We start from the raw sequence: 102,432 nt of genomic DNA on the forward strand, positions 1-102,432 counted from the left end.
AAAACACAAAACAAAAAAATATTCCTAAAAATGAGTAGAATAAGCCTTATATGCTGATTGTTTCTGTTTTGTTTTGTTTTCTTAAGTTTCTTACACCTTCTGTGAAAGAAATAGTCAGATCTGAGCTAGTTTGAAATGATGCAGTGAGAAATGTGGACGGCCACGAGCCTCCAGCTGTGAGCTCCTTCAGGCTCAGCCTCACTGTTGGAGCCAAGGGCAACCCCATCCGTGACTGGGCGAGGTGGTGGGACAATTGCCTCAGCACTTTCCATCCAATGCAGGACTCCCCTAATGGGCAATTTTTGCTCTGGAGAACCTAGCTGAGGTGACAAAGGCTATATCAAGGGCTCAACTGAAGCAGCTCTACTATGCCCAAATCAGGGTCTAATTGGGAAAAGCTTGGACTTGTGTATATAATTTTATGCATTGGGATTTTATATATGTGTGTGTGTGTGTGTGTGTGTGTGTGTGTGTGTGTATAAATATATATAATGTATATACATTGGGGTTGAAATGTCCAAATTACTGTGGCAGATGGCAGAAGGAGGGATTAAAATTCTCAGAGACATGGACACGCATGTATATCATGTGACTCCAGAAGACCCAACAGATGATCACGTCCCACGGAAAGGCCCAGAGGACAGACACATCACCCACCAAAGGCAGCAGGAATATGCTGGTGAGAGACGCACAAGCGTCAGAAACAAGCTCGGGGGGGCTCCCCTCAGCAGGTCAGGGCTGACGGCAGGAGCGGTGGTCACAGAACTCGACTGTCCAGTCGCAGTGGGGATGATGGGCACCTGAAACAACAGAGACCAGGTCGCAGCACTCTACTGCCTGAAGCCAAGGGGGTCGAATCTTCATAATAACCAAGCAGGTCAGAGTTGTAGCCAAGGGGCCCTGATCCATAGAGAGTTATGGAGATGATTAATAGAGCATGGCATCCAAGGGGCAAAGTAGATGGGCAGCCAACAAGGGTATTGCTTACTATATAGAATAAAAAAGAGCAAGAATGGTTGAGCAAGAGGCCAAAGACAGTGGCCCCAATGAAAAGTCTTGATCCTTTGCTCAGTTTGTGGATCTGAGTCAGTTTTTCAAATCTGGAATCCATAGACTAAAAAGGTAACCAGGTCACCAAAGGGAAGAATCCTGCAACATCATGGCAAGTGTGTACAGTAGTGATTCTCTCAGTCCTTCCCCCAAAGGACCTACGGTCATTTACTTGATTGACTGTAGACTGGGGGAGGGGAATGCCTAGATATCTTGTGGACTGTTGAACAAGGGGTTTGAGTTAACATTGATACCCAAAGACCCTGTTAGAGTGAAAACAGAGAGGCCAAGGAAACAAAAGGAGACCTGGCCAAGTCCCAGCAGGCCCACAGGGGCTGCCGACCTACCTGGATGTCAGTCCCCAAGTCCCTACATATAATTGGGTTTAATATACTTGACACATTTGGTCCTTGGTCTGTGTGGTAGAAGCTATCATAGCAAGGAAGGAAATTGATCCTCCTACTCCAGCCAAGGTAGTAAATACAAAAGAGTCTTGCATCCTGGGGTTGGGGGAAGATGGTGAAGATTAGTGTCACTCTTAGGGAGCAGGGGTGGTGGGATCTATCATATCTCCATTTAATTGGGCAAGATGGATCCTGAAGAATAACTGTGAGCTACTGCAAGCTCAACCAAGTAGTAGCTCCAGTTTGCATCTGCTGTACTAACACATCTTTGCTGTAGATACTACGTTAGTACAGATGGCTTCAGATACATGGCTTCAGATACATGGCATGTGGCCGTTAATTGGGCAAATGCATTTTTTCCCCTGATTCAGGCGCGAGGATCAGAAAAATAGTTCATCTTCAAATGGAACAGACAGCAACATACATTTATAGTTTTGCTGAGATTGGATGGAATGTCTCCTATAGAACATCACCTTGATTCACAACGTTGACAACGTTGATTGGCACAATGAGGAAGAAGTGGCCGGAGGCCTGGGTAACACACATGTGCTCTGAAGGTGGGAGTTACATTCTTCAGAGATTCAAGGCTAGTACTTCAGTAACACTTTTAGGAATCCAGTGGTCAGAGACATGCTGGGATCTCCCCTCCAAAGCAAAAAGCAAATGGCTGTATCTTGCAACCTCTCTACAAAGAAATTCTCCCCTCTTCGTAGCTTTCTTTGGGTTCTAAAGGCCACATATTCCGTGCCTACAAAAACTGCTCCAGCCCACATACCAGGTGACATAGAATTCAGCCAGCTTTGACTTGGGTTGAGAGCATGAAAGAGCTTTGTAGCAGCTCCAGACTGTAATGCAAGCAACCCTGCCACTTCGGTCATATGTTCAGTAGGTGCTTTGTTGTCGGAGATGTTAGGGGCAGAAAAAGATGAAATGTGATGTTTATTGCAAACCCCAGTGGGAAAACCATAACTCAGGTCCCTGGAGTTCTGGACCAAAGTCGTGACATCCACAGCAAAAAATAACACACCTCCTGAAAATCAGCTCCTGGCATGAGAATGTACCCTATGATGGAACATTTGACCAAGATACACGTGACCACGTGCCAAGAAATTCCCCTCATGAGCTGGGCCCTGTTGGACCCCCCAAGACATAAAGTCAGGGGGTCCCAGCAGCAATCTACCCTAAGATGGAAATGGCATAGCTGCATATCTTGAACTGGCAATGAGCAAGCTGCTGAACTAGGTAGCCCAGAATCCATGTCACCTTTCAGAGTTACACTGGTTACCCCGCCCCGCAACCCAGATAACACATATGGCCCTATGTGAAGTGCGAGGTGGGCGGTGCATATGACAAGCTGAAGGAGGATGAAAAAGCCTAAGCTTGGAGTGTGGATGGATTGGCTTGGTGTGTGTCTGCAAGCCCAAAGCATATGGTGGCTACACTACAGCCTCACGCAAGGGTGGCCTTGAAAGACAATGATAGAGGAATATTTTCCCAGTGGGTGGACTTGGGGGCATTATATCTTGCCCCCAAATACTCTGTGTCAAAGTGGTCTGATGTTAGAACATGTACAAATTCATAGGCAATGGTGAATCACATATCTAGTTGGACAAGGGCCTGGAAATAAAAAAGTGGCAAGGAGGCCTGGAGTAGAGACATGTGGATAGACAGATGGGAATGGACATGAAGTGTGAAGATCTTTGTGTCCTATGTTAACACCCAAAAGAAAGCATCCACTACAGAAGAGGGACTAAACAACTAAGTAGACAAAATGACTTGGGCAGCTGACCTGAAGCAGCCTTTGTCAGTGTTGGTATGATGGGCACGTATATGAAGTGGCCATAGCAGCAAGGATGGAGGTTATGCAGGAGCCCAATGGCATGAACTCCTATTTAGCAAGGCTGAGTTAGCTATCCTGGCCTCTGAATGTTCACCCTGCCAATAACAGAGACAAAAGCTAAGCCCTCAGTCTGTCACTGTTCTCCGGGGAGACCAACTGGCCACTTGGTGGCAAAATGACTACACTGGACCACCTTCATCCTGGAAGGGCCAATGGTTCCTTTTCCCAGGAATAGACCTGGACTCTGGATATGTGTATGCTTTTCCTGCCCACAGGGCCTTAGTCAGCACCACTAGTGAGAGGCTTGCAGAATGCCTGATCCACAGGCATAGAATTCCATGCAAAATAGCATCCAACCAGGGAGGCCACTTTACAAAAAGGGATGTGAGCGTGGGCCCAAGATTACAGTAGGAGCCCCTGGTTGGAGCAGTGTCCCCAGTAGGAGGAATGCATGGGTCCAGGCACCAAAGTGTGGAAGCAGGAGTAGCCCCACCTGCAAGTACTCCCAATCATTATTGAGGGACTTTGGCTTCCCAACCCCTCATCTCTAGGTTGTGCAGAGTTTGACATCCTGGTTCCCAGGAAGGCGTGCTCTCACCAGGGGACACGGAAAGAGTCCCACGGACCTACAAGCTATGGCTGTGATGCCGCCTGGGTACTTTGGGTTCCTTGTTGCAGAGACTAGCAGGAAAGACGAGCCACCACCCTATTAGGAATCCCCGACCCTGAGAAGCGGGAGGAGGTGGAGCTGCTGTTGCGTGACAGGCTCAAGGGGTAAGACATGTGGAACTCAGGTGACCCATGATGGTGGCTCTTGCTACTCCCTGGCCCAGTTGCGACTGTGATGGACACGCATAGCAACCCAAGTCTGAGCAGCATATAGTTACCAGGGATTCAGATTCCGCAGGAATCAGGGTTTGGGGAAAACCACTAGGTAAACCACTGAGACCAGCAGAGGTGATAGAATGGATAATGGAAGAGGGAGATGGTGGGTACCAGTCGTGACTCTGAAACCATCTGCAGTGTCACGGGCTGTAGTCCGTTCCCCTAACCTCCCTTTTCTGAGGTTCCCCTCTGGAAGAGCCCTGGAGGAGCTGGTTCTGATCATGGATGGAGAATTGCATCTACACATGGCACAGGGTGGACTGTGTGGTACATACAGTCGTGCACCACTCAGATCCATCTTCAAGAAAAGAATGCTTTCCAGCCACAGGGAGTATGGTTAGCTGACAGCTCCCAACTGTTGGCTCCTTTGGCGTCTGCATCAGTGTTCAAGCTGAGGTCATGTTCCTGTGTTCCTCCATCAATGACTTGAGAAAAGCTTTGGTAAAAGGACCTAACTGGGATGCCCCTAATAGGAAATCTTTGCTCCAGAGCATCCTATTGGGCTTGCAGACTTTGTCAGGGCTGCTGCATGGTGCGATGCCCCCTCCTGCCCCATCTTTCTTCTTCCCCTTTTCTTTCACAGGTGTTATTACCCAATAAACCTTTTGCACTCCTAACTCCACCTTAGCATCTTCCTCCTAGCCATCTGAATCTGCCACATTGGTGTCTTGGATAAATGTACAAGCCCTCTACAATGGATCATTTTGCTTCATTGTATAATCTGCCATGGAGATTCCAGATATTTTTGTAGTGCAGTTGTTTCTACCACTTATCCACTGACTGAATGATGTTCAACCTCCTAGATCTAGCTGGATAAGGTGATTACATCGAAGGTTATGCTTACGTTCTCCCTGAAAATGGTAGTTAGCCACAGCAGAATCCTTGAAATGGATGAGGTGATATAGAAAATGCAATTATGTTCGTGAAGACTTCTCCTGAACAGTAAAGATGTTCATGATGAAAGGGTCTCAAGAGCACCACATCTGGAAGTTTGCTTCTCTTATTGCCTTGGAATCTTCATTCTTGGACACCTGGGTTAACTTTCATGGGTTCTCCTGAAGTCTGTTTTTCATTCTTAAGAGAAAAATGTTTAAAAATCTGATGTCATATTTCTAAAATTTTCATATTTACTAGTATCATGGTAATAATCGTTTAACGGCAAGCTGCAAGCATTAGGAGTTTAAATCGTAGCACAAATGCTCTAGAACATGTCTTTTTAAAGAATTAATATTATTTGCCTCTAAGTAATTTTCTTTTTGTGCTGATCTTACTCCGCCTAGACACTGGACTCTTAATTATGAGAAAAATGGCATTGGCTCTTTGAAAATCACATTGAGTAACATTAATGTTTATTAACTAGCAAGACTTTCTAGATCTAAGATCTCAATAATAAACGATGCTCAGCTCTGAAATGTAATCAAGGACTCACAGATATTTTCTGAAAGTAACTCTAGTATCTATCTCTAGGCAAGGAGTTTGTAATAGATAATTCTAAGTAGACCAACATAACCAAAAAAACCTCACAACTGGTCTTATTCTAACATCCTTGTTAGCACATTAGCAATAAGGTTGAAAAGGGGCAGGGCGAGTGGAGAGACACTCTATATTCCCTATTCACCAAGTAGCACGAAGTAGTTCTAGAAGAATTTCACTGGTCGGCAAGAAGCAGCTCTGATTAAAGCTTACTGCAGACAATAAACAGAGGGTTTTAGCACTATTTGTCTATCACTTTTCAAGGGCACTCAGCTGAAACAAATGCTCATACATTGTTCAGGATAAATAATACATATACCTTCTCCTGCAGAGGTGAAATCTCACTCACCGATGATTAAAAATTGCAGATTCCAAGGAAAGAGAGCTCATAAGACAGACGATATGCATGGCTCATGCAAATCTATTATGTGTTGAATTCAAGTGCCTAGATTTGCATGCCTAATTGGGAAGAACGCCATCTTGGTTGCACTAACATCTTGCAGGTATCAAGCCCAAGATCAGTAAAGTCTTTGACTTTGCAGGGATGTGACAAGTATTAAAATCAGAAAAAAAAAAAAGTTCTTTTATGTCATTCCAGTGGAGAACAATTTGGCAATATCTATCAAAATTACAAACACTCTGACCTTTTGATCTAGCAGTCCCACTTCTGGGAATGTATTCTACAGATTTATTTCAAACATGTAAAAGAACATCTGCTTTTTACTGCAGCAAATTGAAAAAAGTAAAAAAGAGAAAAAAAGAGGGAGGGAGATTGGGAGAGAGAACAACGAAAGACTCAAATGTCTATCAATGAGGTGTTGGTCAAATAAACTATATACCACATCTATTAATGGAATACTATATCTTATATTATAAACAAAGGGTAAGGTGATTTCGCATATGTTGCTATAGAGAGACTTCCAAGATACATTTTAAGCGAAAAGAAGCAAGGTGCATGATAGTATATAATATGCTAATTTTGCTGTATAAAAAGGTATCAATAAGTATATTCTCATTTGCTATTATTTGTGTTGACTCGGCAAAGACACACAAAAAGCTAATAAGATGGAGTACAGGGGTTAGAGTAGAATTTTCCAGTGTATACTTTGTTTATATTGTTTGATTTTTGAATCATGTGAATGTTTTGTATTTAAAATGAAATACAAATGGTTCTTAAAAGATGTCTTCTTGTAAACAAACTGAACTATAAACCAAACAAAATTTTAACACAACCAAAGCAATTCATAATGTCCTAGCTGTATTCTCTAATAGTGGAATAAGGCTTACATCTGCCCTCAAATGTATCAGGTAGTTCAGAAAACACTGTATTTTTTAATGTCTGCCTCCTCTTATTCCCATTCTTATTTATTTAACACCTTAATTGTATTACCTATAGTGACTAAGAAGCATCAAGGATGAAGAGTCTGTGAAAGACTCAGTAAACTGAAATTGCATTGTAACTTTTTGGCAGACCTAGATCTCACAGACCATAACAGATAAACTGCCTCCTCTATTTTGTAAGCAATATTTATATTCCTCACAAGGCTCTGTCTTGAATTTTAAAGAGGAACAATAACAGTGACAGCCTCAACCTTTCCCGTAACAAAACCTGTGATATGGGCTCCATTAGATTATCTACTTTTTCTTCTCCTATAAACACCAAGTTCACTTGAACACGGATGCCTCCTTAGTAAAAGTCTGAGTCAAAACTGAGTGACCTGTCTCACCTTTAGTTGTTCACGGAAAACAAAGCGTTAAGGCTCTAGAGTGTCGTCAGGTTGAAGGCCAAGTGACCGGTGTTCAGCATCGTATTGCAGGTTCACTTCTTCTTGTCAACAGCACCCATGACAAGTGTCCAGTCTGGCTCCTCCCAGGAGAGCAGGGAGGACAATGGATATACACCAATCACAGTGTTACAATTCTGAAAATGGCATGAGGACAAGTTTCAATTTGGATTTAGAGCTATCAGCCGCATCAGTGATTTCGTTATAGAGCAAATCAATTTAGTCACTGAATATGGAGGAACATCTCACTTTAGTGTTTTAGTGAAACATAAAGACTAACATTAACGGTGTGACTGTGGAGGGCTATGGGAGAACCTTAGCAGCAGGTAGTATAGTACGGCTCTCAACTGCAGCCAAACTGCTTGGGTTTGAATCCTAGCTCTGCTGTCTTTTATCAACGGTGTGACTTTTGGCAAGTTACTCAACCTATCTGTGCCCCACAAGTAAGAAGATGGGGATAATTAACAGTGCTGAATCATAGGGATGTCGTGAACATCAAAAGGGCTTAATATAGGTAGAGCATCTAGATTGGGCCCTGGCTGACAATAAACGCTCATTGTTAATGTTTAGAAGAAACACGAGCACGAAAATTATAAGCCTGGATCCCTGGCACTGATTCACACGACCAGCAACCCTATCTGCTTTTGTCTCACCTCCCTCTTGGATTATGGGTTTGTTACTCCCCTCTTGATATGTGTGCCTTAAAACAGAACGCAAGCAAATTGCTCAGGTGCCTAAACCACACTGAAGAAAGGCATAAGATGTTCACATGTTTTCTACTCATATGCCTAGGCGAGGATATATATCTGAACATCTTAATAGATCAGTTACAAAAAAACAAAAACTACCCATTTTTAGTGTTAGTCTCAAATTTTTGAAGGAAAAGGATTCAGAAATTCATTATATTTTAAGGAGATATAATATGGTATGCTATCCCTTTCATGTATTAACTCAATTCCTAAATTTTAGTTACGTTAAAAACTTAAAAGTAGATGAAATGACTCATGTTAACATCTATCATGACCTATGCGTTTTAAAAGTTATCTGGCTAAATTTGAATCCTGAAATCCTAAGTCCAAGTTGGAGAACACAGATAACTTCTTTTCCAGAGACGAACTGGAAAGACAAATGTGACTTCAAGGGTTAACCTCCTTGTTTTACATGCATTCTGGTGGAAGTTATAGCATTTTTCAGTCCAATGGGTATTGGGTGTCTTGACATATGTCTACCTTGCAAGAACTCAGAGACCCTCATAATAAATACTAAATAGAACTTAGCACAGAGGTTAAAACTATAATTTTTTGAAATTTGAATAAGAGGTAGAAATAATCTTACATTTAAACAGATCACGATACTTACACACTTCTGAAGCACTGAGAAAGAATTTAATAGATTCTGTCTTCTAAATACAGTAATAAAGTATATATAGTTCTTGGACCTTAGTTCTTGGTACAAGGTTAATTCATAACAGATTACCAAGAAATTACTGACAAGCAGATACGGTTCAAGTGCCCCAAACCCTAATTCTTAGAGAAAATTATTTTTCAAAGGAAAGAAACGTCACGTGAAAAAGTGTCGCAAATTTCTAATTCATCAAAATGAGATTCTTACTCAAAAACGGGGATGCCGAATAGCTCAAAGGTGGGTTTTCATCCTTAAAAGAGCATGTTAGAAGTATAAAACTTTGCTAACAAAAAGGCAATAACATATTTCCTATGAACCTTTGTTTTGCGGTTTTAATTTCTAACTTTGGCAAGATGCCAACTAAATTTGTTAAGCTGGTCAAACTCTTTTACCAGCTTAGGCCAGTTCCCCAGAGGACTCAACCACAGCACTGATGTTGACTTTCTGCTGTATAAAAATAAACATGCACCACGACTCCAGGAAAAAATCAGAACACAAAGAGAAAGTGGACTTTTAGATTTTTAATTTTTTTTAAAGATTATCTATATATCTATATATATATATATTAATAAAAGTGCAAAGAATAGACCTTCATGTTTAAATTATATTCTAAAATAAAATATATATTTCCATGAACTGCAGGAGACAACTGGCAAGTAAAGAGCCTGAGAGAGTCCAGTCCCTCTCCATCACTACAATGGACATATATTTGAAGGAAGCACCTATGAAAAATAGTGTTCACAACACACCTGGTAACACAGAGAGCTTCTGGGTGTTCTTGAAAGCAGTTTGCATGTCAATCTAACACGAAATGAGGGGAAAAATCAAATTCATAAACAGAAATGACATTGCTTAGAACAATCTATTATTCTGTACTCTTGTTTTATTTGCCCTGGAGCCTAGCACCTCCCACGGAGCAAGCCACCTTCACACACGCGCTCGTGAAACTATCGCCTGCGCGCCTCAAATGGTGATAGTTCCTTGTGCAACAAGCCTTCCCTGTTCATAACACTGCTGATTTAGCATCACAGCTGAAACTTCTGGTTAGAACTGAACTTTTTCTTTTTTTCAGTAAACAAACTTTTAAAACATAGCATCATAACATTCGGCTCTGTTACACATAGCTCATGTTTTGGGCTTGTTTTCACCAAAAGGTCTTAAAGGAACAAGAGTTATACAATATCTGCTGCTTTTTTATGTATTTATGGCCATGGTGGCGATAGGTTGCAGAAACAATAGAAACCTTCAATAATAAAAAAAGATATATGACTCTGAACTTTTTCTTTTCTTTAAAGCAATCTGGGATATTTCAAAAATTCAAATTCAAAGACTGATTTCCACTGTGGTGTCAGCAGCTACATGCCCACATGAAAATGATGCCTAAGTTTTTACCTGGCTTTCTTTTATTACTCCTTTCCTTTTTCAGAACTGACAAAAAATTTCTATTTTAGAAAAGATATGTTCTACACACTGTGCCTGTAGCAACATATCTGTAATACCGGCTATGACAGAATTTTGCCTCATGAATGTCAGTAATATGCTCTCACTGAATCTGGATGAAGTTAACATTAAAATACAGATAAGCTACAATCAATTATGCATAACTTGTAGACTCAAAAGTCCATGGTCTCTCCTCTCCTTCTTTTTGACCTGTTATAAAAATAATTTTGGTTACAAGTGTCTACACAGCACCAATTTTGTTTCAAAAGCAGCATCTTTACTCAGCCACTCAAATCAGTCTACATGTATACATGCTCAAATATCTTTTCTCATTTACTTCTGTTCTGTAACTCTAAAAGACCGGTAATTGCATTAGATCTTGTCTCAATCAAAAATCATTTAGCAATTATTAAAACAATCAATTACAATGCCCTAAAAATACCCACGGCCACTGAATTAAACGAGAAGTTCCCCTGACATGCAACTGTGTAATCGGAGAGTTATGCCTGCAGTTGAGCGCTGTGTTCTGTAATAGCAGAAGGAACAGGTCTCTAACAGTAAAAAAGCATTTCATAAAACTTTGTCATATATAAAATATCTTATTAATTGTCATCATTCCACTGATGATTAAAGCATAAGTGTTTGCTCTGCTTTCTGCTGTGGGACAGTCGGGGGTCATACAACCGCAAAAAATAAGGGGGCATCTGTTTCTCAGGCTGACAAAAGCTCAGTTACACTGTTTCTCTCTCAAACTCGTCTGCACTCACGCACACGTACACACAGCATCCACAGTTTTAATCCTCCTGACACTGTTGCCACACTTTTTTCCCACTTCCAAAAACCTGTCAGGAAAATGTGATTGCAAAACAATTATTCTTGTCTATACCCAGCCTGGATCTCCAGCGCTCATTTTTATGATTTTATGATTTTGAAAGATGAAGCAAAAGGAGAACAGGCATCATTCATCTTCCTCAAACCCTTTGGTTTCCACTTTCAATGTTACAGTGAATGTAGATTTGACTCAGCAGGCCTGGGTCAAAGGCTTTACACATACTGAACCTGAAGTGCATTAAGAGAATAAACATCTGCTATCACGGCGTAGGACAATTTAAAAAGTAGCATCCGTGAAGAGTTTACAAGAGTCACCTAAAAATTTCCTAAGAAATTAAAGAATTTTTAGGAGGGACGGAATCACGTAACAAAGGTCAAAAGGTCAAACGCAATCCGGTAACAATTACATTCTCTGAAAAATACTTCACGTGCACATTTTCTGCCCCAGGTGCACTAAGTCCTTCTCAAGTCTCCTGTCTGTAAACATGGTGGATCCAGAAAGACATATATCAAAGAAAGACATTACACCGATTAACAAAGGAATAGAAGAACAAACAAAAAGATTTCAGAGCAGGTAAGGACTACCTTTTAAAGGAAAGTGCTTTAAACATGCTTCTGCAAAAAATATGACTTGGAGGCAAATCTGAAGTTTTGACACTTATACTTTACTCAGAGATTAGTCAGAGTTGTTCTTCTGTAGGGGCAACTAAACTGAAATGTAAAACAAAAAGAATTGTTCAATTATGACATCACAAAATCCCAGGGAAAAACTAGGAATCAAAGCTCCCTTTGATTAAAATTTCCCACTTCGAATGCAAAGTGCAAGAGCAAAAGCTTCAAATGATGACAGGCAGGAAAGTCACAGTACTTGTTCTCCCATACTCCCCCCCACTTGACTCCCTCACACACACTACAGAGAGTTTACTAGCTAATTCTCAGCTCTCCTGGCACGTATATCCATTGCTCTGTTGGATTCTTCGTAAAGTCAGGCCTCCATTCCCAGTAGTTTAAAGTAATGAAAAAGACAGATACGAAGAAATACATTCAAAAAGCAAAAAGCAAAGAACTCTGGAATGTGACGTAGCTCACGTCAGTAATGGTTGATATAACTGTGGGAGGGACATTAAAGTTGAGATAGTTACACACAGAGTGATCAGGCTGCTGTGTCTGTGCTTCCTGGAATTCTAGCACTCCATCTACTCTTCTTCCAGACCCTAACAGAGCTACAGGTTCCAACTGTACCTGAGATCAGAATCAGGCTGACAGATGCGTGACACACTTGAAATTATTTAAAAAGGGAGAAATGAAGAAAAACGTTACCCGAGTTGAAAAATAAGAAGTTCATTACGGACAGAATAAAACTAAGGTAAACATGTATGGACACGAGTCAAAATGAAAAACTGAACCCAAGAAGGAAAGGGGAGAGAGGGAGGGGAAAAAGGAGGAATTGGGAGAGGGATGTGCTGCCCCTTCCTGGAAGGATTCCTTGTTTCCTGATTTAAGTGCAAGATGCTCTCCTGAGGGGACAGTGCTGTTCACGCCATCATCACAAGTACACCTAAGTGGTCGTGAGGACCAAGCAGTAGACAGATCCCAGTGAACACAGTAAGAAGTCGGTGGCTGCCTAGTCCCCTCTCACGAGGGAGGGCACAGAAACTGGAGATGTGGCCAATTCTGGTGGCAGAGTAGAAGGAATCTGTGGTAGAAAATACCCAAAACAGCCCCCTACCCATTCTGGGGGGAAATATACAAAACCCCCCTGAAACCTAAACAAAACAAAACAAAACAAAACGAAATAAAACAAAACAGAGCAAACTTCTCCCTCCTGAAGGAAACCTCATGGGAACAAACGCCCTGCGAGTCCCAATGCGTGTGTTCTCACAAGGCTGGCGGAGGCTATTTTGTTTTGGATTCCACAAAAATTTTGTCTCCATCCCTAATGCCAAAAGAATGCAAGGCTCGAGAGCTGTACTTCATTTCCTCTGGGCCAAAGGGCGCTTCATGGTCAAAATAGTAGAGAAGCATGTTGCTAGTGGGTAATTGAACTAGAGTTTTTAATTGTTTCTTTAGTTCTGCAACTGTTTGGTCCAGACGAATGGTCATTTCTTCCACCTGGTCGTTAAAGTGGACTTCTACTTTCGCACTGCTCTGGGGTCTCAGGTCCACTTCTGCCAAAGGCTCCAACTTCCCATATTTTGTGACTAGTTCATGATACCTAGGAGGATAAAAAAACAAAACAAAACAAAACAGTGACAACTTAAGCCACTAGCGCATGAACTACTGACTTCTTCAGAACTATAGGTAAACTACACCGTTATTCTCAACATCTTTCTAATATCCTAGTCTAATATTATATCTACTTACCTGCCTACCTACCTATCGGGTGACTATTGTGGAATCTGTGATCTCAAATCGTTGCCCTTTTTTTTTTCTAATTAATTAATTAATTAATTTTAGTTTTGGCTGTGTTGGGTCTTTGTTTAGGGCTTTCTCTAGTTGCGGCGTGCGGGGGCCACTCTTCATCGCGGTGCACAGGCCTCTCACTGTCGCGGCCTCTCTTGTTGTGGAGCACAGGCTCCAGATGCGCAGGCTCAGTAGTTGTGGCTCACAGGCCCAGTTGCTCCACGGCATGTGGGATCCTCCCAGACCAAGGCTCGAACCCGTGTCCCCTGCATTGGCAGGCGGATTCTCATCCATTGCGCCACTCGGGAAGCCCTGAAATCGTTGCCCTTTTGAGGCCACAGTAAAACTCCATTCTTGTGTATCTGGGAAGAGTCTCTCCTAAAGATGGCCAACATGCCTGCTGCTAATCTTTATATAAGAATCAGCTTAGAAAGGAGAGGAGAACCTAGAAAAAAAGTAGACACTACAAAGATTATAGAGAGAAGTCTAATCACTCTGTAGAGCCTGCTTGCTTGGGCACCATCATCAAGGCAGGCAGATATCTAAGCACGTGTTCCTTGGTAACAGATGGGAAGATGGACGTAGACCAGCAGTTTCCGACCCCTGGGGGAGGCATAAGTTACAAACAAAAACATCTAGTTGTATGTTAGCTGTTAACTCAGCTTTTTCAGTGATGCTTTGTTGAATGTTCCAGCCTAGCCTAGTCGACTGTAACATAAGGAGTTTGTGGAAGAGTCAAGAATACGCTCTTGTAAAGAAGTGGTAAATGAGGGACACAAGTTCCTTGATCAAGGCAGGAATAAACAGCCAAAGACAGCAAGAGGGAAGTGAATTATAGAGGTGAGACTAGTTTCCCATGTGGAAAACCGTGTCTCCGCTGGCAGCCTTGGAGGATCTAGGTTTGATTTCATTGAGAAAGCTAAGCAGTTTCCTACAATCCGGAGGGGGGGATGCTGAAAAGATCTAATATTAGCTTCATTATAACCAAGATATACTGAGGCTAATTCGGGACCAGAATACAATGGTCATAAAATCACCCCCGCCACGTTCCCCACCCTACTGGCTTTGATTCAGTTAAATCAGTGTTATAATAAGGTTGGCAGGAGCACGGAAGCTGTAGTAAGACATCTGTGGTCAGGGATGGAAGTAATCATGTCCATGAAAGGGAGTAGCAGGTATGGTAAAGTAGCACTGGCCTTGGAGTCAGAAGACCTGACTTCAGAGTCTTGACTCCATCTTATAATTAGCTGGGTGACTTACCAACTCACTCAATCCTTTTGGAGCTCAGATTTCTCACTAGTAAAACTGGGATAATAAGTCTGCCCTTCCTACCTTGTAAGACAGTCATAAGAGTCATATAAAATAACAGATGAGTAAGCACTTTGTAAGTTCTAAGTTCATATGCAAATAAAAAGGATTAACATTACATTCCTGCTGTCTGGGACTTACATTATTAAAACGCACACACCACTAAGAAAATATATGATTGAAATCTTCTTAGGTAGGACTTCTTGGAAAAGGTGATGGTACGATGAAACAGATTGTAGAATCGTCTTCTCCCAGGACTTGAGCCCCAAATGGTATTCTTTTCAAAGGGTAAAATATTACTGGAAGCAAGTAATACAGGAAAAGAGGCAACTGCCTTATTGCCATAACCTTTTAAAAGGAACCAAAAGCTCTGTACCATGTGGTTCTGTTAAGCAAGGGTCCTAACTCAACCCCCAGAAGCCATTATGGAGAAAGAAGGTAAGGAAACAAAATCCTGAGCGTAGTGACCAATACTTCCTAATTTAGAGCAAACTGGGCTGGGGGGGTAAGGAGTCAGCTGGGAGGAAGACTGAGGAAACACCTTAGGGATCAGAAGTCTCTACATCCCACTGCCAGGATGTCAGGATCTTAGCAATGGCAAACGAAACAAAACAGTCCACACAAACAAAAAACAAAACTACCAGGCCTTGAGATTTTCCAAGGCTCCAAACTGAAAAAGTGAAATGATTCAAAGTCCAAAGGTATCTTTCCTTCACCCAATCTCCTAGCATATGCCTTTAAGTCAGTGAAAGTAGGTTATGATAATTTAATAAAATCTTGGAAAAGACAGCAGAACCTACGGGTCAAATAAGCTGAACCCAGTTCTACGGATATTTTCCCTTCAGACTACAGAAAAGTAGACAGAATTGTAATACCCCAGGCTCTCAAGCTCTGCCCAGGAGGGACAAAAGGAACAATGGCAAAGGGGTCGAGGATGTTACTTATACTATGTTTCAGTAAAGAGATGGTGTAGATAGAGGTATCCACTTTTATACACAAGCAAGAATATAAGACACAAAATGGCAACTAAGCACATACCACTGCAAAAGGAATAAAAGAGAGAAACACATTAAGTAAAAGGCAGAGGCAGAACTCAATCTGAAAGAAAACATACTTGAATGAAAAGAAAATGCCCCACAAATACTCTAAGGTCTAGAAATTAATAAGTGCATAAATAATAAAACAGGAGCTCAAAGATAAATGATAAACAGCAGAATGAGATGAAAAGGGAGATTTCAGCACCGGTGAAAGAAACAGGAGCAAAATAACACATTACCTACCAAATAAGTAAATTAGGAAGTATGACCCAGGAATATTATACCTCACCAAGTTTTTTTCAGAAATAAATTTAACAAGCAAATATTCTGAAACAAGAACTTAGGGAACAGGGCACCCATGAGTCCTTCTGAAAAAGAAAAACACTACTCAACAATGAGATTAAAGAACTAGTGTTAAGTCCTGAATCTAGTTAAATATAAAACTAAAACTTAAAACAATAACTGTACGATCCTAGACTTATTTATACTTGACACTATAGTCAACTGAATTTATCTCAAGCACAAACATATTTTTACACAAAATTATGGTCCCTGTGCAGAAACTAGTCTGCAATTGGTCAAGTCTATCTACAAATTAAATGACCTATAAATTAGGACACTCTAAAAGATCTTATAGCTTTCTCAAAATCAACATGTCCAGAAATAATTCATTGCTACTCCCCAACCATCTTCTCTTCTAGTCTTCCTTATCTCAGTAAATGGCACCAGGAACTGAATAGTCATCCTGATTCCTTCCTACCTCTCCTCTCCACTTCTCCCACTCAATCACTTGCTGTGTCATACTAATTCTATTCCTAAATATTTCATGAATCTACCTTCATCTCTCTTGCCCACCTGTCTTGTAAATTCAAGCCACTATCATTAATAACCTGGATTGCTACAGCTTTCTTTGGATGCATAAGCTGGGTAATTTTCCTCAATATTTGTTTCAGCCTCCTCCTAGAATGCCTTTCTGTGCTACAAAGCTGAAAACTACAATTACCACACTCCTTTGCAGGTAAGATTTAACTTCCATCAATCTCATTCAACAGCCCTGGGGAGAGACATAGTGGATTTAGCAGACATGGAGTGGCAACAGCTTGGGTAGAGGCTTCCTAATTACCAGATTGTGGTTCAAGTAGTGTGTTCCTGGAGTCAACACCCTTGGCAGCAGCTTGCTGATCTCCAGATCACAGCTAAGGTGGTGTGATCCAGCACCAGGGACAGCAGCTTCCTGAGTTTCCCCTTATCTGATGCTAGCAGAGGTAGCAGTGCCCTTGGTGGGCTAGTTCTGCGGTACAGCTCTAGGGATAATCCTAGGGAGGCAGCCCTTCCAAAGATTTTGTAAGCACCTTATTCCCTGTATGAAATCCCTTTCTTCTTAAAATAGCTAGTTTGTGGCTTCTGTTATCTATAACTGAATTTCAAATGATACTCTTTCAAATGGTTTCCCAAGACTTCAGGGTGGTCCCCAATTGACCTTTGTCTATATCACAGCCAAAGACATTGTCATAAAACACAAAATTGACTACAACACTCCTCTACTTAAAATCACACAAGACCCATCAGAATAAAGCCCTAACTCTTTAACATAATTTTGGTAGGCAAAATTTTGGCTCCCCTCAACAGAGAACCCAGTTAAGCCATCCTGTGCCCACACTTTTGACACATACAAACTATAACATGATAAGTATATATTGTTTTAAGCCACTAAAGCCATTATGGCAATTAGTTACAGCAGCAATAGAAAACGAATACAATTGATTATAAAAGGCCCTTCATGATTTTGTTCCTACGTAACTTTCCAAATTTATTTTGGGCCATTGACATTACCACTCCCTGTACCTGCTTTCCACTTATTTAATCTTAAAAGCAATGTTTACTTATTAATTTTCAGGTAAATCCAGCAGGGTTTTATATATGGATAAAAGTTTGGATACGGACTAGGATAACAAATATTCACTCTTTATGCTGTAAAAATGAAGAAAAAGCATTAGAGTTGTGACTCACTATAACTCACTATATACACTGAATATGTCCCCCTAAAAGTTACATAAGTAAAGATCATGATTTTAAGATAATATGTTTACTCCTAAGTATCTTACTTTGGATTATCTTTAAGCAGGGCAAATCAGTAGATAAAAGAAATCATGATTTTACAAAACACCCAGTAAATTTTAGAAACCAGTTTCCACCTTAGATATTTTATTTATTATTCAAAAGTTCATCTAAACTATGTCTGAACTATATCTGTATATTCTGTATTATCTGAGCTTTTCTTAGCATCAGCCCCAAAGCTATAGTCTTAAGAGGTAAAGGGCTTTTTTCTTCCCAAAGCTATAGTCTTAAGTGGTAAATGATTTCTGATGACTAAGCAGTCTTCAAAATTAATGATCTCAGTTTATATTCTACCAGTCAGTACTTCTATCTGATTATTAAAAAATATTTAATATTTATAAGTCTCACTTCTGAAGTGGGCAAAATGCTATAAGTCTACGTTGGATGATATTATTGACAAGGATGTACTGCAATAAGCAAATGTTAAACTGTAATACATATTTGCCTGTGTTTGTGTTCAGAGCTTCTGAATAGCATTCCCCCACGATCTCCTAACAGAAAATGATCAATCATAACAAGAGCAAAATTTACTACACACAGCATAAAGGCCAGCATGACCACATGGGCAACTGAGAATGATAAATGGGAACCAAATGCTAGCTGAAACCTTGTGAAGAACACTACCCACAGGCAAACTGGCATTGTGCTTTTTTTTTTTTCTTCCTATTAAATAAAAACACCCATGAGGAGAAAAGCTTCTTTCAACTTTAAGGGTTTTTTAATCGTGAGCAGTTAAAAATCAGGCTATTGGTTGGGTGGGGCTGAAGGTGGCACTAACAAAGGGGGGACCGGGGAATGAACCCATGCTTAGTGGAGCTAGGGTAGGGCAGCTCTACTCCCAGTGCACATAAGTAAGCCTTCACACACTAGCCATTTCTTGTCCATGGCACACCTGCCTGATGTGACAGACACACGAGCAGATTTTAGTAGCGTGATGGTCAGGTTGGGAGAGGTATGCCCCTTTCTCTTATTGCCCATTTTCACTCTTGATTCCTAAGATAGCTCGGAGCATTTCATCAATCACAGTCAATCACAGGTCTATGAAGCTAGAATAAAGACTTGGCACACCACCTGAAAAAGACTGAACGTTCCTACTGTAAATCTTAGCCTGAGGGTGGACTTATGACAAAACCTAAAACCCAAAGATGGATAGAGACTAAAGGTTAACTCATTTTCAGCTCTAACTAGTTTAAAAACTATTCTAACTAAATAATATGAACATTAAATATTTTACATAATTTTTAGGAACCTGGAAGACTAAAGGAGGCCTAGAACCAAAGGCTTTGAGCTGGCAGAAAGCTCACACATTTGGACCTCATGGCTCCAAATCCATAAAAGAAGCAGCTCACAATCTCAAGGAGCATCCTAGAGAAAAATGATGGGATTTACATTTTATGCAGGTACATACGCCACAATGGGATTAGGGTATCCCAGTAGTGTGCTCACAGGTGGCCTATAGTAGTCTCATGCTAACAATTCTATTACTCTATTGATTCTCCAATGCAGACCCATAAGGAATCAACTGGAGTCTTTATTCTAAATAAAGCTATTTTACTCCAAAATAAATCTCTAATACATACATCTCTCTCTTTAAGGAAGGCAACAAATAAAACATGAAAAATCTCTTATGGTTCCCTTGGTTGAAACAAATCATTAAGTATAACTAGACGAAAAACATTCACGAAATTTACTTTGTTTCCCAAGGCATTATGAAGGATTCAAAATACATTTCAAATATCTGATTGCTGTTATTTAATCCCTCCTGTATGGTATGCTTTCTCTCTTTGGTATGGTATCATATCATGGCATATCAAAGAAATCTCCCTAGCATTCTACAGCTGGGATTTTATACTCTTACTGAAACAGTTTCCTCAAGGTCACCAATATCTTATTAGAACACATAAACATCACATTTCAGAGGCAGAAAGGATCGTAGAGATCATCTACTACATATTTTACAGATATAGTAATAGAGGGCCAGTATGTTAGCTAGTGAATGCAAGGGTGGAAATTAGAACTGAGGTCTTGTTCTCAGATCATCATTCTTTCTCAGGTCTCATCATCTTAATGGTTTGCTGCAATAATGAATACCGTTCTAGAAATCCTCTTCTCCTTTCTACATTTCAAATGTCCCCTTTCAATCTCTCTTTACAGGTTCTCTTCCTACCATCTACACTTGGGTAGCACTCAAAACTCACTCCCAGATTCTCTTCCCTTTTCTCTTTGTGATCTTCCATCACGGCGCTCATTCTCTTATTTAGCTGAAGCCATAGATGTTTCCCACTTGTCTTCCTCAAGCTTCTGTATTTCACCTACCTCCAGAATGAGTTATTCTCATCTTTCATGCATAGCAAAGAATCTGAAACTGAACTTAGTATTTTCCATATAGTTTTTCATCAAGGCTTGAGTCATAGAATTTTGTTTCAATTCACTATTTCTTAAATTCAAGTGCTGTCAAAATTGCCTAGTAAATGGATGAAGATACCTAGTCATATAATGGAATACCACACAGCAGTTGAAGTAATTATTTTAATCTACATTTATCAATATGGTTAAAACCTTGATCAAAATGGCTCCATAAATTCACATCTTAATGCACTTCTGCTCCAAATACAGAGTAAAATGGATAAAATATGAAAGGGCTGAATTGCAAGAAGACATACCCAGGCTCAAAAATAACAGACATCTCCATGGACCAGAAACTGAACAGAAATACAAAGCATACAACTGAAACCACAGGACCACTGGACCCCAGGTCCAAATCAGGCAGTAGCAGTCAGGAGTTAAGTTTGTGTTAGGCAAAGGAAATTAAAAGTACTCCATGGGAGAGAGAGGAACTCAAGACAGGTTCACTGCCTGAAGGAGGGGTAGGGTTAGGGTGATGTGAGGCTGGGCATGAAATAAGGAGGCAAAAAACTGCTGCAGATCCACTGCCTTGGGCTACCTCTTTTGGGCAATGGGTCTAGGTAAAAGAAGTAATAAGGTAGCTCTACCAATAGGAATTGAATCAAATCACCTGCTGCTTAGGTGACTAGACTTACCCTAACTCTACAATCAGTGGGATAGGGTCTCCAAAATCCATTACAAGAGCTGGTTCTAGACCAGGGGTCTGGGGAGCTGGTTAGAGATAACTGCAAAAACCATTAGACAGGGAGAGGTAAGCTCAAACAGGAAGACATAACAATCCTCAATGTGTATGTGTCTAACAACAGAGCTTCAAGATAAAGAAGCAAAAACTGATAGAACTGGAAGTAGAAATAGACAAATCCACAATTACAGTTGGAGACTTCAGTACCCCTTTCTCAGTAATTGATAGAACAAGTAGACAGAAAATTGTTAACAATGTAAAGACTTGACCAACACTAAAAACTTGACCTAACTGACATTTTTAATACACATTTCCAAGCAACATCAGAACACACTTTTTTTTCTAGTGCATATGGAAGTCTAACCAAGACAGACCATGTTCTAGGCCCAAAACATACTTAATAGGTTTAAAATAACTGAAATAATACAAAGTATGTTATCTGATTATAATGATATTAAACTGGAAATCATTAACAGAACAACAACAATCCCCAAGAATTTGGAAAATACACAACACACCTATAAATAACCCAAGGGTCAAAGAGGAAGTCACAAGAAAAATTAGCAAATATTCTAAATTCAATGAAAATAAAAATACAATATATCAAAAATTATAGAATGTAGCTAAAGCAGTGTTTAAAGGAAAATGTATAGAATTAAATGCCTGTAAAAGAAAAGAAGAAAGGTCTCAAATCAATGATCTAAACTTCCATCTTAAGAAACTAGAAAAAGATGAGCAAACTAAACTCAAAGCAAGAAGAAGGGAGGAACTAATAAAGATACGAGCAGAAATCAGTGAAATAGAATGCATATAAACAACAGACAAACCATGAAACCCAAAGCTGGTCCATAAGGTTAGTGAATCTGGTAAACCTCTAGCCAGACTGATCAAGAAAAGAAGACACCAATATCAGGACTAAAAGAGGAGACATCACTACAGACTCTACAGACACTAAAGGTTTGTAATAAATGAATATTATGAACAACCTTATGCCCATAAATTCAATAACTAAGATGAAGTGGATGAATTCCTTCAAAGACACAAATCACCAAAGCTCATTCAAGAAGGAACAAATAACTTGAATCAGGCTATATCTATTAAATAAATTTAATCATAGTTAAAGCCACCAGTAAAGAAAACACCAGACACAGACGGCCTCATTGATAAATTCTACAAAATACTTAAGAAAAAGATAATATTAATTCTACACAAAATCTTTTAGAAAAAAGAGGAAAGAACACTCAAAAACTCATTTTATGAGGCTAGCACTATCCTAGTACCAAAACAAGACAGCCAGAAACTATCAAACTCTTAGAGGAAAACATAGGCAGAACATTCTATGACATAAATCACAGCGAGATCTTTTTTGATCCACCTCCTAGAGAAATGGAAATAAAAACAAAAATAAACAAATGGGAACTAATGAAACTTCAAAGCTTTTGCACAGCAAAGGAAACCATAAAAAAGACCAAAAGACAACCCTCGGAATGGGAGAAAATATTTGCAAACGAAGCAACTGACAAACGATTAATCTCCAAAATTTATATGCAGCTCATGCAGCTCAATAACAAAAAAGTAAACAACCCAATCCAAAAATGGGCAGAAGACCTAAATAGACATTTCTCCAAAGAAGATATACAGACTGCCAACCAACACATAAAAGAATGTTCAATATCATTAATCATTAGAGAAATGCAAATCAAAACTACAATGAGATATCATCTCACACCAGTCAGAATGGCCATCATCAAAAAATCTAGAAACAATAAATGCTGGAGAGGGTGCGGAGAAAAAGGAACACTCTTGCGCTGCTGGTGGGAATGTGAATTGGTACAGCCACTATGGAGAACAGTATGGAGGTTCCTTAAGAAACTACAAATAGAACTACCATATGATCTAGCAATCCCACTACTGGGCATATACCCTGAGAAAAACATAATTCAAAAAGAGTCATATACCAAAATGTTCACTGCAGCTCTATTTACAATAGCCTGGAGATGGAAACAACCTAAGTGTCCACCATCAGATGAATGGATAAAGAAGATGTGGCACATATATACAATGCAATATTACTCAGCCATAAAAAGAAACGAAATTGAGTTATTTGTAATGAGGTGGTTGGACCTAGAGTCTGTCATACAGAGTGAAGTAAGTCAGAAAGAGAAAGACAAATACAGTACGCTAACACATATATATGGAATATAAGAAAAAAAAATGTCATGAAGAACCTAGGGGTAAGATGGGAATAAAGACACAGACCTACTAGAGAATGGACTTGAGGATATGGGGAGGGGGAAGGGTAAACTGGGACAAAGTGAGAGAGTGGCATGGACATATATACACTACCAAACGTAAAACAGATAGCTAGTGGGAAGCAGCCGCATAGCATAGGGAGATCAGCTCGGTGCTTTGTGACTACCTGGATGGGTGGGATAGGGAGGGTGGGAGGGAGGGAGACACAAGAGGGAGGAGATATGGGAACATATGTATATGTATAACTGATTCACTTTGTTATAGAGCGGAAACTAACACACCATTGTAGAGCAATTATACTCCAATAAAGATGTGAAAAAAAACCCAACAAGGCAAAGACATTAAAAGAAAATTACAGATCAATATCCCTCATGAAAACAGACACAAAAATCCTCAACAAAATATTAGCAAGTTTAACCCACCAACATATAAGAAGGTAATACATAATAAGCAAATGAGATTTATCCTGGGAATTTAAGGCTGGTTAAACATTTTAAGAAATCAGTTAATATAATTCACTGTAATGGACACTAAATAAGAAAAACTACATGAATTTCTCAAGATATGCAGAAAAAGAAAAGGAAAGAGAAAAAAAGAAAATAAAAAAAAGAAGTATAAGTCATATAGATTGGAAAAGAAGACATACACTGTGCCTCATCATACACAACATGATTGCCGACAATGAATTCACAAAAGAACTACTAGAGCTAATAAGTCCAGCAAGGTTGCAGGATACAAGGTCAATATACAAAAAACAATTGTATTTCTATACCTAGCAATGAACAATTGAAAAGTGAAATTAAAAAATAGTACTATTTATAATAGGACTTAGATACATGAAATCCTTAAGTAAAAATGTAATAAAATATGTGCAGAATTTTTGTGAAAAAATACAAGACACCAATTACTTAAAGAAATCAAAGAAAACTTAAATAAGTGGAGAGATACACTGATTCATGGACAAATAAATGGAGAGATATACTGGTTCATGGACAGGAAGACTCAATATTATTAAGATATCAATTCTACCCAAATTGTTCTACAGATTCAACACAATCTCAATCAAAATGCCAGCAGAGGGCTTCCCTGGTGGCGCAGTGGTTGGGGGTCCGCCTGCCGATGCGGGGGACGCGGGTTCGTGCCCCGGTCCGGGAGGGTCCCGCGTGCCGCGGAGCGGCTGGGCCCGTGAGCCATGGCCGCTGGGCCTGTGCGTCCGGAGACTGTGCTCCGCGGTGGAAGAGGCCACAACAGTGAGAGGCCCATGTACCACAAACAAAACAAAACAAACAAACAAAAAAAAAAAAAAAAAAAAAAAATGCCAGCAGAATTTTTTTTCTAGAATTCAACAAGCTTACCCTAATGTTGATATGTAAAGGCAAAGGAACTAAAATAGCCAAAATAACTTTGAAAAGAAAATCAAAGTTGGAGGACCCACATTACCTGGATCCCAAGACTTATTCTAAAGCTACAGTAATCAAGACAGCATAATACTGGCAAAAGGATAGACACATAGATCATGGAAAAGAACAGAGAATCCAGAAATAGAGAGTCTACCTATTTGGTTAATTGATTTTCAACAAAGGTATAAACTCAATTAAATAGAAAAAAGATAGTCTTATCAATGAATACCACTATAACAATGACACTCATATACCCAAATTAAAACAAAACAAAAAGTTAATCCATATCCTAAACCATATACAAAAATTAACTCGAAAAAATGTGCTTAAACTATAAAATGTCTAGAAAACTAAGAAATCCCTGTGATCTTAAGTTGGTCAAAGATTTCTTTGATATGACACCAAAAGCACAATCCATAAAAGAAAAAAATCAGTTAAGTTGAATGTCATCAAAATTTAAAACATTTACTATTTGAAAGAAACTGATAAAAAATAAAGTAACAAGCCAGACTGAGAGAAAATATTTACAAAACACATGTCTGGTAAGGGACATGTATCTGGAATATACAAAGAACCCTCAAAATTCAATAATAAGAAAATAACCCAGTACAAAAGTGGGCAAAAGATTTTAACAGATACTTCATCAAAGAAGGTATTTGGATAGCAAATAAGCTCATGAGAAGATGCTCTACACCATTAGTCACTAGGGAAATACAAATTAAAACCACAGTGAGATACCATGATGTATCTATTAGAATGGCTAAAATTAAAGACAGAAACAAGAAAACTGAAAATACCAAGTGGTGGTGAGGATGTGGAGCAAAGGAAGTCTCATATGTTGCTGATGGGAAAGCAAAATGTCACTCTGGAAAGTCACTCTGGAAAACAGCTTGACAAGTTAAACACACACTTCCCAAATGACTCAGCAGTTCCACCTCTAGGTATTTACCCAACAGAAATAAGAACTTATGTTCACACACAAACTCATAGGTGAGTGTTTATAATAGCTTTCTTAATAAGTTGCCAAAAAAGGGTAAACAACCAGAATGTACTTCAGCTGATAAGTGTCTAAATAAACTGTGTACTACTGAGCAGTAAAAAGGATATCACTAGTGATACACACAAGATAGATAAATCTCAAATGCATTATGCTAAGTAAAAGAAACCAGACTCAAATGGCTACCTACGCCTCCTTTCAGAAAAGGATAGACTTACTAGACAGAAAACCAGCAAGAATAAGATCTGAATAAAACAATCAATCAACAGTATCCAATTGAAATATATAGAACACTCTCCATCCAACAACAGCAGAATACATGATTTTTAAGCACCCATGGAACAATCACCAAGGTGGGTATAAAATACACGTGAACAAATTTAGAAGAATTGGTATTATGCAAAGTTTTTTTCTGACCATAATGGAACCAAAGTAGAAATCAGCATCAGAAAGATAAGAAGAAAATTCCTAACACTTGGAAATTAAACTTCTAAATAATCCATGGGTCAAACAGGAAGACTCAAATAAAATAATTTAAAAAAACATAGAACTGAATGGAAATTAAAATGTAACACATCAAAACATGTGGGATGCCAGCAGTCCTGAGAGTGAAATTTATAGCACTTACGTGTTTATTAGGAAAGCCCTCAAATTAAGGATCTACATTCCTACCTCAAAAACTAGAAAAAGAAGGGCAAATCAAGTAAAAGGAAGGAAATAAGCAGAAATCAATGGCTTTTTTAAAAAAAGGAAGACAACACTGAAAACTACAAAACATTGTTGAAAGAAATTAATGAAGACATAAATAAATGGAAAGACATTCCATGTTCCTGGATTGGAATACTTCATATTATTAAAATGTCTATACTACTCAAAGCAATCTACAGATTCAATGAAATCCCTATCAAAATCCCAATAGCACTTTTTTTTGCAGAAATAGGAAAAATTATCCTCAAATTCATATGGAATCTCAAAGGATCCTGATTAGCCAAAACAATTTTGAAAAGGAAGAATAAAATTGAAGGACTCACATTTCCTTACTTCAAAACATATTACAAAGCCACAGTAATCAAAATAGTGTGGTACTGGCATAAAGACAGACATATAGCCAATGGAACTGAATAGAGAAAGCAGCAATAAAACCTCTCATACATGGTCAAATGACCTTTAATAAAGGTGCTAAGACCACTCAATAGTGAAAAGACAGTTTCCTCAACAAATGGTGCTGGGAAAACTGGATACCTACATGCAAAAAAGAAAAGAAAGTGGACCCTTTTCTTATATCATATACAAAAATTAACTCAAAATGCATTAAAGACCTACATGTAAGATCCAAAACTATAAAACTCCTAGAAGAAAACAGAGGAAAATCTTCATGACAATGGATTTGGCAATGATTTCTTAGATACTACACCAAAAACACAGACAACAAAAGCAAAAATAGACATATGGGATTACATCAAACCTAAAAAACATCTGTACATCAAAGGATACAATGAACAGAGCTAAAAGGCAACTTATAGAATGGGAGAAAATATTTGCAAATCATATATATGATAAGGGGTTAATATCCACAATACATAAAGAAACCTAAAACTCAACGTCAAGAAAAATTAAAAAAAAAAAAAACAGATTTCAAAATGGGCAAAGCACTCACACAGACATTTCTCCAAAGATGACATACAAATGACCAAAAAGCATATGAAAAGACATTCAACATCACTAATCATCAAACAAATACAAATCAAAACCACGGTGAGGTAACACCTTACACCCATTAGGATGGATACTATTTAAAAAACACAAAATAACAAGTGTTGCTTGGTGGAGAAACTGGAACGCTTGTGCACTGTTGTTGTAACTGTAAAATCATACAACCACCAAGGAAAACAGTATGGTGGTTCTTCAATACTTAAAAAGAGGATTACCATATGATTCAACAATTCCACCTCTGGGATTCAAAAGAACTGAAAGCTGGGTCTTGAAGAGATATCTGCACACCCATGTTCACAGCAGCACTATTCAAAATAGCCAAGAAGTGGAAGCGAACCAAATGTCTACTGATGGATGAATGGATAAACAAAATGTGGTATATACATACAATGGAATATTTTTCAGCCTTAAAAAGGAAGGAAATCCTGTCACATGCTACAACATTGATGAACTTTGAAGATGTTATACTAAGTGACATAAGTCAGTCACAAAAAGACTATATGATTCTTTTTATATAAGATATCGAGAGTAGTCAAATTCATAGAGACAGAAAGTAGAATGATGGTTGTCAGGTGGTTGTAAGGAGCTGCAGGGAGAGGGTGATGGAGAGTTGACATTTTATAAATATAGAGTTTCAATTCTGCAAGAGGAAAAACCTTTCTGGAGATTCATTGCACAACAGTATAAATATACTTAACACTACTGAAATGTACAGTTAAAAATGGCTAAGATGGTAAATTTTATCTTATGCATATTTTACCACAATTTTTAAAAATAATTAAGGTGGTAAATTTTGTTATGTGTATTTTAGTAGAAATAAAAAGGTTTTATTTTTATTTTTTTTTTGTTGTTGATATGTCTTTTTTTTTTACATCTTTATTGAAGTATAATTGCTTTACAATGGTGTGTTAGTTTCTGCTTTATAAAAAAGTCAATCAGTTATACATATACATATGTTCCAATATCTCTTCCCTCTTGCATCTCCCTCCCTCCCTCCCTCCCACCCTCCCTATCCCACCCATCCAGGTAGTCACAAAGCACCGAGCTGATCTCCCTATGCTATGCGGCTGCTTCCCAATAGCTATCTATTTTACACTTGGTAGTGTATATATGTCCATGCCACTCTCTCACTTTGTCACAGCTTACCCTTCCCCCTCCCCATATCCTCAAGTCCATTCTCTAGTAGGTCTGTGTCTTTATTCCCGTCTTACCCCTAGGTTCTTCATGACATTTTTTTTTCTTATATTCCATATATATGTGTTAGCATACGGTATTTGTCTTTCTCTTTCTGACTTACTTCACTCTGTATGACAGACGCTAGGTCCAACCACCTCACTACAAATAACTCAATTTCATTTCCTTTTATGGCTGAGTAATATTGCATTGTATATATGTGCCACATCTTCTTTATCCATTCATCCGATGGTGGACACTTAGGTTGCTTCCATGTCCTGGCTATCGTAAATAGAGCTGCAATGAACATTTTGGTACATGACTCTTTTTGAATTATGGTTTTCTCAGGGTATATGCCCCATAGTAGGATTGCTGGGTCATATGGTAGTTCTATTTGTAGTTTTTTAAGGAACCTCCATACTGTTCTCCATAGTGGCTGTACCAATTCACATTCCCACCAGCAGTACAAGAGTGTTCCCTTTTCTCCGCACCCTCTCCAGCATTTATTGTTTCTAGATTTTTTGATGATGGCCACTCTGACTGGTGTGAGATGATATCTCATTGTAGTTTTGATTTGCATTTCTCTAATGATTAATGATGTTCAGCATTCTTTTATGTGTTTGTTGGCAGTCTGTATATCTTCTTTGAAGAAATGTCTATTTAGGTCTTCTGCCCATTTTTGGATTGGGTTGTTACTGAGCTGCATGAGCTGCTTGCAAATTTTGGAGATTAATCCTTCGTCAGTTGTTTCATTGGGAAATATTTTCTCCCATTCTAAGAGTTGTCTTTTGGTCTTATTTATGGTTTCCTTTGCTGTGCAAAAGCTTTGAAGTTTCTTTAGTTCCCATTTGTTTATTTTTGTTTTTATTTCCATTTCTCTAGGAGGTGGGTCAAAAAGGATCTTGCTGTGATTTATGTTATAGAGTGTTCTGCCTATGTTTTCCTCTAAGAGTTTGATAGTTTCTGGCCTTACATTAAGGTTTTTAATCCATTTTGAGCTTATTTTTGTGTATGGTGTTAGGGAGTGATCTAATCTCATACTTTTACATGTACCTGTCCAGTTTTCCCAGCACCACTTATTGAAGAGGCTGTCCTTTCTCCACTGTACATTCCTGCCTCCTTTATCAAAGATAAGGTGACCATATGTGTGTGGGTTTATCTCTGGGCTTTCCATCCTGTTCCATTGATGTTTATCTTTCTGTTTTTGTGCCAGTACCATACTGTCTTGATTACTGTAGCTTTGTCTGAAGTCAGGGAGCCTGATTCCTCCAGCTCTGTTTTTCTTTCTCAAGATTGCTTTGGCTATTCGGGGTCTTTTGTGTTTCCATACAAATTGTGAAATTTTTTTGTTCTAGTTCTGAGAAAAATGCCAGTGGTAGTTTGATAGGGATTGCATTGAATCTGTAGATTGCTTTGGGTAGTAGAGTCATTTTCACAATGTTGATTCTTCCAATCCAAGAACATGGTATATCTCTCCATCTATCTGTATCATCTTTAATTTCTTTCATCAGTGTCTTATAATTTTCTGCATACAGGTCTTTTGTCTCCTTAGGTAGGTTTATTCCTAGATATTTTATTCTTTTTGTTGCAGTGGTAAATGGGAGTGTTTTCTTGATTTCACTTTCAGATTTTTCATCATTATTGTATAGGAATGCCAGAGATTTCTGTGCATTAATTTTGTATCCTGCTATTTTACCAAATGCATTGATTAGCTCTAGTAGTTTTCTGGGAGCATCTTTAGGATTCTCTATGTATAGTATCATGTCATCTGCAAACAGTGACAGCTTTACTTCTTCTTTTCCGATTTGGATTCCTTTTATTTCCTTTTCTTCTCTGATTGCTGGGGCTAAAACTTCCAAAACTATGTTGAATAAGAGTGCTGAGAGTGGGCAACCTTGTCTTGTTCCTGATCTTAGCGGAAATGCTTTCAGTTTTTCACCATTGAGGATGATGTTGGCTGTGGGTTTGTCATATATGGCCTTTATTATGTTGAGGAAAGTTCCCTCTATGCCTACTTTCTGCAAGGTTTTTATCATAAATCGGTGTTGAATTTTGTCGAAAGCTTTGTCTGCATCTATTGAGATGACCATATGGTTTTTCTCCTTCAATTTGTTAATATGGTGTATCACATTGATTGATTTGTGTATATTTAAGAATCCTTGCATTCCTGGAATAAACCCCACTTGATCATAGTGTATGATCCTTTTAATGTGCTGTTGGATTCTGTTTGCTAGTATTTTGTTCAGGATTTTTGCATCTGTGTTCATCAGTGATATTGGCCTGTAGTTTTCTTTCTTTGTGACATCCTTGTCTGGTTTTGGTATCAGGGTGATGGTGGCCTTGTAGAATAAGTTTGGGAGTGTTCCTCCCTCTGCTATATTTTGGAAGAGTTTGAGAAGGATAGGTGTTAGCTCTTCTCTAAATGTTTGATAGAATTCGCCTGTGAATCCATCTGGTCCTGGGCTTTTGTTTGTTGGAAGATTTTTAATCACAGTTTCCATTTCAGTGCTTGTGATTGGTCTGTTCATATTTTCTATTTCTTCCTGATTCAGTCTTGGCAGGTTGTGCATTTCTAAGAATTTGTCCATTTCTTCCAGGTTGTCCACTTTATTGGCATAGATTTACTTGTAGTAATCTCTCATGATCTTTTGTATTTCTGCAGTGTCAATTGTTACTTCTCCTTTTTCATTTCTAATTCTATTGATTTGAGTCTTCTCCCTTTTTTTACTTGATGAGTCTGGCTAATGGTTTATCAATTTTGTTTATCTTCTCAAAGAACCAGCTTTTAGTTTTATTGATCTTTGCTATCATTTCCTTCATTTCTTTTTCATTTATTTCTGATCTGATCTTTATGATTTCTTTCCTTCTGTGAACTTTGGGGTTTTTTTGTTCTTCTTTCTCTAATTGCTTTAGGTGCAAGGTTGGGTTGTTTATTCGAGATGTTTTCTGTTTCTTAAGGTAGGATTGTATTGCTACAAACTTCCCTCTTAGAACTGCTTTTGCTGCATCCCATAGGTTTTGGGTCGTCGTGTCTCCATTGTCATTTGTTTCTAGGTATTTTTTGATTTCCTCTTTGATTTCTTCAGTGATCACTTTGTTATTAAGTAGTGTATTGTTTAGCCTCCATGTGTTTGTATTTTTTACAGATCTTTTCCTGTAACTGATATCTAGTCTCATAGCATTGTGGTCGGGAAAGATACTTGATACAATTTCAATTTTCTTAAATTTACCAAGGCTTGATTTGTGACCCAAGATATGATCTATCCTGGAGAATGTTCCATGAGCACTTGCGAAAAATGTGTATTCTGTTGTTTTTGATTGGATTGTTTTTGATGGAATAATTGTTTTAAATGATAAAAAAAAGGGTAATTAACACCAATTTTACACAATCTTGTCCAGAAAATAGAAGAGAAGAAAAAACTTCCCAACTCATTTTATGAAGCCAGTGCTACTGATACCAAAAGCACGTAAACAGTTTCAAAAAAAGAATATGACATACTAATATCTCTCATGATGTTAGACACAAAAATCCTCAACAAAATATTTGCAAACTAAATCCAACAATGTATAGAAAGAAATACACACTATAACAAAGTAGAATTTATTATAGGTATGCAAAGCTGCTTCAACACTTGAAAATCAATCAATATAACTCCCATATCAAGCAGCTAAGGAAGAAAAATCATATAATATTTATTGACGCAGAAAAAGCATTTGAAAAAATTCTATTTTTGATAAAAACTCTCAGCATGTTAGAAATAGAGGGGAACTACTTGATACAGAACATCTCCAAAAAACCTATAGTTAACATTATACTTAGTGCTGAAACATTATACTTAGTGGTAAAACACTGAATATTTTCCCCTAAGATTGGAAGCAAAACACTCTCATGCAACACAGGTACTGGGAGTTACAGCCATTGTAATAAGGCAAGAAAAAGAAACAGTCATATAAACTGGAAAGAAATACAATTTTTTATATTTGCAAATGACCTGAAATACTTAGGTGTAAATCTAACAAAAGACTTACAAGACTTGTATGTCAAAAATTATAAAATGCTTATGGAAGAAATCAAAGAATGCCTAAATAAATGTATAGACATACTGTGTGCATGCATTGGAAGATCTAATATAGTAAATACATTAATATTCCTCAAACTCATCTGTAAGTTTAATAAAATTCCTTTCAAAATCCCAGAAAGATTATTTGTAAACAAAGACAAGTTTAGTCTAAAATTTATATAGATAGGCAAAGGCCCTAGAATAGCTAAAACAATCTTGAAGAACAAAGTGAGAAGAATCATTCCACATGATATTACAACTTATTATTACAGCTACAGTACTTGGTGTTGGTGGGACAACAGACATAGATCAGTGGAACCGAATAGAAAACCCTGAAATATACCCACACAAATAGACTATTTCAATTTTTTTTAAAGTTGCAAAAGCAATGAAATGAGGGAAAACCGTCTTTTCAACAAATGGTGCTGGAGCAATTGGACAACCATAGGCCAAAAAAATGAACCTCAACCCAAACGTCTCACTTTGCACAAAAATTAACTCAAAAAGGATTATGGATTTAAATGTCCAATGTAAAACTATAAAACTATGGAGGAAAAAAAAAAGAAAATCTTCAATATCTATGGCTAGGCCAAGGGTTCTTGACACTAAAAGCTCAGTACATAAAAGGAAAAATTGATCAACTGAACCTCATCAAAATTAAAAATTTTTGAGCTATAAAAGATCATGTAAAAACAATGAAAAGACAAGCTACATGCTAACAGAAAATATTTACAAACCACATATGTAACAAAGGACTAGTATCTAGAATTTATAAAGAGCTCTCAAACTCAACAGTAAAGGAACAAGCCAATCAAAAACTGGACAAAAACCATGAATAGATATCCTACTGAGGAGGCTTTACAGACGTCCAGGAAGCACATGAAAAGATATTCAACAACTTTAGCCATCAGGGAAATGAAAATTAAAATCATGAGATATTACACACCTATCAGAATGGCTAACACGTAAAAATAGTGAAAACACCAAGTGCCGGCAAGAATGCAGAGAAATTTTATCACCCATTGATTGCTGGTGGGAATGTAAAACGGTGCAGCCATTCTAAAAAACAGTATAGTAGTTTCTTATAAAACTAAACATGCAATTACCATAGTACTCAGCAAGTGTAGTTTATTTATCCCAGGGGAATGAAAACTGGTATAAAAATATTCATAGATTATCTTATTTGAATAACCCCAAACTGGAATCAATCCAGATGTTCCTCAACAGGTGAATGTTTAAACAAACTGTGGTACATACATACCACAGAATTTTTTAGTATTTGCTTTATTGTTTCATCACTATTCAGCAATAAAAGGCACAAACTGACATACGCAACAATTTGGATGAATCTACAGGGAATTAAGCTAAGTGGAAAAAAAAATCCCAAAAGATTAAATACCATATGATTCCATTTATGTAAAATGTTTGAGATGGTAAAATTTTGGAAAAAAAGATAAGATTAGTAGTTGCTAGGGCACAGGGATGGGAGTTGAGGAGTGAGCAGGGAGTTGAGTGTGGTTTTAAAAGGGCAACCTGAGAGGTCCTTCTGGTAATGGAACTGTTCAGTATCTTGACAATAAACTTACAATGAGATGTACAGAGCTAAACAAACACACACACAAACAAATGTATACAAGTAAAACTGGAGAAATCTGAATAAGATCAGTGGAGTCTTATCAATGTTAAGATCCTGATTGTGATACTATACTACAGTTCTGCAAAATTTTACTATTGGGGGAAACTAGTTAAATGGTACATGGGATCTGGCTGTATTATTTATTACAACTGCATGTGAATCTACAACTATCTCAATAAAAACTTCAGCTGAAAAAAAGGCTATGTATTATATGATTCCATTTATATGACATTCCAGAAAAGTAAAAAAAACTACAGGGACAGAAAACAGATCAGTGGTTGCCAAAAGGTGAGAGTCAGGGGAAGGTTTGAGGGATTCAAAAATTTTTGGGGGGGGGGGCGGTTATGGAACTGTTGTATATTCTGATTGTGTTGACAGTTATGTAACCGTAGTGTTTGTCAAACACAGAAATGTATACTAAAAGGGTAGAACTATATGTCAATTATATCTCAGTAAACCTGATTTTAAACAAAGGACACTACTAAAAAATAATCATTTAGCAGGACCAATCAAGAAAAAAGAGAAAAGCAGAAATAAACATAACAGGAAAGAAAAAGGAGATAAATACTGATATAGTACATTTTTTAATCACAAATATCCCTCATGTAATGATATTGAAGATCTACTGATAAATGAAAAAGGCAAGATGTGTATTTCTTTGTACCACTTATGTATAAAAAAATATGCACTGAATAGCAATGAGAACTATAATAAGAAGCTAGTGTCAGTAGTTGCCTAGGGACCAAACACTTGAGTGGCTGTTAAGGATAAAAGTGGGAAAACTTGGGTTTTGGTCTATACATTTAAAAAAATTTTCAAACGGGTATTATGTGGAAATATTACTTAGTCCAAATGAGAACTAAATAGAAGAAAATAATTTAAAAACTTAAACACCTACCCTCAAATAATAATATTATGAATGACTATAAAATTTTTTTAAGCTTTTCTTTTTTTAGTTTTTTTTTGATGTGGACCATTTTTAAAGTCTTTATTGAATTTGGTACAATATTGCTTTTGTTTTATGTTTTGGTTTTTTTGGCCACGAGGCATGTGGGATCTTAGCTTCCCGACCAGGGATCGAACCCATACCTCACTGCATTGGAAGGTGAAGTCTTAACCACTGGACTGCCAGGGAAGTCCCTGACTATAGAATTTTAAACTTAAAATAATTTCATAGAAAAATATAAAATTACCAACCCAAAACCAGAAAAGAACAGTAGAAAAGAATATTATAGTATAATTTTAAATATGAAAATATAGGGAAACATTCCCAAATAACATTATAAAATTAAATTCTGCAGTCTTGAAAAAGAACACTTAATATTTTACAAACAAGTTCAACTTGGGAATTCAGACTTAACTATAATTTAGCAATATAACTGAGCAAGTCTGTAATGGTACAGGAATGGACAAAAGATAGGGTGTGGGAAAAAAGGGAACCCTCTTGCACTGTTGATGGCAATGTAAACTGATACTGCCACTGTGGAGAACAGTACGGAGGTTCCTTAAAAAACTAAAAATAGAACTACCATATGACCCAGCAATCCCACTAATGTACATATACCCTGAGAAAAACATAATTCAAAAGGACACATGTACCCTTAATGTTCATTGCAGCACTATTTACAATAGCCAGGACATGGAAACAACCTATACGTCCAACGACAGAGGAATGGATAAAGAAGATGTGGTACATATATACAATGGAATATTACTCAGCCATAAAAAGGAACGAAATTGGGTCATTTGTAGAGATGAAGATGGACCTAGAGTCTGTCATACAGAGTGAAGTAAGCCAGAAAGAGAAAAACAAATATCGTACATTAACACATATATATGGAATCTAGAAGAATGGTACAGATGAACCTATCTGCAGGGCAGGAATAGAGACACAGACGTAGAGAACAGACATGTGGACACAAAGGGAGAAAGGGAAGGTGGGACGAATTGGGAGATTAGGATTGACATATATACACTACCATGCATGAAATAGACAGCTAGTGGGAACATGCTATAAAGCACAAGGAGCTCAGCTTGGTGCTCTGTGACGACCTAGATGGGTGGGATGGGGGTGGGGGTAGGAGGGAGGTCCAAGAGGGAGTGGACATATGTGGGGGAGGGGATATACACATAGCTGACTCACTTCATTGTACAGCAGAAACTAACACAACATTGCAAAGCAATTATACTCCAGTAAAAAAAAAATACATCAATGGAATAGAACAGGACCCTGACAAAGAACCATGAATGCACATAAAATAACTAGATCTATAACAGAGCTGGCATTACAGGTCAATGGTGAATACCAATTATCAATATGGAAGAAAAAAAACAAAGACTTCGATCTCTATTTGAGACTAAACACAAAAATAGATTCCAGATAGATCAAAGACATAAATGTGAAATCACTTTTAGAAAAAAGCCCAGAAGATTACCTTCAGTGATCTTCACAAAGGAAATGATTTCTTAAATAAGATGGAATAAGAATAAACTGTAGAGCAAAGCATTGATACACGTCATATTAAGTTTTTAAAACTTCTTTTCAACAAAATACAAAGTGAAAAGATCAGATTGAAAAGCTACATAAGAAGAATTTAAAATGTATAATGACAAAGAATTATAAGATCCTACTTTATATTTTAACGGATATATAAAGTATAATAAGTAGACATCAAGGATATACATCAAATTCCTGCCAGTGGTTGGTTACTTCTTGGAGTAACGAATAGGACTAAGAATAGAGGCAAAAACGTACTCCAATTTTATCTGTAATATTATTTATTTCAATGAAAAAATAAACTTGAAGGGTAAAATATTAAAAATCATCAGTTCTGAACAATGTGAACATGAGTGTTTGTTTTATTATTCTCAGTATTTTCTTTTTTAATCTAAAAAGCAAGCAAAAACAAAAAAGATAAAATTGGCTCCCTGCCCTGGCCAAAACAAAAGTTCAGACACCAAAGATAATTTCCCCCAAGACCATGATTTGGGAAGGCTGGCTCTTATTCTTTCTTTCCTTTGCAGCTATATTCAAATTCTCATGTATAACTCTAATCAAGATGAGGAAGGTAGCCTATCTTCTGCTGGGCTGGGAAAGTGGAAAGAAGTCACAATCAAATCCAAGGTAATTGGAATGACAAAAGCTGTAAGCAACAGGGAGAGCTAACATTTCAGAGGCTGTCCATGGTGTGCCAAGGAGAAAGCCCCTTTTGTTTCTCATCAGACTCGCAGCTGAATGTGAGGAGTGCTGTGTCACGGCCCTTGTCAGAGGATGATGGAGCCTGGCAGTATGGAGAACCCCAGGAGATTCATGTCCAATGTAGGAATGTTCCTTCACAACAGCAGGTCCTCTGTCTGGAAGGAATATGAGGTAACGGACACAGCACACTAGGATTTCTCCAGCATCCAAGACAAAATAAGCCTTCATTGAGGTGGTGTCCAAATACAGGCTGCTGCCCTGCTCTCACAATAACATGAAGATACAATCAGCTCTATTTAGAAAAGCCATTAGTCTTAATCAGGAAAAAACATACTCTCCATATTTTAAAAAGCTGGTTACCACTAATGACAATCCAATAAGCATTTGAGAAATGCCTACTATAATCCTTGACATAATAAATAAGGATTTCCCAGGGCACAGTTTAGGGACTCCTTGGGACAAACACAAAGTGAGGTACTGAAGTAGAATAAAAGCAAAGAAATGCCTGTAAGAAAACCTATTTCTGGCTTTGCCACTCTGTCTCTGACAACAGCATTTCCTCCTGTCAAATAATTGTTCACTGTAGCTATGCCTCTAACTCCTCTTCATGTAAACCAAAATTCTAAAGTCTGGAAAAAGACACCCCAAATCAATGAATTTACTTTCCCTGACCGTGCTCAAAAACAAAAAGAAACCACTGGACCCCCAAAAGATACATGATATGTTGATTTCTAAAAGAAAAGTTACATGGTTTTTCTTTTTTGTTTCTCTTTTAAAATAAACAGAGGGGGACTGTATTAGTTAAGTGCTAAATAAGTAATTTAAATTCAGTCTCTCAGGATATTCAGAGATAAAGCAAATACAAAATAAAAGAAGAGCTGATAAATATAGGCAATGTGGACAGACATCTGATAAATGGCGAGGCAGAAATAATAAACAGGTACACTTTAAAATGTACCAGATTCATAAACGTAGAGGTTTCTTTCTCTCTAAATGGTACTTTTATACCCCTAGAGAAATCAGGGCTATAAATACCAGAAAACACGTGTTTTCTAAGGACTACTTCAAATTCTGCAGTGAAATTTAGTCTTATGTAAAGAGACATAAAGGACCTCCGATACACATATCCTCCTTTACTCAAGTCTCAGTTATTAACTAGGTCCCTGGGTCTCTCTCAGCTTCTCCTTCTAGATACAAACCAAAATCTGCCCACATAACTTTCCCATTGAAGCCTTTCAATGATTTCCCACGGCCCGCAAGAAAAAGTCCTAGTCTGGCATGGCATACCAAGGTCTCGAATGACCTGCCCTGTTTTCTACCTTCTTCCTCAGTGTTATCTGCCACTACTTCCCACTTAATTGCTTTTCACCAAGTCATACTGAAACTGCTGTAGTTCACTACATATAAAGAGTTATTCCATACCTCTGTGCCTTGACTTCCCACATACTCCCTTCTGTCTGGAATATTCTCCCTTCACCTTCACCAGATTAACTCAGTCATTTTCTAGAAAGTCCCACTTCTTCCAGCAGAGCAAAGTACTCCTTTGTGCTCCCAGAGCTTAATTTGAAGATTTAATCACCTTACTGAACAGCTGCTATATTGTCAGGTACTGCTGTAGGCATTGAGGATAGGGCAAAGTACAAAAGAGAAGTCCCTGCCTTTACAGAGCTTACAGTACAGCGCAAGGGAGACCGATAATATATAAGAAATGTAAGTTAGGTGCTGATAAATAAGAAAAATAATGGTAGGTTAAGAGAATGATAGGAGACAGAGGTGTGCTAGTTTAGCTAGGTTGGTCAGGGAGGGAGTCTCTGATGAGGTGTCAGAGAGGGAGAGAGCCAAGCAGTTAACTTGGGGCATTCTGGACAGGGGAAAAAATGCAGAGGCCTGAGGTGGAAGTGTGCTTGGTGTGTTGAGGAACAGCAAGGCTTTTTTTTCTTATACTTGAATTCTTATAAACTGGCTGCCATGTGGAGAAGAAGCTATAGGCGGCGAGGGTGGATATAGGCAGGCCAATTGCAATAACGAAGAACAAATCTGACTCCATGTTAGATCTGTTACTTTGACTTAAAGTATTGTATTCTATTGCTTTTGCTACAAGTTAAGAATGTTGCCTACAGCCTGAAATATACAGGAGAGCCCATTCTCACGGGCTCTGACCATTAAAAGTACAACACTTTTCATTCATATAGAGATTAAAAAGTTGCAGAACAGAGAATAACATTTGTCTTGTTGGAGGTTTACAGGAACATCATGACCTGACCTGACCTGACCTACTTGGACAGCTGCGAGAATAAATGACTCCCACACCAAGAAGTTTGCAACAAGCAGCCGCACCCCTCCCCTTTTAATATAAAAGAAGTTTGAATTCTAACTCAAGTAAGATGGTGCTTTGGGACTCCAGTCCATCATCTTCTCAGTCTGCTGGCCTTCCAAATAAAGCTGTTGTCCCTACAACTTTTCTCTCGATTTACTGACCTGTTGTACAGTGAGCGGTACGAGCTTGGTCTCAGTAACACAATTGGAAGGCTACTATAATAACACAGGTAAGAGATTAGGAAGGCCTGAACTAAAATGATGCTAAGAAGTAGTAAGATTCTATATGTTTTTGAAAGCAGAATTGAAAACAAGAACAAATGGACTAGACGTGGGGTGTGGGAGAAAGAAATCAGGGATGATGCCCAACTCTTAATCCTGAGCAACTGGAAAAATGGAGAGATTGAGAAAAATGTGCAGAGCAGGAGATCAGGTGGGGAGGGGAAGGGGCCAGGGAAAGGTAAAGGAGGGACCAAAAGTTCAGTTTTGGACACATTAGGTTTAAACATCCAGGTGGAGATGTCAAGTAGGTATCTGGAAATACTAGTCTGGAATTTAGGGGCAGATCAGAGCTGAAGGTATAAATTTGGCAATCATTTGAAATCAAAAGGCATGGGAAGCCACAGGACTGGATGAAAGTACCTAGGGGATGAGTATAGAAGAGAAGAGGTGTAAGTACCAAATCCTGGGATAACTGAATTGTTAGAGGTTAGGAACGTGAGGAGGCTCCAGCAGAGGAAATATATCTCTAGCTTAGTCCAGACGGCAAGCTTCTTGAGAGCAGACACTACTTTTTTTGTCTTACCTTCAGCTTCTGGCTCTAAGCCTCTTAGTCCATAGTAGGTATTCAGTAAATAAACTGTCCTTTGAAACCCAGCTATTAGAATCTAGAGTTATTTCCTAGAAGGTCTCCTGGTAAAATATGAGAATTCAATGACTGAAATATGACCAACCCAGTGAGGACATCTTTTCAACCACCTGCAGCACAAACTGAACTGATTTTGAAATAGCACACCACTGCTACACAAGCCATGAAGAGAAAAGGCACAGATGAAGGCTCTAAAAGAAAGAGTCTATTGATTGGAAAAGCAAACACTATGATGCTTAAAGGCCAAGAATCATGAAACAGAGATTTTTCGTCTCCTATTGTTTCACAAAGTAAATAAACATGAAACATATGGGCGATTCCTCACTTTGTGTGTGTGTGTTAGTCCATTATCACCATAAACAGCTACAGTAGAGAAGCTAAACTTCCAGCTCCACCTGACAGCAGAAGGCAATAAGATGATAACTGAGTGCCTGTAAGGAATGATAACACTCTTAATAAGTATGTCTCCTGTCAGTCCTCTAAACATTTTATTCCGTTCATCAAAAAAAGTTGAAGTCATACAGGTAACTGGAGCTTGTATTTTATTCTGAGATAGAAAAACAGAACATGTAAATTTCTGGATCATCTTTAAAGTCTTCTGTTGCCAAAATGACTAATCACATGGAAACAGACGTGTCTGAATAATTCAACTGACTCACCAATAACTTTGCTGCCATAAAGGACACCAAACTGATTATAAAGGCTTTTTATTCATGCCCTCAAAAGACATTTTGGCTGATTTTTCTTACTTAAGTCTAAGTTGAGCAGAGGTATTTGGTGTTTAATGACACAAGACAGGAAAATGAGAGGAGAAGGAGAAGCTCAGGGAACCTAACAACTAGGGAAGGATGCTGCAGAAGTTAGAATTTATAGGAAAATCAAGTTAAACACTGACTTTAAAAACCCATGGTCAAATGAAAGGAAATTTTTTTCCTCAAAATGAATGGATACCTCAATCCCTCCAAGGACACTAAAGCTCAAATGTGATTCTGTATGAAACACTGAATTATCCAGGCAGTCAAGTCTTCACCTTTTACTAACTATGCACTGTGCTATTCACTATTCAATGGCATTTTGGAGAGAAATTATGCATAAAACTTGGAAGACAATTTAAAGGTATGGTAAGTATGGTACTAATACCCTGTTTATATGTCACTCTCAATTCATAATGAATGTATTTTAGTATAAATTCCTTTGTGCTTATTTACCATTTCATCTCACATCAGCATGAATGCTATTATAGTTCTTTTTTTTTTTTTTTTTTTTTTTTGCGGTACGCGGGCCTCTCACTGTTGTGGCCTCTCCCGTTGCGGAGCACAGGCTCCGGACGTGCAGGCTCAGTGGCCATGGCTCACGGGCCCAGCCGCTCCGCGGCACGTGGGATCTTCCTGGACCGGGGCACGAACCCGTGTCCCCTGCATCGGCAGGCGGACCCTCAACCACTGCGCCACCAGGGAAGCCCTATAGTTCTTTTTAACGTGCCTAACACAGTCCCTGGCACATCACAATGGCTCAAAAAACATTCCACCAGGAGACTTACAAGAAAACTACTAGGGAACATGTACTATAGTGGGTATATGTCAGCTGCGGCTGTCCAGCATCTGAATGCCCTTCTGATTTGAGGGAAACCCAAGACAGATGAGAGGCAGAAACCACTTCCCACTACAGAAACTAAAGAGGAGTAGATATTCTCTTTCTCCATTCCCTGGAAGTTAGAACATGGGAAGGTGACATAAACCTAACTATAGCTGGAATTTTAGATATTAAGATGTAATGCAAGGACATAAGGTCTGACAGAGATTATTCACGGAAGATAGAGAAGAGTCAAGCATCCAGACACACGGCTGCAGATGTCTGAGGGCAATGAAGTTGAGCAGCCTGCTGATGACTGTGTAGTAACCAGTGTAAGAAGCATACAGTTTACATAGTGAGGTCTACAGAAATCTTGGCTGTGCCTTGCTTCCCCTCAATCCTGCCCAAGCCTAATTCTCTGATCTTGTCAATCCTGTGCGCTACATAGTATTCATTATTCTTTTACTAAATTCCTATCCTACTTAAATTGGCCAGAGTTGATTTCTGTTGTGTGCACTGGTACTAGGGAGTAGATTACTGGCAATAGTACCTCAGGTAATTAAGGGCAATTTGGAATTGGTTTCTGGCCTAGTAGAGGCCAGTGAATATCATATTAGTTTTCATAGAAGGGATTCTGCAAATCCTTGACATGGAGTGGTGAAATAAGTAATTATCACTTGAGTTCACACGAAATGCTCTAGGAGACTGAGAGAGTGCTGTCAAGAATAAAACAACATGAAGGGAATGAAAAATTCAAGACTATGGGCATCTGCTATTCTAAGCGCACAAGGCAGCTTACATAAAGGGAATATTAAGGTCGAGTTCCTATAAACTAGGCTTCAGGCACAGACTGAAACCGAGGTACTTTTAAGAAAAGGATCTTTTCTCTCTTACAACAACAGAGCTGAGGTAGCTATGAAAACAAATACACAAGGTTTGATGCTCTAGGTTGCTGAATTAGAGGTCAGTTAAACTTGCATCTATATTGGGACTATTCCATGAAAGCTGGAGCACTGACTGGAGAGAGAGAGACAGAGAGAACAAATTGGAATGGCAGTGTAAGGGAGGATTCTGAGGACTTGGGAATATCCTGAATCCCTAAACCTCACCGAGGCCCCCCTTGCTAGCTGGGTCCAGTGTGACTGTTCCTCTTCTGCTTGAAAAGGCAGTAAAATCCCTCTGCTTGAAGGAATTACCTTGCGAGTGTAAACTAATTCCCCATTTGCCTCATCCTTCCACATACATACTCTACTGCACTACCATCAGATCAGAGCATGGTCTGTGGGGTGAATTACAAAAATATCAAAACATTTACAAGACTCTGGTCACTTATATGGACAAGCATATAGGAAATAAATACAGGGAATATAGGAAATGAGTGTGTTAACCAAGGAAAGAAAAGCAATTCTAGATCCAGCTGATTTTGCGTAGGTATATTACCAATGGTTCTGAATTCAAAAATCTAGCCTCAGTGGCTAGCTTCAGTGGTTTAGAATCATTTAGAGTGGTTCTAAATATTTGTCTAGTTGACTGATTGGAAATTGGACTCAGTGGTGGTCTATGCTAAAGGAAGTTGAGATGTCACAAATTATTTGAGATAATGTGGAAGGAGGAATTCAAAAACTTCAGGACAGGGGCTTCCCTGGTAGTGCAGTGGTTGAGAGTCCGCCTGCTGACGCAGGGGACACGGGTTCGTGCCCCGGTCCGGGAGGATCCCACATGCCGCGGAGCGGCTGGGCCCGTGAGCCGTGGCCTCTGAGCCTGTGCTCCACAAAGGGAGAGGCCACAACAGTGAGAGGCCCACGTACCGCAAAAACCAAACAAACAAACAAAAACTTCAGGACACAGGAATGATGGAAATTATTGTCACCCATGTTACCCCTTTACCCATTTCCATCTATGGACCCTACAAGGACTCAGAGACATTTCCTTCTCTAAGGCCTTGAAAAATACATTAGGGCTTCCCTGGTGGCTCAGTGGTTAAGAATCCGCCTGCCAGTGCAGGGGACACAGGTTCAAGCCCTGGTCTGGGAAGATCCCACATGTCACAGAGCAACTAAGTCTGTGGGTCATAACTACTGAGCCTGTGAGCCACAACTACTCAGCCCGCATGCCACAATTACTGACGCCCATGCACCTAGAGCCCATGCTCTGCTACAAAAGAAGTCACCGCAATGAGAAGCCCACGCAGTGCAACTAAGAGTAGCCCCCGCTTGCCACAACTAGAGAAAGCCCGCACACAGCAACGAAGACCCAACGCAGCCAAACATAAAATAAATTAAAAAACAATAATAATAAATAAATTTATTTTAAAAAAAGAAAAATACATTAGTGAGTAGAACACTCACATCTTTGGAAAACATTCTACAGGCCAGGGATGCTGGTAGGAGACACTAAAATCTGGTTGCCCATTTCAATTTCAAGAAGGAAGGAAGAGAAGACTGGTTCAAGATGGCGGAGTAGAAGGATGTGCTCTCACCCCCTCTTGCAAGAACACCAGAATCACAACTAACTGCTGAACAGTCATCGACAGGAAGACACTGGAACTCACCAAAAAAGATACCCCACATCCAAACACAATGGAGAAGCCACAGTGAGACGGCAGGAGGGGTGCAATCACAATAAAATCAAATCCCATAACTGCTCGGTGGGTGACTCACAAACTGGAGAACACTTACACCACAGAAGTCCCCCCACTGGAGTGAAGGTTCTGAGCCTCACGTCAGGCTTCCAAACCTGGGGGTCCGGCAACGGGAGGAGGAATTCCTAGAGAATCAGACTTTGAAGGCTAGCGGGATTTGATTGCAGGACTTTGACAGGACTGGGGGAAACAGAGAGTCCACTCTTGGAGGGCACACAGAAAGTAGTGTGTGCACTGGGACCCAGGGGAAGGAGCAGTGACCCCAGGGGAGACTCAACAAGACCTAACTGCTAGTGTTAGAGGGTCTCTGGCAGAGGTGGGGGGCAGCTCTGTCTTACCGTGAGGACAAGGACACTGGCAGCAGAAGTTCTGGGAAGTACTCCTTGGCGTGAGCCCTCCCAGAGTCCGCCATTAGCCTCACCAAACAGCCCCGGTAGGCACCAGTGTTGGGTCGCCTCAGGCCAAACAACCAGCAGGGAGGGAACCCAGCCCCGCCCATCAGAAGTCAAGCGGATTAAAGTTTTACTGAGCTCTGCCCACCACCAGTCCCTCCCATCAGGAAACTTGCACAAGCCTCTTAGATAGCTTCACCCACCAGAGGGCAGAGCAGAAGCAAGAAGAACTACAATCCTGCAGCCTGTGGAACAAAAACCACATTCACAGAAAGACAGACAAGATGAAAAGGCAGAGGGCTATGTACCAGATGAAGGAACAAGATAAAACCCCAGAGAAACAACTAAATGAAGTGGAGACAGGCAACCTTCCAGAAAAAGAATTCAGAATACTGATAGTGAAGATCATCCAGGACCTTGAAAAAAGATTGGAAGCAAAGATCGAGAAGATGCAAGAAATGTTTAACAAAGACCTAGAAGAATTAAAGAACAAACAAACAGAGATGAACAACACAAGAACCTACAACCAAGATTACTCTACCAGGCAAGGATCTCATTCAGATTCGATGGAGAAATCAAAAGCTTTACAGATAAGCAAAAGCTAAGAGAATTCAGCACCACCAAACCAGCTCTACAACAAATGCTAAAGGAACTTCTCTAAGTGGGGAACACAAGAGAAGAAAAGGACCTACAAAAACAAACCCAAAACAATTAAGAAAATGGTCATAGGAACATACATATCGATAATTACCTTAAATGTGAATGGATTAAATGCTCCGACCAAAAGACACAGGCTTCAGGCTTCCCTGGTGGCGCAGTGTTTGAGAGTCTGCCTGCCGATGCAGGGGACACCGGTTCGTGCCCCGGTCCGGGAAGATCCCACACGCCACAGAGCGGCTGGGCCCATGAGCCATGGCCGCTGAGCCTGCGCATCCACAGCCTGTGCTCCGCAATGGGAGAGACCACAACAGTGAGAGGACCGCGTACCAAAAAAAAAAAAAAAAAAAAAAAAAGACACAGGCTTGCTGAATGGATACAAAAACAAGACCCATATATATGCTGTCTACAAGAGATCCACTTCAGACCTAGGGACACATACAGACTGAAAGTGAGGGGATGGAAAAAGATATTCCATGCAAATGGAAATCAAAAGAAAGCTGGAGTAGCAATACTCATATCAGATAAAATAGACTTCAAAATAAAGAATGTTACAAGAGGGCTTCCCTGGTGGCACAGTGGTTGAGAGTCCGCCTGCCGATGCAGGGGACACAGGTTCGTGCCCCGGTCCGGGAGGATCCCACATGCCTCGGAGCGGCTGGGCCCATGAGCCATGGCTGCTGAGCCTGCACGTCTGGAGCCTGTGCTCCGCAAGAGGAGAGGCCACAGCAGTGAGGGGCCTGCATACCGCGAAAAAAAGAAAAAAGAATGTTACAAGAGACAAGGAAGGACACTACATAATGATCAAGGGATCAATCCAAGAAGAAGATATAACAATTAAAAATATATATGCACCCAACATAGGAGCACCTCAATACATAAGGCAAATGCTAACAGCTATAAAAGAGGAAATAGACAGTAACACAATAATAGTGAGGGACTTTAACACCTCACTTACACCAATGGACAGATCATCCAAACAGAAAATTAATAAGGAAACACAAGCTTTAAATGACACAACAGACCAGATAGACTTAATTGATATTTATAGGACATTCCATCTAAAAATAGCAGATTACACTTTCTTCTCAAGTGTGCACGGAACATTCTCCAGTATAGATCACATCCTGGGTCACAAATCAAGCACAGTAAATTTAAGAAAACTGAAATCATATCAAGCATCTTTTCTGACCACAATGCTATGAGATTAGAAATCAATTACTGGGAAAAAAACGTAAAAACCCAAACTCATGGAGGCTAAACAATACGTTACTAAATAACCAAGAGATCACTGAAGAAATCAAAGAGGAAATCAAAAAATACCTAGAGACAAATGACAATGAAAACACAACAATCCAAAACCTATGGGATGCAGCAAAAGCAGTTCTAAGAGGGAAGTTTATAGCTATACAAGCCTACCTCAAGAAACAAGAAAAATCTCAAATAAACAATCTAACCTTACACCTAAAGGAACTAGAGAAAGAAGAACAAACAAAACCCAAAGTTAGCAGAAGGAAGGAAATCATCAAGATCAGAGCAAAAATAAATGAAATACAAACAAAGAAAACATTAGCAAAGATCAATAAAATTAAAAGCTGTCTCTGAGGGCTTCCCTGGTGGCGCAGTGGTTGGGAGTCCACCTGCCGGTGCAGGGGACACGGGTTCGTGCCCCAGTCCGGGAGGATCCCACATGCTGTGGAGCGGCTGGGCCCGTGCATCCGGAGCCTGTGCTCCACAACGGGAGAGGCCACGACAGTGAGAGGCCCACGTAACGCAAAAAAAAAAAAAAAAAAAAAAAAAAAGCTGTCTCTGAGAAGATAAACAAAATTGATAAACCATTAGCCAGACTCATCAAGAAAAAGAGGGAGAGGACTCAAATCAATAAAATTAGAAATGAAAAAGGAGAAGTTACAAGAGACATCGCAGAAATACAAAGCATCCTAAGTGACTACTACAAGCAGCTCTATGCCAATAAAATGGACAACCTGGAAGAAATGGACAAATTCTTAGAAAGGTAGAAACAGAACCAGGAAGAAACAGAAAACATGAACAGACCAATCACAAGTAATGAAATTGAAACGGTGATTAAAAATCTTCCAACAAACGAAAGTCCAGGGCCAGATGGCTTCACAGGTGAATTCTATCAAACATTTAGAGAAGAGTTAACCACCCATTCTTCTCAAACTCTTCCAAAAAATTTCAGAGGAAGGAACACTCCCAAACTCATTCTACGGGGCCACCAGCACCCTGACACCAAAACCAAACAAAGATACTACAAAAAAAGAAAATTACAGACCAATATCACTGATGAATATACATGCAAAAATCCTCAACAAAATACTAGCAAATAGAATCCAACAACACATTAAAAGGATCATACACCACGAGCAAGTGGGATTTATCCCAGGGATGCAAGGATTCTTCAACATACGCAAATCAATCAATGTGATACACCATATTAACAAACTGAAGAAGAAAAACCATATGATCATCTCAATAGATGCAGAAGAAGCTTCTCACAAAATTCAACACCCATTTATGAAAAAAACTCTCCAGAAAGTGGGCATAGAGGGAAACTACCTCAACATAATAAAGGCCATATATGACAAACCCACAGCAAACATCATTCTCAATGGTGAAAAACTGAAAGCATTTCCTCTAAGATCAGGTACAAGACAAGGATGTCCACTCTCACCACTATTATTCAACATAGTTTTGGATGTCCTAGCCATGGCAATAACAGAAGGAAAAAAAAATAAAAGGAATACAAATTGGAAAAGAAGAAGTAAAACGGTCACTGTTTGCAGATGACATGATCCTATACATAGAGCATCCTAAAGATGCCACCAGAAAACTACTAGAGCTAATCAATGAATTTAGTAAAGTTGCAGGGTACAAAATGAATGCACAGAAATCTCTTGCATTCCTATATACTAATGATGAAAAATCTGAAAGAGAAATTAAGGAAACACTCCCATTTACCACTGCAACAAAAAGAATAAAATACCTAGGAGTAAACCTACCTAGGGAGACAGAAAACCTGTGTGCAGAAAACTATAAGACACTGATGAAAGAAATCAAAGATGATACCAACAGATGGAGAGACATACCATGTTCTTGGATTGGAAGAATCAACATTGTGAAAAGGACTCTACTACCCAAAGCAATCTACAGATTCAATGCAATCCCTATGAAGTTACCAATGGCATTTTTTACAGAACTAGAACAAAAAAATCTTAAAATTTGTATGGAGACACAAAAGACCCCAAATAGGCAAAGCAGTCTTGAGGGAAAAAAGCAGAGCTGGAGGAATCAGACTCCCTGACTTCAGACTATACCACAAAGCTACAGTAAACAAGACAATATGGCACTGGCACAAAAACAGAACTATAGATCAATGGAACAAGATAGAAAGCCCAGAGATAAACCCACGCACCTATGTTCAACTAATCTATGACAAAGGAGGCAAGGATATACAATGGAGAAAGGAGAGTCTCTTCAATAAGCGGTTCTGGGAAAACTGGACAGCTACATGTAAAAGAATGAAATTAGAACACTCCCTAACACCATACAGAAAAATAAACTCAAAATGGATTAGAGACCTAAATGTAAGATGGGACACTATAAAACTCTTATAGGAAAACATAGGAAGAACACTCTCTGACATAAATCACAGCAAGATCTTTTTTGATCCACCTCTTAGAGTAATAGAAATAAAAACAAAAATAAACAAATGGGACCTAATGAAACTTAAAAGCTTTTGCACAGCAAAGGAAACCATAAACAAGACGAAAAGAAACCCCTCAGAATGGGAGAAAATATTTGCAAATGAATCAATGGACAAAGGATTAATCTCCAAAATATATAAGCAGCTCGTGTAGCTCAATATTAAAAAAACAAACAACCCAATCCAAAAATGGGGAGAAGACCTAAATAGACATTTCTCTAAAGAAGACATACAGATGGCCAAGAAGCACGTGAAAAGCTGCTCAACATCACTAATTATTAGAGATGCAAATCAAAACTCACACCAGTTAGAATGGGCATCATCAGAAAAGCTACAAACAACAAATGCTGGAGAGGGTGTGGAGAAAAGGGAACCCTCTTGCACTGTTGGTGGGAATGTAAATTGATACAGCCACTATGGAGAACAGTATGGAGGTTCCTTAAAAAACTAAAAATGGAGGTACCATATGACCTAGCAATCCCACTACTGGGCATATACCCAGAGAAAACCATAATTCAAAAAGACACATGCAGCCCAATGTTCACTGCAGCACTATTTACAATAGCCAGGTCATGGAAGCAACCTAACTGCCCATTGACAGACGAATGGACAAAGAAGATGTGGTACATATATACAATGGAATATTACTCAGGCATAAAAAGGAACGAAATTGGGTCATTTGTAGAGATGTGGATGGATCTAGAGACTGTCATACAGAGTGAAGCAAGTCAGAAAGAGAAAAACAAATACCGTATATTAACACATATATGTGGAACATAGAAAAATGGTACAGATGAACTGGTTTGCAGGGCGAAATTGAGACACAGATGTAGAGAACAAACGTATGGACACCAAGGGGGGAAAGTGGCAGGGGGTGTGGGTGACGGTGGGATGAATTGGGAGATTGGGATTGACATGTATACACTGATGTGTATAAAATGGATAACGAATAAGAATAAAAAAAAATTTTTTTTTTAAAGAAGGAAGGAAGAGACCAAGCAGTGGCTTCTAACTAGTAGTGAGTGAGAAAGGAGGCATAATTACATAAATAGGCAGCGAGGCCAGAGTGGTAAGTAAAATACCTTGACTGTATAAATCTTTGGCGGTAGCTAATTGCCCACAGTCTATGTAGGATTAGAACAGGTTATCTCATTTCAGGGAGAGAGAAATGTGTTTTCATTTATACAAGGAATTTATTAGGATAGGTAAGAACAATTTTTAATATATAACTATGGGGAAAGTCAAAAGTGTCAGACTATAGTAGACATTCTTTTTGCTGAGTTGTTCCTATTTGAGGGGAAGTCCCAAGATCAGGGGAAGCAAGATTCTACCTCTCATTGCAGAAGCCAAAGTGGAGAAGATAATCTGTCTTCCCTATCTCTTGGGAGACAGAGTGTGGGCAAATGCCTTAAACATACCCAATCAATTGGTCAGATGCATAGTTTTGACACTTAGGGAATGAAGCAAACGTCAGCGAAAGATTATATTCAGCACTTATGGGAAAATCAAAAATCCATGACACGGCGGCAAGTGTTCAGTGGTTAAGTCCAGCATTGCAGTACCAACAGAAATATATAAAGAAGACTGTAAGTTGAAACCTTGGCTATCCTTGCCTCCCTTGGTTCCTGTCTAAACCAGGTTCTCTAGCCCACCTAGCAATTCTTTTAGTTTCTCAATATCTCTCCAGTAAAGTCCTCCCCTGATTAAAGATGATTTCTATAACATGCATTCAAGCACACTGACTACTACAGAGGCATAAATGCGCTTTAGGATAATTATGCCATCAGGGACAGAAACAATTTACTGCCTATGTATATACTACTTCCTGTAGCAGACTGGAAGATAAATAAACTATAATGACAGACATATGCTCAAAGCCAGAATATTTACTTCTTCTATTAATATGTTAGATTGAATTAAATGAAAAATATAGTTATCAGACCATTTTTTTTTAACCCCAAAAAATTTTCATGTGGTTTAACCTAACATTTCTGGGTTGTGTTAAAAAGGCAGTCATATCTCTCCCTACCCAGATGTTCTTAGCTAATTTTAAAAGGTTAGCTTCAAAATCCTTACTTAATTTGTCTAATATTTTTTAAATGCTTAAGCTTTAAAATTCAACTGATAATAGCACAGATAGTTTTACACAGCACTGGTTGAGCCTTATAGAATGGTGACCCCCTTAAAGTCTGTAAATAATAGAGAACTTTGGGAAAAAATAATGTTCAGTAAGAATGAATTAGAGTCACAGAAATCTGTAACCAGAAGGACAAAATAAATTTATAACCAGAGTGTGATTTGACTCACATTTAGTCCTAACTTGCATCTTGTTGGTTTGAAATTCCTCCTGCCGAATGGGATTTCGTATTATTCTTAAAGTCATTAAGAAAAGAATATAAATTTGGGGGTAACTGATTCTAGTTTCCAACACCCAGAAACCTGTTTGGGGTTTTTTTTTCCCTTATGTTTACGTATATCGTACCTGCTACATTTCCTTTTACATTTACAGAATATAAAAGGTAGTTTCTCACCAAACAATACATATTTACTTTTCATATACTTAAAGGTACTAATTTAGGCCTCAGCATTTCGCTTCCTACTCAACCATCCTAATTCCTTTAATATTTCCTCAGGAGTCTATTTTCTAGTCCCTTTCTCATATTCTCTAAACCTCAGGCACATTTGTCAAATCTTCCAAACTGCAGAACATAGTATATCTTAAAAGCGGATGCAATGTGAAAGAAGAAACCAGTTTTGGGGATGGGTGAAAATGTGCTCCTGGAGAAGAGGATCAAAAAGGAATTGATGATAAGGAACATGGAGTGGGAACTACTAGAAGTAGTCAAATAGTACTTACCCAACCATTCTTAATACAAGTGCAAGGCTAGAAGAAATACACTGTGGAAAATGAGATAAAGCAGGTTTGCTTTTTGCGTTTCTTCCTTTATTTTTTAACCTATCACCAAAGTTCTCTAAGAGAGTCCAACAACAAATTATTAGATTTTGCTCTAAATCAATAGTTCTTAGGTTGCCTCAATACTTGCTCACGTGTTGCTAAGCTGATAGGGGATTTTTACCTGAATGGCACTTCTTCCTGTGGAACATCCACAAAGTAACGAATAAAAAATCTCTCAGAATCTTCTCGCTCACCATCAGTGACAACACTGCCATTAAGTTTGGAAACCGATGGCAATCTATAAATAAAAAGCAAAAGAGACATAATAAAAATATTGAGACTTAGAAATAAAATTATTGGTTTGAGGCCCAGTCTTATTATCTTGAAAGGACTCATTTGATGTAGCTCTGCTTGTGTACAACTACCAGCATGAACTAATGTGGTATAAAATAAAAGGACCAAAAATATCTAAAGTTTCATTTTTGATGTGACACCTGACCTTTTATAACCATACCTCACCTTTCAAAATAAGATCCTAGGCAGCACGGCCCAACTTAAGTATCGTGCAAGCCACACACGTAATTTTAAATTCTCTAGTAGCCATATTTTCAAAAGTAAAAATAAAACAGATAAGATTAATTTTAATAGTATATTATATTTAACCCAATATATCCAGGATACAATCATTTCAATCTATAATCAATACTAAAAAAATAACTAAGATACTTAAATGTTCTTAATACTTAAATGTTGTTTTTTTTATATAAAGTGTTTGAAATCCAGTGTGTCTTTTTCACTTATGGCACATTTCAATTCAGACTAGCCATGATTTCCAGTGCTCAAAAGTCCCCCATGGCTGATGGTACCATACTGGACAGCACAGGTCTACAAAGCAGTCAGTACAGGTTGGTCATATAGTTCAGGAATTCATTTATTATATTTACAAAAGAACTGTGTAAAGAAAATAAACTACAAGGCCTGCAAGACTTACTCTTCGTAGAAGAAAAGTATGCTGAAATTTATTTCTTCAGTGGGATATTACTGTGTATGTCAACAACTGGAACGCAGTAAAGATCTGGTAGGTATTAGTTGGTCAGAAAGATCAAAGTGGTTTATAGAACCACTCTTCTTTAGGGAACCTTAAAGCCTACTGTTCCCCTGTCAAAACTACTATGTGTAGTACACAAGAGAACAAATCAAAACTCCGTGGCCCTTTAATCTTAGTCAAGCCTTACTGCTGCTAAAGGCACATACAAAAATAAACCCTCATGGGACATTTCAGTAGTCTGGGGGAGGCAGAGGCTGAGACACGAAAGGCAGAGGAGTCAGAGGAAGAAGGTAACAGCATGGTGGTCACATTTAAGTCAATCTACATGAAGAAGAAAACACAGATGCTACTCTCGGTTTTACACTAATGAAACAGCCCAATTTTCAGGTATTTACACTTTAAATGACTTCTATGTTAACACAGAAAATAAGGGTAACTAAAATAGAGTTGATTCCCTATTATACCTACTTTTTCTTCATGACCCAAAACAGGATTTCAAATAAAGTATAAAAATAGAATAGATTTGTGAGGGAATTTTTCAGTGGTCTTGGCAGATCAATTATATTTCATTTTTCTCATCATATTGTCTTCCTTTTCCTCTAGGACGTGGAGCTACAGAAGCAGCTTCTTTAAGCAGCCTGTTCTAGAGATGGATAAACACACAGTGCACTCCCCTCACCCCCAAACAGTGCATTATCCCTTTAATGAAACAACAAAGCCCCGAGAAAAGAAAGCAGAAGAATCAGTACAACAGACCTGGCTATTACCAATTTCCTTCGCTCCTCGGTGGTATATGGCTGAAGAAGAGGAATTCCTAACAACCTCACTTCTTCAAGTTTAGGGAATGAGTTTAGTTTGTCAATGTCTTCCCAGGACCGCAAACCTAATTTGAGAAATATATTGTTTAAGTAAATCCAGAAAAGCACACAAATGAGAAGATAAACATAGCAAAAAAATTTATTTCCATTAATAGGTTCTGAAATGTTATAATGATCATAAACTAGTTAGAGATCCTGAAATTTTTCTTTATCCAAGGAAAGAATGGAATAAAACACCATAAAAACTTCCCTGCAACCTCTCTTAACCCTGTGATCCCAGTGCTCAAAGGACGCCCTTTATTCTCCAACATCCACTCATCTACTGATTCTCCACCCAAATGGCTGGTAAAGGGGGTCACTGGTGGTTTAATAAGCAGGATGGATGCCATGATTACATAATTGAAAAAGTGATGTGATCAACTCTTTCATCAGACAGAGACTCAGAGAACATAACTGTTGATCAGAGTGGACACTGCCAGCGTAAATTGCTACCTAACAAACACTAAAATGGGCAAGGTCAATAGAACCCGAAACTAAATATCATCTTTCAACTGTCCTCATTGTGGGGACAGGGAAAACAGGTTCAAAATTTAGAACAAACAAACAAAATCAAAAACAAAAAAACTGAACCCTTGGGTAGGAAAACATGAAACAAATTAAGATTGTTCAGACCTAAAAGGAAACTCTTCCTAGAGCTGTGAACAAATGTATCATCCTTGGCACTGGTAGGAAAAGTATCCCTGTAATGAGGAGGCTGGTCAGTTGTACAACACATTAAATCCATTGCAGAAAACAACGCAGTCCCTTCCTATTTCTATCAACCTTCAGCAAGGGTAAAGGCAGTGGAGCAGTTTGTGAGGACCCTGGTGCAAAAATTATCCCAGGTCACTGTCCTCTTCCCTTCAGAATGGCATTGCCATCTAGGAGGAAGAATAGAGTTAGCTCAAGGGATGTCAAGTTGTGAAATAAACAGCTTCCTTATGCAAATCACTTGTTTTTAAGACTTAATTCCCGCCCTTGTAATCTCCGTGGTGGAATAAACCGTTTATGTTTTTTCAGTTATAGGTCAGAATTATTTTTACTTATGTAGTTGTTTTAAAAATAGGCTGAAAGACAATACCAAGAGAATGAGAGGAAAATCCATACACTGGGAGAATGCATTTGCTAAAGGCATACTGATAAAATATACAAAGAACCCTTAAAACTCAACAACAAGAAAATGAACAATCCGATTAAAAAATGGGTGGAAAACCTGAACAGACACCTTGCCAAAGAAGATATACAGATGGCAAGTAAAGCATATGAGAAGATGTTCCACATCATATGCCATCAGGAAAATGCAAATTAAAACAACAATGAAATACCACTATACACATATTGGAATGGCCAAAGGCCAAAACACTCACAGCACCAAATGCTGTCAAGGATATGGGGCAACATAAATGTAGAAAGGAACAATAGAAAAAAATCAGGTGCAGGTAAGAGGGTTGCTGTAGATTAAGAGAGTATGTTTTATCTGTTAAAGATACATACTGAAGATTTTAAGGCTGAAATTACATGATTGCTGAAATTTGCTTTTAAAATATTCCCTCCAAAGGCAAAACAGTATGGGGGATAAATACAGGAAGCAAGATGCTAATAAATGTTGAAACTGAAAAAAAAAAAAAAAAAAAGGATGTGGAGCAACAGGAAGTCTCATCCATTGCTGGTGCAATGCAAAATGACACAGCCACTTTGGAAAAGAGTTCGGTGGCTTATTTCAAAACTACACGTACTCTTATCATATGATCTAGCAACTGCACTCTTTGTTATTCACCCAGATGAACTGAAAACTTACGTCCACACAAAAACCTGCACATGGAGGTTTACAGCAGCTTTATTAATTAAACCAAAACTTGGAAGCAATCGTGATGCCCTTCAGTTTGTGAGTGGATAAATAAACTGTGGTACATCCAGACAATGGAATATTATTTAGTGCTAAAAACAGGAGCATTCTATTAAGCCATGAAAAGGCATGGAGGAAATTTAAATATGTAATAGTAAGTGAAAGAAACCAGTATGATTCCAACTATATGACATTCTGGAAGAGGCAAAACTATGGAGACAGCAGAAAGATAAGCGGTCGCCAGGGATTAGGGGGAAGGGAGGGATGAATAGGCACAGAAGATGGTTTGGGCAGTAAGCTATGTATTATGTACAATACTACAATGTGTGTCATTACAGATTTGTCCAAACCCACAGAATGTACAACACCAAGAGTGAGCCCTGATGTAAACGATGGCCTTTGGATGATGACGTGTTAATGCAGGTAAACTGAAAAGTGTCACTTAGGTGCTGGGATGTTGATAGCGGGGGAGGCTGTTCCCATGTATGGCAGGGAGTATACGGGAGCTCTGTGTACTCTCTGCTCAGTTTTGCTGTGAATATAAAGACTCTAAAAAATAAGGCTTATTGGGGCTTCCCTGGTGGCGCAGTGGTTGAGAGCCCGCCTGCCGATGCAGGGGACATGGGTTCGTGCCCCGGTCCGGGAAGATCCCACATGCCGCGGAGCGGCTAGGCCCACGAGCTATGGCCGCTGAGCCTGCGCATCCGGAGCCTGTGCTCTGCAACGGGAGAGGCCCCAACAGTGAGAGGCCCGCATACCGCAAAAAAAAAAATAAATAAATAAGGCTTATTAATTTTTAAAAATAGGCTAAAATATTCATTCCTGTGATATACAGAATCAGATGGCAACAAACTGGTAATCAATTATATGTAAACACTAGAAAAGGAATGTGAGAATTTGAAAGCCATAGCAGGTTGGGATTCCTCAACCTAAATCAAGACAAAAGTTTAGTTTGTAATTCTCTGTACTCTTTTTACCCTGCCTTTTACTATCCAATTCATCAATTTCATTTCACTCCTTTCATAGCATGACCCCTTTAATATACAAAATAATAGCTAATATAATGCTATGCCAAACAAATATTTGATAAATACTGATATTTATCAGAGCATTTATGGAAATGAATGCCTTAAATTTAGCTAATCATTAGGCATCTGCAGGCTTCCCTGGTGGCACAGTGGTCAAGAATCCGCCTGCCAGTGCAGGGGACACGGGTTCGAGCCCTGGTCCGGGAAGATCCCACATGCCGCGGAGCAACTAAGCCCGTGCGCCACAACTACTGAGCCTGTGCTCTAGAGCCCGCAAGCCACAACTACTGAGCCTGCGAGCCACAGCTACGGAAGCCCATACGCCTAGAGCTTGAGCTCCGCAACAAGAGAAGCCACCACAATGAGAAGAGCCAGCGCACCGCAGTGAAGAGTAGCCCCCGCTCGCCGCAACCAGAGAAAGCCCGTGCGCAGCAACGAAGACCCAACACAGCCAAAAATAAATAAATTAGATAAATTAATTAATTAAAAAAATATAGGCATCTGCATGTCACTCTTGAAATTCATCCTGTAAGAAGGCAGAGCTGTGACTGACAGAAATACACTTCCACTGTATTTCATGCGTAAGTTCAGATCAATCTGCATGTAGAATGAGAACAAGCCTGTTCCTCACCTGCCTTGTGGAGGCTGATGGATCGCAGATTAGGAAACAACCTAGCCAATGAATCATCAGGCTCCTCAATAGCATTCACATGGTTGTTGGCCAGGACGAGGGTATCCAGTGAAGGAAACATAACTCCTAACTTGCGTATTTCAGTCCAGTCTTGGAGGTTATTGTCTGTTATATGTAGTAGCTTAAGAGAAGGACAGCAAATAGAAGGACAAGACACTGTTTCATAGTCATTAAGGCACAGGAAGAGCTCTTCCAAACTGCAGAGAAAAAAGGAAATATTTCATTGTTTAAAGCAGTTAAGTTTCTACTCTGCAGCTATTTTCAGTCATTCAATAAATAAGCGCCTACTATGTATGAGACTCTGCTAGGTGTTGTAGAGAAAATTATAAAGATGTCTTTCTGAAGGTTAAAATACAGCTGGGAAGACAAAACCTAAAATACATAAAACAGCAGAGAATGATATAACCCAGTACTAAATTAATTTTGTGCTTAAGTAAATAAGTGCTAAATGAAGCAGCACTAACCGTGAGTACAACAGTACTTTATATAGGAATAGGATTGAAGTTGTGGTTGGAATAGTCAGGAAAGGATGCATGGCCTTGAAGGAGGGGTAGACTTGGGTAAATTGAGAGGACACAGAAGGAAATTCTAGAAACAACATGAACAAGTATTTAGAAAAAGAAATAATAACTATCATTTATTGAATTCCTACCCTGTGTCAGGTCCTGTGCAGGTGCTTTATAGACTATACTTCTACTTCTGCAATTTTATAGACAATTATGTTCATTTTATAGACAAAAGTTTATCAAAGGTCATAAGGATAGTAAGTGGAAATGGGATTTAAAAGCTCATTCCATGCCATGCTAGATGTTGCATGCAGTGAGAAAACCAATCTCATTAGAGGGAGAGTGAGAAACTAAGATGGAATGAGTAAGTTGAGACCAGATTCTGAAAGGCTTTCATAGTTTCCATATTTAGACAGTCAAGGAGACTACAGCTTCATATATTTCTTTAAACTACTTCCTTTTAATATTTATGTGCATATGCAAAGAGAGATACAAACAAAACAGAACAGAGCATTTCTAAGCTGACAAAAGTATAATTTCCTGCTTGAATTATTGAAAGGAATACTAGGTCCATTTTCCCATCATGCAAGCTAGGCACTTAATCATCTGAGTGTTAATATATTTTAGAGACACTATGATTTTTTTTCCCTCCCAAAGAAAAGTGCTAAGGCAAAATTCTGGAATCAGGTAATCAGAAGATTAAAATGGAAAAAGGCTGGGTTGATCTCGAAACGATAAGTGCTTCTCAGGGATATCTTCTCGCCAAAGGATGACATATCCCATGTCTTGGTGCTACCCAACACTGAACAAGTATTCCAATGAAAATGTTACTAGATTACCCTCACAGCCTCATTTAATTACTTCATTTTTCTAACCTCATTCTCCATTCAATCTGCAGTTCTAGTATTTCTGAGATGGGAGACCAGCAGTAACTCTATGTACTAACACAGACGGCAACATGGCTCCCTCTCCATCATGCTCTCTGGGCTTACTCTGGTAACTCCTGCAGTATCGTGTGGACTGTCTCCCAAGAAGCTTTGCTGTTGTTGAGAACAAGTTTTCGAACCCCGGAGAAGGACCCGGCACACGTTCTTTCTAAAACCGATAAATTCAGAGGGTTGGAACTCAGGTTTAGAAACTCCAACTGGGGAACATTTGACACAATTTTACTGACCTGTGGAGAAAAAAAGGAAAAGCATATCAGGCAGTAATCAGAGCTTTTAAACAACAATCATACTCAAGAAAACCTAAGTGAGTGGGTCTCCAGGCAAAGGGCCATTTGCATTATGGAGTCCTATTTAGTGATAGTACCCGCAGAGAGGCATAAATAATTGTGACAAATCATGGTAAATAATTTAATCTCCTTCTATGAAATAGTAGCATAACTGAAAATTAATGGTAGAAAAGAAAAATTTTCCATGTTACCTTTGGCAAAGTTTTTGATTCTACTCTGTATAATATTCTCTTCGATATCACTACATGATATTTTGGAGAAAAGATCATTCAGATGACATTTTAGGCTACAAGTTTTAAAGAGCTGGGATTGGGTCATGTACAGTAATTCTCTTTGAATATCTCCTTCCTTCCATCCTCAGTAGAATACTAAGGCTAATTAAAGGTTTATTAAAGACTACATGGTAACAATTCAGGTATTCAAAATTGATCACATAGTCACAATCACTTAGAAAACAGTTTTGGCTTGGTTCAAAGATGCACCAAACTTTAAAATATATTTACTCAGAAGTAAAAAGCATCCATAACTATATTACAAAAGAGAAAACATGATCATCAATTTAATGATTTAGCTAGCAACTTGGTAGACAGAAAAAAAGAAAAGGAAATGAGCTTTACTGATTACTGACCTTAACTATTTGCTCTGCATTGTACTAGGTTTTTAAAATATAACTTATTTCACTAAATTCTCAAAACAACTTGCAAGATAACTAATATTCTTTTATTTTAATAAATGAGGAAACTGAGGCTCGGAGACGTTAAATAATTTGAGTAAGATTTCAGAGTCACAAAAGCCAAACCTAGGATTTAAAAATCAGAGCCATTGTTCTTTCCAATAAACCACAACAAGTAAATCATAAATATAACCAGAAAAAATGAAGAACTAGCTTAAACAAGTATGATATAAACACTAGAAGCCCAGTAAATGTATTAAGCATCAATCAGCCAGGCAACATGGTAACTGAAAGTTATGAGAAAAGGAGTAGAACAGAATAGTTAGGATTGGTTTTAGAATCAGAAAACCTGGACTCAAACCAGGTTCTAACACTTCCTAGCTGTGTGGTTTGACTAGTTACTTAGCCTTTCCAAATCTCAGTTTCCTTATTTGTAAACTAGAGAAAACAGTTCCCATCTATTTTACAGTATTGTTGGTAGGATTAGATGAGATACATGTGTAAAGCACTTAACAGTGATTGGTACATATTTTAGAAACTTGTTTCCATACCTACTGCCCAAGAGAATGTAAAAGCAGGGATAGTACTTACCTGGTTCACTACTGCAAAGTGGGCACTTAATGTTTGTTGATTAAATTAATGGCACAAAACCATTTAATAAATGTAACTATGACTAATAGGATATGTACAGTATGAACCAGTATCTCAACCCTGATTATATGTCATATCACATTTATTTAAATATGTCATATTTAAAATAATTATGAGAATTTTAAAAATATACTGATTCCCAGGAGCCACCATAAACTACTGAATCAGAAGCTTCACAGGTGGGACGAGCTTCATGGCTGGGACCTGGATACCTGTTTGTTTTCAGAGCCCCATAGGTAATGACAAAAATGTATCCAGTGTCGAGGACTATGGGGAGAAAGAAAAGGCAGTCTGCACTTTACATTAGGTCTGTGTACTATGTACTGTACAGTTTAGGAGCTCTAAAATCAGTGGGAAGTAAATTAATTCCAAGAAGGTTCGGAGAAGTATGTAAGAGGGAATGGTCTTCACACACACCAGTTCATCTATTCTAACACAGCGTCTGAAGTAGTACCGTATTTATTTTCATCTTATAAATGAATAACTAAACTATCTTTCAGAGGAAAATATACTAGGCTTCAGTTTAAAATGTAAAAGATTCATACCAGTCAGCATATATTTTCCTGTTTGGTCTCTTCTGTGACCAAATGGTAACAAGCATTTGTGTGATATATGGCTAGGATTTGGAGTTTAGTGTGTGGCCACGACACAGCTAAACAGTCCACACAAGGACCAATCCTTCACCGCAGTCTACCACCTGGATACCAATATATGAAGGCCTTTCATACATAAGATGATGACTAGCTATGCTTCACCTCTTTTAAGGGCAAAAAAAAAGATGAAAAGGAACTGTGCTCCAACTACAGCATGGAGAATAACTGCTAATTATAGGTACAACCCTAGTTAAGTAAATAACACATAAACCTTTGCTAACCACAACCCTTCATATTTTATTTTTGTAATAAAGAAGAAAACACCCCCCAAAGTGGAGACTATCAGAGTCTTTGAAGCAATTTCTGAAAGAATTCCCAAAGCTGGCAGATACATGATGTGATCTTCTTCATAGTCTGCATCTGCGCTACTGTCCAATGAGAATAAAGATTTAAAACAATGACTCAGCAGCCCTAGAATATCCTAAACAAGATAAAATTGGACTATAGTTTAATAATCCAAGCAGGAAAAATAATATATGTTAGAAGTAAATATTTTCTTTAAAAGGTTAAAATTAGGGCTTCCCTGGTGGCGCTGTGGCTGACAGTCTGCCTGCCGATGCAGGGGACGCAGGTTCGTACCCCGGTCCGGGAGGATCCCACATGCCGCGGAGCGGCTGGGCCCGTGAGCCATGGCCGCTGAGCCTGTAGGTCCGGAGCCTGTGCTCCGCAACGGGGGAGGCCGCGGCAGTGAGAGGCCCGCGTACCGGAAAAAAAAAAAAAAAAAAACACGTTAAAATTAAAAAGGATTTTGTGTAACCTTAAATTAATGATAATATTCTGGAAAATATTGTATTCATTACACAGGTAAATTTATTCATGGTAGAAAATATCTTAATAGTAAAGGCTATTATTATTCAGTGAGTGTCTAGGGCAGTATATTGACTTCTCTTTTTTAAATTCTAAAAATAAAGACGCTTCTAGCTGGAGTGAGTTCAGGACACTCACGTGCAGAAACATGGAGATGAACTTAGATCACCTTTTAGATCTCCAAAACTCTATGATTTAATAGAGGACCCTCTACTCTCAGTTTTGAAATGGAAGAAACTAAAGTTTTAAGAAAAATGGGGAAAGGGTAGTAAGATAACAATCTGTAATTTATACCCAAGCTATTCTCTATCTCACCCATGGTGAATTCCTCCCTCCTCTCAACTGCTTAGTGTAATGTCTTTTATAAAATGGTTTTGATAAGGAAAGGAGGAAAAAAGAGGTACCTTGGGAAAAGTCAGACAAAAATCTACTCAGCCAAAAAATTCAAATCAAAAGCTAAAAAATGCATCATTTTTTTATACATAGATGCCCAGTTTTAGATGGACAGAGACAAATCTTTGCCTCTCCCCAAAGCATTACACTTCTCGCTCATATTTATATTAGTCTCTGAATATAAAGCAGCCAGTAGTTTAAACTATCAAAGAAGATACTCATAACATTAGTGATCATTCAAAAACACTAAAAGAACCAACTAGATTATTCTGTTCCATGTTGGTATATCAAATACTGGCTGAAATAAACTTAGTTAATGGCCAGGGACAAATGATCTTCTGGGTAATCAAATACATGGGTTGCAATGGGTTGCAATGTAATGTCTCAAAACTGTGACCTATGAGGCATTTTGCAGCTTGGCAAAGAGTTTAATCAATCCTAAAAATCAATATTCTTTCGTTGTCGGTACTTCTCCCATCTCTCTGTGTTCTGATATATATTCTAGAAGATTGGGACGAACTACAGTTAAGGCTAAGGACAAAACATAAAGGAATGATGAAAACAAAAATAAATGGAAACCTGAAAGGCAGCAGCAACAAACATTCATTTGAAAACTGCCTGAAATCAGACTATAGGGCACTTACAGGAATATACAAACCGAGCACCAACAGAATACAAATAAACATGTGACCCTCTGGCTGTATCTGTCAATGTGAGCTGGAAAATATTCAGTGGAGACCTTTGTCTAAGCAGAGAAAAGGCTGAATCACCTAGTGTAAACTCTTGTGTTCTGATCCATGTTGACATTGTTCTTCTGAGGTAGCAACTATATCACTATTAAACTGTTTCTACCAGTTAGCAAAAGCTTATGTATGTGGTCAAAGTATAGGTCAAAGCACAAAGCACAACACCTTTATGAAATTTTTACTCCCAAAGAAATAAATTTAGGGGAATCAGCCTGTGAACATAGGAGCTGAAATGACTCAGGGTAAGAGCTGGTCTGAATTGTCACCCATGCAGGTCAGAAATCTCACCAGAGGCTCAGCAGGACTCCTGAGGGAACTGTAGAGAAGGAGGATGAACAAGGTCGCTCTCTTTGCATCCGTGCATGTGGACAGAGCATGCATGTCAATTCAGCATCTCAAAGGACCCAGAAGGCACAGATTGTAATTTGTTGAACAGTGAACTATAACAGTTGTTTGGATAAGTAACTCAATCAATAATTACATGGACAAATAGAGATTGCTCCTTGGAACAGCCAAGTAAATCTGTATATATTAACACATGACTTAGAAATCAAGTGACATGCATCTCAAAGAATTTTGGTAAACATCTCAATAAAAATAGGAAATATAACTGGTAGCACAGATACCAGATTAAACAAGACTATGAAATAGACGAATATAAGAAAAGCTAAAGAAAAATGGGTTATAGATAGATTTTTCTTAAACAAGAAAGCTGTCTTAGAATCTGTATCATATTTAATATCTACCAAGTGTCTCGATGATTAATTTTATCAACAGTCCTGTCTTATGGATGATAAAGGATTAAGTGAATGTCTTAAGATCACAGGAAAAGTTAGAACAAGTGGGCCTGATCAAACCTTAAGATACAATCATTTATTCATTAAGGCATTCAGCAAACATTTGAACGCCTAGAATGCCAGGGCTGATGATAAAAAACAAAACCCTGGATAAGATCATGGTCTAGTAGAAAAACTGTCAAGTAAGCAAATGATTGTGCTACATTGTAATGAATCCCTTTATAGCAACATGATACAGGTGTTAGGATAATCTAATTCTGCCTGAGAGTCAGGGAAAGTTTGAGAGGAACAGCAACTTGGGCCAAGTCTTGAAAGATACATAGGAAGCAACTTGGTAGACAGAGGAGAAAGAGAACAGTAGATTTAGAATGAATAAAAGCAAGGAAGCTTTTCATGTCCACATTTATCATGAGCTGCAAGAAAAGCACATGGCTAAAGATGGAGATAAAACTCTAGAAATAGCAAAGGGCCGTATGATAGAGGGTCACACTTAGAGAGTTCAGACCATAGTTTGTAGGTGGTGAAGAGCAGCGAAGGGACTTGAAGCAGGAGTTTCATAATCACACTTCATTTATTAAAAGCAGTCTGGTAGCACTGTAGAAGGTTAGCTTAGAGGAGGCAGAGTAAAACCAGAGTCAGGAAAACCCATTAGGACACTTTTCCAATACTCCAAACAGGAAATAAGAACCTAAATTAAGTAGGAAGAACTATTTTTCTCTTATTCTTAAGGGTAGCTTCTATCAGGTCACGCTATAATCAGGTAGGTAATGTTATATATAATAATAAGAGAGAATGTCATAATACTTTTATTTGTGCAACTTGGCTTAGAGTTACTCTGAGGTCAAAGGCATCAGTTGTATCAAATTACCAGTGCGACTTAAAATAAGGAAAAGTTCTAAAAGATTTGGAATAAATTTCAGGAACAAGAATAAATATTTTTATAGCCTTAGGTTCGAGCTCCAGTAATTTTTATGTCAATTTATAGTAATAAATATAGAAGTAGTAGCAGAGAATGGGCACAGGATGTGTAAACTAGTGAAACGGTAGAGGATTTAATGCACTGTTAGCAATCTAAACCTCTGCGGCCTCATTAACCTCTTGATGCCTGGAATAAAGTTCCTCAGTGCTTTTCACATTAATGAAAAACAAATCAGCAATAACAAGGTGCATCGAAAAATCACCATAGAGACAGTTGGAGCAGTCAGTTATTTCTCTTGAGACATACAGAGGAGAATCTCGAGCGAGAACCAGGATTCCGCAGCATACGTATCAACGTAAACAATGATACAGTGAGTTGTTCACCGAAATGCAGCAGTATAAAAACTTTACCTCGTGCCAGTCTTCGAGTCTGTTGTCAGAAAGATCGAGTTCTGACACGTGAGCACAGAAGGCAGCGATTTCTTTTTCATCCCCTGCACAGGTTATTCCACAGCTGTTCAACACCAGCACACTTGGGAGGTTGAGGCGATCTGAATCATGGGAGAAACAAAATACTTTCTCCGTCAGCCTAATTCTTGTCTACATACATTCAGCCACCAGGAATCAAGATCAAATTGTGTGAAATTACACAAGGACCTTGAAAATATAAGATATGCTGGGATCCAAGGGTACTGAATTCTAAGGGGAGACAGCCAAATATGGCCCAGGAGATCAGAAGAACTAGACCAGTACCCCCAAAAAGCCCTGTAGGTTTCACCTCCTGGCAGCATTGTTTATCTCAACTGCCAACAACAGAACCATCATCCATGCTGTCACCTTATCATGTGACACTAGATCCATGTGATTCATGTCAGGGCCACCACTGTGTTCTTATTGGCCTCAATTCTTTCTTTTTTTAATTTAGTTCAAAAGTATCATTCTGGATAGCTCTTTTCTCTCTGTCTGATTTGTATTTTCACTTTCTGTTGCCTCTGGAAATTATCTCAAACCATTAATAGTCTATCTGCTAAACCACTTCTGTTCTTCAAGTTCATATCACTCAAGGAATCTTCCTCGCTTACGTGGATCCATTTAAAAAGCTGTATCTTTCTCCCATACTTGTCCATCAATCATTCCCCTTTCATATCCATGTAGAATTTGTCCCTTATGAAAATCAGACTTTTAAAAATATATAATTATAATGAGAGAAAATGTTTTAAAGTCTTAAACCATTCAATGAATTCAGTCAAACTATTGCTTGTTCAAAAGTATGTCAATAAAATCACTCTTCCTATCTCTAATAAAAAGGATAAATATGAGAATTCAACCACTCTTTTCCCATTTGGTACAAAGCCAAGGCTCACAAAAGTATATTTCATTAATGGAAGCCTCGAATAATACGAACTTTCAACTTAGTACTTTCCACAGAATCAATTTTCTCAGAATGGGAGTGGACCCTGAAAAAATGAGCAAGTAAGAAGTCCACTTCTTTCTGCTGCTTCAGTTTATACGGATTGATAAGATAGTTGCATTGAGAAATAATAAACATTCAGTAACCTTTGGACACAGGAACTAAAACACTGTTCAATATTCATCTCCCATCACTACAAAGAACTACTTCCAATAACAATTAATTACAACATCAAGCTAAAATGCAAACCAAAAACACACCTTGCACGTTTCTAGTTGTAGATCTTTGCTCACATAATAATCCCCCTCCTAGAATGTCTTTATCTCCTCTCTAACCAAATTCTACATTCTTGAAGGGTTAGTTCAAATCTCGCAGCTCTGAACCCTTTCTTGATCCTATAAATTAACTCTCTAAATGTCTTTCCCAATCACTGTGCCGTTCATTTGACTCAACATAAACTACCTTGTGTTATTATATATTTTTGTAAATGTGAATACATTGTAATCCAATAAGCTGTAAGGTCACTGAGGGCACAGGCCAGGCTTGTACTATCTGCACCCTCCGAGTTCCTTGAAATATTATCACTCAAATATTGCTCTCACCCTATGAGTGCAACTAGAATGCCTTTTGGCCAACCTGCAGGAAAATAAATCCTTTCAGGTTTTCAAAAACACTGAAATCATAGCAAGGGAGAAAGACTATTCAACTCATAATTCAAAATAAAGGGAATCATTTGCAAATAAGGCAATATTCTGGTTTAACGTCCTAAGTAAGCTCCAGTAAAAAAATGTTTTAGGCCCCATCTTTCTTACCTTTCATAGGAGAGCCCTGAGGTGTGGCTGGGACATGGACTCCCATCCCAGGACCACGGCGGTAAGGAAAGTTTTCAGGACTATATTTTTCACATAATACTTGCATAAAACTCCTCCCACTAGGTTGATCCATCTTCCTTTCCTAAAATTCTACAAGAAACCAAGAAATCATCAAAATTTATTTATTTACTCATACAAGAAATATTTATTGAGAATCAATTATTTGTAAGGTACTAAGCTAGGCACTGCATACACATAAGACAGGCAGGGAGAAGAGTTAGATGCTGCAAAAATACAGGGGAAAGATGATGAGGGCCCAAAGTGGTACAGTGGTAGTACAAATAGATTTAAGATGAACTTAGAAAGCAAGCTTTTCAGGAGTTATAGGGGCTGAGGGGAAGGTGGAGTCAAGGCTGACCCCCAGGTTTCTAGTACAGGAGACTAGGTGACTAGTGACACAACTAAGAAAAAAGAAACTATGGAGAGATCTAGGTTTAAGGAGGAAATTGATGAATTCTATTTTATACATGTTCAATCTGAGGCATCTGTTTCAGGGGAACAGTCTGAAATTGGGTGAGAAATGTGAGCTAGCGGCAAAGATTTGGACCTCATCAGGAAATATCATGAATGAGAATAATAGGGCACTAGAACTCTCTGGGACACTGATATTTAAGATACAGGCAGAGGAAGCAAAGCCATGACGGCAAAGTAAAAGGGATGATCAGAGAGCGAAGTGTACAGCCAACACTTTGAGAAGTTTTGGTGAGAAGGGGAGGAAGAAGATGGGCTGATAAGGTAGGCAGGAACAGGAGAGAGTACAGGATTGGGGGCAATTGCCAAGATCTTTCCTCTTAAAATAGGAGAGAACTGAATACGGTTATAGATTATAGAGAAGCAGCAAGTACAGCTGGAGAGTCTGAGAATGACTGCTGGTACCTGGTCCTAGGAAAAACCAGCAGGAATGGGCATTAAAAAACTTCTAAAAGGCTGTTTGGTACTACCCATCTAGTACTCCGAACTGTTCACCATTGGTGGTGATATATTTACTTCACCATGCTGCACTGGTTTGCTTTTGCTTATACAGTTTAATTATACTGAATGTTAGGCATCTTTCTCGTGCGACTGTCCTAACTCCACCATTACATTATGAAGGGGAGCAGTGCCATGCGATTCTACTTTTTCAGTATTGGTTCATAGCATCTGGCAGAGTATACTACACACGGTAAGGGCTCAATAAATGTTGCTGAGAACTAAAATCACGAGCCTCCAGTATGCTGAGCGGAAAGAGAAGATGCAGGATCAGGAGTGGGTTTAAGTCCCACCCGGTTCTACCACTTAATAGTTTTGTGCCATCAGGCAAGACAGCGTATTTCTCTGGGACTCAAACGTCTTATTCTGTAAAATAAGATATTAATATCTATACTGCTTGGAGTTCAGCATTACTGTAGAGCTCTAAAATGTACAAGTGCACTATTGAGATTATAGAGCTCTTGTAAAGCTCTAAAACACACAACTGTTATTACCTGTAACAGGAATTTGTAGTATGGTAGAAAAAGCACATAAACAGAAAACTTAGGCTCTGTCATTTACTAGCTGGGTGAAACATAAGCTAGTTAGCTAGCCTCTCTCTACTTCAATTTTCCCACTGTGGATGAGCTAAAATTTTCCTCTTGGGTTTGTAACAAGAATTTGAAAAGGGCATAAATATAAAAGTGGTCTTTAAACTTGGCCCATTTTCTAGATTACTACCAGGACCACGAGTATTGTACTTTGTGAAATCAATTCACAAATGCCTAGAACACAGAGTAGACACTCATTGAGCACTTGTCCAAAAGTTTTACCCATACTTAATTTATCAAAGTTTAGACTACGTAATACATTTCATAACAAGTATATCACAAGTCACCTTGAAAATACAGGGCTGCCCTCGGTCAGGGTCATCATTTGGGAGCTTAAGAACAGAGCCTGTTTTAGGACAAGAGAGTTTGTTCTTTCTACCCAGAGTGGTAAGTATATGCTGCTGCCCTCTATCCCAGCACTGTGTCAAAAGTGAACTGTGTGGGTTCATCTAGGACTCCAGGAACTTTCAGGTGGAAAGGTTCTTTTTCAATGTAAACTCATCACCAACAGCATACAACACAGAGCAGGTGCTATGCCACTAGTGACAGGCATCATAGTTCTTATCAAAGACCTGTCTCAAGCAGAATGCCAACAGAATTTTCAGAAATGTTTAACAAAAAGTCAAAGAAGTTACACTGCTATCTTCCATGCAACTGGCAGTTCAAAAGAATAAAAAGTGTGTGGGAGGGTGCTGAACTGTCAGTGTCAAAATAATAGTCACCGAGTTTAAATAGCATCTTTTAACTGAGCTTCAGAATCACTTAAACTCCAACCTCTTCGATCCAAGGGCAATAATCCTATACACAATTTATTTATTTATTTATTTTGCGGTACGTGGGCCTCTCACTGTTGTGGCCTCTCCCGTTGCGGAGCACAGGCTCCGCGGCATGTGGGATCTTCCCAGACCAGGGCACGAACCCGTGTCCCCTGCAACGGCAGGCAGACTCTCAACCACTGCGCCACCAGGGAAGCCCTACACAATTTAAATATAGACAAGCTGAGTGTGGAATTAAAGAAACCTCAGCTAAAATTGGAGTCTGGACAGACCTATAGGCAGAGCCCTCACCCTTGCCACGCAACATTAATTACTCCAAATGGGAAGAGATGGAGGCCTACATCTCTGACAGGAAAGTGTTGCCTACTTTACTATCCAGCGGGAAGAAGAAAACTCTTTGCTCAGTGACAGCCCAGCCAATCAGAGACCACAACAGCCCAGCCAACCTCCATACTTTGGACTCCCAGCTGCCTCCAATGGACTGTTTGGTTTTAACACACTCCCCCTCCCCTCATTTCCCCTATAAAAGCAAGTTCCCCTTCCTTGTTCTCTGGATTTGCCTGTGGTCTGCCACAGTTTGCACATCTCAAATTGCAAATCCTCTGGCCATTCCCAAATAAACTGGCTTTCGCTGGTTAAATAACTGGCTATTATATTATTAAAATTGATATGAGGGATGGTGAGGTTAGAAACATATGCAAGTCAAAATAAGTGTTAGTAAGCAAGCAATCATGGGAACTGAAAAGTTACTCCTTATGGCCCCGTGCTTTCACAATGCTTCCAAATAGTCTGCTTTTTTTTTTTTCCTAAAGACTTAAAAGCAATGCCAGTCACCTTCACTGGTCATTTTCCAGGATACTCTATTGGAACAGCATTCCAGGCATGCAGATAGTGTACACAATAATACATGGGTTTTGAATTAGAACATTAAGACTGCAAAATGGATCAGTGACATAAATCTACTCAAAATCTGTTGGGGCAGTTGGAGGAGGAACAGTAAGTGGGAAAGGAAAACTGAAAACCAAATAGATTGAAAAACGAGGACATACAGGATGGAAGAAGATCTTTAACTGGAGACTTTTAAACGGGTTTTTTGGAGGTGGAGGGGTAATCTGTGACTTTCTGGCAAGAACCAGTGTCAAATAACATCTGACTACCTTCTACAGTTGGCAGAGGTCTAATACATTTGTAAAAGTGTGCTGAGTTGGTGCTTAAAGCCAGGGAGCCAGGAATCTAGGGTGATGTTGCTTGGTTCCATTTCCCAAGTCATGGAGTGTGCCTGTGAAAAACTCAACTCCTTTGTGCCTCAAATCCTGACTATAATATGCTTTCATAAAACACTTGGTAAAAGTGCAAGCTGGAGGATAAGGTGCTCAGCCCAGTCACCTAAGTAACCTCAATAGCTATCAATTTGTACTTTCTGTTCCCAAGGTCAGGTCAAAATTAGTATGAAACTCAACACAATTGGAAACAGAAAATAGGCCATGTCTGACCACGAAGAGTGGAAGAGATGCAAGATATAGCCTTATGCTAGTATGCAAGATCAATATTTACTTCACCAAAAAATTTTATGGTAAATTACCACACTTCATAAAGTGTAAATACTACCAGCCTCACTCACAACTTCCAAAAAATATAAATACTACCCCAGAGTCCCAAAACATGCATTTTAAATCTTATAAAAAATAGGTTTATCTGCCTATATATGCACAGACTACCTCCAGAAGGATAAAATAGAAATCAGTAAAATTAATACCTGTGGTTGACTCCAAAGAGAGGAAATGAGGAATAAGGTGAAAAGGAGATTTCCTTCTCACTGTTCAACCATTTGAACAGCCTGAACTCACCAGGTGCATACATCACCCTTTTTTTCCATATATTATCTTTTCAAAATACAAAACATTTTTAAGTGATTTATCTGGGAATGACCTAATAATTTGTCAAAGTATTTTTTAAGTCCTCATTATTATCAACTGTCTGTGAAAAAAATGCCAAACCCGACCATGTGAAATATATAATATTAACTTTTAAAGGAATTGGGAATTGAGGAAGAAAAGAAATAAAATGGATGGCCAAACGGAAATACTTTTGTAAAAGAGCATTGGTAAAGAAAAAGAAAGCAGAACAAAACACGTCTGAGCCTCAGAACTAAACTACAATCAGAATGAGAGGTAGGGTTGAGAAGAAGGGGGGAAAATGATTCGTGGTACTCTCAAAGTCATTACCATGGCTTTAACAAGGGCAAAGCAAAAGCTCCACTATGAAGTGTACAGAGGGGTGGGAAGAACACCCTCAGATCTGCCATGTTGCTTCCTTTGCTAGCCAAGTTAAATGTGTTAATAAAAGTTACCCAAATAGTTCATCCAAATTACTCAAATGGTATCCAAACTATTGTGACTCTGGAACCACAAGGGCCCCAGCAGGCAGAGGTTACAAAGCCATAGCCTGAAGATGCTGGGGAGCTTCAGGCCTCCCAGTTGCCTTCTGCTGTGGAGACTAACAAAAGAATGGGGCTTCCTACAGCAAGATGCAAGTTACTGGAATAATAAACAGTTGGGAACTGATTTAGAGTTCTAAAAAATAAATTGCAAGAATTCAAAATATGCATTAATGTAGGATGAGGTTAAACACCCAGGAAGAGTTTTCATAGCATAAAAATAATAGAGAGGAGGGAAACACTCCCAAGTAGCTTAAAATTATTTTCAGTCATTTGACATGGACCCATTTATATACAACTAACCAATCTCATCTATTCATCAGAGAGGGCAGAGAAAACCACATTCTCAAAGCTACCTGCCAATATTTTGCTACCAAATATGTGAAAATCAAACTTAGGTTAAACATTTTGGCCAAAGGCTCCACAATTTCACCTTAGGGTTCCTTTGGTCAGATGACATTTCATTCCAGGCATTTTTCTCTTCTCAGGTGCCTATCTCCTTTACAAGACAATCTGAGAATAAGAATTTCTTTACCACTTGTTTAATAAAAATGGAGACAACAAATATGTCTAGTTTTCTCTCCTTTTTGCACCTTATCAAGTGGTTCCAATTAGGCTTATTTGCCCATTTATTCGTAAAATGTGTGCCCTCACAAAGCTTACAGTCTCGTGTGATTCCATTCAACAAACATGAACCAGACACCAAATCTGTGCCAAGCTAAATACTAAAGAAAGTGAGAATGAATAAAATCCAAATGCTGCCCTCGGGGCATCCAAAACCTAGAGGGAAACACAGGGAGATAATGCGTACCTGAAATAAGCCACCCAGAAAATAGTGAATTCAAACACGAGAAGCAATTAACTTTTTAGAAGTATGATCAAGGAAGTAGGAGGTGAATCCTGAGCCATTTTGAAAGATAACAAAGATTAGGTTAACAGGTTGGAGAAGAGCATTCCAGGCACAGGAAACAACGGAAGATAAACCAGCACAAGAGACATTAAGCAGTATTGCTACAACATAAAATATTTGTGGGGAGCAGGGGAGACAGGAGATTCGACTGAAAGGTGGACAGTGGTCAGCTCATGTCTGACCTTGCTCAGGTTTGACTTTATCCCATAGAGATAAAAGTAAGAAAAGTTTTGATAGACTGCTGTGAATATTGTGCAAGGATGTGGGTGACCGATCTTTATGTAGAATATCAAGGGGTCAAAAATGATGAGAATTTAAAAATCCCTAAAGGACTGGGCAAGTAGGAGTTTGTTTACCTTAGTGGAAGCACTTTCAGTACAGACAAGGGAGTAGAAACCATAGTTTAGGGGGTTAAGGAAGTAAATAAATGAAGACAGTAAGTATAGACCATGCCTTTGAGCAGCTTAGATGGAAACAGAAGAGATGGGACAGATGATGAAGAAAAACCAAGCGTTCAGAGAGAGAGACAGAGCTGTTATATCTTGTTCCTTTTTTAAAAGAACAAAAGAGGAATTTATAGGCTGAGTTTGGTGGGTAGGGGCATGGAGCAGGTCAAAAAACTAACAAAACAAAGCTAAGAAAAACAAATATCATATATTAATGCATATATGTGGAATCTAGAAAAATGGCACAGATGAACCGGTTTGCAAGGCAGAAACTGGAGACACAGATGTAGAGAACAAATGTTTGGATACCAGGGCAGGGAAAGTGGGGGGAGTGGGGGTGGGGTGGGATGAATTGGGAGATTGGGATTGACATATATACACTAAATGTATAAAATAGATAACTAATAAGAACCTGCTGTATAAAAAAATAAAATGAAATAAAATCCAAAAATAAATAAATAAATTTTAAAAGAACAAAAAAAACAAAGCTAAGGAGGAAAATCTGGATAGTGTCAAAGAATCTCTTAGTATTACTAGCTTTCTCAATTTTGGGAAGTTTTTTTTTTTTTTAAGCCCATTTAACTTTTACTTTATGGACTCCTAACCTTATCCCTGCAAAACTTCCTTTTGTGAAAGACCTCCACTATATCTAAACCCTGCCAGATTCTTGGACATTTTAGGTAGCTGGGACTTTAGTTTGTTTCCTAAATCTTTCTGATCCTCAGCAAAAGTGTACCCAATAAAACATAATTACTCTGGGAAAGTATATGTGTATTTTACATATTTTTACCTCCAGGAAAGATAAAAATGAATAAACAAATAAAGGAATGGATAAAGAAGATGTGGTGCGTACAGACAATGGAATACTACTCAGCCATAAAAAAGAACAAAATAATGCCATCTGCAGTGACATGGATGCAGCTAGAGATTATCATACTAAGCAAAGTCAGAAAGAGAAAGACAAATACCATATGATATCACTTATATGTGGAATCTAAAATATGGCACAAATGAACTTATCTGCAATACAGAAACAGACTTACGGACATAGAGAACTGACTTGTGGTTGCCAACGGGGGTGTGACTGACCGGGAGTTTGGGGTTAGTAGATGCAAACTATTAAATTTAGGATGGATAAACAACAAGGTCCTACTGTATAGCACAGGGAACTATATCCAATCTCCTGAGATAAACTGTAATGGTAAAGAATATTAAAAAAGAATATATTTATGTGTATAACTGAGTCACTTTGCTGTACAGCAAAAATTAGCACAACACTGTAAATCAACTATACTTCAATTAAAAATTAAATTAAAAAATAAAGAAAAAAAGGGTCTATTGATCAGCTTTTTTCTAAATAACTGCTTTAAAAATACTAGCGACATACATTCTGAATTTTTAAAACTTACCAACTGAAAATAAGCAAAAAACCTATAACCCCATGTAGATGCAGTTTCACTTTTCATTAGCTAAGCTAAGCATGTAAATAAGTGTCACCAAAAAGCTTTTCTTATCTGAAGCGTATTTAGAGCCACAGCCATACCAGGAAGCTCTGGTTGACCGATTTAGAGAGTAGATTAAAAGCCTGAGGATGCACTTTATGGTGTATATTTTTTCAGACCATTTTTTCCATACTATATAGATACATGATTTTTACACAAAGATTAAATTACTTTTAGATACAGAGCTCTGTAACCTGCCTTTTCACTAAACAGCTCATGAAAAACTTTCTATATCCATAAATATATACATATACAATCTTTTTTTTTTTTTTTTTTTTTTTTTTTTTTTTGTGGTACGCGGGCCTCTCACTGTTGTGGCCTCTCCCATTGCAGAGCACAGGCTCCAGACGCGCAGGCTCAGCGGCCATGGCTCACGGGCCCAGCCGCTTTGCGGCATGTGCGATCTTCCCGGACTGGGGCACGAACCCACGTCCCCTGCATCGGCAGGCGGACTCTCAACCACTGCGCCACCAGGGAAGCCCTACAATCATTTTTATGGTCTGTAGAGTATTCCATTAACAAGCTTTTGCACCTGAACTCATGAATGACAGCAATCTCTCCCATAAAAACACATTAAAGACATTGTCCAAGTCAACATACTTAGGCTAGACAGTCTCATTCTGTATGGCACTTCTACCTTCACTTATCATAAAGTACATATACCTGCAATTCTATCTCAGTTACCTCCTTGAGCATTATGTAATATACCTAAGTGGATGCCTTCTTGGGATGAAAAGTAAGGAAAATAAATTAGTTCTAATAACCTTTCAGAACTCTTCTGTAGAATTATAGTTTACTAATTCACAAATTGACTCTGAGTATGCCAAGTGCAAAACTTGAGCGTAGCTGATAAGTCCATTATCATAACATACCACACCACCATGATTTCACACCCTACTATGAACCACCCTATTTCTCAGTTTCCTTCTCAACTGTATACTAAACTATATCCAAGTGAAATAATGTAGCACATCAACTTTTTTTGGTAGATTATTTTTTTTAATTAAAAAAAAAATTATTTTTTAAAATCCAACATTGCCAAATGAAATGTGAATTCAGACTCCTGGTCAGTCCTTGAATTGGGCTATTAGTAGGGCACTGTTACCCTCTTCACTTATCACAGCACTATGCTTCTCCTTAAAAGTACCACAGGTATTAAAATATCTAATCCAAATTCTTTATTTCATTATATTAGTGGCACCAAAATATCTAAAACTGTGACTCTACGTTATCAGTGAGTACAGCCCCAGAGCTGTCTGTATTTTCTACTAAAGAACTATACTGCATACAAGGCACATTTGATGTTGGACAAAAGACAAAGTTTTCTCATCCACAACTGCAAATTAGCAAACAGGACTGATTCTCACGCTAGTAGTCTATTCTATGTAGCACTCAAAATTTCTGATCCAAATGCACTAGCCCAAGAATTTTATTATTTTGATGAGAAAGTATTTGAGAGGAAAAAAATTTAAGAAAATACTGCTATTTAGATGTAAGTACCTCTTTGTGTGAAAATATTTCTAAGAACTTCTTTCTTAATTCCTGTAGCTTCTAACTGTCCAGAAATGTTGGCTTACACCAATTGTCTATATCCCTATGAAATTAGGCATTTTAGAATGCAGAAAAGCACTTTCCACCAACTTTCAGCAATCACAACATAAAATCTTTAATATTCACCACACCCCTTACTTCAATAAATTCCAAGGAGAGTCTGCCCTTATCCCCCTTCCCAACCCCTTCCCAAACAAGTCTGCATCCATCCCTACCTTTCTATGTGGCCCAGATTCAATCTGGGAAAATCTCAAGGCTTTTATGTTGCACTTACTCAAAATTCAGGAGTAGAAACATTTACTCTTGAATCGATGCTCCCCAAAAGCCAAGTGTCCCCAAACTGAGATTAACAATCATTTGAAAGACTAGTAATTTTCCACAACCATCTTCTGAAACAGCCAAACTGACACTTATCTCTATTTACAGGACATGAAACTGAGGTGACTTGCTCGGGTTTCCGAGGCCCAACCAGCATGCTAAGTCATACTTTCTGTATCCCTAATCTGTTGAGCCATGCTGTCTTCATTGAAGAAAAAAAAAAAAATTCATGTCAACAGTATGTAGCATCATGCACAAATCACAGAAATACAACTTAGTAAAATTTATGAAAATCATTACAGCCAAAATACCTCTTGTAACCATGTCAAAGTAACTGAACCACAAAGCCAAGCAGCAGTACTGATTGGTCTAGTCACCAAAGGGGGAAAAAATATTCTCAACTTCCCTTTCCTGCCAAAAAGCAATAAATATTAGTTTCTTGAATGGATTTGTTTTCATCAGGAGAAAATTGTATACACATGCTATCTTTCAGCTGTGAACACACAAGTTCAAGGTCAATCTGTTCTATAAACTCAGCTGTTTACAGAACAGATTACCCCATCATCTCTACTTGTGAGTAACTACAGAGGCTATCAAGTTAAAGCAAGGCCTCATTAGGAACGGCCTACTAGTTCATCACCCTGCAGCCTTCTAGAGTTTACAGACCATTCTGGCTCACAGCGAAGAAGTGCCAGAATGTAAACGTCAGCCACACAGAGAGGTTGCCAGAGTTTACAGGTTATTAAAAAAATTCACTAGCCCTTTCCATATTTAGTGCTATAGTAGTATTACTGCCCTATGGTGATATTGCCTAGTGGTAATAAGTGCTGGTTCTAGAACCAAACTGCCGGGATGTAAATCATGACTGACTCCACCACTCCATTTGACTACAAGGAGGTTACTTTGGTTTCTAAGTCTCCACTGCCTCACTTATAAAAGGGGTAACGGATAGCCCCTAACCCCTAGCTCATAGGGCTGCTGAATGAATAGAGATAACATGGGTAAAACAGGTCTCATTCCGTGCTTGGCACATGGAGAGCACTCACTAAATACTGGCTTACTATTACTCCTACTGCTACTGCTACCACTGTTACTACTCCCATCACAACCCAGTGAGCGTGGCAGCATTAATGTAGGGCTGGGGACTTATTTACAAACTTTGCTAAATAGATTTGATCTAATATTTTTTGGTCCTGGGCCTATGCTAATTAATGCCAATTAATGATTCAGGCAGTAAAATGTCTGACATTTATAATGTCACTCCTCCTTAACTAGAAGATCTTCCCTTCTCCACCTGTCTAAATTTTATGCATCCTTCAAGGCCCTACTCAGAATATACTTCGGAGATGAAGCCTTTTCAGATACCTCCTGCCATAATGATCTGTTTCCTTTGAGCTGAGCTCATGGTAAATATTTATTGCCTAAAATATTCAGTGGGCAATTAATCAATCACATATTGGCACAGACTCTTTTCATTTTTGTCCCATTATTAACTCATGCATAGTGTTGTGATCTTCTTTTGTTTGTTTAATATCTTTAGACTGTATAGCTCTTGAGGGTAAGAACCATATCACAATGCTCCTTTCTATCTATCATGGACTGGAACTTTGCACATAATTGGCACTCAATGAATATGCTAATCAGTCAGTTTTCTAATCACTTCTGATTGTGCGTATCAAATGTATTTTATAAAGTATGAAAAGCAAGTGTATTAATAAACTCAGCTCAGAGTAGTTACAAACAAAAATGCATCATAGCCACCACTGAATTACTAATTATGTCTACCTCTCCATGGGGATTCCAAAAGTTAAAAGAGATCACATGACAGGGCAATGAATCAGTAACAGAGCCAGAAATGCTTGCTTCTGAGCACAAGCTAAATTCTTCTGCAAAAACTACAGCCACAGTAGATTTAATACTGAATATATAACTTTGGTATCTATACTATATGTCTTATATGCAAGAGTTAATAATTTCTGCCATACTTCAGACCAATAGGCACAATGTAGTAACTAAAGAGGAATATATGCGCATTGCTGGTGAGACTGTAAAATGGAGCAGCTGCTGTAGGAAACAGTGTGACAGTGCCTCAAAAGATTAAACATGGATTTACCATATGATCCAGAAATCCCACTTCTAGGTATATACCAAAAGAACTGAAAGCAGGGACTTGAATAGCTATTTGTACGCCAATATTCATAGCAGCATTATTCACAATAGCCAAAGGATGGAAACAATCCAAATATCCATAGGCAGATGAATGCATAAGCAAAACGTAGTATGTACATACAATGGAATATTACTCAGCTTTGAAAAGGCAATTCTGACACATGCTACAACATGGATGAACCTTGAAGACATAACACTAAGTGAAGCATGCCAAACACAAAAGGACAAATCCTATGCGATTCCACTTATATGCGGCATCCAGAGTAGTCACATTCACAGAGACAGAAAGTAGAATGATAGTTGCCAGGGGCTGGGGAGAGTGGGGAACAGGGAGTTATTGATTAATGGGTACAGAGTTTCAGTTTGGGGACAAAAAAGTTCTAGAGATGGACAGTGGTGATGGTGGTACAGCAATGTGACTGTACTTAATGCCACTGATCTGTACATTTAAAATTGGTTAAAATGGTACATGTTATATATTTTTTACCACAATAAAAGTACTTCAAAAGATAGGGAATAAATAAAATATGTTACACTAAAAAAAAAAAAAAAAGATAAATACAGGTCAAGTCCAAAATGTCTGATTCTTACTCCCCCAGCACAGTTATCAAATTAATGCCAACAATTCACTTAAGGATCTTACACAGTAAATGAGGGATAAATTAGCCAAGTCTCAATAAATGCATTTTGTACGAGATATGGTTTATAATGTATACAATCTTACATTTTTCTTGGATTCCTTTACTGGTGTTCACATGGAAAAATATCACTAATGGATGAGGGAGTAATAGAGTTAACATTTAAACTACAATCTCCAAAGGGACTTGCCTTTATAAAATGTATGCCTTAAGTTACTAATAGTACCGATGAGAAAATATGATCCTCATATAAGTCACAATAATAAGGGTTTAATAATCTAGACCTGTTTCCAACATTTTAAGAATCATGATTCTTTCCTAAAATACTTTTTTTTCCATTTACCTATAACTAAATAATAATACCATGTTATAAATATAATAAAAATATTCTCAAAAATGAACTATCTTCATTGAGATAATGGCACCCGTCAACCAGAACTTAGTATTTGAGAGGTTCATTGAATTAAATCACTATTTTAAAATAAAATGTTATAAATATATGTCTGAGCATAGAGGGAAGGGAGAGTGCTAAAGTTCCTGAAAAACCGCCTCCCCAGACTTCATAATACAGTTGAGCCTCATTATTAGCAAATTCATTGTTTGCAAATTCACCTACTCGAATTAATTTGTAACCCCAAAATCAATACCTGCAACATTTTCACAGTCATTTGCAGATACTTGCAGAGTAAGAAAAAATTTGAGTCCCCTGACAGACGTGTACATTTCCAGCTGAGACAGAACAAGGCGTTGCTCTGCCTTCTTGTTTCAGCTCTCATACTGTAAACAAGTGTCCTTTTCACGGTCTATTCAGTGCCAGGTTTTTCATATTTTTGTGCTTTTTTGTTGATTTTACGATTGAAAAAGGCCCCTCAGTGCGAGGCTGTGTCCCTAAGCACAGGAAGGTTGTGATGTGTCTTATGGAGAAAATAAGTGTTAGATGAGATTTATTCTATCTAACTATAGTGCTGTTCACTATGAATCCGAAGTTAATGAATCAACAGTATATTGAATAAGGTGTCTTTAAACAGAAACACATATAAAACAAAGTCAGTGTATATATGTCCATGCCACTCTCTCACTTCGTCCCAGCTTACCCTTCCCCCTCCCCATGTCCTCAAGTCCATTCTCCACGTCTGTGCCTTTATTCTTGTCCTGCCCCTAGGTTCTTCAGAATCATTTGACATATATATACTACCAAATGTAAAATAGCTAGCTAGTGGGAAGCAGCCGCATAGCACAGGGAGGAGATCAGCTCAGTGCTTTGTGTCCACCTAGAGGGGTGGGACAGGGAGGGAGGGAGGGAGGGAGACGCAAGAGGGAGGAGATATGGGGATATATGTATACATATAGCTGATTCACTTTGTTATACAGCAGAAACTAACACCCCATTGTAAAGCAATTATACTCCAATAAAGATGTTTTAAAAAAACAAAACAAAAAACAAAGTCAGGTATTGATCACTTGACGAAAATGTTGTGTGCAATGACTGGCAGGACCCTAACCCTACATTTCCCCTGGGACCAATGGTTCCGTATTCACTAATTTGGTGTTCACGGCAACTTTACGTAAGTACCATGAATAACAAGAATCAACTGTACTTTGTAAAGAAAACTCTGGAGGAAAAAAAATAGATCAGTGGAATTGAAAAGAGAGCCCAGAAACAGGTCTATGTAAATGTACCTGCAAGCATCATAGACATCAGTAAGAAAAGGTTAAACTACACAAGAACTGTCCCAGGACAAGTGAACATAAATCTGGGAAAAATGAAAGGGAATCCTCATCTCACAACACAGAAAAATTCAATCCAGCTAAAATGTGGAAAGCAAACTTTATTCCTATGAGAAGAAAACAGTTATTTTTTTTTAAATAGGAAAAGAGCTCTAAGATCTTGATTTAGGGAAATATTTCATAAGCAAAATGCAAAAAGGAACCATAAAGGAGAAGTCAAATGAAAACCTTTTGATCATCAAAAGACTTTAAACACAGAAAAAGACAAGCCAAAAACTGGATGATAATTGCAACACATGTAACTAACATGGGGGAACTCCTAAAACCAATAAGAAAAAGGCAAACAACTCAATAGAAAAATGGAAAAGACATGAACAAGTATTTAACAGAAGATAAAATTCAAAAGACCGATAAATATATGTAAAAGATGTTCAAGTTCAATAATTCAGAAACAGAAATTAAAATCTCAACAAACTATCATTTTATATAAATTAGCAAAACTTAAAAATTCTGACAATACCAAGTGCTAGAGAAAATGTGGAAGAATAGGAACCCTTCTATTGCTAGTGAGAGTACAAATACCTTGGAAAACCATTCATCATTGTCTAGTGAAGCTGAAGATGTACATTCCCTGTGACCCAGAAATCCTCCTTCTCAGTGTAAACTCTACGGGAACTTGTAATGTGCACCAGGAGAAAAGTACAAGAATGTCCACAACAACGGTATTGTTTGAAATTACAAAAATCCTGACCAAAAAAAATGCCCTTACGTGCAAGAACAGGCAATTGGATACATTGCATTATATTCATAAAATGAAATGTTTCCACAGCAACAACACATAATACTTGATCATTTGCTATGACTGCTTCCTTATCAACGTGAATGACTTTTAAAAACACGGCTAAATGGATAAAATAATCACAAGAATATATACAGCACAATCCCACTTAAAGAAAATCAAAAAAATAGAAGATTAATCATCGTACTATTTAGCATTACATACATAGGTGATAACTGTAAAGAAAAGTCAGAGAATAAACACGAAATTCAGAACTGTGGTACCCTTGGAGGGTGGGGGGTGTATCATCGGAGAGGGGCACATGGGAGGCAAAAGCAGAATTCTTAATTCCCTCCTCAAACCTGCTTCCTCCTCCGCCAAGTCCCCACCTCCAGAGTTACATTTTTCTCTTCCTCTCACATCCCCGTAATGAACCAACCTCTAGAACACCCTAATTCTGCCCAATTCTTGCCATTTCCTCTACTTTACTCTGGGTTAAGCCTCCATCAACCTCTCACTAGGACTGTTGCAATAGCTTCCTCCCAGGTCACTCATGACCATATAATTCATTCTCCAAGATCATCCAAGTGATCTTTTCAAAATCTAAGTCAAATCATGTCCTTTAAACTGTCCAAAAGCTTCCCTTCACACTCAGAATAAAATCCAAATCTTTATCATAGCCTTCAGGGCTTCATTTTATTTGTTCTGTGCTTACTTCTCTAAACTTACCTCCTCCCACCCTTTTCTTAGCCCACTAGGTTTCGGCCAGCATGGCTTTCTACTTCTCAAACCTGCCAAGCTGATTCCCCCTCTTAAAGCTTTTACAGGAATGCCCTTTTCCTGGCTCTTGGCTTAGCTGGCTTCATCTCATAATTTGAGCCTCAAATAAATGTAAGCACAAATGTTACCTTCTCAGTGAAGCCGCCTCTAACCAGCCCATTAAAAGTGGCACCACATGGGCTTCCATGGTGGCGCAGTGGTTGAGGGTCCGCCTGCCGATGCAGATGCAGGGGACACGGGTTCGTGCCCTGGTCCGGGAGGATCCTGCATGCCGCGGAGCGGCTGGGCCCATGGGCCCGCTGAGCCTGCGCGTCCGGAGCCTGTGCTCCGCAACGGGAGAGGCCACAGCAGTGAGAGGCCCGCGTACCGCAAAAAAAAAAAAAAAAAAAAAAAAAAAAAAAAAAAAAAATGGCACCACTGCCACCAGCAATCACTTATCACCTCACCCTCTTTCATTCTTGACAGCACTTATCCCGATCTATTAATTTAGTGATAAACTCCACCCAGAACCAAAGTCCCACAAAAGCAGGGATCTGTCAGTCCAGTTCAGTGTGGTACAAAGCAGTGTCAGGCGCATGGCAACGAATATCTGTTGGCTGAACAAAAAAGGGAATTTTTACTTTGAATAAATATGAAGTAGTATTTTCTGACAGTGACATGAAAATCACGAAAACCAGTGAGAGGTATTACAGATGGAAAGAAACTTTGAAAATCACTGGAAAAGCATTAATCTAAGAGGAATTATAGTTGAAGCCTTTTCTCAACATTACTAGTACTAGATCACATTCCTAAGGACCATTAACGAATGATTAGTGAAAGTTTCATATAGCCAGAGTCCTGAGTTATGGAGGTGTGGCATCTGTTTAACTCTCCTAATTCAACCTGAGTTCAGTTATGAATCTGCGCTGAAATTTGAGCAAGTTATTTGCCTCGCTACGCCTGCTCTCTCATTTGTAAAATGAAACCATTAATAGCTATTTCATAGAGTCATTGTGAAGTTTAAATGAAAAAAAAAAAAGTGTTTAAAGCATCTAGCTGCACCTGGCCTAGCAAGTGGTCAATAAATCGTAGTTATTATTATGAAAACTGAGTAGGAAAGTCCAGAAAAGTGGGAGAGCTTATGAGTCAAATAACCCCCAGGCACCTTCTGCTTCTAGCGGAGGTAGACTATATCCAATGTACTGGGACCATAGGCCAGGACTAAATCCTTTTCCCTCCAAAAAGAAGACCAATGTACACAAGGGTAATACATAAGTATGGACAAAGCACTTTGAAAACACCAAGGGAGTGACTCTCTTCAAGAAGGTCAGCCACACATAAACCTGAGTCTTAAAAGAGGTCACAGGAATTCCTAGATGAAAAATAAGGGGGAAAGGCACAAATAAGTGCAAGTGAGAAATGCAGTGTGGCTGGTGTGGAGTGTGAGGGAGAAGGGCTGGGAAATGAAGATGGGCCTGCAGGACCAGATGGCAAGAGGCTAAGGTCCTCTGTTTCCAAGTCTGTACTTTATCCTTCAGGGAGATGAAGGGTGTGTGTGGGGGGGAATCTAACATGGTAATTTGGTACCAATCCTTCTAAAGAAGGCAAAACACATCTTTATGAATTTAAACCTAAACACCATATAGGTCCACCAACTGTTATGTCTAAAATGGAAAGTAAATGTTAAGCCTAAGTTCTTGAAAACACGAGCGATTTGCTTACCAATGACCGACACAATCTGTTCTCAAGTTTCATACTTTGATGAGCCTTGTTACCATGATCATCGTGACAAAAGCGGAAAATATCTATGAAGTTCACTATTTACCTTGGAGTATGCTGTTTTTTATGTGACATCATTCAATTCTCACAACACCTTTATAAAAGGTACTATTATTAACCCCATTTTACACATCGGAAAACTAAAGCAAAGAGAGGCTAGTCAGATGGCTAGTGAGTGAAAGAAGATTCAAATCTAGGCTGCCCGACTCCAAAGCCCTCAAATTAAACCAACATGCTGAACTGAAACTGCCGAGTTCATTTACATCATTTGCTAAAAAACTGTATGTGTACCTACTGTATTTTAAAGCATCCCGGCTAGGTCAGCAATTCTCAAGGTTTACTGTATATTAGAATCACCTGGGCAGATTCCTAGATTCTGATTCAGTAAGTCTAGGGCAGAACTTCCAGAGATCTGCAATTTTAACCAGTAGTTCAATCAATTCTGATTCACTTGATCATAGTTCATTCTGATCACCATGAACTATCCTGTGATAAAACGTGTGCTAGATGTCCTAGAGATCTGAGTATATTTGAGCTTCTGTCTCCATGAGTTTACAATCTAAAAGAGACAGGAACAAGATACACAAACAGTAAATACAAAGCAATACAGGAAAAGCAATATAAACAAAACGGCAAGAGAGACTTCAAGGAAGAAGGATCATCTGTAATGAAATGAAGATGAGTAGGATTTCATGAAGAAAGGGAACATGCTTCCCACAGACTCTCAGGAATAATGTTACATACAAAGGAAGGTACGACGAGTAGACAGCTTGGCAGGAACAGAGGATCTGCATTTAGGAATGCAAAAATAATGTCAGTAAAAAGTAGAGGCTGTAGAATGCCCTCAACGTCAAACTAAACACTATGGGCTTTATTCAGTGCTGGCACTGGGAAACCGCTAATGGTTTCTGAGGAGGGAAATTATAAATTACAGCAATACTCTTTGGCAGAGTACTCTGATGAAGCTATGCAAGGTCAAGCAGATGGAGAACGGGAACAGTTAGGCTGTTAGCATTCCAATCCCAAAGAGGTAAAAGCTAGAACACAGCAGTGGCAAAGAAAAAGGGGAGAACGGTACCTCATCAATGAATTGCATGCAGGGCAAAGGCAACAACCACAGCTAAATGATTTCTTCACCCCTTAAGTCCAAACTGTATTACTATCAGTTTCGTATGACTCTTCACAACTTTTTCTGTACAGCCAACTAGGCCCAAAATATACAGAGTTCACTTATTTAAAACACAGCCCACGACTAAGATGTCAGCTAACAGGTCTCTGAGCAGCCAAAATACATGTCACATAGTTGACACACTAAAAAAAAAAGTATTTATATATATTTTGTATTTAACATATATATAAATGAAACAACATTATTCAGAGCTATATAATCTCATTCTACGCAAAGTTCTAACAAAGGTAAGCATCTAATTTCCAAACCCACAGCAGTTTGGAAGCAAATATTAGAAAGGGAAAAGAGCCTGCTATAAGTGGAAATACTTAAAGAGTCTGAGGTTCAAGAGAAGAAATGAAAACTATAAAAAAGCACACACAATCACTCAGGGTAAATTCTCCACAACTGTTTATTGACAGGTACACGTGATTCCCAGAAAAATGAAATGAATGAGAATCTTCCTTAATGTCCCAAACACCTACCACAAAAAGAAAACTTTTAAACATTCTTTAAAGAGAAATATTTAAAAACAAATATTTACCTGATTAGAAGGTAATTTTTAAAGGACGGCCTATACATGCCAGCACAGCCCCTCTCATCAGTGACCAAGACATAGTCAATAGTTAAAGGTAAGAAAGATATATTTTATAACACACAAAGTTTGAAGATAATAAGAGTGCTTTCATAAGGCATCTAATCAAGAATGTGGCCCCACTGGTAAACTTTAATTTGGGCAAGACTTTCCTAATGGCTGCGCCTTTGAATTCCATGTTCCAAATAATACAAAGACATCCTCAACAAAAACTAAAACTATTAAACTGGTCTTAAATATACCCTATAAATGTACCTACTGAAATCAGGCAACATCATTTGACACTCAACGCCCTGTAACAATAGGCTGTGTGACAACTTTTAAAAGGACTTTAAACGTGGCAACACATGAAGGCCTCTCACTTGGTTTACCAACACTCATTAACATTTATTATAATACTACTCATACAAGGACCTCACCTATCTTATAAACAGATGAAAACGCCATTTTATGGGGGGAATTAAGATGTTAACTGAATCAAAGTTATACTTAAGTTTATGATTAAGTTACTAAAGCCATGAACCTGCACCTTTAATCATGTAGAAAAAGTATACCATACATTAATTATTGGAGTAAGGAAGTATGGGTTTCAGCTTGAGATTTTTTAAACAGCAGAAAAGCAAAATTAGTGTATTAACACTGTAAGATTAAAATAAAATTACCTTAAAGATGCTGTAGGGATGAATCAACTATATGGAACTAGGCCTCTCATATTTCTCAGACCCAGCAAAGGACAGAGAAAATTAAAGCACACACTTATTTCAAAAATTTCACAAATGATCAGGCAACATTAAGCTATCAAAGGTTAAGATTATGGTACAATTTGCTACCCCTTATAAATATGTAAACAAATGAAGCAGTCCGTCGCACCAAGTGGGCTCCACTCTACCTCCCCATCCATCTCCTTGTAATCATCCTTGCTCTCTACAAACATACACGAAGACACTAATTGAAGCCAAAGAAATGTGCCTTGGCGAGAGTGTCTGTCAAACTGCAACTTGTGACCCACATAACAATTTAGTGGATTTAGTCAGCATTTTTTAATGGAAAAGAATGAAATATAGTAGAAATGATCAGTATGCATCATAAGTAACAAGGGTAAATACTGCTTTGTGAAACTTTTGTCGGTATGTACTAGATCATGATGTAAAATGTGCTTCTAACTATGGAGCAAAAAGTTTGAAAGCTCCTACCCTAGAGATTTAGGTCAAATGCCTCAGGACTCAAAGGCTGAATGTCTTCATTAGTCCTCCGAACCCACACATAATCTCTTAGCTCAAGATGGACTCGTGGAAACCAATTTAAGAGCTCCAGGGCAGCATAAAAAGAACGGGGACATGCCTCAACTAAACCTGTATCTGGACCTGAAAGAACTGCTAACTTCCCCAAACAACAGACCTAGGCGGTGCCTACAAGCTTCTGGTAGCTTAGCAACCTTCAGAGTAGAGCTCCTCCTTCCTCCACTGACTATAAACAGTTCTAGTCTTCCAACCAACTTTCCTGAACTACAACTTCTAGAACACTGTGCCCCAAGAGAAGACAGTATTAAATCTCCTTCTCGCTTCACCAATTCCCAGTATGTCTCCCTAGAAGAGGACCTTGAACTCTGTACTCCCCATTCTCAGCGGAGAATGAAGCTCCTCACAGATTCTTACCCTCCCCCTTTCCCAGATCCCAGGACGGGGTACCCTCCTCCCAGGCCCCATCCTACTCCAATCGCCTCACTGTCAGTTAATTGTCTTGGGGTCAAAATGATTCTCCCCAAAGTCCTTATTAAACTACCGCATCCTTCTACCAGCCCCCGGAAGGGGCAGGCCTAGAGTCCCAAGAGCCTGGGAATGCCAGTCCGCTCCTTGCCCCACCAAACCTCCCTCGGGAAACGTCCTTTATTTTATTTTTTATTTTTTGATATTTTTTTTGCTTCAGTGGTTCTGAGGCAAGTTTCCTATTTCCCCAGCAGCCCCCGAGTCGTCTCCATCTCCTACCAGTCAGGGGGCATCTCCTCATCCCCCACTACCCCGGGGCACAGTGATTAGTCCGGATTCTCAGGAATTCGGACAGGCTCCCCCAAGACGCCAACCCGGGCCCCGACTCCCTCTCCCAGCCCAGGCCCTCCCCGCGCCGCCTCAGCCCAGGCCCGGCCCCATCTTCCCTCCGACCGGGCAGATGTCCCATCCTCCCCTTCGCCCACGCAGGCCTCGTCCCGCTCCGACTTCTTCCCGCTGTTTCCTCGTACGGCACCCCGGCTCCGGAGGGGAGCCCCTCGGGCCTCGAGAACCCGGAGGAGCCGGCAGGCCCGGGCTCCACTCACCCCTCAGCCCGGGAGGCGGGGGAGCTGCTGCGGCGGCTCCTCGGGCTGCGCCTCTCCTCCCCCCTCCCGGCCGCAGCCGTGGCCGCCGCTCAGCCTCCGGCCTGCTCCCGGCCGGCTGCAGACCGGATCCGCTTCACCTCGTCCCCCACTCCGGCCGCCGGAGCCCAGTGTCCTGCATTGACCCGGAAGCAGCTTTCCCGGCCCAACAACAACACGTGACCCCGTCGCACGTGTCACGTCCGCTGCGTGAATGGGAGGGGGCGCCGGAGGAGCGGGTCCTCCCCGACCGAGCTGGGGTTGCCATGGCGACGGGGATGTCTGTGCCGGCCTGGTCGACCGTAGAAACACACCTCATCTGCTCTTTCTCTTGCCCGTCATGAGGGGACACCCTGGGTGCAAAGGATGAGTACAAATTGTCAAATCAGAGTGGAATAGGGGCAGGTCAGAGCAGAGCCCGGGCCTCTGCGAGGGTGCTGTCTTACAGAAAAGGAGCATTAAGTTGAACCTTCCAGACTTACTTAGGATTTTGTCCTGATTCTGTCACTAGTTTGCCGTGTGACCCTGATCAATTCACTTACTGTCTCTGTCTTCAGTGTCCTCAATAGCGAGCTCTAGGCTGTAATCTAATACAGTCCCAAGATGCTTTTGTGTGAGGATGCGGTAGTGCTCTGGCCTTTATTCTGTGTCCTCTTCACAGGGCCTGTGGCATCCTGAGCTTTCGGTGCTCCAACACCTTCGTAGTAATAGCATCTTCGCCTTATTGAGCCCCTTCCAGATAACAGGCACTGTACATATGCCACTTCTAATTTTTACCACCTTCCCAAAGTAGGTATTTTATAGAATTCAAAACTGAACTTCATAGAGGTTAAGTGATCTGCCCAAGACCATTAGTAAAAATGACCAGGCTGAGATTGGAATTCAGGTCAATCTGGCACGAAAGTCAAATCCATGCATTTCACATTATGCCATACTATTGCTCCAGCTCCATACATGCTATGTCTTACTGTTTAGCTGTGATTGCTTAGTACTTCTCTGACCATTTCTTTTGCAGGAATGTACATGAAATAGGGATGGTGCTGGCTGATCCTGAAGAGAATTCAGCCTTATAAGGATATTTTAGCTGAAGCACTAGGAGTTGACAAGGTCTACGTGCATAAGTTGTGTGTGCTTTCGTGTAGTGTGTGTCAGGGAGAGGTGAGGGGTTGTGATGTGCATGCACGTGTATTTATTGGCTCATAGAGTGGGGAAGACAAAATTCTTTACAAGGGACTCCGTGGCAGTTCCTGGGGACTTACTTTTCTTATTGTATTTTGTCTTGATTTGTCCCATTGGTAGGGCTTAGGGAAATTTGAAAAAAAAAAAAAAAGCCTGAAAGAGATAATTAAAGAAACTGTCCTGGGGCTTCCCTAGTGGCGCAGTGGTTGAGAGTCCGCCTGCCGATGCAGGGGACACGGGTTCGTGCCCCGGTCCGGGAGGATCCCACATGCTGCGGAGTGGCTGGGCCCGTGGGCCATGGCCGCTGAGCCTGCGCATGCGGAGCCTGTGCTCCGCAACAGGAGGGGCCACAACGGTGACAAGCCCGCGTACCACAAAAAAAAAGAAACTGCTCTGAGGATCATGGGGAGGGTGAGCCAAGCAGTGGGGCTTAGGTTGCTGAGGTGGGGGCCTCCCTCCTCCTTCTTCAGAGAACAGAGCATCTTTCTGGCACCTTAGGATGGATGGCTTTGGAAGCACCAGGATTGTTGGCATAACCAACATCTAAAGTCGCCTCAGTGGCAAGGATCATGAGAAGAGCTGAGTAGACTATGCACAGAGGAAGAAGAGTGAGGCGGATGCTGCGTGGATACTTCACTGATAGACTTACTTGTGAGCTCAGGTACCCTTGGGGACACCCAGAAATACGCAGGAAGTTAGATGTCCTGTGAGCAACTAGGAAGAAAGGCAAGAACCGTGGGTCATTACTGTTAACAAATTCTGTGTACAATGTATATAACTACATATATGAGTAATGTATATGATTGGGTGTGATTAGTTACAGTCAGCCCTCCGTACCCCTGGGGTTCCACATCCACGGGTTCAACCAATCGCAGGTAGAGAATATTCAGAAAAAAGAAAATTCCAGAAAGTTCCAAAAAGCAAAACTTGCATTTGTTGTGCACAGGCAACTATTTACATAGCGCTTATACTATATTAGGTAATATAAGTAATCTAGAGATGATTTAAAGTATACTGGAGGATGTGTGTGGGTTATTTGCAAATACTACACCATTTTATATAAGGGACTCCAGCATCTGCGGAGTTTAGTGTCTGCAAAGGTCCTGGAACAATCCCCCACAGATATCGAGAGATGACTGTGTATGCTTCCATGTTTCTTTGAGATATCCTTGACTTAATTTTCTTTCATTCCCTTCTCTCCCCTTATAGTGAAAACTCCTAAAGACAAGATCAATGTCTCTACCTATCCCTGGTCTATCTCCACAAGATAGGCAGAATTATCTTTCTAAAACTCATGTGTGATCGTGTTCTTCCCTGTCTGCTCTTATTCTATACCGCCCTGTTCAATCTGGTAGGCACTAGCCGTATGTGGTTATTTAAATTTAAATGAATTAAAATTGCATTTCCTGAGTCACATAACACTAGCCACATTTCAGGTGCTCAGTAGCTATATGTGACTAGGACTATCATATTGGACACTGACAATATAGACTATTTTCATCATCACAGAAAGTTCTCTTGGGCAGTGCTGCTCTAGACTCTCAAGCCCTCATGTGTAAGTTCTTTGGGAATTTGCTTCGCTGAACCCTTTGCTTGAAACATTATTTTTCCACCTCCTTGAGACGGAAAATTATATATAATTGCTTATTTTCTTGTCTCCTTGACTAGCACATAAGCCTTAATGAAGGCAGGAGCTAGATCCATCTTGTTCACAGTTGATTCCCTATTATCCCTAAAGGACCGTTATAGACAAGGAGACAGTTGATAGGGAAGTAAAATGAGAGAAAGTAACAGAAAGGCAAATTTCTGGTCATTTTAATAGAAATTGTTGGTAATTTAATTGTTTTGACCTACAAACAGCAATTTCATATAGTTCAAGCTAATAATAAGGAAGGACTTCTGAAGAATTGGAGTGCTTTAGTCGGTTCTAATGAGTTCACCGTTACTGGGATAGGCTAAGCAAAGACTGGGATAGGTTAAGCAAAGGGGAAATCTGTTAGAATGTTGTATAAATAATTCCTGGATCAGTTGGACTAGTTAACTAGTCAACTAGTCCAATTCTAAGATTCTAAGTCTATGGTCCTCCATCCAGCTCTTTAATTCAGGGCTGAGTATGCTATAACAATAATCATAGCTACTTTCTGAGTTTTTATTATGTGCCAAACATGCCCCAGATATTTCACATAGATTATTTCCTTTAATCCTCACAAAGATTTTTTTTAATTAATTAATTTATTTTTGGCTGCATTGGGTCTTCGTTGCTGCGCATGGGCTTTCTCTCTAGTTGTGGCGAGCGGGGGCTACTCTTCGTTGCAGTGCACAGGCTTCTCATTGCGTTGGCTTCTCTTGTTGTGGAGCATGAGCTCTAAGCGCGCGGGCTTCAGCAGTTGTGGCACACAGGCTCAGTAGTTGTGGCTCACGGGCTCTAGAGCTCAAGCTCAGTAGTTGTGGCGCACGGGCTTAGTTGCTCCGTGGCATGTGGGATCTTCCCGGACCAGGGCTTGAACCTGTGTCCCCTGCGTTGGCAGGCAGATTCATAACCAGTGCGCCACCCGGGAAGTCCCTTACAATGATTTTTGTGAAGTACATTTGGTGCCATCAGATTTGCCAGGTAAGACTCAGGTTAAGTGATATACCCAGCAACATACAGTTAGTAAATGGCAGAGGCTGAATTCATATTTAGGTAGTCTGACACCAGAATCTGAGTTCATAATAATGGGATATAGTAATGATGGGCTATAGTTCAACAGGAAGTTTCAGTCAGATTTTTGCATGTTCTTCTAATTCAACAAATGGTTATTTTATAATGGATGTATGTCTTTCACCTAGCTAGGTGGTTTGGGGAAAACAAAGACCGATAAGGCATCGTCCCTAAAATGTAGTTGGAAAGATAATGCATATGCCCAAATAGCAGTGATACAGGACAGTTAAATGTCTATTATTTTAAAAGGGGATTTAGGGAGTCATCTTCTTAGCTGAAGACCTCTCCCAAGTAGGCAAAAGGATAAGGACAGAATTATATGAGAATTCAGTATGAACAGTATCAGTACACAAATGGGAACACAGGGGAAGAGAAAAACAACTGCTTCACTTGAGAGAATAATGGCTGGTTTCGAAATTGAGAGTCTGCAATGCTAGTCCTGGTTTTCCCACTAGCCAGCCATGTCGCTTGATCTCTTTCTGCCTTAGAGCTTTATCTGTCTGATAACCTGAATTAGATAAACAACCATGGTGAATACATATAATATTTTACATGTATATATTTTCAAGAGGAAGTACCATAGTTTCCATGAGATTCCCAGAGAAATCACTACTCAAAAAACTTTTAGGCTACATTATAGCTTTAAATTCTGCAGTTCTGAGATTCTGTACTTTATTTTGGTCAACATTATTGACGTATCTGTCAGGAAATGGACTGTCATGCCAAGCTTAATGACCAAGCAAAAGGCAGAAATATTTTTAGTTTAACCTGGAGACTCATACCTAGAACTAATTAGAAAGCATCAGGATTTTCTTACTGGGCAGAATATGGTCTTAATAAAAACAATTTGTTCTGCTATGTGCATAAATGGATCAGTCGTAAGAAGCTTAATTGTCAAGGAGGCTTTACATTTATTAAGATCATTTGTAACAAATTGCTGGAAACGTCACTAAACCCTCTTAGTTTTTATATTTCTGTGTGTATAATATACACAGAGAAAACTGTACATACATGAACAGTTCAATGAATTGTCACAAAGCAAAAACCCATGTAACCACCAGCCTGTCAAGTCATAGAACAAGGCCAGTTTCCCAAAGTCTCCCCCCAGTAACTACACCACCGTTCTCTCCAAAGTTAACTACTATTCTTCTAATATTGTCGCGTATTTTTCCATTTTTAAACTATATAAATGAAATCAAATGAGATGACTTCCTTCACTTAACATGGTGAATCTTCCACGTTGTTGCCTATAGCTGAAGTTTATTCATTTTTGTTGTTAAATAGTATTTCGTACTATAATCCACCACAATTTATTTATCTGTTCCACTATTGAAGGATGTTTGGGTTGTTTCGGGCTTTTGACTCTTACGCATAATGCCGCTATGAACATTCTTGTACTTAATTTTCAGTGCACGTATATACACGTTTCTGTTGGGAATATACTCAGGAGTAAAATTGATGGGTCACAGCTTCAGATCAGCACTGTCTAGCAGAAATATAGTGCAAATCAAGTCACATAGGTAATTTAAAATTTTCTAGTAGCCACATTAAAACTTAAAACATGAATATTAGTCATGTACTTTACTACTCCAATATATCCAAAATGTCATTTTAATGTCATCAATATGAAAATTATTAATTAGGTATTTTACATTCTTTCATATATTGAATCTTCAAAATTCAGTGTGTATTTTACCCTATTACAATTTGTACTATCCACAGCTTAAGTGTTCAGTAACCAAATGTGGTACTATTACTACTACCTCTTAAGTGTTCAATAAGCAAAAGTGGTACTAACTATTACTACTACTTCTTAAGTGCTCAGTAACCAAATGTGGTACTAACTATTACTACTACCTCTTAAGTGTTCAGTAACCAAATGTGGTACTAACTATTACTACTACCTCTTAAGTGTTCAGTAACCAAATGTGGTACTATTACTACTACCTCTTAAGTGTTCCATAACCAAATGTGGTACTAACTATTACTACTACCTCTTAAGCGTTCAGTAACCAAATGTGCTACTATTACTACTACTATATTGGACAGTGCAACTTTGGATTATACTGCCAAACAGTTTTCCAAAGTGCCTGTGCCAATTTACACTTCTTTTTTTTTTTTTTTTGCGGTACGGGGGCCTCTCACTGCTGTGGCCTCTCCCGTTGCGGAGCACAGGCTCCGGACACACAGGCTCAGCAGCCATGGCTCACGGGCCCAGCCACTCCGCGGCATGTGGGACCCTCCCGGACCGGGGCACGAACCCGCGTCCCCTGCATCGGCAGGCAGACTCTCAACCACTGCGCCACCAGGGAAGCCCCCAATTTACACTTCTGACAGCAGTGTACGAGTTACAATTTTTCCACGTCTTCATCAATACTTGGTATGGTGCGTCTTTTTAATTTTAGTCATTTTGATGGTTGTGTAGTAGTATCTTATTCCATTTTAATTTGCATTTCCTTAATGATAAGGTGGTTGAGTATCTCTTCCTATGCTTATTGGCCAATTGATATTCTCTTTCATGAAGAGTATGTGTCCTTTTATTCTACTGAGTTTGTTTTTTTCTTATTGGTCTGATAAAATTAGTTGAAAAGTATTCTCTCTTTTTCAGTGAAGTAAGTCAGAAAGAGAAAAACAAATATCGTATATTAACGCATATATGTGGAACCTAGAAAAATGGTACAGATGAACCAGTGTGCAGGGCAGAAATAGAGACACAGATGTAGAGAACAAATGTATGGACACCAAGGGGGGAAGTGCCAGGGGGGGCGGTGGTGATGGTGGGATGAATTGGGAGATTGGGATTGACATATACACACTAATATGTATAAAATAGATAACTAATAAGAACCTGCTGTATAAAATTAAATTTAAAGTTAAAAAAAGTATTCTCTCTTTTTCTATTCCCTGCAAAAATTTGTGTATTATTGGCATCATTTGTTCCTTAGATGATTGTTTGAGTTCTCTGGTAAAGCCATTTTGACCTAGAGTTCTTTATATGAAAAGTTTTCAATTACAGATTCACTTTATTTCATAGTTAGGCATTATTCAAATTTTCCTACTCTTCCTTACACCCATTTTAGTAAGTTGTAGTTTTCCAGGAATTTGTTCACTCTGCTTAAGTTTTCAAATATATTAGCATAAAGTTGTCCATGATATCCTATTATCTTTGTCAGAGCTACAGGACCTATAATGACATCTCATTTTTATTCTAGGTAATGGTTACTTATGCCATGTCTTTTTCCTTGATTAATCTCACCAGTTTTATTGGTCTTCTGAGAAAATCAATGACTGGTTTTGTTGAATCTCTCTGTTATATTTTTCCCTATTTTATTATTTTCTACTTATTTCTTTATTATTTTCTTCCTTCTGCTCTTATTGGGTATAATTTACTGTTCTTTTTCTAACTTTCTTCTTTTCTCTGATGCATTTAGAACTACATATTTGCCTCTACATACAGCTTTAGTTGAGTGCCATAGTTTTGATATGCAGCATTATCATTCAGTTTTAAATATTTTCTAATTTCTTTAGTCCATTGATATGACAGATTACATTAATTGATTTTTTAATTGAGATATAATAACATACAACATTGTGTAAGTGTTAATTTGATACATTTATATATTGTAATATGTTTACCACCATGGCGTTAGCTAACACCGCCATCATCTCACATAATTATCACTTCTTTTTTGTGGTGAGGACAGTTAAGATTTAGTCTCTTTGCAACTTTAAAGTTTAGAATACAGTATTGTTGACTATAATCACTTTTCTGAGCACTAGATCTCCAGAACATATTTATCTTCTAGTTGCAAGTTTAAGTACCCTTAAATAACATCTCCTTAATTCCCCCACTCCCCAGCCCCTGGTAACCAACATTTTACTCTGTTTCTACTACAAGTTTGGCTTTTTCAAACTCCACATATAAGTGATATCATACATTATTTGTCTTTCACTGTCTGGCTTATCTCATTTAGCATAACACCCTCAAGTTTCATCCATGCTGTTGCAAATGCAGGACTTCCTTCTTTGTCATGGCTGAATAATATTGCATTGTGTATATGTACACCACATCTTCTGTATCCATTGACAGACACTTAGGTTGTTTACATATCTTTGCTTCTGTGAATAATGCTGCAATGAACATGGGAGTGCAGGTATCTTTTGGATATCCTGTTTTCATGTCCTTTGGCTAAATACCCAGAAATGAGATTGCTGGATCATATGGTAGTTTGATTTTTAATTTTTTGAGGAATTTCCATACTGTTTTCCATAGTGGCTGAACCAATTTACATTCCCACCAACAGTACACAAGGGTTCCCTTTTCTTCACATCCTCACCAACACTTGTTATCTCTTATCTTCTTGATAATAGTCATTCTAACAAATGTTAGGTGATATCTCATTGTGATTTTGATTTGCATTTTCCTGATGATTAGTGGTGTTGAGTATCTTTCCAGGTACCCGTTGTTCATTTGGATGTCTTCTTTGGAAAAATAGATGTCCGTTGGGAAAAATACCTATTCAAGTTTTCTGCCAATTTTTAAATAAGATTGTTTGATTTTTGTTTATTGATTTGTATGAGTTATTTTAAATTTTGAATATTAAGCCCTTATTTGATATGTGGTTTGCAAATGTCTTGTCTTAGTCTGTAGGTTGCCTTTTCATTTTGTTCATTGTTTCTTTTGCTGTATAGAAGTTTTTAGTTAATTGTAGTCCCACTTGTTGATTTTTTTATTTTGTTGCTTGTGCTTGTGCTATAACATATAAAAAAATCATTGCCAAGATCAATGTCAAAGACCCTCTTTCCTATGTTTTCTTCTAGGGGTTTTACAATATCAGGTCTTATGTTTAAGTCTTTAATCCAGTTTGAGTTGATTTTTGTGTATGGTGTAAGATAGGGGCCCAACTTCATTTTTCTGTATATCCAGATTTCCCAACACCATTTGTTGAAGAGACTATCCTTTCCCCATTGTATATTTTTGATTATCTTGTCAAATATTAGTTGGCCGTAAGTGCAGGGGTTTATTTCTGGGCTCTTTATTCTGTCCTGTTGGTCTGTGTGTCTATTTTTATGCCAGTACCATATTGTTGTAATTATTATAGCTTTGTAATATAGTTTGAAATCAGGACCTGTGGTGCCTCCAGCTTTGTTCTTCTTTTTCAGTATTGCTTTGACTATTTGGAGTCTATAGATGGCTTGGGTAGTAGGACATTTTAACAATATTGACTCTTTTGATCCATGAACACAGGATATTTTTACATTTTTGTGTGTGTCTTCCTCAGTTTTTTTCATCAAGTCTTGTAGATTTCATTGCCTCAAAACAAGTCTTAGCAAATTTAAGATTGAAATCATACCAAGTATCTTTTCTAACCACAGTTATGTGAAACTAGAAATCAACAACAAGAGGAAAACTGAAAATTTACAAGCATGTGTAAACTAAACAACACACTCCTAAACATCTAACTAATGGGTCAAAGAAAAAATCAAAAGGAAATTTTAAAATGTCTCAAAATAAATGAAAATCAAAACACAATATACTAAAACCTATAGGATGCTGCAAAAGCAGTTCTTACAGGTAAGTTTGTAGTGACAAATTCATATATTAAGAAAATAGAAAGATCTCAAATAAGCATCCTAACCTTATACCTCAAGGAATTAGCAAAAGAATAACAACTAAGCCCAAGGTTAGCACAAGGAAGGAACTGACAAGGATCAGAGCAGAAATAAGTGAAATAGAGACCAGAAAAACAATAGAAAAGATCAAGAAAACTAAGAACTGATTTTTTTTTTAAAGATAAACAAAATTGACAAACCTTTAGCTGGTTTGACTAAGAAAAAATGAGTGAAGACACAAACTTCTAAAATCAGAAATGAAAGTGGAGTTATTACAACTGATACCACAGAAATATATAGGATCATAAAAGACTACTATGAACAATTATGTGCCAACAAATTGGATAAATTTATCTCCCCAAGTGGATAAATTTCTGGAAATATACAACTACCAAGACCGAATTGTGAATAAACAGGAAATTTGAACAGACCAAAAAGGAAATTGAATCAGAAATCAAAAACTTCTCAACACGAAAAGCCCAGGACCACATGGTTTCACTGTTGAATTTTATCAAACATTTAAAGAATAATTAAGGCCAATTCTTCTCAAATGCTTCCAAAAAATTGAAGAGGAGGGAACACTCCCAAACTCATTTTACAAGAATAGAATTATCCTGATATCAAAGCCAGTTAAGGATACTACAAGAAAAGAAAACTATAGACCAATATCCATGCTGAATATAGATGCAAAAATTCTTAACAAAATATTAACAATCTGAATTCAACAACACATTAAAAGGATCATACACCATGATCAAGTGGAATTTATCACTGGGTTTCAAGGATGGTTCAACTTAGGCAAATCAATAAATGTGATACATCACATTAATAGAATGAAAGATAAAAATCACATGATCATCTCAATAGATGCAAAAAAAAAGCATTTAACAAAATATGACATCTTGCATTATAAAAACCCTCAATAAGTGGGGTATAGAAGGAACATACCTCAATATAATAAATAAATGTAATAAAATAAATAATATGACATACCCACAGCTAACATCATACTCAACAGTGAAAGGCTGAAAGCTTTTCCTCTGAGATCAGGAATAAGACAAGAGTGTACATTCTCTTATTCAACATAATACTAGAAGTCCTAGCTAGAGCAATCACTCAAAATAAAGGCAACAAAATTGGAAAGGAAGAAGTTAAATTGTCATTATTTGCAGGTGACGTGATCTTATATATAGAAAGTCCTAAGACTCAACCAAAAAACTGTTAGAACTAATCAACAAATTCAGTAATGTTGCAAGATATAAAATTGTACAAAAATCAGTTGTGTTTCTATACAGTAACAATAAAATATCTGAAAAAGAAATAAAGAAAACGATCCCATTCACAATAGCACTAAAACTAATAAAATGCTTAGAAATAAATTTAACCAAGGAAGTGAAACATCCATACAATGGAAACTACATTAATTGATTTTTAAACGTTAAACCAGCCTTGCACTGCACTTGATTGTGGTGTTTAATTCTTTTTATATATTGTCAGATATGATTTGCTGATATCTTGTTGAAGGTTTTTGCATCTATGTTCATGAGAGATATTGGGATTTTTACTAATCTTTGACTTATGCAAGAAATATAGTGTCAATAGATACGGGAACGTGAGAGAATTTTAGTGAGCATTTTAAGCTTAATAACAGAGCTAAACATGCAGTGAGCTCTTGCTAGAGCCAGATATTATTCTTAGCTTTTCACGCACTTACTCATTTAGCTTCTAAAGATAAAATTTTATGCAAACTCAAGTCATTTTTCTCCAGTAAGGATTAATCATTTAAAAGGAGAATCTCTCCAAAATTGACATACTTCTACATCTATAGTTTGCTGATAACACTCAGTAACTAGCTCAAGAGTTGGCCATGGTAGTTCGTCAACAAAATTGGTGGAATAAATGAATTAATGAATAATATTAGAACATAATTCAACTACTAATTGTACTATTAAGTTGCTCTCTAAAGAACCACTTGTAGACTCAAATGAGGGTGCAGGAAACATTTAATCAAGTGTTCTGAGGCATGTTTTAAATGCGGGTTCACAATAAAGCACCTGCTTGGCTACCCTGTTGTTCTCTACTCTCTGTAAACATTTAACTCAGCAAAGTTGTATCACAGTAAGCATTGCCTCCAAGCCAGGAACTTGTCATAGGTAAACCTGGCTTTCCATTAAGATGAAATATTGCTCAAATGTATCCATCTGTTTTGGAGGGTTTAGTTGCTCACCTACCTCTGGAGGCTCCATTGAACTCTGTGAATATGTCATTTAAAAACATTATACCAATTTTGAAATAACACTGAATGCAATTAAACAGATTGTACATGATGTTTATCCAAAAGATTCAGCCAACTATTAAGGCACTAGGAAAGTAATCCTCTTCAATATAAAATTTTCTTGTTATGTTATTATTTATTTGTTAGAATTTTACAGCTAGTTATGTCTAAAAATCTTCAAGGTTCCCCTATGTGACTCATTTAAACCTGGCTCGTCTCATGTAAAACTGTAAATGAGGGAAGTAAGGTAGACTACAGAAAAGTCAATGAGAAAAAGAAAGGTTCAGGGAGAACTTTGGAAGAGCAGGTAGCATAATTCCATACATTTTACATGTAAAATTTGTATAGCAGTAGACATCACCTCAGTGCTAGTAGACTGGCTTTCCATGAAATGAAAGGTCTCTCCTATTTAATGATCTGATTCACTGACTCTGTGGTAGTTTTAAAATAGGCCACAAATTCTTTGACCCTCCTTCCATTGACTGGCGGGGTCTTCATCCTCTCTCCTTGGACCTGGAGAGCCTTTGTGACTGCCTCAATCAGTGCAGTAAAACGCCATGTACTGCTCTCATGTTCTCCTGAGACACGTGTGCTGACAACTTAGCTACCAGGCTGTGAGGAAGCCAGTGGAGGCACATAGAGAGGTCATATGAGGGTATCCCAACAGCCCTGCTAAGGTCTCAGATAATTACATCAGCTGCCAGACATGTGAGTGAACGAGGCTTCACATGTTTCCAGCCCCCAGCATTGAGTCACCCCCAGGATTTGAGTATTTCTGGCTGTGGCCCCAGGCATTATGGAGCAGAGACAAGTCATCCCACTGTGTCTTCTCTGAATTCCTGACCTGCCAAATCTGTAAGCATGATAAAATGGTTGTTTTATGTCACTAAGTTTGGGGTAGTTTGTTGTACAGAAATAGATAACTGGAACTCACCCCTAGTTGAGGACTAGAATCTGGGCACAGCCTGGTTTTCCTGGCTCTCCTTCTGTTCCTCTACTCCCACCCCTGCCATACTCCTCTCCTCTTCCCCCACCCTTGCCCAGTCTGCTCTCTTTCACGGGCATCTGATGTACTTTCACGTTTCCTGGGCCTTTGCTAGTGCTAATCCCGCCTCACGGGCTTGAGCATCAGCGAGACCCGGACTTGAGTCCCACTTGGGCCTCTCAGTAAGCAGAGTAATCAACCTCCCTAATCCTCACCAGAAAAATAGGAATAAAAACAGACCCTATTAATAGATTAAATGGCTAAAGTGTGTAATGTGCTTAGAGCCTCGTAGATAGTAAACACTCAATAAATGTTAGTTCTTAGTATAAGTTCTTTCTATTCTCTTAAGTGAGTTTCTTTAGAACAAAGGTTAAATGAAACCTTTTGTCTCTTCATTTTGAGCTCATATGTCAATTCCTCTGTGAAGACATCCCCACCCACCAGACAGATTTAAATTGCTCCTTCCATTATGCTCCCAAGAACTTTTCATATTCTTTTATTACAGCTTTTAACAAGTAACTT

The 102,432-nt window shown here is 38.7% G+C and overlaps 1 protein-coding gene across 1 annotated transcript; it reads right to left on the minus strand.

Moving 5' to 3' along the window:
* Positions 1 to 9,049: 9,049 nt before the first annotated feature.
* On the minus strand, positions 9,050 to 89,330 carry TBCEL (tubulin folding cofactor E like). The gene is made up of 8 exons (XM_065881260.1): positions 89,122 to 89,330; positions 67,638 to 67,787; positions 65,826 to 65,965; positions 59,535 to 59,716; positions 57,977 to 58,233; positions 54,371 to 54,497; positions 52,748 to 52,864; positions 9,050 to 13,326 (listed from the first exon to the last, which is right to left on the minus strand). Exons 2-8 carry the CDS (start codon positions 67,768 to 67,770, stop codon positions 13,008 to 13,010), a joined length of 1,275 nt encoding a protein of 424 aa, XP_065737332.1. The 5' UTR covers positions 67,771 to 67,787; positions 89,122 to 89,330; the 3' UTR covers positions 9,050 to 13,007.
* Between the last annotated feature and the right edge of the window lie 13,102 nt (positions 89,331 to 102,432).

The sequence above is a fragment of the Phocoena phocoena genome, chromosome 8 (genome assembly GCF_963924675.1).
Source record: "Phocoena phocoena chromosome 8, mPhoPho1.1, whole genome shotgun sequence".
Classification (NCBI taxonomy): domain Eukaryota; kingdom Metazoa; phylum Chordata; class Mammalia; order Artiodactyla; family Phocoenidae; genus Phocoena; species Phocoena phocoena.

What these genes read in the sequence shown, in the direction of transcription:
- TBCEL (XM_065881260.1), bottom strand. Translation starts at nt 67,770, where the DNA reads ATGGATCAACCTAGTGGGAGGAGTTTTATGCAAGTATTATGTGAAAAA. An exon ending in CATCAGCCTCCACAAGGCAG is followed by an intron (nt 54,498 to 57,976) that starts GTGAGGAACAGG and finishes TTCTCAAATTAG; the next exon opens with GTTTGCGGTCCTGGGAAGAC. An exon ending in AGGAAATTGGTAATAGCCAG is followed by an intron (nt 52,865 to 54,370) that starts GTCTGTTGTACT and finishes TTTTATTTATAG; the next exon opens with ATTGCCATCGGTTTCCAAAC.